Genomic DNA, 144,179 nt, shown 5'->3' with positions numbered 1-144,179 from the left:
ATTTGGGGTGGATTTCTCTTCAATCGGCGCTGACAAGCCAAGAGAAGTTTGATTTATCTATTTTCTCTCTATGTATTTCTCTTTTGTTGGGTTTTGTATATATATTTACTTTGAACTCATGTATATTTGTCGCCCATGGCGTTATATAAAATCTGCTTTACAAATCTTTGTTGATTGTTGTCTTAGATTTTTGCTCTGTGTTAGGGATTTGGGTTGTTGTAGAGATAGACTTCTTGAATCCTTATCTAGGATGATTATCTGTTAGTTTCTAGATTTTAGAGATAGATTTAGAGCTAACAATCTTTAGGGGTGTCGAAACTTAATGCTTTCGTGTTGGTTGTGTCGGTTGAGAGATCGTTGATACGATTTATATGGATGTTTGTTTTGTTGTTGAGGTGGTTGAGAGATCGTCGTCGAGATGATATAGTAGTTCTATATACTTTGGGTCAGAAAGGACTTAGGGTGTGAGTGATACCGGATGACATTGACGAGTATTGTAGGTTGAGTGTAATTGGTCGATAAGTTTAAGTTTGTGAGAAGTAGATTATATACCATGCTTGATAAGTCTTATATTTCCGAAGAATGAATTCTTTTTGTGTTAATATTTACTTTTCTATTTTTATCTTTAACAAATTCAACTTAACGATAATTTCTCGGATAAATACTTCCAAAACTTTTGTTGTTTGCCACTTTACTGCTTCAGCAACCATCCGGTCCACCCCACAACACTTTCACCAAGGGAATCTCCTTACCTCGTAGTTGTTTCATTTCCCGACCTTCTATTCACATGGGTAGTGCTTCCACAGTCAAGTTATCTCTCACATGCAACTCATCCATCTGAATCACATGCGAAGTGTTCGGAATGTACTTCCTCAATTGAGATACATGAAATACATCATGGATATTGAAATTGAGGATGGTAACGCGATCCGATAAGCCACCTCACAAATATTCTCTGAAATCTGATACAAACCAATAGAATGTGGCGTAAGCTTTCTCGATTTCAAAGCTCTACCAACACTTGTCACCGGAGTAACCATCAAGAACACATGGTCATTCACCTAAAATTCAAGTGCCTTCATCCTCTTATCATGAGAACTCTTTTGACGACTCTGAGAAGCTTTCATCCTCTCTCAAATCATTTTTATCTTATCACTCGTCTCTTGCACAATCTTAGGCCCGAGCACAGCGCTCCCCCCTAATTCACACCAACACAATGGAGTCCTACACCTCTTACCATACAAAGCTTCATACGGTGCCATACAGATACTCACATGAAAACTATTATTGTTTATAAACTCAATCAATGGAAAATGGCATTAAAGTTCGACCACATAGTGGTATCCATACAAGAATAGAAATATTTGTCAAAATTGACAAAAGAAGAGCTTCAAGGGACGCTTAAATCTCATGAACAAAAATGGCTGAAAGAGTTGCAAGAAAGTCGAAGAGCGATGTGGCTTTGCAGGCTCAATCAGCAAAAGAAAAGAAATGAAAAGGGACTTGGAATGGAAATAAAGGTAGAGGTGGCTACAATAATTCGTCCGGTCGAAATCAACAAGAAGAAAGTTGGTCAAATCAGAGAAAGCCGTCATACCAAGGCAACCAAAAAGGTGGCGTTGCAAGTAGAGGAAGAGGTGGTGGTCAAAAGCTTGATAAAAGTCATATACAATGTTTTCAATTGTCAGAAGTATGGTCACTATTAAAGTGATTGTCCAGAAAAGCATAAGAATCAAGAAAGTGATTCAAAGTTTGCAAAACATGAAGAATAAGAGATATTGATGATGATCACAACAAGAGATGGAGAGGAATTCAAGGATCAATGGTACTTAGATTCAGGATGCTCATCACACGTGTCTGGAATGAAAGATATGTTTATCAACATAAATCCCTCAATGAAGAATATGGTGAAATTCACAAATGACAATACTCTAGCAGCTAAAGGTATTGGAGACATTCTAATTATGAGGAAAGATGGAAAGAGGTCAGTAATTTCCAACGTGTAGTACATACTAGGCATGAAGAGCAATTTGTTCAGCATTGGGCAGTTGGTCGAAAATAACTATAAGGTGTCGATAGAAGACAAGATGATGAGAGTTGTCGATGCAAGGGGGGAGGTTAATCTTGAAGGCTCCCATGTCCTAGAATATAACCTTCAAGATTGAACTGAATATGACGGAGCACGAGAACTTTGCAACTGCAACGAGTAGAGATGAATGGATATGGTACAATTGACAAGTCCATCTCAACTTCAATGACATCAGAGAGTTGAAAATAAGAAATAAAGATCAACATTCCAAGAGAAGTGTGTGAGGAATGTGCACAAGCAAAGTAGCACAAGAACAACTTCAGTGATGATGCAGGAAGCAAGTCAAAGGAAATCCTTGAAGTCATATACTCTGATGTACATGGTCCAATCTAGGTGGATTTGAATGGAGGTAACAAATACTTTGTTACACTCATAGATGATTTCAATCAAAAAAATTGGACTTACGTGATGAATAAGAAAAGTGAAGTGATCGAGGTATTTTCCAAGTTCAAACTTATGGTCGAAAGACAAAGTGGGCGCAAGCTCAAGGTTCTGAGGACAAATGGGGGTGGAGAATATGTGTCGAAATGCTTAGACATGTTACATGAGAAAGAAGGTATTGTGTATGAAGTGGTGTCACAATACACTCCACAGCAGAATGGGACTACAAGAAGGAGGAATCGAACCATCATAAATATGGTGGAAGTATTTTGAAAGGCAAGCATTTACCTAAAGAATTTTGGGGTGAAGTTGTGTCGACAACAACATACATCTTGAACAAATGTCCGACGAATAAGTTAGAAGGAGTTACTCCAGAAGAATGTTGGTCTAGTGTGATGCCTAGCTTGAGTCATCTAAAGATATTTGGATCTATAGGACATAGACATGTTCCAAATCAGTTGAGAAGAAAACTTGACGACAAGTCAAGTCAAATGATCCTAACAGGATATTATTCGACTGAAGGATACAAGTTAGTTGACCCAGTAAATAAGCAAGTAGTGATGCAGAGACGTCATCATAGATGAACTTAAGGAATGGGATTGGACTGATAATGTCAAGAAGGATTCGGTGAGAATCCTATGTGAAGAACCAGCCACTAAATTCAAAAGAGAAAAAGTTCGGTAACAAGAAGTCAGAGGATATGCAGGCCCAATCAGACCTCAGAGAGTAAGACATATATGCCTGCAAGGTTGCAAGTATGTGTGATTACATCAGATGATATGGTCGATGATGAAGGTGAGATTGTACATTACGCTTTCTACACGGATGTCGAACTTGTCAATGCAGCTGAGGCATTGAAGGATTCGAAGTGGGTGAAAGTTATGAATGAAGAAGTGAAGTCCATCGAAGACAACAACACTTGGTCACTTGTCGAATTTCCTCAAGGAAAGAAAGCAATTGATGTAAAGTGAGTATACAAGGTGAAGTGTAATCCCAAAGGCGGAGTGACTCGACACAAGGAAAGGCTTATGGCGGAAGGATTTCTTCAGAAGGAAGAAATCGACTTTGATGAAGCTTTTGCACCTGTTTCTAGGATTGAAACAATCAAGTTGGTTGTTAGTTTGGCGAACATGAACAATTAGGTTGGTTATTAGTTGTTGGTTTGGTTGTTGGATTGAAACAATCAGATGAATGTTAAATGTGCATTCCTAAATGGACCCTTAGACAAAGAAATCTATGTTGTATGACCGGTTGGGTTTGTGAAACATGGCAAAGAGAGAAAGGTGTACAGGCTGCATAAAGCCATGTATGGATTGAACAAGCTCCAAGAGCTTGGAATAATAAAATCGCTGGTTTCCTAAGGGAGAAGGAATTTGTAAAGTGCATAACTGAGCATGAAGTACATGTAAGAATAAGCAAGAGTGAGTTTCTTATACTATGTCTCTATGCCGATGACCTAGGTAGCTGCAAGAAAGAGATCGAAGACTTCAAAGGTGATCTTTGCAAGGAGTTCAAAATGTATGATTTGGGTGACATTTCATACTTCCTTGGCATCGAATTCTACAAGAATAGTAGAGGCTTAATGATGCATCAAAGAAGATATGCAAGTGAAATTCTCAAGAGATTTGAAATGGAAGAATACAACTCGATTTCGACACCTGCAGAACCAATACAACAACTGTCGAAAGATTCAGATGAAGATGATGTCGATCCAACCTAGTACATAACACTCATTGGGCCATTGAGATACCTTGTCACAAAAGGCCTGACTTAGCATACAGTATGGGTATGGTGAGTAGTTTCATGCAAAAGCCAAAGGTATCATATCTAGCAGCGACAAAGAGGATACTAAGGTATCGAAAAGGAACTCTCAACTATGGAATCTTATTTCTTGCAGCTCGTAAGGAAAAAGAATGCAAGTTAGTGGTTTACACTGACTCAAGTTGGTGTAGTGATGATGAGGATCGAAAATCCACAGTTGGTTATGTGTTTATTGTAACACCCAGAATTTAATTATTTATTTAATTAAATTGTATAAGGAAATTATTTGTTGGAATTAGTCGAAGTTAGAATTATTAGCATTATTATAAGAGGCGTAATTGGAATTATATGTTGTATTGGGCGGATAAATTAATGATCGAGAAATTAGTCGGTTTAATCGGAGAATAATATTAGAGATAATATTACTATAATGGACTATTATTAATCTAAGTTGATTTAAGCCGTAGAAAATGATATTGAATATGTTGAGTTGGTGGTTTGAACGATTTATTTTATAGTCGATAGTTAGTCAATTTGGTGGAGAGAAATAATAATAGAATTAATATTATGGATTATGAGAGTGTTTTATTTAAGTGGGCTTAGACGTTGCATTGGTGATAGTAATCATGGGGGTGTTAATTAGTAAGCCCAAATGAAGATTATAATAATAATAATAATTATAATAAAATAAAGGAAATAAGAAGAGAAGTTAGGTCTCAGTAGACGTGGAGAAAGAAGAAAAGTTGGAGAAAGAGGAGAGGTGAAGAAGAGAGCCATGGCGGAAGAGAAAATCTAGAGGAAGTCCAATTTTCGCAACAAGTTTCTGCAGTGAGACACCTTAGTAAAACGGGCGTTTCTCTCAATCCAACCGTTGGATCGTCTCGGTTCTTGGATACAATGTTCCAGACTCGTAGAGGTAACTTCTGACCAGAGCGATTTTCGTTTTGATGATTTTAAGTTCGTCTGACAAAGCGATTTCCGAACAGGTTTTTGTTGCGTCTCTGCACGTTGTTAGAAAAGATTTTCGGAGAAAAGTTGGAAGTGGCGGCATAAGCTATGGCAACCGGGAGAGTAGAGAAATCTCATATCCAAGGTAAGGATGGGGTTCTAGCTCTATAAACGGGATTATGATGAATGATATGTGGGGGTTATGGTTGTATGATTGCCTCTGTTTTGTGTGTTGTGGTTGTATTGTTGAATGTTGAAATTGATTGACGTCTGTGAATAAGGTTATGAAAGTTCAATCAATGGTTGTGGGAAATTAACCTAGGGTTTATAATTAATATTATTGAGGAATTAGTTGTATAAAATTGCTAGATGTTGGTGGAGTATAACTATAATATTGCTATGTTCCTGTGATGAGCGAAATTGAATTGTACTGGAATCGAAGGAAGAAAATTGAGTTTTAATTTTGTTGGAAGATGTTATCAGTGCAGGTAAGCGCCAAGGTTTAGACGCGACACGAACTGAAGGTTTCTGTGGTGTTCGCGACGCAAAGAGAGATTCGCGACGCATGCTATATGAGTTTTAGAAATATGTTTTGATTTTTGGTTGTTGATGTTTTATGTTGGTTGTTGGGATCAAACCTTAGTAGGATTAACTTGAGAAGAATTATAATTATTATTAGTGAAGAAAATGATTTAAATTAATTAGAATATTATACCATTGGAATTGATTAATTTGATTAGTAGAAATTATAGTGATGATTCTTAGTGATGAAATATGTGGTTAATGGATTAAGTTGTATGAAGATGGAATTGGTGTGAAGAAGAAATAGCAGTAGTAATAACGATGTTATATGTAGTAGGCTGAATGAGTAGCATAACTGGAATTAATAATAGAATTAATGAATAGTAGAATTGGAATTAGAATGATAAGAATTGTTGATAGTAGATTAATTAATAATTTGAAGAATTAGTACCTAAATGTTTAGGGGTTGTTTTGTAATGATTAAGTTGATGCAATTGATGCATGTTTAAGTTGTTGCTTTCGTTGCTGTTGTTCTGGTTGTTGTTGTTGTTGATACGTTGATTAAGTTGCAAGTCTTATGACCAATGTTGTTTAAGTTATTGATGATGCGTTGATTAAGTTGCAGGTCTTATGACCAAGGTTGATTAAGTTGTTTGCGGTTGTTGCATTGTTGTGTTGTGACGTTGTAGTTGTTGTTATTGTTACATGCATACATTTGCATATTACGTTGGCCAGGATTGGCAAAATGTTTAAGTTGGCCTTGACGGCACCTGTTTAAGTTGGCCTTGATGGCACCTGTTTAAGTTGAAATGCCTCGATAACCTGGCATATGTTTAAGTTGAGAGTTCTGCTCCAATGGTACCACATGCATTTGCACAGTTGAGTCGCATTTGAAGTTGTTGTTGTTATTACATTGTTGTTGTTGTTGTTATAAGTTGTTGTTGTTATACTTGTTGCTGATAATTGTTATTATACTTGTTGTTGGTAAATAATTATTATAATTGTTGTTGCTATTTGTTATTATAACTGTTGTTTGAATAAGTATGAAGTGGTGAAGTTGTATGATATAATCTTAATATATTATTTATCATACGCTTGTTTATATTGTTGGATATCTCACCCTTCTGAATGATGTTTCCCTACCATGGGAAATTTACAGGTACTCAAGATAGCGGTGGAAGTTTGAAGTGATTTTATGAAGTCTTTTGTTACTGTTAGTTCGAGTTAGTGTTTTAGTTTAATAAAAATATTATGCGAAGTGAAGTTGAATAATTGATATTATTATTATTATTAATAAAAGTTGTTTTATTTTTTAAAAGACTAAACAGGTTTTATCGGTTCATCCGAGTTATGTGATATGTATCTATGACATGTGTGATTAAGTTGTTTGTTGTTTTACGTTGAATGTGACATCCCAATTGTATATTGAATTTCCGCACTCTGATTTTATTAAATATTCGTTGGGTAGATTTGGGGTGTTACATTTATGCTAGGTGGAATACTATCGTCGTGTGAAGCTGAATACTTAGTTGTTTCCCTTTGTGCATTTCAAGCAACATGAATGGTGAATTTGGTCGAAGAGATTACAACAGAAGATCATGGAACAATTACCAAAGATCAACAACATATCAGCTATCAAAATGGCGAAGAACCCGATAGCACATGGCAGAAACAAACACATTGAAATCAGGTTCCATTATCTTCAAAAGCAGGTAACTAAAGGGAAAATGAATCTGGAACACTGCAGAACTGAGAATCAGGAGAATCAGACTATAGACATCATGACAACGGTTGTGTAGGTCGAAGTATTCTGAAGACTAAGAACTATGATGAATGTAGATAGCTTAGACACAATAAATTAGGTTGTGTGTTAAATTGTAATTCCTTGTGTCGAAGCAAGATGTTGCTTGACACAAGGCGTGTCAAAAAGTTAGTCTGTCGAGTTATATGTTAGTTGTCGAAGTGTCGAAGCAGTTAGCCTCACACAATATTTAGATTTGGGTCTAAAATAGGTATTTTGGACTTTTATGTTTTGGACTTTTGGCTTAGGGAGAATGCAAACTTAAAATTATAAATAGAGTGAGTAACCCCTGTTTTGAGTAACAACTTGTATTCATAGAATTTGCAGTTGCAAGTGAATAACATATTTTCCACAATTTGTGGGCAGAGAGAAACTCTGTGGAAAATCATCTTCTTCTTCTCTTTTATTTTTGCAAACCCTAATTCACGTTTTTCCTTAAATTCCCTTTCCTTCATTGTCATTGTGTAGTGATAAGGAATTACTCAAAGGTTTGAGAGATTAATTCCAACAGGTTCATTCTTTGTTACACTATAAAGTTTAACTTTATTTTTCACACCAATATGTGAGTTTTATAACTTTTTGAAGACGAACACGTGAATGATTGGTTTTAGAGCATTAATTTAGTGTCTTTGGAAAATGGTTGTATTTAGAATCCATTGAATACGAGAAGAATATGTGAAGCGATGTGAAATTCCAATTTTATAGGTTTTGAAAATTTTGGAGAAAATCGTTATTATGAGGAAGAAAAATAAGATGGCTCATTTGCCTACGTGTTAAGATAGGATGCATTGAAACTGTACAAATATGTCCTATAATACTGGAAAATTACAAGACAACGTTACAAACATTTGGTAAATTAAGAGACTAAATTAAAAAAATCCAAAATATTATTAAGACAAAATATAAAGGACAGTGAGATCAATATTTTAAAAACCAGACCGATGAATGCACCGTTGAGACGTACGATTCAAGATTTAATTGGTTCAACCGATTGAACTGTGGTTGAACCACAAAGTAAATTTAAATAATAAATAAATAAATATACTATAAAACACAAATAAAATTAATCCATAACTTGATTTATAAAATTCTCAAACAAATATAACAAATAGGCTTGAAATGAGAATCTTTTAATTAAAATAACCAAACTTTTCAAAAAAAAAAACCCAAACAACCAAGGTTTCCAACTAATTCTCAAAGTAATAATGTTTCAAAAAAATAGTGAACACAGAGAAGGTGTGATGACACATTGTCATTACATGTATTTCGTTGAGAAATAAAAAAAATCAGTCAAAGAGGAGAAAATATAAAGCATAAAGACCAAAGAAAGATGCAAAAATAACTAAGTATGAAGAAATAGGAATTGGGTGAAAATTGAAGAAAAAGGAGCAAAATCGTGGAAGCTACTAGAAAAATCACACACAGCATCACACACTTAATATGCAAGCAAGTACACGCAACATCTTGTTATGACGCGTAATGACTGTTTTAAAAGGGAATTTTTAGCATCTTGTTAATTGTTATGCAATTTTGAGTGAAAGTGACAAAAAAGAGTATTGAGAGTGCAATTTTGATATTGGAATCCATTATTAGAGGTCAGATATTTAAGCATTTTCTCATGCAATCTTCATCTTATTGCTTGGTCTTTATTTGTATCAATATGACTAGCTAAACACTCATAGGTTAGGTTTTATATGATGAACTTGTTTTGAACCTATTACGACATATGTCTAATTTGTTATTGTATGAATAATTAAAGTTATATTTTTATTTAATTTTCTCTTTTGCTTAATGCTTATTATTTGAGATACTCTGTTAATATGATCTTGGACGCGTGGGGAATACTAACCCTTAGCCTATGTGTTTGAACTAGGGTAATGATTGTACTTATGCCAATTGAATAGAGATAGGGGTACTCTAGTTGTGGCATTTAAATTAACTCAATGTTAAATCGCCTAATTCACTTACGTTGGTTGAATAGGTATAGGAGACCCTTATTATGAATTCGTGAGCTATACACTAAGGGATTGGGTATAGTGACTTTGTTAGTTCTTCGTGAGAATATAACGAGTTTACCATTCATGTAATACATTAGACATCAACAGGGGAGAAACAAGGGATTCGCTGCAAAACCTAATCGCTTTCTCATTATTTTCATAACAAATTTTATTTTTCACGATCAAACTTGAACCCCCCATTGTTACTTTCTAAACTTGTACAATTATTCTTTTGTTAAATAGTAGTCCTTGTGGACAAGATCTTGTTGTATTACTTTGACATTATTGGTACACTTGCCGAGAAGTCATCAGGGCGCCAATCTAGTGACAATGTACAACACATAAAAATAAGTGTCAATCCAATTGACGACAGTGTACAAACACATAGAAGAGAGGGTGTGCATTGTCGCCAATAGGATTGACGTCTCATCCTATGTGTTTGTACACTATCGTCAATTGAATTGACACTTCCTCCAATTTGTTATACACTGTTACTGGTGCCTCGTATGTCTCGTATTTTTTTCTTTAAAACGTGATTATTTTGAGAATTAGTGGAGAAACTTGATTATTTGAAGAGTTTTTTTTAGAAAAACTTGATTATTTTAACAAAAAAAAATCTAAAAATAAAGAAAAGGCACTATTTTATGTAAGGCCCAATAAACTATAAAGTTAATTAAGGCCCAATATTGGTATATTTACCCTAATTCTTTAGCTCACATACACAACAACAGTTTGTGGTTTCTTTGCAAGTAGAGCACTGTTTTCCCTAATTTTTATTTCTTAATCAACAAAAAAATTTCAACATTCATTCCACTAACATTAGATTATTTCTTCCACTAACATTGGATTATTCCGGTTTTATAAGAGTAGCGGGTTTGTTTGTCAAAATTGAGGAAGACAGAATGTTGAGCAAGAATATTGAGTATTCAACGGTCTAATGGGGATGAATAAAAAAAACTTTCGTTAGAAATAGTTTGAAAAACCTTTTATCAAAGTATTAAAATAAAAATGATTTTTCATGGAGAAAGCAAACTTTAGCGTAAAAGATAATATATGCTTATAGATTGGAATCGATATGTTATGACTTAAGCAAATCACAACGCAATCAAGGCTGAAATCTTAAATTCAACCAAATATTCAAACAAATAAACATATTGAACTATTGTCAAAATTACACAAGAAGTGTGATTTTTATAAAAACCAATAATATACATATTCTACAACCACTTTTTTCAGTTTGAATTTACAACAAGACAAAATCAAATTTCAATTCTAACCAAACATACACCTTTACGATAAAATTGCTACCAAAAGAAAGACAACCTTTCGAGTCACTCTTGAAATATGAGAGTGGAGGCGTTAAAGCAATGAAGATGGCTGAAAGTCGAAGCTTCAATGCTTTGAAATTATGAACTTGCAATGGCCGATACCTTTGGTTCAAAAAACACCATGATTGCAACTTTTGATCCACTGTGTTGTCACAATGATCCACTGTATTTTGAAGGATAGAAAAACACTTAGAAAGGGGGGGGGGGGGGTTGAATAAGTGTAGTCTTAAAAACTTGAACGATAAAAATAAATTGCACAGTTATTTTTATCCTGGTTTGTTGTTAACTAAACTACTTCAGTCCACCCCCACGGAGTGATTTACCTCACCTGAGGATTTAATCCACTAATCGCACGGATTACAATGGTTTTCCACTTAGTCCGCGACTAAGTCTTCTAGAGTATCCTGATCACTCCAGGAACAAATGCTTAGACACAAGCTAAGACTTTCTTAGAGTATCCTGACCACCACGTGATCACTCTAATTACAACTGCTTAGACACAAGCTAAGACTTCCTAGAGTATCCTGATCAACACTTGATCACTCTAGTTACTTACAAATTAATGTAATCAATTCTAAGAGTATTACAAATGCTTCTGAAAAGCTATAATCACAACAGTGATATTTCTCTTAATTGTTTAAGCTTAATCTCACTAATATATTACAACAGCAATGTAGTGAGCTTTGATGAAGATGAAGTTTCTGAGCTTTGAATTTGAACAGCGTTTCAGCAAGTTAATTGTTAGCAAATCGTCAACCTTGCTTCTCATCAGAACTTCATATTTATAGGCGCTTGAGAAGATGACCATTGGGTGCATTTAATGCTTTACGTGTTCCGTACAGCATTGCATTTAATGTTTCACGCTTTTGTCAACTACCTCGAGCCTTGTTCACGCTGTGTCTACTGACGTTGCCTTTAATAGCTTCCAACATTCCTTTTGTCAGTCAGCGTAGCCTGCCACTTGTACTTTCTTCTGATCTGATGTTTGTGAATAAAATATTTGAATATCATCAGAGTCAAACAGCTTGGTGCATAGCATCTTCTTGCCTTCTGACCTTGAAGTGCTTCTGAGCGTGATACCATGAGAACTTCAGTGCTTCTGCTTCTGATCTCAAGTTCTTCTGATGCTTCCATAGACCCATGTTCTGATTCTGCCTTGACCATCTTCTGATGTCTTGCCAGACCATGTTCTGATGTTGCATGCTGAACCTTCTTAGACAAAGCTTCTGAGCGCTGATTTGTGCATACTCTTTATATATTTCCTGAAAGGGAATTTGCAATGTATTAGAGTACCGCATTATCTCACACAAAATTCATATCCTTGTTATCATCAAAACTAAGAATATTGATCAGAACAAATCTTGTTCTAACAATCTCCCCCTTTTTGATGATGACAAAAACATATATAAATGATATGAATTTGCGATCAGACAGAGCAGCCGGCTAAAGACAAATTACACAGCTATAGCATAAGCATGTGAATATGTCTCCCCCTGAGATTAACAATCTCCCCCTGAGATGAATAATCTCCCCCTGAAATAAATACTCGAAGAACTTTAATAATAAAAGACTTCCCTGATTATTTCGGTAGAGACGATCACATAAGCTTCTGTCTTTTGATAATTCATAGCTTCTGACTTCTGCTTCCATTGGACAGCTTCAGAACTTGAATTTCTTTAGATCCCTAGAACACTCACAGCTTCTGATTCCTGCTTCCATTTAGGACAGCTTCAGAACTTGAATTTCTTTGATCTTCAGAACATTCACAGCTTCTGATTCCTGCTTCCATTTAGGACAGCTTCATAGCTTGAATTTCTTTGATCTTTAGAACATTCACAGCTTCTGATTCATGCTTCCATTTAGGACAGCTTCAGAACTTGAATTTCTTTGATCTTCAGAACATTCACAGCTTTTGATTCATGCTTCCATTTAGGACAGCTTCAGAACTTGAGTTTTCTGGATCTTTAGAACATTCACAGCTTCTGATTTCTACTTCCCTCGGATAGCTTCGGAGCTTTGAATTTCTTCTTACATCACTTCATGCTAGATTGTATCAGAACATTGCTGAATGTACCAGAGCATCATCAGAGCATCTCTACATCCTGAAATGTTGCAGAACAAAACTAAACGACAAAAGTCAGCATGAATGAGTTAGAACATAAAATGTGTATCAGAACACAAAATATGTATCAGAGCCATATAAGCCATATAGAATATATCAGATCCAATAGACAATGTATCAAAGAAAATAGACAATGATTTGGATCATATTCTATTATCAGAATTTCTGATCATTCTTCTTTCTTGCTTCTGATTCTGAAGCTTCCTAGCACTCAACTTGCTTCAAGAATCCAAGAGCTTGATTCATTTTGTTGATTCCTATGTTGATCTTGAATCTTTGATTCCTGCAACAACACAACTTAAAAACATAGAACTTTGCAAGTTCTGTTAGTAAATGTGACTGATTAAATCAAATCATTTATCACATATTTCTCCCCCTTTTTGTCATAACATCAAAAACATAAAAGATTCAGATGAAAAAACTTAAAAACATAGAACTTTGCAAGTTCTGTTAGTAAATGTGACTGATTAAATCAAATCATTTATCACATATTTCTCCCCCTTTTTGTCATAACATCAAAAACATAAAATATTCAGATGAAAAACTAAAAAGAAACATATGGAAGAAAAAGATAATTTTCATTTAAGCTCAACAATCCAGAAGTATAGAAGTACAAGGAGAGAAGGGAGGCAAGATGCACAAAAACAGATGCAGCAAAAAGCAAAAAAGCAAAGAACAACATAGACTCAATCTAGGACGGCCCTAGCCTTGACATGATCTTAGCCAGCATCTCTTGAACCACAATGTTGTATCCATCTTGCCTCTCCATGAAAGCTCTAAACTCAGCATTGACTGAGCTTTGCTCATCCTGGTTCTTCTGAATAATTTCCAGCTTCCTTGCAAGACGGGAAGATTCATCAGAAGAAGCTTCACAGCTTCTATCCACAGGGATGACATTGTGATCTGCAGCTTCCATTGATAGATCATTTGCAGGGATTTCCTCAACAGGAACAGTTTCAGCAACATGATCTTCAGCATCTGCTTCTTGCATAGAAGCATCTCCATATTCTGCAGCCGGAATCTCAGAGTCTCCATTCTCAAGTGCCTGAAGAATGGCAGCTAGATTCCTGGGGGCAGAGGGACCTTCAACTTCTGGTGGGTCAACAACTTCTGGAATGACCAAGCTTGGGTCTTCCTTAGAAGGGTTTTCCCTCAGAAAGTCAAAGAGAGTCTTGAAATCCCCGAGCAGAACAGGATGTTGAGGTCTCCAAACCACAATCTCCCTGCAAGGATTAACTTCCAATGCAGCAGCCAATCTTGCTACTTCTAATTCGTCCACAAAGGGCTTCTCTTCCAAAAGATGTCTTCCTCTGAGACGAACAAACCAGAAGTCTTCATAGCTTCTCAGAATTCCACGAGGCCGTGGAGCAGCTTCTATACAGGTTTCCTGAAGTTCTAAAAACAGAGCATCTGATTCTCTGCGTAAGATCCTCCAGAAGTTCCGCATAGGAACATCATTCAAGCCTGAACTTTCAGCAATTCTGAGGGTATCAAAGATACTTCTGAGACTCCTCTTTACCTTTTCAAAAATTACACCAATAGGGTAGACAGGGCGGGATTTTATTTTGGTTTTTGAAAAGGCAGGGTTGGGAATGAAGTACGGTTGAGGTTCTCTATCCAACCTATAGGAAGATTCTGCTTCAGTATCAGAATCTAACACTACCAATTCTGCTTCAGGACGAGGCTTGGGAGTGTAGTTATAGTCACGGAGCAGTTGCTCATGTGATGCAGAGGATGGAAGATCAGAACCACTCTGGTTGTTTTGAGAGGTGGAAGGAATGTGTTCAAAGTTGGCATGGGGAGGAGGTTGAGAGATTGAGATATTTGAGTGAGGTGGAAAGAGAGTTTGAAGGGGTGGTATATCCAGAACAGGATTGATGGTGGGTGGAGAAGAAGGAATGGTTACAGGAGAAGATGGAGGTGTAAGAACATTGACAGTTATAGGTGATTCTGATGTGGCTTTTTCTGGTTCAGGGATAGGGGCAACCGCTATTGGTGCAACTTCTGAAATACCAGCAGGAGTAGAATCAGGTTCAGAAATACATATACCTTTGGATGTTTTCTGAAGAGCTTGGATCACAGCCTCTGTCTTCTTCTGCTTCTTACTCTTCGGCTCTTCAACAATCTTTGTTTTGCCGCTAGAGATCTCTTTCCTTCTGACGCTCGCCAGAATTTCTTCTTGATTCACAGCTTCTTGAGCAACATTTTCCTCATCGGATTCTTGAAGAATCAACTTCCTTTTTCTGGTTTTCCTCTTCTCAACAACTTCAACAATCTTAGCATTATTATCTGACTTCTTCTTCTTTTTCTCAGCTTCCTTCTTTTTCTTCTCAAAATCAGCAGAAACAGCCTTAACAACTTTTGCAATGACTTCTTCTGGGACTACTTCATTCTTAGTGGTAGCAGCAGCTTTCTTAACAACCTTCACCTGATTAAAAGAGGGATGATCAAACTTTCTTTTGGTTCTTTCTTCTTTCTTGCGATTTACTTTAATAGGAGCACCTTTGTCTTGATCTTTAAAACTTTTATTCTCTTTTTGTGACTTCAGATACTTAGTTCTGACTTCTGGTACCTCACTATTGAAGAAGGTTTCAAAGAACAGGTTCTCTTCTGATTGTTGTTCCAGCAAGAGGTTGAGGAATTTTGATGACAGAGTCAATTACATTCATCTTCTTTAGAGTGAAAGCATTCAGGCAGCTCCCAGAAGTAACAGCAAGGTCTTTAATAATACCTTCAGATTCCAGACTCTCAACAATCTTGGAGTGCACCATAAGGTTTGTGATAATTCTACCAAAAGGAATGATTGTACCACCTTTTCCTCTAAAGGCGTTTCTGGAATCCTTCACAGCTTTCCACATATGGTTGAAGATAATGTAGATAGCATCAACCTTCTTCTTGGTGGCAATGCAATACATAATGTATTTATGCTCGTTGTTAACGAAGTCAGAAGCATGTGTCCCTTTTCTGTGATAGAAACATCCAAGAAGAATCTTGGTCCAGATTTTGTAGAGATCTTTCATGTCCTTGACACTTTTTGTTTTATTTATATCTAAGTAAAGAGTAGATAACACAGTCTTCCAATCAACTCTTTTATCGATTTCAAAAGCTCCTTCAGGGTCTCTCAGATCAAACATCATTCTCAGAATGTTTTCAGTAACTACCACAAACTTTCCATGGACGAAAGACAAGATGGATTTTGGGGCGACAACTGCATGTATCCAGAATTCCTTGACCAGATCTGGGTAGACTGGTCCACAGAACTCTGTGAACAACGAAGTCCATCCTTGAAAAATTATATCTTCTTTGAGATGAAATTGGTGTTCTTCAATGTTGTCAAAATCAACCATGAGTTCACATAGAACTTCCAATTCATCCTTAGGAATGGAGCACGCAACAACTGGAGTAAGTTCCTGATTTACTTCATCTTGAATATGGAGAGTAGTAGATGAACCAACATTTTGAGATGAAGAAGCAGCCATTGAAGCAGAATGAACAAATGAGACGAACAAAATCTGGGTTTTTGGTTAGGGTTTAGAAGAGACTAAGAAGTTTTCAAAAGAGAGTATGCAAGAGGAAAGAGAGATGAGGAGCGAAAAAGATATATGAGATGCTTTGAAAAGAATATATAGAGACGGATTTGAAAAAGCAAATAATAAAAAATAAAAACTGAACAATTCCAGAATCAAAAGAAATCAATTTTATTAAATGATGAGTGACATAAGGAGAGAGAAAGTGGTAAATGAAATGATTTAGAGCAGTTACCTAGGTCGGCGTCTTTTCAACTGCACGCTTTGTACCAACCGTACAGACACGTGTTCACCATCCGAAAGTAGATGACAGCTGTATTATGAATAGACTTTACGCCTACTGATTCTGATCACTGCTTCTGATTTGATCAACTTTCTCTTCTGGAATCACTTCTTCTGAAGTATGCTAATGTAAGTCTGAATGATCTTCTGATCCATTACTTCTGATATACATAGCTTCTGGATATTTGCTTCTTGGTTCTGCAGCTTCTGATAAGACAAACTATATCTGCAAAATTCTTAAGCTGCTTTGGATCTTCAAAACCAAGTTTATCATCAAACCAGATATTGATTGATTCTTCTACAATCAATGTTTCAATATTGTATATTCTGTAGCTTTTAGAGCATTCAGAATAACCAAGAACGAAACACCATTGCTGTAGAAACAAACTAAACAGATGGTTCCAGAACTAATAAACTTGCTCTTCTGATCTCCTTCAAACTTAACTTCTCCAGCAGATTTAAGTACCAGGACTTGGAAAACAGTCCTTCTTCCCTTCAAGTGTTGAGAACATCTTGAGTCCAGGTGACATGACATGTTGAATGTTGTCTTCTTTGTCACCAAGAGAATCTGCAATAGAAATAGTCTTTTCCTTTGGTACCCACATTTTCTTGGGTCCTTTCTTGTTAGTTCTCCTCAAGTTCTGATTGAACTTGGGTTTAGCAATATAAGACATAAGAGGAACAACATGATAATCTTTAATAGGAGATTCATGATATTTCTTAGGTCGTGTCACATGTTTCTTGGTATGAACAGTGTTAAACTTCTGTGCATGTGAAGTGAGCCTAATATCATGAGACTGGCCAAATTTGAATTGGTTATACAAAGGCTTGTATGATATTTTCATATCATCCACAGATTCAAGCTTGTATGGGATTTCACCCTCATAACCAATGCCAACTCTCTTGTTCCCAGACACAACATATATCATAGAAGCTAGCTGACTTCTGCCAATACTTCTAGATAAGAACTTCCTAAAACTTAAATCATATTCTTTCAGAATATGATTCAGACTGGGAGTGGATTTTTCTGAATCAGAAGGAGATCCAACATTATTGGATAGTATTAAAACTTTTTCTTTTAATTCAGAATTTTCCAACTCAAGCTTCTTAGTTTCAAATTCAAATTGCTTTTTCAGCTTTTTGTATTTGATACTAAGATGAGCTTTTAATTCAAGAAGCTCTGTTAGACTGGAAACTAACTCTTCTCTAGATAGTTCAGAAAATACCTCTTCAGAATCTGATTCTGATGTAGATTCTGATCCATCATCTTCTGTCGCCATCAGCGCAAAGTTTGCCTGCTCATCTTCCGAGTCTGATTCATCTTCTGACTCATCCCAGGTTGCCATAAGACCTTTCTTCTTATGAAACTTCTTCTTGGGATTTTCCTTCTGAAGTTTTGGACATTCATTCTTATAGTGTCCAGGCTCATTGCATTCATAGCACATGACCTTCTTCTTGTCAAATCTTCTGTCATCAGAAGATTCTCCACGTTCAATTCTCTTTGAACTTCTGAAGCCTCTGAACTTCCTTTGCTTGCTCTTCCAGAGTTGGTTTACCCTTCTGGAGATCATGGACAGTTCATCTTATTCTTCAGATTATGATTCTTCAGGATCTTCTTCTCTAGCCTGAAAAGCGTTAGTGCATTTTTTTATATTTGATTTTAATGCAATAGACTTACCTTTCTTCTGAGGCTCGTTAGCGTCAAGTTCAATCTCATGACTCCTCAGGGCACTGATCAGCTCTTCCAAAGAAACTTCATTCAGATTCTTCGCAATCTTGAATGCAGTCACCATTGGACCCCATCTTCTGGGTAAGCTTCTGATAATCTTCTTTACATGATCAGCCTTGGTGTAGCCTTTATCCAGAACTCTTAATCCAGCAGTCAGAGTTTGAAATCTTGAAAACATCTTCTCAATGTCTTCATCTTCCTCCATCTTGAAGGCTTCATACTTCTGGATTAGAGCAAGAGCTTTAGTGTCCTTGACTTGAGCATTTCCCTCATGGGTCATTTTCAATGACTCATATATATCATAGGCAGTTTCCCTGTTAGATATCTTCTCATACTCAGCATGAGAGATAGCATTCAGCAAAACAGTCCTACATTTATGATGATTCTTGAAAAGCTTCTTTTGATCATCATCCATTTCTTGCCTGGTAAGCCTTACACCATTAGCTTTAACTGGATGTTTGTAACCATCCATCAGAAGATCCCATAGATCAGCATCCAGACCAAGAAAGTAACTTTCCAGTTTATCTTTCCAGTATTCAAAGTTTTCACCATCAAATACTGGTGGTCTAGTATAACCATTGTTACCGTTGTATTGCTCAGCAGAGCCAGATGTAGATGGAGTTGGATTTGATTGAGATTTACCAGCCATCTTTTACTGAAGCGTTTTTCTCTTCCTGAATCTTTTCTAAACACGGTTAAGTGCTTGCACCTTAGAACCGGCGCTCTGATGCCAATTGAAGGATAGAAAAACACTTAGAAAGGGGGGGGGGTTGAATAAGTGTAGTCTTAAAAACTTGAACGACAAAAATAAATTGCACAGTTATTTTTATCCTGGTTCGTTGTTAACTAAACTACTCCAGTCCACCCCCACGGAGTGATTTACCTCACCTGAGGATTTAATCCACTAATCGCACTGATTACAATGGTTTTCCACTTAGTCCGCGACTAAGTCTTCTAGAGTATCCTGATCACAACCTGATCACTCCAGGAACAAATGCTTAGACACAAGCTAAGACTTTCTTAGAGTATCCTGACCCCCACGTGATCACTCTAATTACAACTGCTTAGACACAAGCTAAGACTTCCTAGAGTATCCTGATCAACACTTGATCACTCTAGTTACTTACAAATTAATGTAATCAATTCTAAGAGTATTACAAATGCTTCTGAAAAGCTATAATCACAACAGCGATATTTCTCTTAATCGTTTAAGCTTAATCTCACTAATATATTACAACAGCAATGTAGTGAGCTTTGATGAAGATGAAGTTTCTGAGCTTTGAATTTGAACAGCGTTTCAGCAAGTTAATTGTTAGCAAATCGTCAACCTTGCTTCTCATCAGAACTTCATATTTATAGGCGTTTGAGAAGATGACCGTTGGGTGCATTTAATGCTTTGCGTGCTCCGTACAACATTGCATTTAATGTTTCACGCTTTTGTCAACTACCTCGAGCCTTGTTCACGCTGTGTCTACTGACGTTGCCTTTAATAGCTTCCAACTTTCCTTTTGTCAGTCAGCGTAGCCTGCCACTTGTACTTTCTTCTGATCTGATGTTTGAATATTATATTTGAATATCATCAGAGTCAAACAGCTTGGTGCATAGCATCTTCTTGTCTTCTGACCTTGAAGTGCTTCTGAGCGTGATACCATGAGAACTTCAGTGCTTATGATTCTGATCTCAAGTTCTTCTGATGCTTCCATAGACCCATGTTCTGATTCTGCCTTGACCATCTTCTGATGTCTTGCCAGACCATGTTCTAATGTTGCATGCTGAACCTTCTGAGACAAAGCTTCTGAGCGCTGATTTGTGCATACTCTTTATATATTTCCTGAAAGGGAAATTGCAATGTATTAGAGTACCACATTATCTCACACAAAATTCATATCCTTGTTATCATCAAATCTAAGAATATTGATCAGAACAAATCTTGTTCTAACAATCTCCCCCTTTTTGATGATGACAAAAACATATATAAATGATATGAATTTGCGATCAGAAAGAGCAGACGGCTAAAGACAAATTACACAGCTATAGCATAAGCATGTGAATATGTCTCCCCCTGAGATTAACAATCTCCCCCTGAGATGAATAATCTCCCCCTGAAATAAATACTCGAAGAACTTTAATAATAAAATACTTCCCTGATTACTTCGGTAGAGACGATCACATAAGCTTCTGTCTTTTGATAATTCATAGCTTCTGACTTCTGCTTCCAGTGGACAGCTTCAGAACTTGAATTTCTTTAGATCCCTAGAACACTCACAGCTTCCATTTAGGACAGCTACAGAACTTGAATTTCTTTAATCTTCAGAACATTCACAGCTTCTGATTCCTGCTTCCATTTAGGACAGCTTCAGAACTTGAATTTCTTTGATCTTCAGAACATTCACAGCTTCTGATTCATGCTTCCATTTAGGACAGCTTCAAAACTTTAGTTTTCTGGATCTTTAGAACATTCGCAGCTTCTGATCTCTGCTTCCTTCGGATAGCTTCAGAGCTTTGAATTTCTTCTTACATCACTTCATGCTAGATTGTATCAGAACATTGTTGAATGTACCAGAGCATCCTCAGAGCATCTCTACATCCTGAAATGTTACAGAACAAAACTAAACGACAAAAGTCAGCATGAATGAGTTAGAACATAAAATGTGTATCAGAACACAAAATATGTATCAGAGGCATATAAGCCATATAGAATATATCAGATCCAATAGACAATGTATCAGAGCAAATAGACAGTGATTTGGATCAAATTCTATTATCAGAATTTCTGATCATTCTTCCTTCTGATTCTGAAGCTTCCTAGCACTCAGCTTGCTTCAAGAATCCAAGAGCTATTTTTGATCACTCTTCCTTCTGATTCTGAAGTTGATCTTTAGTTCCTGCAACATCACAACTTAAAAACATAGAACTTTGCAAGTTCTGTTAGTAAAGCAACTGATTAAATCAAATCATTTATCACATATTTCTCCCCCTTTTTGTCATAACATCAAAAACATAAAAGATTCAGATGAAAAACTAACAAGAAACACATGGAAGAAAAAAGGATAATTTTCAGTCAGCGTAGCCTGCCACTTGTACTTTCTTCTGATCTGATGTTTGTGAATAAAATATTTGAATATCATCAGAGTCAAACAGCTTGGTGCATAGCATCTTCTTGTCTTCTGACCTTGAAGTGCTTCTGAGCGTGATACCATGAGAACTTCAGTGCTTCTGCTTCTGATCTCAAGTTCTTCTGATGCTTCCATAGACCCATGTTCTGATTCTGCCTTGACCATCTTCTGATGTCTTGCCAGACCATGTTCTGATGTTGCATGCTGAACCTTCTGAGACAAAGCTTCTGAGCGCTGATTTGTGCATACTCTTTATATATTTCCTGAAAGGGAATTTGCAATGTATTAGAGTACCACATTATCTCACACAAAATTCATATCCTTGTTATCATCAAAACTAAGAATATTGATCAGAACAAATCTTGTTCTAACATATTTTACTCTACCGCAATTTCTGCAATCATCACCATTTCCAGTTTCATAACGGAACATAACCCATTTCTAATTTTTATTTCTTTTTTATTTAAACTCTTCCAAGTATTTAAAATAAAAGATCCATATAAATATAGAATACCAGTGAAACACTTATGTGCACTTTTATTTTCCTAAAACAATCATTCATTAACACAAACTTTGTATAAAAAAAATAACAAACATATAATAAATGTATTGTATATAAACTCTAAAAAATATGGATTTTTTACTTTTATGAAAATTTTTTGATTTTATTCATTAAAATAAAAAATCTTTAATTTCCCCCCATTTTTTGGTAATTCCTAATTTATCTATGTTATGAATATACCTCAACACAGACTGTGTGTGTTTTTTTGAAATAAGATACTTTATTTACCAAAAACTATTAATTACGTACAATGGCGATCAAAGATCCAGCCAATCGAGAGAAACAAAAGAGACTAAGTACTACCCCGATACATCATGAGTACTCCAATATTTGTTCTCAGCTTGGGATTCATCCAAGCTCTATATATCAATGTGTCTATAACTTTTAGTCCTATGGTTGTTTTACTTGCAGTATTACCAAAAATAGCATCATTCCTAAACCGCCAGCATTCATAGAGAGTTTCACTAAAAGCCATTTTAAGGACTTTAGCTCTCCAACTCTTTTGATCTGTCTGCTGCAGCATCTAATCCAGCTCCAAATTCGAGCCCCTCAGTTGGTGTTTCACTTGTTACCAGTCCAATACTTGGCATTCATAGACCGTGTGTGTTTCTTTCTATAGTTTTTAGCTTTTCCCTATTTTACCCTTTATAATTTTTTTTATAATTTTGGGGCTTCATTTAGTAGATTATTGCCCAGAAATATCATTATGTAACCTCAATTTCTCTTAATTTTCAAGAAGATTTTATGTTGGTATATGTGTATAGGTAATTTAGACTACCATAAAACACTTTTTTCGTTTCCTCTGCATAATTAATAATAAACATATACTCTACCGCTTTATTGTATAAAAAAGGGGTGGTCAATAAAATTATAATTATATTGAGACTCAATAAAACAGCCTCACAGTAAAAGTCACACTCTCTAAACTTCATGAAGACACCCAAACTTTAGTTTTGAAAAAAAAAAACTAAAATTTAGTGAAGATATGATGAAAATAGGAGAGAATATCTCACATGCAGCAAAATCTTTATGTCTATGTTTGAGCTTATTTAGGCATTAGTAATTGTCATCATAATTTTTGGTGCATGAACTCATGAAAAAATGCAAAATAAAATAAAAGCAAAGGCAAAAGTTAGATTGGAGTTTGGTTGATTTTGCTTTGCCTAACCCACCAAATTCTTGTCTTCCTATGATATTCATATTCTCCTCCTTTAAACACAACACTTTTCTATAAAGTCTTATCAACATGTTTTGTTAGCCTATGAATTTTTTTTGTCCTTTTGACTTCTTTCTTACTATGACTACCGAATAATTTTCTCTTTATATTAATTAGAGTTTAAATTTTATAAAGATGAATTAATTAGGAGATATAAATATTCACTATAATGTGATAAAAAATATTTAACATGAATTGTAATTAGTAAATATGATGTTACAATTATGATTTTTCATACTAATATTTGGTTTATGTTAATTAAGTAAAATTCGGTTACATTATGTTGAGATTTTGATGATCCAATGGAATGCATATTAGTAACAATATTTTATTGCATCATTGCTAGGTACAAAACGTGCATAAATATATTACAACAACACTTAGGACATATACTATTTTTTTTTCAATTCTCTCTCTTTGTTTTCCTTCTCTTTTCTCTTTCTTCTTCCATTTTCTTTTTATTTTCTTTTTTTTAACACCTCATCTTTTCATGCTTGAGACACATACTCACTTCTATTTTTAACTTTTCTCTCTCTTTGTTTTCCTTCACTTTTATCTTTATTTTTCTTATTATTTCCTTTCCTTTTTCTTTCTTTATCTTTTTTTCGACACCTCATGTTTTTATGCTTGGGACACATGCTTACCGTTTTTTTTCCCCAAAATTCTCTCTCTTTGTTTTCCTTTTCTATTATCTTTCTTCTTCCTTTCCTTTACTTCCCTTTCCTTTCCTTTGTTTTCTTTTTTCTTTTTTCTATTTTTCATCACCTCATATTTTCATGTTTGGGAAACATACTTACTTTTTTTCAACTTTTTTCTCTCTTAGTTTTTCTTCTCTTTTCTCTTTCTTCTTTTCTTTCCTTTTTCTTTTTTTTTTCAACACCTCATCTTTTCAGGGGGCTTGTTTTTTCCTTTTTTTTAGTAGTTTCGGTAGCATATTTGGTGTGTTCAGGCCGTAGATGCCACCAGAAGTGACAACAAAGTTGTTGCCAGAATGTATTTAAAGATGACACTCGAGATGACACCGAAGATATTTTGAAAGTGGTCGTAAATGATAGCAGAGATGTCGTCAGAATTACTGTCGGAGATAATTTTAGTGAATTTGAAAGTATTTCAATTTCTTCTTTTTCTTCTGTTTGTTCTTCAACAACAATTTTTTTGTGCAATTTTTGTTAGGAAGCAACTATTATATCATAAAATTTACTTCTTATTTACAAATTATTTTAAAATATAATAAAAAATATCTTATATAAATTAATATCATAAAATCTATATGTTTTATATTTCAATAAATTTGAAAGAGTGATATTTATATACTAATTTATTTCGATTTATCCATTTGTTAATTCTATTGGACAATACAAATATAGATAATATTATGTAAGTAACCATAGAAATAGTTGCCTTCACCAAACCAAGTACAACACTCCTCTCGCTACAACCACCTTCTCACCAAGTCAAAGCAGCCTCACAGTGAAGCTCGTAATTTCTAAACTTCATGAAGACAGTCAAACTTTAGTTTTGAAAAAAAACTAACATTTAGTAAAGATATGATAAAAATAGGATAGAATATCTCACATGCAGCAAAAGCTTTATGTCTATGTTTGAGCTTATTTTGCATGAGTAATTGTCATCATAAACTTTGGTGCAGGAACTTATGAAAAAATATGCAAAATAAAATAAAAGCAAAAGCAAAAGTTAGATTGGAGTTTGGTTGATTTTGCTTTGCCTAACCCACCAAATTCTTGTCTTCCTTTGATAATAATATTCTCCTCCTTAAAACACGACACTTTTCTATAAAGTCTTATCAACATGTTTTGTTAACCTATGATTTTTTTTTGTTCTTTTAACTTCTTTCTTACTATGACTACTGAATAATTTTCTATTTATATTAATTAGAGTTTAAATTTTATAAAGATGAATTTAACAATTAATTATGAGATATAAATATGCACTATAATGTGATTAAAAAATTAATTTGAATTATAATTAGTAAATATGATGATACAATTATAATTTTTATACTAATATTTTGTTTATATTAATCAAGTAAAATTCCGTTACATTATGTTATGAGATCTTGATGATCCAATAGTATGCATACTAGTAACCAATTTTTTTCCCTTCCTTGATAGGTACAAAACGTGCATAAATATAGTGCAACAACACTTAGGACATATACTCTCTTCTTTTCAATTCTCTCTCTTTGTTTTTCTTCTCTTTTCTCTTTCTTCTTCCATTTTCTTTTTTTTTTCTTTTTTTTAACACCTCATCTTTTCATGCTTGAGACACATACTCACTTCTATTTTTAACTTTTCTCTCTCTTTGTTTTCCTTCACTTTTATCTTTATTTTTCTTATTATTTCCTTTCCTTTTTCTTTCTTTATCTTTTTTTCGACACCTCATGTTTTTATGCTTGGGACACATGCTTACCGTTTTTTTCCCCAAAATTCTCTCTCTTTGTTTTCCTTTTCTATTATCTTTCTTCTTCCTTTCCTTTACTTCCCTTTCCTTTCCTTTGTTTTCTTTTTTCTTTTTTCTATTTTTCATCACCTCATATTTTCATGTTTGGGAAACATACTTACTTTTTTTCAACTTTTTTCTCTCTTAGTTTTTCTTCTCTTTTCTCTTTCTTCTTTTCTTTCCTTTTTCTTTTTTTTTTCAACACCTCATCTTTTCAGGGGGCTTGTTTTTTCCTTTTTTTTAGTAGTTTCGGTAGCATATTTGGTGTGTTCAGGCCGTAGATGCCACCAGAAGTGACAACAAAGTTGTTGCCAGAATGTATTTAAAGATGACACTCGAGATGACACCGAAGATATTTTGAAAGTGGTCGTAAATGATAGCAGAGATGTCGTCAGAATTACTGTCGGAGATAATTTTAGTGAATTTGAAAGTATTTCAATTTCTTCTTTTTCTTCTGTTTGTTCTTCAACAACAATTTTTTTGTGCAATTTTTGTTAGGAAGCAACTATTATATCATAAAATTTACTTCTTATTTACAAATTATTTTAAAATATAATAAAAAATATCTTATATAAATTAATATCATAAAATCTATATGTTTTATATTTCAATAAATTTGAAAGAGTGATATTTATATACTAATTTATTTCGATTTATCCATTTGTTAATTCTATTGGACAATACAAATATAGATAATATTATGTAAGTAACCATAGAAATAGTTGCCTTCACCAAACCAAGTACAACACTCCTCTCGCTACAACCACCTTCTCACCAAGTCAAAGCAGCCTCACAGTGAAGCTCGTAATTTCTAAACTTCATGAAGACAGTCAAACTTTAGTTTTGAAAAAAAACTAACATTTAGTAAAGATATGATAAAAATAGGATAGAATATCTCACATGCAGCAAAAGCTTTATGTCTATGTTTGAGCTTATTTTGCATGAGTAATTGTCATCATAAACTTTGGTGCAGGAACTTATGAAAAAATATGCAAAATAAAATAAAAGCAAAAGCAAAAGTTAGATTGGAGTTTGGTTGATTTTGCTTTGCCTAACCCACCAAATTCTTGTCTTCCTTTGATAATAATATTCTCCTCCTTAAAACACGACACTTTTCTATAAAGTCTTATCAACATGTTTTGTTAACCTATGATTTTTTTTTGTTCTTTTAACTTCTTTCTTACTATGACTACTGAATAATTTTCTATTTATATTAATTAGAGTTTAAATTTTATAAAGATGAATTTAACAATTAATTATGAGATATAAATATGCACTATAATGTGATTAAAAAATTAATTTGAATTATAATTAGTAAATATGATGATACAATTATAATTTTTATACTAATATTTTGTTTATATTAATCAAGTAAAATTCCGTTACATTATGTTATGAGATCTTGATGATCCAATAGTATGCATACTAGTAACCAATTTTTTTCCCTTCCTTGATAGGTACAAAACGTGCATAAATATAGTGCAACAACACTTAGGACATATACTCTCTTCTTTTCAATTCTCTCTCTTTGTTTTTCTTCTCTTTTCTCTTTCTTCTTCCATTTTCTTTTTTTTTTCTTTTTTTTAACACCTCATCTTTTCATGCTTGAGACACATACTCACTTCTATTTTTAACTTTTCTCTCTCTTTGTTTTCCTTCACTTTTATCTTTATTTTTCTTATTATTTCCTTTCCTTTTTCTTTCTTTATCTTTTTTTCGACACCTCATGTTTTTATGCTTGGGACACATGCTTACCGTTTTTTTCCCCAAAATTCTCTCTCTTTGTTTTCCTTTTCTATTATCTTTCTTCTTCCTTTCCTTTACTTCCCTTTCCTTTCCTTTGTTTTCTTTTTTCTTTTTTCTATTTTTCATCACCTCATATTTTCATGTTTGGGAAACATACTTACTTTTTTTCAACTTTTTTCTCTCTTAGTTTTTCTTCTCTTTTCTCTTTCTTCTTTTCTTTCCTTTTTCTTTTTTTTTTCAACACCTCATCTTTTCAGGGGGCTTGTTTTTTCCTTTTTTTTAGTAGTTTCGGTAGCATATTTGGTGTGTTCAGGCCGTAGATGCCACCAGAAGTGACAACAAAGTTGTTGCCAGAATGTATTTAAAGATGACACTCGAGATGACACCGAAGATATTTTGAAAGTGGTCGTAAATGATAGCAGAGATGTCGTCAGAATTACTGTCGGAGATAATTTTAGTGAATTTGAAAGTATTTCAATTTCTTCTTTTTCTTCTGTTTGTTCTTCAACAACAATTTTTTTGTGCAATTTTTGTTAGGAAGCAACTATTATATCATAAAATTTACTTCTTATTTACAAATTATTTTAAAATATAATAAAAAATATCTTATATAAATTAATATCATAAAATCTATATGTTTTATATTTCAATAAATTTGAAAGAGTGATATTTATATACTAATTTATTTCGATTTATCCATTTGTTAATTCTATTGGACAATACAAATATAGATAATATTATGTAAGTAACCATAGAAATAGTTGCCTTCACCAAACCAAGTACAACACTCCTCTCGCTACAACCACCTTCTCACCAAGTCAAAGCAGCCTCACAGTGAAGCTCGTAATTTCTAAACTTCATGAAGACAGTCAAACTTTAGTTTTGAAAAAAAACTAACATTTAGTAAAGATATGATAAAAATAGGATAGAATATCTCACATGCAGCAAAAGCTTTATGTCTATGTTTGAGCTTATTTTGCATGAGTAATTGTCATCATAAACTTTGGTGCAGGAACTTATGAAAAAATATGCAAAATAAAATAAAAGCAAAAGCAAAAGTTAGATTGGAGTTTGGTTGATTTTGCTTTGCCTAACCCACCAAATTCTTGTCTTCCTTTGATAATAATATTCTCCTCCTTAAAACACGACACTTTTCTATAAAGTCTTATCAACATGTTTTGTTAACCTATGATTTTTTTTTGTTCTTTTAACTTCTTTCTTACTATGACTACTGAATAATTTTCTATTTATATTAATTAGAGTTTAAATTTTATAAAGATGAATTTAACAATTAATTATGAGATATAAATATGCACTATAATGTGATTAAAAAATTAATTTGAATTATAATTAGTAAATATGATGATACAATTATAATTTTTATACTAATATTTTGTTTATATTAATCAAGTAAAATTCCGTTACATTATGTTATGAGATCTTGATGATCCAATAGTATGCATACTAGTAACCAATTTTTTTCCCTTCCTTGATAGGTACAAAACGTGCATAAATATAGTGCAACAACACTTAGGACATATACTCTCTTCTTTTCAATTCTCTCTCTTTGTTTTTCTTCTCTTTTCTCTTTCTTCTTCCATTTTCTTTTTTTTTTCTTTTTTTTAACACCTCATCTTTTCATGCTTGAGACACATACTCACTTCTATTTTTAACTTTTCTCTCTCTTTGTTTTCCTTCTCTTTTATCTTTCTTCTACTTATTATTTTCTTTCCTTTTTCTTTCTTTATCTTTTTTTCGACATCTCATGTTTTTATGCTTGGGACACATGCTTACCGTTTTTTTCCCCAAAATTCTCTCTCTTTGTTTTCCTTTTCTATTATCTTTCTTCTTCCTTTCCTTTACTTCCCTTTCCTTTCCTTTTTTTTCTTTTTTCTTTTTTCTATTTTTCATCACCTCAGATTTTCATGTTTGAGAAACATACTTACTTTTTTTTCAACTTTTTTCTCTCTTAGTTTTTCTTCTCTTTTCTCTTTCTTCTTTTCTTTCCTTTTTCTTTTTTTTTTCAACACCTCATCTTTTCAGTGGGCTTATTTTTTCCTTTTTTTTAGTAGTTTCGGTAGCATATTTGGTGTGTTCAGGCCGTAGATGCCACCAGAAGTGACAACAAAGTTGTTGCAGGAATGTATTTAGAGATGACACTCGAGATGACACCGAAGATATTTTGAAAGTGGTCGTAAATGATAGCAGAGATGTCGTCAGAATTACTGCCGGAGATAATTTTAGTGAATTTGAAAGTATTTCAATTTCTTCTTTTTCTTCTGTTTGTTCTTCAACAACAATTTTTTTGTGCAATTTTTATTAGGAAGCAAGTATTATATCATAAAATTTACTTATTATTTACAAATTATTTTAAAATATAATAAAAAATATCTTATATAAATTAATATCATAAAATCTATATGTTTTATATTTCAATAAATTTGAAAGAGTGATTTTATATACTAATTTATTTCGATTTATTCATTTGTTAATTCTATTGCACAATACAAATATAGATAATATTATGTAAGTAACCATAGAAATAGTTGCCTTCACCAAACCAAGTACAACACTCCTCTCGCTACAACCACCTTTCCACCAAGTCAAAGCAGCCTCACAGTGAAGCTCGTAATTTCTAAACTTCATGAAGACAGTCAAACTTTAGTTTTGAAAAAAAACTAACATTTAGTGAAGATATGATGAAAATAGGATAGAATATCTCACATGCAGCAAAAGCTTTATGTCTATGTTTGAGCTTATTTTGCATGAGTAATTGTCATCATAAACTTCGGTGCATGAACTTATGAAAAAATATGCAAAATAAAATAAAAGCAAAAGCAAAAGTTAGATTGGAGTTTGGTTGATTTTGCTTTGCCTAACCCACCAAATTCTTGTCTTCCTTTGATAATAATATTCTCCTCCTTAAAACACGACACTTTTCTATAAAGTCTTATCAACATGTTTTGTTAACCTATGATTTTTTTTTGTTCTTTTAACTTCTTTCTTACTATGACTACTGAATAATTTTCTATTTATATTAATTAGAGTTTAAATTTTATAAAGATGAATTTAACAATTAATTATGAGATATAAATATGCACTATAATGTGATTAAAAAATTAATTTGAATTATAATTAGTAAATATGATGATACAATTATAATTTTTATACTAATATTTTGTTTATATTAATCAAGTAAAATCCGTTACATTATGTTATGAGATCTTGAAGATCCAATAGTATGCATACTAGTAACCAATTTTTTTCCCTTCCTTAATAGGTACAAAACGTGCATAAATATAGTGCAACAACACTTAGGACATATACTCTCTTTTTTTCAATTCTCTCTCTTTGTTTTTCTTCTCTTTTCTCTTTCTTCTTCCATTTTCTTTTTTTTTTTCTTTTTTTTTAACACCTCATCTTTTCATGCTTGAGACACATACTCACTTCTATTTTTAACTTTTCTCTCTCTTTGTTTTCCTTCTCTTTTATTTTTCTTCTTCTTATTATTTCCTTTCCTTTTTCTTTCTTTATCTTTTTTTCGACATCTCATGTTTTTATGCTTGGGACACATGCTTACCGTTTTTTCCCCAAAATTCTCTCTCTTTGTTTTCCTTTTCTATTATCTTTCTTCTTCCTTTCCTTTACTTCCCTTTCCTTTCCTTTGTTTTCTTTTTTCTTTTTTCTATTTTTCATCACCTCATATTTTCATGTTTGGGAAACATAGTTACTTTTTTTCAACTTTTTTCTCTCTTAGTTTTTCTTCTCTTTTTTCTTTCTTCTTTTCTTTCCTTTTTCTTTTTTTTTCAACACCTCATCTTTTCAGGGGTTTTTTTTTTCCTTTTTTTTAGTAGTTTCGGTAGCATATTTGGTGTGTTCAGGCCGTAGATGCCACCAGAAGTGACAACAAAGTTGTTGCTAGAATGTATTTAGAGATGACACTCGAGATGACACCGAAGATATTTTGAAAGTGGTCGTAAATGATAGCAGAGATGTCGTCAGAATTACTGCCGGAGATAATTTTAGTGAATTTGAAAGTATTTCAATTTCTTCTTTTTCTTCTGTTTGTTCTTCAACAACATTTTTTTGTGCAATTTTTGTTAGGAAGCAAGTATTATATCATAAAATTTACTTATTATTTACAAATTATTTTAAAATATAATAAAAAATATCTTATATAAATTAATATCATAAAATCTATATGTTTTATATTTCAATAAATTTGAAAGAGTGATATTTATATACTAATTTATTTCGATTTATTCATTTGTTAATTCTATTGCACAATACAAATATACATAATATTATGTAAGTAACCATAGAAATAGTTGCCTTCACCTAACCAAGTACAACACTCCTCTCGCTACAACCACCTTTCCACCAAGTCAAAGCAGCCTCACAGTGAAGCTCGTAATTTCTAAACTTCATGAAGACAGTCAAACTTTAGTTTTGAAAAAAAACTAACATTTAGTGAAGATATGATGAAAATAGGATAGAATATCTCACATGCAGCAAAAGCTTTATGTTTATGTTTGAGCTTATTTTGCATGAGTAATTGTCATCATAAACTTTGGTGCATGAACTTATGAAAAAATATGCAAAATAAAATAAAAGCAAAAGCAAAAGTTAGATTGGAGTTTGGTTGATTTTGCTTTGCCTAACCCACCAAATTCTTGTCTTCCTTTGATAATAATATTCTCCTCCTTAAAACACGACACTTTTCTATAAAGTCTTATCAACATGTTTTGTTAACCTATGATTTTTTTTGTTCATTTAACTTCTTTCTTACTATGACTATTGAATAATTTTCTATTTATATTAATTAGAGTTTAAATTTTATAAAGATGATTTTAACAATTAATTATGAGATATAAATATGCACTATAATGTGATTAAAAAATTAATTTGAATTATAATTAGTAAATATGATGATACAATTATAATTTTTATACTAATATTTTGTTTATATTAATCAAGTAAAATTCCGTTACATTATGTTATGAGATCTTGATGATCCAATAGTATGCATACTAGTAACCAATTTTTTTCCCTTCCTTGATAGGTACAAAACGTGCATAAATATAGTGCAACAACACTTAGGACATATACTCTCTTTTTTTCAATTCTATCTCTTTGTTTTTCTTCTCTTTTCTCTTTCTTCTTCCATTTTCTTTTTTTTAACACCTCATCTTTTCATGCTTGAGACACATACTCACTTCTATTTTTAACTTTTCTCTCTCTTTGTTTTCCTTCTCTTTTATCTTTCTTCTTCTTATTATTTCCTTTCCTTTTTCTTTCTTTATCTTTTTTTCGACACCTCATGTTTTCATGTTTGGGACACATGCTTACCTTTTTTTCCCCAAAATTCTCTCTCTTTATTTTCCTTTTGTATTATCTTTCTTCTTCCTTTCCTTCCCTTTCCTTTCCTTTTTTTTCTTTTTTCTTTTTTTCATCACCTCATCTTTTCATGTTTGGGAAACATACTTACTTTTTTTCAAATTTTTTCTCTCTTAGTTTTTCTTCTCTTTTTTCTTTCTTCTCTTTTCTCTTTCTTCTTTTCTTTCCTTTTTCTTTTTTTTTCGACACCTCATCTTTTCGGGGGCTTGTTTTTTCCTTTTTTAGTAGTTTCGGTAGCATATTTGGTGTGTTCAGACTGTAGATGCCACCGAAAGTGACAACAAAATTGTTGTCAGAATGTCTTTAGAGATGACACTCGAGATGACGCCGAAGATATTTTGAAAGTGGTCGTAAATGATAGCAGAGATATCGTCAGAATTATTGCCGGAGATAATTTTGGTGAATTTGAAAGTATTTCAATTTCTTCTTTTTTTTCTGTTTGTTCTTCAACAACAATTTTTTGTGCAATTTTTGTTAGGAAGCAAGTATTATATCATAAAATTTACTTCTTATTTACAAATGATTTTAAAATATAATAAAAAATATCTTATATAAATTAATATCATAAAATCTATTTGTTTTGTATTTCAATAAATTTGAAAGAGTGATATTTATATGCTAATTTATTTCGATTTATCCATTTGTTAATTTTATTACACAATACAAATATAGATAATATTATGTAAGTAACCATAGAAATAGTTGCCTCCACCAAACTAAGTACAACACTCCTCTCGCTACAACCACCTTCCCACCAAGTCAAAGCAGCTTCACAATGAAGTTTGTAGTTTCTAAACTTCATGAAGACAGTCAAACTTTAGTTTTGAAAAAAAAAACTAACATTTAGTGAAGATATGATGAAAATAGGATAGAATATCTCACATGCAGCTAAAGCTTTATGTCTATGTTTGAGTTTATTTCTGCATGAGTAATTGTCATCATAAACTTTGGTGCATGAACTTATGAAAAAATATGCAAAATAAAATAAAAGCAAAAGTTAGATTGGAGTTTGGTTGATTTTGCTTTACCTAACCCACCAAATTCTTGTATTCCTTTGATAATCATATTCTCCTCCTTAAAACACGACACTTTTCTATAAAGTCTTATTAACATGTTTTGTTAGCCTATGAATTTTTTTTTGTTCTTTTGACTTCTTTCTTATTATGACTACTGAATAATTTTCTATTTATATTAATTAGAGTTTAAATTTTATAAAGATGAATTTAACAATTAATTATGAGATATAAATATGCACTATAATGTGATTAAAAAAATTAATTTGCATTATAATTAGTAAATATGATGATACAATTATAATTTTATACTAATATTTTGTTTATATTAATCAAGTAAAATTCTGTTACATTATGTTATGAGATCTTGATGATCCAATTGTATGCATATTAGTAACCGATTTTTATTGATTCCTTGATAGGTACCAAACGTGCATAAATATAGTGCAGCAACACTTATGACATATACTTTTTTTCAATTCTCTCTCTCTCCCCCCGTTTTCCTTCTCTTTTCTCTTTCTTCTTCCTTTTTCTTTCTTTTTATTTTTTTTAACACCTCATCTTTTCATTCTTGGGACACATACTTACTTCTTTTATTTAACTTTTCTCTCTCTTTGTTTTCCTTCTCCTTTATCTGTCTTCTCCTGCTTCTTATTTCTTTTTCTTTCTTTTTCTGTTTTTTCAACACCTCATCTTTTCGTGCTTTGGACACATGCTTACTTTTTTTCCCAAACTTTTCTCTCTGTTTGTTTTCCTTCTCTTTTCTCTTTCCTCTTCCTTTCCTTTCCATTTTCTTACTTTTTCTTTTTCTCAATACCTCATCTTTTCATGTTTCGGAAACATACTTACTTTTTTTCAACTTTTTTCTCTCTTTGTTTTCTTCTCTTTTCTCTTTCTTCTTTCTTTCCTTTCCTTTTTTTTTTTTCAACACCTCATCTTTTCAGAGGCTTGTTACTTCCTTCTTCTCTTTTTTATACTTCAACACCTTTGTATATTTTGGTGATTTAGATAACATTTTGAAAGTAGTTGTAAATGATATTAGAGATATCGTCAGGATTGTTGTCGGAGATAATTTTGGTGAATTTGAAAGCATTTCAATTTCTTCTTTTTCTTTTGTTTGTTCTTCAAGAACAATTTTTTGTGCAATTTTTGTTAGGCAGCAAGTATTATATCATAAAATTTACTTCTTATTTACAAATTATTTTAAAATATAATAAAAAATATCATATATAAATTAATATCATAAAATTTATTTGTTTTTTATTTCAATCAATTTGAAAGAGTGATATTTATATACTAATTTATTTCTTTTTATCCATTTGTTAATTCTATTACACAATACAAATATAGATAATATTATATAAGTAACCATAGAAATAGTTGCCTTCACCAAACCAAGTACAACACTCCTCTCGCTACAACCACCTTCCCACCAAGTCAAAGCAGCCTCACAATGAAGCTCGTAATTTCTAAACTTCATGAAGACAGTCAAACTTTAGTTTTGAAAAAAAAAAAACTAACATTTAGTGAAGATATAATGAAAATAGGATAGAATATCTCACATGCAGCAAAAGCTATATGTCTATGTTTGAGCTTATTTATGCATGAGTAATTCTCATCATAAACTTTGGTGCATGAACTTATGAAAAAATATGCAAAATAAAATAAAAGCAAAAGTTAGATTGGAGTTTCGTTGATTTTGCTTTTCCCAACCTACCAAATTCTTGTCTTCCTTTGATAATCATATTCTCCTCCTAAAAACACAACACTTTTCTATAAAGTTTTATCAACATGTTTTGTTAGCCTATGAATTTTTTTTGTCCTTTTGACTTCTTTCTTATTATGACTACTGAATAATTTTCTATTTATATTAATTAGTGTTAAAATTTTATAAAGATGAATTTAACAATTAATTATGAGATATAAATATGCACTATAATGTGATAAAAAAATTAATTTAAATTATAATTAGTAAAATGATGATACAATGATAATTTTTTATACTAATATTTTGTTTATATTAATCAAGTAAAATTCGATTACATTATGTTATGAGATTTTGATGATCCAATGGTATGCATATTAGTAACCATTTTTTATTGCTTCATTGATAGGTGCAAAATGTCCATAAATGTGGTGTAGCAATGCTTGGGACCCATACTACTTCTTTATTTTTCTTTTTTTTCAACACCTCATCTTTTCATATTTGTGACACATGCTTACTTTTTTCCAACCTCTCTCTCTCTCTCTCTCTCTCTCTCTCTCTCTCTCTCTCTCTCTCTCTCTCTCTATGTGTGTGTGTGTTTTCCTTCTATTTTCTCTCTCTTCTTCCTTTTCTTTGTTTTCATTTTTATTGTTTTCAACACCTCATCTTTTCATGTTTCGGCCACATACTTACTTTTTTTCCAACTTTTCTCTTGAGAAGTCAAGACTCTCCATCTATTATATCTTGATGAAGATAAAATAATAAACAAATGAATGGAAAAAGAATAGAAAAAGCTTCAAGTTTAATTGTAACATCAAGTGATCAGGATTCGTCATAATGAAAGCTAGCAACAAATATATCAAGAATTCTACTTTGAAGACTAACATAGGTCTTAAATTATTGAGGTACAAGCATGCAATTATATTGATAATTTTAGTGCTCAAATTATTCTCCAAAAAAATCACTTGCATGCATTGTTCATTTGTGTTCAAAATTACTCTCAAATATATTTTTTTTAATCATAATTGAACCATGATAAATAACTTTTAAATATAATTTTTTATCATGTTTGAACCATGTTAAATAACTTTCAATTATAATATATTTACTTGGATAAATCAATAGATGCTGTATAAAGTTGGTTCATTTATTTAGATAAATTTTTAAAATTTTTAATTTTTAAAACATGCAGAATTTGGTAAATTATGGCAGTTTTAGCCGTCATAACAACACTGAAAATCGCCATAATTTACACCGGTCTGAAACAGTGTTTTATTTGAATTTTGAAATTTGCTGCCAACTTTTTAAGTCAAGTAACCGTTGGAACCGACTTAAAAAGTACTGTACGAATTTAATAAAGAACAACAACTTTTTAACACATTTTCATGCACTCTTCATGCAACCTTTTCATTTTAAATTGACTTTTTTTTCTGATATTTTTTCATGACTTCACCATGGTTCATAAAGGTGTTATGCTCTTATAAATACATTAAATTTCAAATTTAAAATCATCTCTTCCATTGCAATTAACATCATTATATTCATTCATTTTCAAAATCAAGTGTTTTGATACTTCAACTTTTATTGAGAATTTTTATACATGTGCTCTTCATATTATTAGAAAAATTTCTCTCTCATTTATAAACACTTGAGCACTAATATATCTTTATAAATTGCTTGTTTGGAAGGGAAGATCAATCTTAGCGATTGATACATATTCATCAATTTTATTACTCAAATTATTTTAAGATTTTGATTATTATTGACTTGCTATCCAGGATTGTTGGAAGCAAAGGTTTTTTATTAGTGAGAGGATTTTTCTCATAATCAAGTAAGTAAATCCAAGAAGATTGTTCTTGGTGGTTGAAATCTTGTTGTCCAGGATTGTTGGAAACAAGTGAGTCATTAAGGGAGGATTGTTCTCTTAGTGTGAAAATCCAAGAGGACTGTTCTTGGTGTTTGTGTAGGTCTTGTACAAGTCATAAACAATAGTAAAATCTCTTTCATGTTGAAAGGGGACTGGAGTACTCTCGGATTGTGAGGGGAACCAGTATACATCATTGTGTTCTTTACTTTTCCGCATTTACCACTTTCACAAATCATAACCAGAAAAGAAGGTAACACATTTCTAAACTCTTGCACCAAACCAGAAAAATAAGAACAACAAGTATTCAAAAACCGGATAAATCTTCAAAGTCCTAATCCAACCCCCCTCTTAGGCGTACTCAATGAACTTACAATTGGTATCAGAGCAAGTTATAGGTAACTTGTTCCTAAAGATCCAGAACGGCTTCCGCAAATCAAAATCTTATTTTCAAAGATGGTGGTAGTAACAACAAGCCTCCATTGTTTTGTGGTGAATACTTTGACTTTTGAAAAATCCGAATGAAGGCTCACTTAGAAGCACAAGGAGAAGAAGTATGGGAAGCAGTCCAAAATGGTCCCTTTGTTCCTACAACTGTTGTCGATTGCGTTGAATCAACAAAGCTTAAAGTTTCATGGAATGATGATGATATGAAAAAGTTCCTCTATGATAAAAAGGCAATCAATATTCTTCAAGGTGCACTTAGTATGGATGAATTCTTTTGTGTCTCGGATGCACAACGCAAAAGAAATATGGGATACTTTAGTCGAAACTCATGAAGGAACCGTTGAAGTTAAGAGAACTCGTTTAAATACTTTAAGTCATATGAATTATTCAGAATGCAGCCCAGAGAATCAATCCTTGATTTACAAAAAAGATTCGTTCACTTAATAAATCATTTGAGTGCTCTTGGAAAGAAAGTCTCTACCGAGGAACAAAATCTAAAGGTGCTTAGATCTTTAACAATAGAATGGCAACCAAAAGTAACAGCGATATCCGAGAAAAAGAATCTATCAATGATGACTTCTGCAACCTTGTTCGGTAAACTTCAAGAATATGAAACAGAACTCAGAAGACTTGAAACGCATGAAATTCAAATAAAAGATTCACAAGACATTGCCTTAAAGGCAAGAGTCAAACATCATGGTAACAATCAAGAGGATGAATCCACTAGTGAAGAAGATAATGAGTTTATCAAAAAGTTTGAAAATTTTCTAAGAAAAGAAAGGAAAAAGGAGATCATTAAAGAGGAAGCACCAACAAGGAAGGTTAAATGCTTTAAATGTGGAGAAAGAGGACATGTCAAAAGTGAATGCCCTACACTTGAAAAGAAGAATAAATACTTCAAGAGAAATAAGGATAAAAAATCAAAGAAAGCATATATAGCATGGGAAGACAATGAAGTACGTTCATCATCCAATTCCAAAAGCAAAGAATATACAAATCTGGCATTGATGGCTTCACACCATTATGATGATGAAGACAATGAGGTTAGTAACGAATTTACTATCTATGAAAATGATGCACAAGGTGCTATAAATGAACTTTTAAATGAATGCAAAATTCTGTACAAAACAATATCATCTCAAAATAAACAAATTTCCTCTCTAGAAGAAAAAGTTAAGACAATGGAAAAAGATTTTGAGGATGAAAAACAAAAGATGATTAGTGATCAAAAACATAATGTTGTATGCAAAAATTGTGAATCACTTAATTTTCAAATTGTTCAATTAAAGAGAGTTCTTGAAAGGTATGAAAAGGGACAAATTGTGTTGGAAGGTATCCTTAGACAACAAAAATTCTCTAATGATAAAAGTGGTCTTGGTTATTCAAAGTCTAACAAACCAAGTACTAGTAAAACTATTTTTGTGAAGGCAAGTGACCAATTCAACAAGAAATAAATGGATAAAGCACAAGAGGTTCATTATTATCATAAAAGAAAAAGTTTTGTTAAGAAGAAATCATATACTCCTAGATATAGAAACAACTTTGTACCTACTTGCTTTTATTGTGGTATTGTTGGTCATACACCTAATGCTTGCTATGTTAGAAACTTTAGTGTGGCAAGTGGTCATTATGTGTGGGTTAAGAAAGGAACTAACTATGATGGACCCAAAGCACATTGGGTACCAAATCAAACATAATTTTGTTTTATAGGTTTGCTTGAGGACCACCTAAAATCTACGGTGTTTTTGGCAAGAGGTGGTTTCAAAGCATTTGATGGGAGATATATACTAAGTTTCAAATCCAGTTCTAAAGTCCAAGAGTTATTTCAAATATGGGGAATACCTTAAACGAAAAATTCTTGGTATAGACAAAGTTGAAGTACTAACTTTCACATCCATTGAAGATATACTTTATGTTGAAGGACTAAAGCAAAATCTTCTTAGAAAAATTCAACTTTGTGACAAATGCTTCAAGTTCATTAAGGATGAATATTTGATGAAGCCATTCATGAGGTAAAACTCATAGGTAAAATAGTTAGGAATAGTTTCATAATTTATTTAATATACTTGAAGTCTCCATCCTTTTTGCTAATGACAAAGGGGGAGAAGATTCTATGTATTTTTGTATGTCTTTCTCTAACTTTTTGTAGCAAGCATAAAATATCAAAAACTCTTAATCATCGATCAAGGGAAAGCATTGATCAAGGGGGAGTTATCATTGTTAGGGGGAGTATAATCCATCAAGCTTTCAATGGTTTGTCATCATCAAAAAGGGGGAGAATGTGAAGTCAAGACTCTCCATCTATTATGTTTTCATGAAGACAAAATGATAAACAAATGAATGGAAAAAGAATGGAAAAAGCTTCAAGTTTAATTGTAACATCAAGTGATCAAGATTCGTCATAATGAAAGCTAGCAACAAATATATCAAGAATTCTACTTTGAAGACTAACATTGGTCTTAAATTATTGAGGTACAAGCATGCAATTGTATTGATAATTTTAGTGCTCAAATTATTCTCCAAAAAAATCACTTGCATGCATTGTTCATTTGTGTTCAAAATTACTTTCAAATATATTTTTTTAATCATATTTGAACCATGTTAAATAACTTTTAAATATAATTTTTTATAAGTTTATTTTCTTAAATAACTTTCAAATATAATATATTTACTTGGATATATCAATAGATGTTGTATAAAGTTGGTTCAAATATTTAGATAATTTTTTAAAATTTTCAATTTTTAAAACATGCAGAATTTGGTAAATTATTGCAGTTTTAGCCGTCATAACAGCACTGAAAACCGCCATAATTTACACCGGTCTAAAGCAATGTTTTATTTGAATTTTGAAATTTGCTGTCAACTTTTTATGTCAGGTAAACGTTGGAACCGACTTAAAAAGTATTGTATGAATTTAATAAAAAACAACAACTTTTTAACACATTTTCAAGCACTCTTCATGCAACCTTTTCATTTTAAATTGACTTTTTTTTCTGATATTTTTTCATGACTTCACCATGGTTCATAAAGGTGTTATGCTCTTATAAATACATTAAATTTCAAATTTTAAAATCACCCCTTCCATTGCAATTAACATCATTATATTCATTCATTTTCTAAATCAAGTGTTTTGATACTTCAACTTTTATTGAGAATTTTTCTACATGTGCTCTTCATATTATTAGAAAAATTTCTCTCTCATTCATAAACACTTCAGCACTAATATATCTTTATAAATTGCTTGTTTGGAAGGGAAGATCAATCTTAGCGTTTGATACATATTCATCAATTTTATCACTCAAATTATTTCCAGATTTTGATTATTATTGACTTGCTATCCAGGATTGTTGGAAGCAAGGGTTTTTTATTAGTGAGAGGATTTTTCTCATAATCAATTAAGTAAATCCAAGAAGATTGTTCTTGGTGGTTGAAATCTTGTTGTCCAGGATTGTTGGAAACAAGTGAGTCATTAAGGGAGGATTGTTCTCTTAGTGAGAAAATCCAAGAGGATTGTTCTTGGTGTTTGTGTGGGTCTTGTACAAGTCATAAACAATAGTAAAATCTCTTTCATGTTGAAAGGGGACTGGAGTACTCTCGGATTGTGAGGGGAACCAGTATACATCATTGTGTTTTTTACTTTTCCGCATTTACCGCTTTCACAAATCATAACCAGACAAGAAAGTAACACATTTCTAAACTCTTGCACCAAACCAGAAAAATAAGAACAACAAGTATTCAAAAACCGGATAAATCTTCAAAGTCCTAATTCACCCCCCTCTTAGGCGTACTCAACAAACTTACATCTCTCTCTTTGTTTTTCTTCTCTATTCTCTTTCTTCTTCCTTTTCTTTCCTTTTCTTTTTCTTTCTTTTTCATTTTTCAAGATTTCATCTTTTCAGAGACTTTTTTCTTCCTTTTTTTTATACTTCAACACCTTTACATGTTTTGGTGATTCAGATAACTTATTTGGTAGTTTCGATTGCGGATTTGGTGGTTTCAGGTCGAAGATGCCATCAGAAGTTACATCAAAGTTGTTGTAGGAATGTCTTCAGAGATGACACTGAAGATGGCGCCAAAGACATTTTGAAAGTTGTCATAATTGTTTGCGGAGATGTCGTCAAATTGTTGCAGGAGATAATTTGAGTGAATCAAAAAGTATTTTGATTTCTTCTTTTTCTTCTGTTTGTTCTTCAACAACAATTTTTTGTGCAATTTTTGTTAGGCGGCAAAAATGATATTCCTAACAAAATTATGAAAAACTCTCAAACTAATAATTAAATAAAAGCTAATTAAGAAAATAAACTTTCATTTCTTTCTTAAAATTTTCAACGAGAATACATAGATAGTATTAGCCATAATAACTAATTGATCCAAAAATGAATAAAATCCAACTAAATACAAATAAAATACTACTAATATTACATTATCACCAAAGTTAAATTAACAAAACCCAACTAAATAAAAATAAAATACTACAAATATTACATTAACAAAACCCAATCAAATACAACTAAGTGGTAACATTTGTATGTTGACACCTAAGGCACCTGTAAAAGAAAAAACAGGCACAACAAGCATGAACATCATCAAAATATCATAATCAAACACATTCATAAAAACCATAACTTGATAATCAAAATTGTTGGAACAAGCACAAAGCGTGTGGGATAATCAATGGATAAAATAGAGAATTTGAGAAGATGGAGAAAAATTGAGATATATAGTGAGAGAGAGAGAGAGAGAGAGAGAGAGAGTAAATGAGAAAAATTATAACAAATGACATTAAATTTGACCAATGTTACATGAGGGATATATATAGGATACAACTAAACAAGTTGCAACCAAAAGCATGCCCATAAAGCAGCAGCAAAACAAAATATCGCTCAGGAAATCGACTTTCCCAAACTGGGTAATCGATTTCGACAATTGAAAATTAAAACTGAAAACTAAGAAAGCTTCAGGAAATCGATTTTCAGAAATGGGGGAATCGATTTCCTCTTCGACAGTTTGAATTTCCAGACTTTCAAAAGTGTTTTTCCCATAAGCTTCTTTCCACAAATGGTCTCAAAAGCTTCCACAATGCATTTGAATTATCAAGGAATTCAATACACCACCTTAATTCAAATGCTACAAGTTCTTCATCCCTAAACTTGTCACTAGCTTCTTGAAAACCACATTTGTTACACCTTTCGTTAACAAATCTGTAACTTGTTCTTCGCTTCGATAGTATCCTAATCGCAACTGGCCCGTACACACGATATCCCTCAAGTAATGAAACTTCATCTCAATATGCTTGCTTTTCCCATGTGCTATGGGATTCTTAGCAAGACAAATAGCTGAAACATTATCAACCAAGAGTTTGACAGCTTCCTCTACCTTGTTGTCCAACTTTTACAGCAGATTCATAAGCCACACACCCCGACACGCACATAACGATGTCGCGATATACTCGGCCTCACAAGAAGAGAATGCTACCACATGTTCCTAGAGATAGGTGTTCCTCTAAACATAAAAACATAACCAGCCGTAGATTTTTTATTGTCCTTATCTCCGCACCAATTAGAATCCGTGTAACCGAGCAATTCGCACTTTCTGCTTGTGTCAGTTGCGGGAAAAAGAATTCCTCATCCAAAAGTACCATTGACCTATCGTAGGATTATCTTAACTGACGCCAAGTGAGACACCTTTGTTCTCTCCATGAATCTACTCGCAATACTGACACTAAACACCAAATCTGGTCGTGTATTGCATAGATAACGTAACAATCTAATCAATCTTCGATATTGCGTTGGATCGACATCCTGCTCATCATCAATTTTGGACTGTTGTAACCTTGCCTTAGCCGGTGTATTGGCAGCATTGTAATGCTCCATATCACACCTCTTCAATATCTCAAGTGCCTACTTTCTTTGATGCATAAGCAGTCCCGATTTTGATTTGTGGAACTCCATGTCAATAAAGTAAGTCATGATACCAAGGTCACTCATTTCAAAATCCTCCATAAGCTCACTCTTGAACTTAGAAATTCTCATTTCATTGCTTCCCATGATCAACAAATCGTCCACATATAGGCAAAGTATTATCACATCTTTCTTGCATCTGTCTTTGCATAGACACCACGTTCTGAAACACACCCCTTGAAGCTAACATCGACAAGGAAACCATCTATGTGTTTGTTCCAAGCTCTTGGAGCTTGTTTCAAACCATAGAGCGCCCTCTTCAACTTGTAGACCCTTCCCTCTTGATTTGTAACAACAAAACCATAGGGCTATTCTACATAGACTTCCTCTTCAAGTGGACCGTTCAAAACTGCAGAATTCACATCCATTTGGTACATTGACCAATTGTTACAATTCACAATACCAACAACTAGCCTAATGGTTTCTAACCTAGCAACCGGTGCAAACACCTCATCAAAGTTTATCCCCTCTCTTTGCAAAAATCCATTTACAACAAGTCGAGCCTTATGCTTGACAATTTCACCTTTTGTATTTGCCTTCACCTTATAGACTCCTCTCACACTGATTACCTTCTTTTGTTCTGGTAAATCGACAAACTCCCAAGTACTATTCTTCTTGATCGATTCCAGTTTTTCTTTCATCGCACACAGCCACTTTGGATTGCTTAGTGCCTCCTCCATGCTAACGGGCTCGGATTCGACCATAAGTGCAAAGTGAATGAGATTACCATCATTGTTAATATCATTGTCCTAGAATACTTCACAATATCGAAGCCTCTGAGGCAAACCTTTTTGCCTTGATGGTCGTCTATTGGATTCACCATTTTTTACTTTGATCGGCTATTGTTTAGGATTTTCAAAATGACAATTTTATGTGTTTTCTTCAAGAAATCGATTTTCAAAAATTGGGAATCGATTTCCACTTCTTTAAAACCTTCAGAATGCAGGAATCATGAAGGAAATCAATTTCTGCCAGGATGGGAATCGATTTCCACTTCTGTCATGGCCATTTTTCTACTGTCAAACAAACTCACTTCATCCACAACCACATTAGACTGACCACAATATTCTTACTCTTCACATCAAACAACTTGTAACCTGCGGTAGGATGGTAACCAACAAGCAACATCAATTCTCCTTTGTCATCCAACTCTTTTCGAAGCTGTCCCGGAATATGTCGAAATGCAACCGAACTAAAAACTTCTAAATCACTTAAACTTGGTTTAAATCCACTTCATACCTCTTCTATAGTCACTTTGTCCAGCTTCTTTGTAGGGCACCTAATCAACAAATAGGTGGCTATAGAAACGGCTTCACCTTACAATTCCTTCAACAAGCTTTTACCCTTCAACATGCTACGAACCATATTCATTATCGAAAGAATTTTTCTCTCGGAAACACCATTTTGTTGATGCATATAAGGTGGCACAACCTCACGCACTATACCCTCTTCATCACAACAAACTTATTCGAGGTATACTCACCTCTATTACCCATTTTGAGAATTTTGATTTTGTAACCACTTTGACGCTCAACAATGGACTTGAACTTCTTGAACACATAAAATACCTCATCCTTCTTCTTGATTAGGTAAGTCTATAGTTTCCTACTGAAATTATCGATAAATGTGATAAAATATCGATTGCCACCATATGAGTTTACTTGCATTTGACCGCAAACATCAGAGTACACCACCTCAAGGTGACATTTGGTCCTATGACCTGCATATTTGCCTCCCTTGTATGAATTTTTTAAAATAATTTATTAAATTTATAACTTTAATTTTAGGAATTTATTAAAGTTCTCATTCATTATAATTTTAGTTTTGGGTCACAGAATTTCAAATTTAATTTACAAGTGCTCTTGCAAGTAATTTAGTTATAAATATTAGTTGATTAATCAAGGTCGAGGTGGTGATTTTCAAATTCATGAGAATGGTATCATGAGGTGTTATAATTGTGTTCCAGATATGTCGAATTTAAATAAGAGGATTCTTGAGGAAGGACATCGTAGTGGATTGAGCATTCATCCTGGAGCTACTAAGATGTATCAAGATTTGAGAAACTTATTTTGATGGCAAGAAATGAAGAAAGAGATAGCGGAATTTGTGTATTCTTGTTTCATATGTCAGAAGTCAAAGATGGAACATCAGAAACCGTCTGGTTTGATGCAACCATTATCCATTCTTGAATGGAAATGAGATAACATTACCTTAAAGACAATAATTGTGTCGGTCATAATAGTAAGTATGAATTTTACATTCACTATGAGATTTGGTGGAAATGTATCCCAATTTGCTTCAAGGATGGTTACATAAGTGAAAAACTTGATTTAGATGATTTTGACTTTTGTAAATTTTCCACTGATGGGTAAAGTTCTATCCCCCACCTCGTACACTATTCCTTTGTAACTTTCCCTCTTTTATGCATTCTTAATTTATTTTTTTAATAATTTATTATATTTATAACTTTAATTTTAGGAATTTATTAAAGCTCTCATTCATTATAATTTTAGTTTTGGGTCATGGATTTTCAAATTTAATTCAGAAAAACATGCAAAATACTTCATATTATATATGATAAATTGTATTTAAGAAATATAAATTTATGTTGTTATGGTATTGATGTATGAGTATTAGGATACTATAAGAAGAATAAAATCATAAATATTGCTTGAGGTAGTTATTTATATTCGATATTTTATTTCTTATAATATTTAAATGTCTTATTGTGTGGTAATCAAAACTAGATCGGATTGGCCGGTTTATTAATCGGTTGGATCGAGAAACAAAATTCTAACTGGTTTGTTTGGACCTAAAAATCGGCATGCAGAAGAATCAAGATTTAAATCGGAAAATCGGTAAAAAAAAAAAAATCAACAATTTAGGTCATTTTTAGGGTCGGGCTGGATTTTGCTTTTGATTTATAAAAATATGATAAAAAATTTCGTTTTGAATCAAAATAATGCATGTTTGTTTTCTTTTTCCATCTTAAATCACTCTAGTACATACTATCGTAAAAAAATTAAAATAAAAATTATTTTAAATTGTTTTGTTATTCTCTATTCATTTGATTAACGAAAGTGAATTTTGTATAATAATATATAATAGATAAATACGATAAAAACAATTCAACGCATAGACAATGTCCTGAACAAACAATTGATAAAGTTATTAGATTATTATTTTTTTTATTTTTTTATTATTATTCTTATTATATTAAAATGAAAGTTTTGAATTTACGTATCTATCTCGTTAAAAAATAAATATTTTTGTGCATTATTATTCTTATATATAACAAAAATTATTTATTTATATATAACCAGTTCAACCTGAATTCAATCCCGATCAAACCTTAAAATCCTGAACTTATAAGAACAAAGTTCGACGTCCGGTTCAATTTTAATTACCTTATTACGTTAATGATGTGCTATTATTCTTTCAATATATAAAATCGCACTATTTACAGTTAAATAAATAATAATAGTCAGTCAACATAAAAGTCTTTAAACATAAGAGTATTTGTAAAGTACTTAATATTATTTGTTTTGTTTGTTTTAATCCAAGTAATAATAATAAAGTATTAGTAGTCAGTCAACATATAAAAAAATTACTTAATATGATAAAGAAAAAGTTTGCACATTATTAAAATTTAAGTATTTCTGATTATGATGTATAAGAGGATTATTTATTTACCTATAAATATGTACACGTTTGTTTAACATACCACTCACTATTAGTATCCATTTTTCATTTCTTTGAAATCAAAACTTAGATATAATGGAATCTTTAATGAAAATGTTCTTGAAGTTTTTGGTGCTTCTTGTTGTTATCACAAGTGCTTTTGCAAGTAACTTACAAGTAGAGGTGGAAAAAGCTAGGCTAGGCTAGGCTTTAGAAGGCCTGAGCCTGGCCTACGATAAACTTAAAAGGCCTAAGCCTGGCCTAAGGCCTATCATAGGCTCAGTTTTTTGGCCTGGTCTGGCCTTTTTAAAAGCCTGGCCTGGCCTGTAAGCCTATCTAAAAAGCCTGTATCTCATTAAAGTTTTCAATTAATCTATATAACTTAAGAAGTCTTGTTGGTCGCCCTATATATACATATATAAGTGAACCTATTTAGCATTTGTTATATATATATATATATATATATATATATATATATATATATATATATATATATATATATATATATATATATATATATATATATATATAGGGTAGCCTATTTAGCTTTTTTCTAATATATATGCATACATGAACCAACTTATTTAACATATCTCTAATATATATGAAAATATAGGCCGGCCTATAAGGCTTCATAGGCTTTTTTAATAGCCTAAGCCTGGCCTATTAAATAAAATAGGCTTTTAAAAAAGCCTAAGCCTGACCTCTTTATTAAATAGGCTTGGCCTGGCCTAGGCCTATGTAGGCTGGGCCGTAGGCCCCTGTAGGCCGGCCTGGCCTATTCCCACCCCTACTTACAAGGTCTACCACCTTGCTGTGAACCAGTAGGGCCATGTGACCCACACGTATGTAAGAAGGGCCCATGTTGCGTCCCTCCATCCAGTAATCTGAATCGTTAAAAATTTGATTATGTTGTATTATCTTTACACCAATTATTTCATACTTGAGAAACATTTATCTCACATATAATAATTATGTTAGTAAAATTGGTTTTTGAAATATATTTTTGAAATATTTGTTATACTATTTTGGGATGATCATTCAACTTCTTATATTTTTTTGTGAAAAAAAGATAAGGTATTTTGGATGATTGATAAACTATTATATTAACTATTTGTTTGTTTAAACTTGAAAATAAAGATGTTTTAAATTGTTTGGTTAATACAATTTGTCAATGCAATTTGAGGAGAATTTAAAAAAAGTCACCTTTAAAAAAAGCACATATTCTTTCTTACAGGGGTGGAAATACGCACTACAACATTTGTTGTCTCTGGCAACACTTGAAAAACGTTGTCATAACTCTGAAAATCGTTGCCTAAAAGAATAGGGGACGTTTTCTGAGCGTCTCTTGTTCGAGCGTTGCCTATAGTCTAAGGGGACGTTTTTTGGTGTTCTTTGGGCACGCTTTCTAAAAACGTCGCCTAAACAAAAGGAATAGGGGACGATTATTTGTGGTAACTAAGGCGACGGTTTTTAAGCGTTGTTGTGTGTAGCTACAATTGTTAATCGTTGCCGTAGACTATAGGCAACTCTCGCACCGGAGATGCCCAGAAAACGTCCCCTATTCATTTAGGCAACGATTTTAAATGTAGCCATAGCTTATAGTCTGTTATTTCGCAATGTCCCCATAAAATATACAATTTTGCAATTATTTTTTAAATAATATGGTTATGATGTTTGGCTTCAAAAAAAATGTCGATTATAACTTAAACAATATCAAATTTAATCGTACATCCACAAAAGTTGTAATATTATAATAAAATCAATTTCAAACATTAATTCAAGATAGTATCTAGTAAACAAAATGCCTAACGTAACATTACTTATAATACCTTAATTTGAAGTATGACCCTAGTAAACTAACAAAAAACATAGTTCAACAAAAGAACAAAAAACATAGTTCAAGTTTAATGCTTTCCACTCCAAGACAAAAAAAAGACATCATCCAAGTCATCCAAGTTAGTCTTCTTGGAGTTCATCATCCAAATCGTCCTCTTGAAATTCATGAAATATGTCGTCCTCCAAAAATTCGTCATCTACATCGTCCTCTTGAAATTCACCATCTATATCGTCCTCTTGAAATTCATCATCAAGATTTATGTCATCCTCTTGAAATTCGTCACCTACGACTTCCTCTTGAAATCCATCATTTACGTCGTCCTCTTGAATTTCATCATTTATATCATCCTTTTCAACATCTTCATTGATACCATGCTGCATAAGAAAATAAAAGAAAATACATCAACCATAATACTACTACTAATACTAGCCTTATCAATTATTTTTGTATGTGACTCAACTGTTTATAAAAACATGGTGGCAAAATTGTAACAGTAGCTAGTATATATAATTTAGAATTTATATATATTAACAAAATTGTAACAGCTAGTATATATAATTTAGAATTTATATATATTAACAAAATTGTAACAGTAGTAGATAGTATATATAGAAGTTATATATATATATATATATATATATATATATATATATATATATATATTAACAAAATTGTAACAGTATATAGTATATATAGTTTAGAAGTTATATATATTAACAAAATTGTATACAATATAAGTATATATATATATATATATATATATATATATATATATATATATATATATATATATATATATATATATATATATACATACCGTTCCATATTTGTAATTATATACTAGTATAACACAATTTCAGCTACTTGCCTATATTAATCTAGGTGTTGTCACTATTTGCATACATTAACCACCAAAATTTAGATAATATAACTCAATTAGAATAATATAAATCAATAATATTGGTATATATGGTTACCTTTCCATGACATGGAGCATGAGTTGACGTAGAGGAATGCAATTGTTGTCTCATATCCTTTGGGGAACTGTTAGCATCTCCATGAGATAATCCTAACAAATCTTGAATTGACTCCATATTAATTTGAGGATTGCATTGTTGTATTACGGTCTTAAAAGCATTTTGCAATCTATCAATCTGATCTTGAAACTCGTTCCTTAATGTAGAGACCTCTTCACTGTGTGCTTGTTTCAAAGCATTAATCTCCGCCTTTCGCTTTAAGGAACTTTTAGTTACATTTCTCCCATAACAGCGTACCCTGCCGGGACACTCCTTTCCAAAAACAGCCTTAAAAGCTTCTGTATCACTTTCCTCCTTTTCAACCATTTCTTGAAGTTGGGCCTAGCATAAATTACAAGAAAATATTAACTACTAGTATAGACAATGTTAGTCGACTATATTAAGTAAATATATTATATAAATAATGTTACATACAATTACTTTTCCAGTTTCTACATCCAGTTCCTTTCCTTTATTTCCTTTTCGAGTTTCAACAAACATTTCTGATTGAGTGGGCTCTCTTTTTTCCTTTTCACGCTGCACAAGGACACAAAATCTCATCTTCTTCAACCTTTCCTTTGGTGAATGCAATATCCAAAAAGTAATTGACACCATCCTTGTAACCTTGACTGTGTGGAGGCAACTCCACCCAATCCTTCTTCATCATGTTTGGTTTTCTAAAATGAAATAAATTATATATATATATATATATATATATATATATATATATATATATATATATATATATATATATATATTACTCTTTCTCTCATATAAAGATGGAAAAACACCATGGTTCATATAAAAAGTAGCATTTTCTGGGATACAAACAAAGAGACAGAGACAAAACAAAATAATAGTAATAATAATAAGGGTTAAATATGTTTTTAGTCCCTATAAAATTACCCAAAATGGCTTTTAGTCCCTATAAAAAAAACATTGACTTTTAGTCCCTATAAAATTACTTTTGCACTCAGTTTTAATCCCTATAGAGAGACCAATATTGAGTGCAAAAGTAATTTTATAGGGACTAAGAGTCAATATATTTTTTATAGGGACTAAAAGTTAAAATTGAGTTATTTATAGGGACCAAAACAAATTTAACCCTAATAATAATAATGCATTAGTAATTTCATCTACATTGGCAGTGAGTACTGATGACATTCAATTCTCCCTCAACCCGACACAACATCTAATTTCGTTTTTTAATATTATAAAATCAGAATATTAGTTTTAGTTACATTATTCTTTTTTTATTTAACAAGTCTTATAAAAATTAGTATGTTTTGAATGCATTGCTTCACCAATAAATGATAACCACCTGATCTTAAATTACTTGACTTTTACTTTAAATATAAATTATATAATTAAAGTAATGATTCTAAATTGTTTTGATTAATTGATTATGTAAAGCTTAAAATATTAATATATGCATACTGTAAGTCTATTCATAACCGTTGAAAGAAAATTTTGAGGCTTAGACCAAATGGAGATGTGCTTTTGTGTAGTGATGGGGGATGGAGGTCCACTTCTGGTCTTATAAATGTGTCTATCATAACAAAGACTAGTAATAGATAAAATTCATGTTTTGCATATACTTTGGTGTAACGACCACGGCATACGTCGGCATACGTTTGTTTGCAGTGACATATTCTTCCTACTGCTAGCACTAAAAGTAATATAATAAAAACATTAAAAAATAGTTCTTCCTACTGCTAGCACTAAAAGTAATATAATAAAAATATTAAAAAATAGGAAAATGTGCTAATTGTGTTATGTGGACTTGTTAAACCCATACATAACGAGGAAGCACCCATACTTTTTGAAATAAGAAAAAAAGAAATAAACAAGTGAAAGTCAGTCAAACTAGACGTTATGAGACGGATTTTCTTTCCTTCTTCCCAAGCCTATACGTCTATATATATTCAAATTCTCCCCAGCTTTCTTCTCACGTTTCATTCAATCACTCAAACAAGGCATGGCATCTGGAGGGTATAGACTAGCTGAAACATATGTGATGCAGAAGCTATACAAGGAAAAATTGAAGAAAATATCACTAGAAGAGAAACTACAAGATGAGAAGAAGATCGATGCAAGCAAAACAAGTTCAATGGATAAAACATCAAGTGGTTGTTTCTCCTTGTTTCCCAAGAAACAACACAGGAAAGTTTCTCATATTTCAGATTCTAACGACTCATAACCTGAAAGTGAAACTGTCAATTCCTTACTTACAGAAAGGATGTATTATAATTTCCTTGAAATAGTAAACTTTAACTGTTATTTTCTGTTGCTTAGTAGCTTTGTCAGTTATTTTATATTTTCTATCTTGTATATAAGAGGTCATCTTCCTATTCTCTTTGTAACTAAGATAATACTGTATTTTTCAATTCATATCAATAATACTGAGGTATATTTTCAATGATATTACTCTGAATAGTTTATGTGTTTTATTACCAGCAATGATATTAAACTATGTTACATATATATGTTACTTCATGGAAGAGATAGTTTAAGGTTGTCTTTGTCTATATCCATTCCATGGTGTGTTTACTTTGTTGAAAAATTAATGTTGATTTTATAGTTTGCTTAAATATAATGCAGCCACTAAGAAAAAAAATGAGAGGAAGCGAAGTATTGTAGTATCATTTTAAACTGCAAATGTACTTAGCTGACTTAATTACACCCATACTTTGTGCTGATCACTCATTACTTTCCTTGGATTCATGTGTTTTGCCCTTAATTACCAATAAGTCTAACCAGCTGAGACTTTGAATTAATAATATCTACAAGCATTTGATCTTATCAAGTGAAATTGTGAAGGCTTCACAAACATCAAATAGATGGAAATTGATAAGGTATGATTCCTTAGGATTAAATGATGAGAAGTTTTAGCATAAACTTGAGTAGGAAAAACACAGGGCTATATTTCATGAGGGGTGTGTGTTAAATTAAAGACAAGACCGATTTATATTCCATATCTGAACAAACATATATTTCAATATTCTAATTAAATACAAGAACAAATATTCTAATTAAAAACAAGAACAATTTATATTCTAATTCTTTTCAAACTCATCTACAATAGTTAAAGCATCGGAATGACATGGTTCTGTTACCTGTTACCTGGAGATCTTTCAACTTGATTCCAGCATCAACTTAAACCAAAAGCTTGTTCTTAGTTAAAAGTGACTTCAATTTCAACAAAACTGTAACAACAATCAGAAAACGACGGTGAACGATCTAGAGAGAAATAGTCAGAAAATGAAAACGCAAATTTATTAAAGAGTAAAAGAGATGAAATAGAATACGTCGTTGTTGGAAGAAAGGACGGTGATGCCAACGGACTCGAAAGCGGCGCGACGAACAGGGTTAGACTGAGCAGTTACGATGCGGGAAGGGGGAAAGACGCACTAGAACCTGCACATCACAGAATAATGATACAATCCATTACTCATTAACCTAAAACCCAAAATACAGATTGAAAAAAGTTGTGAACTTTAAGGAGAATGGATTGGATTAAAAATAAATAATTTTTGAAGTTCAAATTGTGTGAAGTGTTGATTAAAGGTTGTTTGAGAGAGAAATCGGTGGGAGTTAGAATCAACTGACCAAAAGAATCAACTGGTGAGAGATGGCGGCACTGTTGTGGATGAGATTCGGCGGTGGGTGTTTGAAGAAGGAGACCTTTCGTTCTCCTTTCAGTTTTCTTTTTCTTTTTTCTATTTTCAATTTTTTATATTTTAACCTAAAACGTGATGTTAAGAGGAGTAGTGAGTTTGACTTAATTTTTTTTCTTTGGAGTGTTTATAATTTCATTTTATTTTGAATTTTTTTATCAAGTGTGGATAAATGCCTATATTATAGTTATATTATTTTAATAAGTGTTAGAAAATTTTTTATTTTTTGTTAAAAATATTTAGAGAGAAATATTTGTTTTTTAGTGTATAAGTTTTGGAGGGAAGATTGCCACCAAAATTTTGATGATGCTAAAATTTTATGCAACATTGAAGAAATGTAGCCTTTTATTAGAACTAATGTAACAGTCTAAAAATGTCCCCAAAAATATTTCAGGGGACGATTATCAAACATTGCTACAAAAATAATATATTAACGCTATAAAATTGTCCCCAAAAGCAATTGAGGGCACTATTAACAATTGTTGCCAAAAAATTACAAGAGTGACGCTCCGAAATCGTCCCCAGAAGTATCTTAGGCAACGATTATCAAGGGTTGCAGATATATTTTTGGCAACAACCGTAAAACGTTGCCTATACGAACTTAAGGCAACGATTTTTACGTGTTACCTAAAAAAGTGTTGCCAAAGACAACAAATGTTGTAGTGACGTCAGGTCAATAATAGGGGCCTACAGGCTAGCTTATACAGACTCAGGCCAGACCACACATTATTTTTAAATAAAAAAGACCTAGGCTTCTTTATAAGCCTATTTACTTAAAAAGGCTAGGTCTCGGGCCCTAAAAAAAGTTTTTTAAGCCTATCCGACCGGCCTATTTAAATAAATATGAATACTTTTTTATGATCATTATGATATATTATGTACTTTGAATTAAAATACATAAATAAAACTTGGTTATCTTGAAGAACTTGTGAAAATAAGATGAAAACACTATATGAGCATTGTTTTCATAAGTTTTCTTAAACAAATAGTCTCCTAGAACTTATGCTAATAGGTAAGTTAGAATAAGTTAGTCTATTTAAACATTATTTTAATTACTTATTTACATATGTCGAAAACAAATAGGTTTTTATGTAGGCTAACAGGCTAACCAGGTCTTCGAAAAGGCCAGACTCAGGCCTAAAAAATAAGCCTACGACATGCTACAGGCCAGGCTTAGGCTTCGGTTTTTTTGAAAAGCCAGGCTTAGACTTGGCAAAGCCTAGCTCGACCCAGCGTATTTCCACCCCTACTTACAGTTACAGGGCCGGTCCAATCAAGTCGGAGGGCCTGTTCAAATTCCAAAAATAGGCCTTAAATATTAAAAAAAATACAATTTTAATAATTAAAAATGATGCACAAAAAATAAAATTATATATTAATTAAAGGAAGTACCAAAAGGCTAATATTGTTTAAAGGGTTAAATATATAAAACCCCTATGTAATATTAGCGAGTTTTGATTTTAGCCCCTGTAAATTTTTTTTTTTGCAATCATCCCCTTGTAATTTCTAGATTCCCTCAAGGATCCCCCGGACTGCCACATAGCAGAAAAGATTCTCTCTTGCTGCCTACGTGGCAATCCATGTGGATTTTTCATTTTAATTTTTAAATTATTTTTAAATTCCATGTGGAATAAATTTTTTTTAAATTTTTTTTTAAAAAAAAGTATTTTTTAATAATTTTATTACTGTTTTTATTATGAACACCCCCTTGTAATATTAGCGAATTTTTATTTACCCCCTCATAATAAAAGCAATAACAGTTTTTATTATGAACATCCCCTATAATATTAGCGAGTTTTTATTTACCCCCTCATAATAAAAGCAGTAACAAAATTATTAAAAAATAATAATTTTCTTCAAAAAATAAATTTTAAAAAAAATTATTCCACGTGGAATTCTAAAATAATTATAAAAAAATCAATGTGGACTGCCACGTAGGCAGCAAGAGAGAATTTTTGCTGCAATGTGGCGGTCAGGGGGGTCCCTTGAGGGAATCTAGAAATTACAAGGGGGGATTGCAAAAAAAACTTTACCAGGGTCTAAAAACAAAACTCGCTAACATTACATGGGGAGTTATATATTTAACCCTTGTTTAAACTATAAACATCATTTCATACAACTTAAAGTATGTAGCTACTTAAAAAGAGTCATCCTACGAACACTATTTGATTTCTTCAGGCAACATTTAGTAACTTTAGTTTAAAATTTATCAAGAGTTCCCGCTTGAGATTTAACTAACTTTTCAAATTTTTTTCTTTTTCCTACGCTTATCATTTCCACGTTCATACTTTCTATTCTTAGGAGGCATAGTAAAAAAAACTTGAAATATCTCACTATGTTTAATGTGTCCGCTGAAGATCAATTCCATAGACCGTAGTATTTACCAGAAAACGTCTATTGGCAGTCCCGTTATGAAATTCTTACTAAAATAAATTAAATTATTAAAGCAAAACAAAATCAATTACTAAAATCAATTAAGAAATAATCCTTACTAAAATAAATTAAATTATTAAAGCAAAACAAAATCAATTACATTAATAAGATCAATTAAGAAATAATCCCTCGGTATAACAAAAACAATTAAGTTTTACAACAATTACAATAAAAAACACCCAATTAAGAAATACCACACAGTATAACAATAAAATCAATTAAGTTTTACAATAATTAAGAAAATCAATTATGAAATAATAACATTCAACACACTATAACAACACCTAAAAACACCGCACAAAATCAATTAAAAAATAATAACAACAACCCCATATTTAATTTTGTCTAAAATCCTATTGAAACAAAACAACCAAAATCCTACCTTATGAATATTATTCATTTAGTTTTACAATAATACCATACCAGAATTTGAAAGATTTAAAGAAAAAAACATACCCATAAGATGGTGGTGTTGCGTTCGCGTTTTGTTACGGTGTAGCGTTTTGTTACAGTGCGGTGTTTCACTACGGTGTAAAATTTCGTTATGGCGTGGTGTTTCAATGAACGGTGGTGGATTGGTGGTGTTAACAACGTTTCATTTTATGTTTTTTATCGTTGGTATTGTGTTGTGTTGTGTTGTTTTATTGAGAAGTGAGAAGAAGAGAGATAATAGAAAGAGGTGAGAGATTATACCGTTTAATTTTCTATTCCTTTTAATATTTCATTTTCTTTTTTATATAATTGGTTAATAGTAATATTTAAAATTGGGCCCCAGGATTGTGAGGCCCAGTGCAGTAGCACTGCCCGGGCCTGCTCTCTTACATATGAATACTCTTTCATTTTGATCTCTCATTCAAACTGGAAAATCTCAATCTTCATAACGTTGGTTTTGAATCTTGATTGAACCAAATTCAATTAATTATGAATCTAATATGAATAAGAATTTCAATTTTGCTAAAATAATTAATTTTTAGGTTATAGGACTCGCTAAAGATTTACACCCTTATACCTACGTACTCGTCAGGGAATGGTGGACATGTACTTGAACCCCAGGGTACAGGGTTAGATTCCCCCAAAAGGCAAAAACTTTACTAGAGATGGGGTAAAAAAGATTGTGAGGTAATAGTGTCGGGAGCGCCTTGCGAGGGGCCTGGGTTGTTACAAAGGACTCTGCCGTTATGGGACTTACAATCCTTTAACTACCAAGCAGTGGAAGTTACGGAATTTTGCTCATTATGGAGGGAATCCAAGGTTCCTCCATTTATGATATCAATTACTGCTCCAACAGCTATAAATAGGGCTCTCGACTGAGGGATAAGCAAGACGCATTCTATCTTGAGCTTGCATCACTTGCATTGCTCTAATCCCTAAAGCTAAACACTTACAAACTCCTGTGTGACCTTGCCAGAATCTTCTTCTAGAAGGTAATCAAAAGTATTCTACAGGAACATCTACCAACCAAGTAACTTGTTTTAACCTTAGCTCTTCCCTAAGAACTGAATAACAACTCAGCGGTAACATGCATTTTTATCCCTTGATTTTTGAAAAATTCATTATACTCCTCTGAAACTTTCTCAAGGCACTCATAACGCCTTAAACTCACATCCCATGGTTCTTCCTTGTCATGAAAGCCGCCACTAGGTAACAATGAATGAATTACAACATTTGAATCTTCTAAAATATATAGACCACATATTTTAGAGCCTTTAGCAATAATCAATTCATCGTGAAAAATCTTCAACACTTCATGTTTAACTCTAGTGCAATAGCCTAGATCATCAAACATACTTATTGATAACAAATTTCGCTTGAGTTCTAGAACATACCTCACACTGTGAAGAAGAATAAGCTCGCGGTTATCAAACATTTTAAATCTGATCGTACCAATACCATGAACCTTGCATGCCTTATTATCACCAAGGCGAACTACTCCATCTTATACCATCTTCAAAGTTTCAAAGTATTATATTCTTGGACACATGTGATAAGAGCAACCTGAGTCAATGACCCAACTATCTTCAGTTTTCAAACTCGATACTACTAGTGCTTCGACATCCTCAAAACTTTCCTCACCCAAGGAAACTACAGCTTGAGTAGAATCTTCATTGACCTTTCTCTTAGGACGATCCCTTTTAAAGTGACCGATTTTCTGACAATTAAAACATTTTACCTTTGACTTGTCAGACCTCTTTGCTTTGGACACCCCTTTACGCTCACCTCCTCCTCTTGGCACATTTAAGCCTTCACCACTATCTTCAATTTTCAAATCTTTTGACTTTGAAAATTCTTTGGACTTCACCGCCGTCTAGACTTCATCCAAAGTAATAGTACCTTCCTTACCATAAAGAATGACATCCTTAAAGTACTCAAAGGATCTGGGTAATGAACTCAACAAAAGCAAAGTCTTGTCCTCATCATCAATATTCTCAAGATCATCGATAATCTTGTGAAATTTTGTAAGCTACTCAACTATGGATTTGTTCTCCACCATTCAAAATTAATAGAGTTGTTGTTTCAGATACAACTGTGAGCCAAATACTTTTTCATATACAATGATTCAAGTTTTGCCCACATAGAAACCACAGTTTTCTCCCTAGCGACTTCTCTTAGAACTTTATCCCCGAGGCACAAGATAATGGCACTCCTGGCCTTATCCAACATGTTGGTCTTCTATATATGTGTAAGCCCTGCAGACACCAATGCTTCACTCTTTAAAGCATCAATACACTTCTCGTGAATTAAAATTTCTTTCTTCTTAAATTTTTACAACCCAAAGTCGTTGTTACCGGAAAATTTCTCGATCTCCCATCTAACTATGGTGCTCACTTGTAAACAATACCTCTTTTCTTCACGCTCACCGCACCACTTGTTATGAATCTTGTTGTGAATTACGACGAAATTCAATATCGATTTGTGAGGCAAAGAATAATAGAAACCAAAATAAATGGTCTACAACGATATTAATTCGTACACAGATTATATAACAGAATAAGGCGAGAAAAAGACGAAGGTTTTTTTACCCGGTTCAATCAAACGATCTACTCTGGAGGAGAGAACAGCTCTCCAATTTATACTCAGAAATTTGTTACAAGATATTACAGATGAGTTACAATAAAATATCATTTGCGTTCACGTTCTTAAGAACAGCCTTGAAAGCGCCAAAAAGTTAACCATATTTTCTACCCGAGTGTTTCCCAACCTCTTTAACCTTCAATATATGAATAACTCAAACCCAATGTGTAAATAAGTGTTTCCTAATTCCCCAGTTCCCTTAGATAACTCTAAAGGTTTCCCAAAAACCCTTGTCTTTTTAAGGTTTCCCTTGAGAATAGCCAAAACCCTATGCTATTTCAACAAGACGTATAAAAGTAATCATAGCTACCAACCCAGGGTGTCGTGACCAATACCAGTTTCTTCCTTCCATTTCTCTTTTCCTTCTTCGATGCGAAATCTGTGTTTCGATTGATGGAGGCTTTTAGGGTTTTAGTGTTGTTGTTCTTCAGTGTGAAGAGCAACAATTTTTTAGAATGTTGATTTTTTATGTATTGTGGATAATCTGAGAATGTAAAAGTTTTGCCTTTATATAGATGAATTTTAGGATTTAGAATTAAATGAGATTCATATATTTTATGCAAGATTTTTAGAGGTTGAGATCTGATCTAAGTCTTGGTGATCAAGATTGTGTATCTGGATGATTTGGTGACCAGGTGCATGATTTGATACGGAGAGTGACTGATTTGGGAAGATATCTTTTCAATTTTTGGATTTTTTTTTCTATTTAGTGCATAAAAATTAAGATTTAAATATATAAAATATAAATTTTTAAAATACCCCTAAATAAAAAAAAAATAATTAATAGAAAAATCACATTTTTACCCTTTTTAATGGAAACACACAAAAAGAAAATAAAATACAAAAAAGTAGTCCAATGGGACTTGAACACACAACCTTATACTTAAGCTCCTTACACATATTCTTTTACCAACTGTGCTATCTCATTTATTCAAAATAAAAAAGCACTTAAAAGCATATGAAAGGTGGGAAAATGTAGGGTATGACAGATGCCCCTATTTAATTACTCTTCGCATCGAGAGTGCGGCGGACGAAGTCCTAGCACGTCCGTGGTGGAGGATAATTAAATATTGGAGGACCCCTAATTTGTCCTCTAAGAAGAAACCGTTTTTGTGAATGACTATCTTGCTAAGGATATGCGGGCAACACCCATCCACAACGTAATGTGGTACCTTCTGTAGCGGTAAAAAAAATTGAGACTAAAGCCATTGGATTGACACAGCTCGTATTATAGTGAAAGTCGTCACCGCACTTTATTATTTCCGAAGGAAATGGAAAAAAGAGCAAAATAAAACCCATAAAAGGTTTTAAAACAAAACTAATAAAAAGACAGAGATCTTACGTTCGGGGGTTAATAATGCAAGGGGAATGTATTAACACCCCTCACATCCGTAGTACTCTACAGGAACCTCTTGGAAAATATATTTGTTATTATTATTATAAACTGCTTTTGTGTTTTTGTTAAAATAGTGTGGGATGATGAGAAAAGAAATTTTATTAAAAGTGTGTTCGGCAAGACATCGCATCTTGTGCCTGCATACCCCTTAAGTGCAATAGGAAAATTAGAGCATTTGTTGTTCCTCTTAAAAGGAAAATAAAGAGCCAAGTGGCAAAATCTTTTTGGGTGTTGAGCTTTAACAATACTCAACGGGTTTTAAAAATGTTAAACTTTAACAAGTTTTAACAAGTGTCAAGCTTTAACAATACAAGGCAAGGGTGATTTAAAAAAGTGGTGGTTGAGCTTTAACAATACAAAACCAAGGTTGATTTAAAAGGGGTTGAGCTTTAACAATACAAAACCATTTTAAAACAGGGAGAGAGTGCTAGGCTTTATAAGGTAAATTGGAAAAAGACTTCCTATACCAAGGGATTTATCAAGAAGGGTGGATATAGTTCACCCCCACTAAGGGATTTTACAAGGTGGAATGGACAGTTTGCCTCATCCAAGGGACTTATAAGATAAGTGGAAAGTTTACCTCAACCAAGGGATTTACATGGTAGATCGAAAAGGATTTGTCCTAGCTAAGAGACTTACAAGACAAGATGGATATGGTTTACCCCAACCAAGGGATTTACAAGGTAGATCAAAAAAATATTTGTATCAGCCAAAGGACTTACAAGACAAGATGGATATGGTTTACCCCAACATAAGGATTGACAAGGTAGACCGAAAAGGATTTGTCTCAGCCAAGGGACTTACAAGACAAGATGGATACGCTTTTTCATCTAATTTTGTTGAGCCATTACCATGTCATTTTGTCAAGCCATTTTTTCAAGTCTTTCTCGTAATTTTGTTAAGCCACTTTCAAGTCTTTTTTTAGCCAATTCTTATAGCATTCTCAAGACAATTTTCATGACATTGTCAAGCAATTTTTCAAGTGTTTATTCAAGCCATGTTTCAAATCCCAAGCCAAGCTAAGTTTGTTTAACATGGACCACATATACATTCACAGTTCACATTTTGCAGTAGATACAAACAAAGTCAACCAAATGCACAATTTCAACTTGATTCTCATGACAGTAGGAAACTTAATTTCAAAATAAAACCAAATAAAACATTTCAAATGTTCACATTTCACTTCAAAGTTTTACAACAAGCTCACATGACAATCTACAATTTCATTTTTGCATTTCAAATTCTAAACTTGCATTTCACTACAAAACCAATTCAAATTTCACATTACATCGCAAGTTGCATTTCAAAACAAAAACATAATTTCAATTTCATCCTCACCTTTCTTATAAACTTAATCAATGGCTCACATCATTTACACCAAAATTTCACACGGATTCAACAAGTTCTTCCCTCCAAATTGAACAAACTTTTTCACTTAATTCCTCTCATTCCCTCCAAATCACACTGAGAATTTTCACTCTCATCACTATAAAGTGAAGCCTAAACTACGTCATTAAAGGAGGAAGAAACGCTTCAAAACTCTGCAAGAATAGTTCCAAAAACTTCCTCCAATTTTTACACAAAAAGCTCAATCATTAAACCCGCACACAGAGAAACCAAACCTGAGCAATAACAACAAACAACACAACACCAGGCGCAAGGAAAATCAAAGAGAATCCAGAAGAAAAAGAGAAGAAGGTAGAGGACAAAGAAATACAAAAGAAGGAGAGGAGCGTACCGGAATTGGGAGCCTAAACGGAATTATCATCGAAGAAAGTCTCTTATCTGATTTGGTATTTCTTCCAACTTTTTCTTGTTCTTCTTCATATCGTGTTGCTCTCTATATTGTAATGAACATAAGCCCTAACTAAATCAAATTTAATTAATTAATTTCGCTAAATATTGCCATTCTTCTTGATTAATTCAATCGATTTAATTAAGTAACTTGACATCCTAAAATTAATCTTTTCAAAATAAAAATGTTGGATCCAACGTGAAACTATTTTCTAGTTAAATTCAATTGAACTCAACGTGAATGCCTGATCCAACAACAAGTGTCTTTCCTCCATTCATTCAAATCATTTCAAAATAATTAGTACTTGATCCAACGTCAAGTCACTTTCAAATCTTTTTCCTAATAAACAGATTGAATGGACGAGCTGAACGTGTATCCTACATTTTCCTAGATTATTTCGGATACTAATTGTATAGCTTTACCATTCGAATAATCACGATCCAATTAAAATACAATAATTAAGCGAGTTTAATTTAAATCCACAAACGGTAAATGAGCGAGCTGGATGTATGTCCTACTTTTCTCACGAGTATCTGAATACTAGTTGTATAGCTTGGCTATTTGATACTCATCTATTATTAAAGAGTTATGAACAAACTCGTCTCACTCATTTTCAATAAACGGATTAAACAGACGAGCTGGACATCTTCAATAAATGAATTAAATAGACGAGCTAGACATATGTCCTACCTTTTCCTAAGTGCTTGAATACTAGTCGTATAGCTTGACTATTAAAATACTCATATCCCTTAAAATTAATTTCAACACATTCAAACCTTTTTCCTTTTGACTTTCAAGTTCAAAACCTTTTCATAAACGAAAGACGCTCCGTCTATTCCGCGACGATGTAAACAGCGGTTCCACATGAGAATATCAAGCATTTCTCGCTCAAATGTGATGATGGCAAAAATATGTATTGATCTGGATTAATTCAGCCATTCTTGAAGTGATGCAAATGTTCAATTATCCATGTGTTGGGCAGCAATGTTTTTCGTTCAAATGCGACCTGAGAATCTTTCTCTAAAATCGACCAACCCATAAACATTCGACACCTAGAACTACGTAGCCCTGAGTTCTCTATCGCACATGGAGATACGTAGGAGCGAGATCCAAAGTCTTGTCATACACAATAATAAAAAACCATAAACATATCTTCTCACTTTTCTCGCATAATAATTAGTAGATCGCAAATAAACATCATGCTAACATTCTTTCGCAAGACTAACTAAATAGGTCACGTTGAGTACAATGAATGTGAAGGATGCTAATACATTCCTCTTGCATAACCGACTCCCGAGCCCGCTATTGGTTGCGACGACCATTTTTCTTTTTCTTTCGTGAGTTTTATCAATATTTTTCCTTTTCGTTTGGAATAAATAATGTTCGGTGGCAACTCTGTTGTATTTCGAGAGTACGATACACTTAGGTATTTTTCATGCAGCGACACTATCATCACCACCGCTCTTTGAATTGATGAGTTCTTACGTATCTCTCATTGAATATTGCTAAGAAAATGATGGGACGCCCTTCAAATTACCCATGAAGGTGCAATTGAGGTAAAAAGAGCAAGGATGGACACACTAACTCATGAATATGAACTCTTCAGAATGAAACCTGAAGAAAATATTTATGACATGCGAAAACGTTTTGTTCACATAGTTAATCACATGAGAACTCTTGAAAAATATTTTCAAAACAAGGACTTGATTATAAGAGTCCTTAGATGTTTAAACCATAGTTGGCGATCCAAAGTCACTATGATTTCTGAATCTAAAGATTTGTCATCCATATAGACTTGACTACTCTTTTTGATAAATCGTAGAAACGTGAGATGGAACTTAAAAGACTTGCATGTGATCAAGAAGATGACAAGAAGAAGAAGAAAAATCTTACTCTAAAAGTTACAAACATCAAAGATATTGAGTTAAAATACAAAAAACAAACTTCAAAGTTTCAGGAAAATAAAAAACAAAGCTATATTCCCTCAAATTTTAACACTTTTATTTTATTTATTTTTACTTATACGAGGTTGAAAATGACACTATTGACATTAAAAAAGACAATACTTGTAGTATGTAAAAGATTTAAGAAAAAGAGATTTTCCACTTTTTTTTTCATGCAACTTTTCCTACGCCTTATTTTTCTCTGTATTAAATATAAATCACAATAGATTTTTGTTACGGACAATATATTAGCATTCTCTTAACAAAACAATATAAACCATATAATAATAACAATAATAATAATAATAATAGCATTTGTTAATATTGTCATGTAATGTTTTTCAACTAAATTATTGCGTCTGATTTATACCTGGAATGATTTAAACGTTGCGTCTTTCAATACCAATTAAAACCTTGAAAATTTAACAAGTTGTCTGGGTGGTGTAGTTGGTTATCACGCTAGTCTCACACACTAGAGGTCCCCGGTTCGAACCCGGGCTCAGACATTTTTTTCGGTTCAGCATTTTTAAATTTGCTCACTTACAACCTGGCGTGTTATTGAGCCCAAACTCGACCAACAAATCACACAATAGACCAGGGCATCATCACGTGAACCACGTTGGATAGCGTCTCACATTTAGAAAAGGTTATGTTATATTTTACATTTATATTGTGGTTCAGCATTTTTAAATTTGCTCACTTACAACCTGGCGTGTTATTGAGCCCAAACTCGACCAACAAATCACACAATAGACCAGGGCATCATCACGTGAACCACGTTGGATAGCGTCTCACATTTAGAAAAGGTTATGTTATATTTTACATTTATATTGTGGTTCAGCATTTTTAAATTTGCTCACTTACAACCTGGCGTGTTATTGAGCCCAAACTCGACCAACAAATCACACAATAGACCAGGGCATCATCACGTGAACCACGTTGGATAGCGTCTCACATTTAGAAAAGGTTATGTTATATTTTACATTTATATTGTATTAAAAATATTTATATTGTATTAAAAATAACGAGTTTATTGAATTATACTTTAATATGACAAAAACACACTTTAACTCTTTAAATTTTTATTCATTACATTTTCATCTTTCTTTATCCTTTTCATCGAATTTAGTCTTTACTTTATTTTAATTTTAATTATTTATTTAATTAAATTTAATTATGTTTCATTCCTTTATTTCTTGTTCAATGTGTTTTTTTAAAGCATATGGAGAAATGTCAAAATTGTTTTTTATTTTTGAAAATATATCTCCGAATGCTCAATTTTTCATTTGATCAAAATTAAATTCAGAGATATATTTGCAAAGATATATTTTGGAAATGTTTATCCGAAAATGACCTGATACTAAAACACAATAAAAAATCATAAATATGATAATATGACCAAATTGAAAACCAACACCAACTTAATATTAAATTAAAACACTCGACATTACATAGATAGCTATTAAAAAAATTCAACATTACATATTGTTTTAAATGGGACGTTGCAACGTAATGATTATATCCTCGACTATTCTTTGAATCCTCACACCCACTTCAATTAGACCCTTTGATTCATAACGATGAAAAATTTTCCACATAACCTTTAAATCTTCATCTATCTTCAGTTCAAAGTTGGTGAAATGTATCTTTCCTTCGCTGTCAAACGAGGGTGAACGATACTCAGGCTTGATAACTCTACGACTTTTGAAAAGTGCAGGAGAGTATTCAGTTTGAACTTCAGATCTGTGAGAGGTGTTTTCTCGGTGACCCTAAATGGAAGTAGTGGCTTCTCGCCATTGAAATACACAAATGAAAGGTGGGGATATGCATTCATTATCTGGTTTTTGTGTGTTGTGTAGAAAAAATTGGTTGAGAGACACCATATTTATACAACTATTGGGTCACTTTGGACCTTAGAAACCTTATCATGTCATCATGTTACTTTTTAGATATGTATCTCCGGTTAAATCCCAATTTTTTTTACAAAAAGGGTGACTTTGAAGATGAATATCTGAAAAGGTCACTGATTATTACTTTTAAATACGTGAGGTTTATACGGATATGTATATTCGAAAACATACCTGATAAATAATAGTTGTGAAGTATTTGGGGTCTACTCGACAGTATATGAGTTCGACGGTGTGGGGAGCCAGTCGAGCAACTAGAGTTGTTTTTAGGGCAAGGGGAGGAGTTCAAAACCCGTTTGTGACATGAGTCCCTCGGAGTGAACGACCAATCGCGAGCTAGGTGTTTTGCCAACGTGGTACGACGACGGTGGGGCTCGATTGAGTTTTCCCCGTTGGCAGAGGATTTGCTCGTTCCTTAAGCGGAAATTTTCCTTTTGTCTCAATTTGTAATGTTGTGCTTGTACCTAGGCACAAATACGTGGTCGGGCGATGTCGTGTTAGTTGTAGAGTCGGGCACACCGACAGTTTGTGGCACTTAGTTGTAATATTGCTTCAGCTTCTCGATGTTCTATGGTCGAGCGAGTTCTTCCCCGTCAAGGCGTTCAAGGTAGTAGGCCCTGTTCTCCGTCTTTGCTCGGACGCTGTAGGAGCCTTCCCACTTTGCGGCGAGTTTTCCTTCGAGAGAATCTTTGTGATTTCTTCTCAAGACAAGGCTTCTGACCTCTAAGTCTCTTCGTATGACTTTGGCGTCGTGCCTTATGGTGATTTTTTGTTTAAGCGAGGCCTCTTGAAGGGATGCCCTTGAGCGGATCTCTTCGCCTAGGTCGAGCTCATCTCTTAGTGCCCCGTGATTTTCTTCTTGTCCAGTGGAGCTTCAATCCGTCTGGAAGGATCGTGTATCTCGATGGGTATCACGGTTTGGTTCCGTAGGCAAGCCGGAATGGAGTCTCCCCGATTATCGAATGAGGGTTGTACGGTAGGCCTAGAGCACGATGTGGAGCTCCTCGACCCACCTGTTTTTGATCTCGTCCAACCTTTGCTTGAGGCCACGTAGGATAACTTTGTTCGCTGCTTCAGCCTGCCTGTTTGTTTTATGGTGCTCAACGGACGCGAAGTGTGTTATGATGCCAAGTTTGGAGACGAACTCCTAGAAGTTTCTGTCCATGAACTATGTCTCGTTGTTGGTGACAATTGTTTGGGGGATACCGAAGCGAGCAAGAATTTTTTTATTGTAGAAGCAGAGGATGTTTTGAGCTGTGATTTTGGTCAGTGCCTCAGCTTCTATCCACTTTGTAAAGTAGTCTACCCCTACTATGAGGTACTTGTTTTGGTTGGATCCTACCACGGATGGTCCGAAGATGTCCATGTCCCACCATGCAAAGGGCCACAGGGACGACATGTTCTTGAGCTTATTGGGAGGTGCCAAGTGCATGTCCATGTGGTGTTGGCATTTTTTGCATTCTTCATGTGTTCCTTCGCGTTGAGCTGCATGGTTGACCGATAATATCCCGTTCGTAAGGCCTTTCGGGCTAGGGATCTACCCCCGAGAGATGATGGGCGTTGATGCCTTCGTGGATTTTGCACAGGACGTGAGTGATCTTGGATTCCTCGATGCATTTGAGGAAAGGGATGGAGGATCCTCGTCTATACAACTTGTTTTCAACCAAGATGTAGAGGCAGGCTTTGCTTCTGACCATGTTAGTCTCCTTTGGGTCGGAAGGCAGTTTTTCCTTGGCGAGGAAGTTGTAGACAAGGGTCATTCAACAGTTGATGTCCCCGATTGCATTCACGTCGAGGAACATGAAGGGCTTCTCGATGCTTGGTTTGGGGAGTATTTCCTGGATGACAGAGTTGTTTCCTCCTTTCTTCTTCGTGCTTGCGAGTTTGGACAAGATATCTTTTCGAACATTATGTTTTCGGAGGACATGTTTAACCTCCACAAATGTGAACTTTGTCATCCTTTCTTTGAACAAGGTCAGTTATTCAGAGAGGCTGTCATTTTTTACCTGATATTCTCCTCGGGCCCTAGGTCCTCGGCCAGGTGGATGCCGATGAAACAGAAGCAAAATTGAAATTTCATCAGATGCCTAAGAGAATCAAGAAGGGGGTGTAATGAGATATTCTCAATAAAGAAAAAGGTAATAAAGGCAAGGCGTGTGCTCCCCGCGGATTTGAATTGAAAACAAAGGTGGGGTACAATACAATACACTGAACCAGAAACCATTTTATTTTAATTGCAACCTTTTCGTCACGTTCTTTCTGAACTACAAAAAAGATACAGTTTCGTTCTTCTTCTTCTTCTTCTTCTTCTGCTATCTAGGTTTTGCTTTCTTCGATTCTGAAACTTCCAATGCTTCGCTGAGCAACTCCGATTCATTTGCATTGGATTCTTTTCCATGGAGGAGACTTCTTACACTGGTCTCCCTACTAGCCACTTGCTCGATTCAGTTCCGGTAAGATTTTTTTCTTTGATTTGGTTAATTGCTTTAGTTTGTTCTTGCATGTTCAATTATGTAGTTTATGTAATCGATCTTGTTTTTGGTTAAGTAGTTGAGTTTTGAAGTTTTGATGATGAAAAATTGAATGAAATTGTGGAAATGGTTAGAGGAATTTGTGTTTGTAGAATTGAAAGATTAGCAAATACGTTTCTCGATTAAGTGGTAGTAGAAGTTGATTTTTGAAGTTAAATGTGGTTTTGATTTTGATTAGTCTTTGAACATTAAATTGATCTAGTTTATTTATGAAAGTGAATTGGTGTATAATTAATTTGTATAATTAAAATTAGATTGATATGAGTTACTAGTGAAGCACAGACACCAGAAACATGACACTCACACTAACACGTCGCCACTAATAATAATTTGAAAAATGAATAGATTTCTAACAACCTTCTAAAACCCCGCAGAAAATTTAATAATAATCAGAGTAAAACATGAAAAGGGCATTACAACTTCCAAATAATTAAAACAGTACTCATGTCATGCCATAAAAGAGAACGTTAAACCAAAATTATCCAGGTTAACACAGCGGAAAATATCTTTAACATCTGAATAATGAAACAACCAGAGTCATAGACTCAAAATACCACCATAAACAAAACACCCAATGAAAAGAGTTTATCAAGTAACTCTAAATAACGTCCCCAGTGTTACACGACCAGAGCGTGACACGGACCCAACTGACTCTAACGGATTACTTGACGAGCTAATCCTCACCAAGTACAAAAGTTACTCCTCAATCTAAAAAATAACAACAGTAAGGGTGAGTCTCATTCACATTTAACCAATGTTATAAGATATAGATAATAAAATATCAATCACATATTATTCACCCAATTACAGTTACAATCAGATTCACAACAACACAATTAGTCACAACAAATACATAATCAACACATATTATAATATTGGACAATCTTCCATTCATGTTATAATAACACAAGTAGCCTAATGCATTGCAACTACATGCATGTGGTACCAAACATGGGATAACCCATCTCACCGATCCACCATCGTCAAGGATACGGCAACACCCACTCACTAATTCCATACAATGGGAATTAACTACCACTGATCCACCATCGTCAAGGATCAGCCACATAATGATTATGAAATGCATGCATCAACCATAACATGCTCATCATCAATATTAATCAACCAGATGTCATATTCATCAACCAACACAACAATCAATAGCCACACGCATTTTATGTTATCCTCAACCATAACAAACACATATTTCACATCGTCAATATATGTATATCAACCACTAGTTACAATCACGACATCATAACAGATAAAACATTCACCATTGTACCTGTACGCATAAACTATAACCACTAATTAAAATCGAGAGTTTTAATATAAAATCGAGTCACAAATCAAAACATCATTTTATTGTATAAATCATTTAATTAGCTTCGCTATGCTCGAAACGACACCAAAATCGGACAAACGGATCAAAAGTTATGACCTTCAGAATATTTTTCAAAAATTGCATGTTGTGCGTCGACGCATAGCCTCCTTCAGGTCGATGCATAGAACTTCTACCACTCTCGGGTAGAGCTTTCAAAATGGGCCGAAGCCCATGGGCCAGCCCATCAGGCTCGAAAATAATTAGGGCTTGGGCCTTATTTTTCGAGCCCATTTACATCCGGGCCTTTTTAAGCCCGACCCTAAAAAATATGGGCCGGCCCGTATGGGCCATGGGTAGCCCGTCAGCTAGAAAAAAATTTAATTTTTTAATATAACTAGAAATTATTCTTTCCTAATTCATAAAGGTATGCTGTAAATAATTTGCGTATTATGTATTTTAATTTATTTTTAGTATTATAAAGGTATAAATATCAAACAAAAGTTGATGGTTTGACTTAATTTCAAACTAAAAGGTTTCATCTTAATATAATTATGTAGATAGTATAGAAAAGACACCATGATATATTCTAATTAAAAATAAGGTTGAAATGAGATTTAAAAAGTTATGATGTAATTTTTTATGGTAGGATAGAGTTAGTACAAATCTTATATATAACAATTTGCTATAAAATAATATCCCATCAATCTAATTATAATTGTTATAAAATTTTATAACAGTTTGTTGTTATGATTACTATAAAATCATAATTGTCATGAATATTTATATCTTAAAATTTGTTGGAACAAGTTATTTAATTTTGTGTGCAAAATTAAATATAATTTCTGATGTATTTTGAATAGATGAAATTAAGTTAATATGTTGTTCTACATTTTAATTGTAACTTATGTAGATTATTTAGAAATCGTAATTTTAGATATGAAATTGATATATATATATATATATATATATATATATATATATATATATATATATATATATATATATATATATATATATATATATATATATATATATATATATATATATATATATATATTGAACATGTTGTTTGTATCCATTGAGTTATGTTTAGGCTGTGGAATGTTAGGTTTTAGGGAAATTGGTTAATATTGGTTGTATTGATCATAAACCTTTGTAAGACTCTTTGAAATAATTTATAATTTATGAAAACAACTTATCACATTTTATTTTGATAAACTCTTCATTGTTGCTTATGAGAACAGCTTCTAGCTATATGAAAATATTTTGACTGTTGTCATTCGGTGTAGGCTTCAATTTCTTCGGAGGACTCTTTGTCTTAATCGGTTGAGACAGTGGTTTCACGTCGCTTGTTTCAGGATATCCAATCTTCCGCAATTGTTCTTTGATGTGGAGTTTCATGTTGTCATCGGCCTTCAAAAACCTCTCTTGTATCGATTCCAATTCGGAAGTAGTAGAGATATTCGATTTTTCTCCTTCGACACAACCATCATCATTAAAACTAAGTCTTTTCCAATGAGGGATAACTTCGTCCATTCTTATTGTCTCGCCTAGTCTCGCTTTTTTAGCAATAACACATGCACACGGGAGACCATACATTCTACTAATAGTGCAACCACACTTTACACTATCAAAACCGACAGTTTCACCTCGTTTGACCTCGTGAAAAATATAGTTTAACTCGGCCCGAGACACATTGTCGATCAATTGAGAATAAAGAATGTTGTCCCTAAATTGATGTTTCAACACTGTAATGTTCAGACCAAATGTGGTTTGTATCTCATTATGTTTGTTTTTGATCATGAGATTTACGATATCCCAATCTCGACACAAGTCACCCTTGCCATTAGCCAACCAAAATTTCAAACTAGCATATGCCGATTCAAGTCTATTGGTGGTTGTATTCCCAAGGTGTCGGACATCATCAGTCCACGCACACACAAACTTCTCTTTCACCTTATCAAGAATGGTGCTTTCAACATATTTCAATAAATCCAGATACTTTTCACATACTTTTCGAAATTGAAAGACAAAATCAACGTATCATTCTTTGGTGGAAGAATTTGCAATACGAGTCTATGCATCCATTATTTGTTCAACAATCACACCGGGCTTCACCGATTTTCCACCTTCGATTTCGACTTGTTTCGTCCCGACTGCGGGTTTAACCTTACTTCTCACATTACATGTTATGTGATATCGAAAAATTAATGCATTAGAAGAAGGAAATACCCTTGTCACCGCATTCATCAAACCGATATCGCGGTCCGTAACAATTGCCTTGGGCATCTCGATTTGTTCCTTCAAAAGCAACCGACACACCTCTAATGTCCACCTAAAATTATCTTCTTTTTCACACTCCAAAAAAGTAAAACCAACGGCGTATATCTTCTTGGTGGATGTAACACCTACCATCTCAAATAAAGGAAGTCGATACTTGTTGGTCTTGTAGGTAGAATCAAGAAGGAGCACTGTCGGGAAAGTGTTGAACAAATTTATCAAATCCGGATGAGTCCAAAAATATCTTGGACCGTAACCCCTTCGTCGCAAGTTCTGTACCGCGACACATATTTGTTATCATCCAACATCTTTAACAGTTGTTGCATCTCACTTTTATCTCCCCTAACCGCCTTATTACTGCGGTACTAGATGTTATACACTTTCCTTATATTTGATATGTTGTCGGGTTCTTTCCATTTCAATGTGGCAAGTATATTTTTCAATTGAACAAGATTCAAGGACATGTCATTAATACGTGTCTTCTCTTTCGGTTTGAGTCGACATACACTAGGATGTCCTTGTAATTTTCCACACATGTCATGGTTATGCAAACCACAAATAACACTAAATCTCCATTTCTTGCTAGCCACCATGTAATCACGGATTTTAAACGGACACTCGCATTTTCTAGTACCCGTGTCGTCTCTTTTAAACTTCCTAGAGGATGATGGTATTTCCCGCTTCTTTCGTACAACATTGTTATGAATGCGTTTCTTCCAGCCGTACCATTATCTGATCTTCCTATTACCGCATCAAAACCAAGGTCAGGTTGCATTCCTACGAATCTATGTGAGCATGCTTTCCCGATCATCAAACTCTTGCTTCTTATTAAAGTCACCACCGACATCTACTGCCTTTATGACTACCCCTTCAACAATCGGAGAAACATGTACTAAAGAAACTAATTCTATTGAGATATTATCGGGGTGCACCATACCTATTCGTAACCAATAACAGAAATAACACAAAATTACAAACTGTTGAAAAAAAACAACCTAAATACCTTCCGTAGATGCACCTACGGAACATGTTCATCTTCAACACGTTACGTAGATGTACCTACAGAAGCAACATAACTTTTTTTAACATAAAATTGATGCATAATGTGAGCAATGCAATAGATAAAGATGAATATTTACCTTAAATTCAGTCTTCTCTTGCTCCATTTGATTTGTTGCACCAAAAAATTAAAGCTTTGGAGTGAAAACGCTATTGATGAAGTAGGGTTTTTTAGGGTGGTGAGAGTGAGTGTTGAAGAAGAAATGTAACAATGGGGGAGTGACCATGCTGGTTCAAACTATATCAGATGCTTCCGTAGGTACATCTACAAAATATTATGGCGCTAAGCCATTTCGTAAATGTACATACGGAACAATTTCTGAACTGAATTTATTTGTAGTTTTTGTCTTTATACACTAGTTTAAAATGCTTTTGTGAATGCACCTAGGAAAAGAAACCATTTTAAAAAAAAAAGAAATGCTTCTAAAAATACATCTAAAAAATAAGAGACATAATTAAAATTTTGTCAGGTGATTAAGAAATTGGATTGAGATTTTCTTTTCTTTAAAATAAAAATAAAAAATAAAAAGGTAATAAAGGCAAGGCGTGTGCTCTCCGTGGAGTTGAATTGAAAACGAAGGTGGGGTACAATACACTGAACCAGAAACCATTTTATTTTAATTGCAACCTTTTCTTCACGTTCTTTCTGAACTACACAAAAGATACAGTTTCGTTCTTTTCTCTTCTTCTTCTTCTGCTATCTAGGTTTTGCCTTCTCCGATTCCGATTCCGATTCTGAAACTTCCAATGCTTCTCTGAGCAACTCCGATTCATTCGCATTGGATTCTTTTCCATGGAGGAGACTTCTTACACTGGTCTCCCTACTAGCCACTTGCTCGGTTCAGTTCCGGTAAGATTTTTTTCCTTCGATTTTTTAATTGCTTTAGTTTGTTCTTGCATGTTCGATTATGTAGTTTATACAATCGATCTTGTGTTTTGGTTAAGTAGTTGAGTTTTGAAGTTTTGCCGATGAAAAATTGAATGAGATTGTGGAAATGGTTGAGGAATTTGTGTTTGTAGAATTGAAAGATTAGTAAATACGTTTGTCGATTAAGTGGTAGTAGAAGTTGATTTTCGAATTTTGTGATTAAATGTGGTTTTGATTTTGATTAATCTTTGAACATTAAATTGATCTAGGTTATTTATGAAAGTGAATTGGTGTATAATTAATTTGTATAATTAAAATTAGATTGATCTGACCAATCGTTAGTTGGTCCAGTGGTGATTGGCGCTGGACTTGGTAGGGAGAACCACGGTTCGATCCCCCGCAACTGCGATCGGGAGGGGGATGGAACCACTTGATGCCAGAACTCGCCCCCGAACCGGACTAAACCGGTGGTATAAAGCCAAAAAAAAAAAAATTAGATTGATCTGAGTTACTAGTGAAGCACGGATACCGGAAACACGACACTTACACTGACACGTCGCCACTAAGAATAATTTGAAAAATGTATAGATTAAACGTAATTAGTGTCGGTTTCGGACACGCACACTGGCACAAACACCTCTTTTTTCAGAGGTGTTGATGATACAATTTATTGCTGTGGTTTTTTCTTGTTAATGACGAGTTATGAGTTATTTTTGGGTATGTTTGGATTGACTTATTTGATTTTATCTATTAGATTTTATCTATTAGCATAAGCATTTGTAAGACTCTTTGAAATAATTTATAATTTATGAAAACAACTTATGACAGTTTATTTTGATAAACTCTTCATTGTGGCTTATGAGAACAACTTCTAGCTATATGAAAATATTTTGATTGTTGAGTTTTCCAAACATGACCTAAATAGATATTCCAACTTGTTTAAATACCGTGGCTTTTGTGTGTTTTCTGTTCGGTTTCAGGCTGTCATAGTTGAAGAAGATAAGACTACCAAACATGTGGGTAAGAAATTATGGCATTGAATTTTTGCTTCTTTACAATGAATGTCTATTGTTTCTTATAAACATATATATAGTCCCTGATGTAAATATGCAAATATTCCCTCCAGTTACCAATGGAGGAGATAGAGGACGAGAAGGACATCAAAATCCTGGCGTTCCTACTGGTATGTTATCAATGTCATTATTTTAGTTTTTTATTTGACAACATGTATTTCCATGGTGGTTTCATGTTGACAGATACTGAATTGTAGATACACTATATTACTTTGTAATGAATTGATTGATGACTGGTACGGAGAAGATTTATCCTTTGTTAAGTTGTTGGTAATCTTAGAAATGATTGACTTAGTTATAGAATTCAAGCATATACTTTTTTTCTTCACATAAAACTGATAACAAATTTTCATGTGCTGCATCGTCTGAATTTCTTTCCATTTTCATTTCAGTTTTTACTGGTTTGTAATCGGAGAATTATAAAACCAATTATGATGTGATATCTCTTTAATTTGTTTCTCTTGTAATCCAATATATGTTTTACTAGCTGTTTTCATACTTCCAAGTATGCTTCCTTAACTCTCTTCATTTTTTGCCTTGTTATTTCGGGTTTTAGAGCCAGCATGAAGTAGAACTGATTTATTATGGGATGTCTTAGTATGTTCCATTGTATAATTTATTACTTCATTTCTCAACCCTAATAATATTCTATCAAGCCAATTTATATTTTGACCGTTTTCCTTGTACTTGAAGACGAACCCTTTATGCAGTCTCTTAATCAAATAAACTTTAATTTTCTCTTTACACTTGCACTGATAAGTTGGCTGATATATTTATTAATTTCAGTTTTTGTTTATATATTTTTTCTTGTTTTCTTATTTATTTCCCAATATGACATATCAGTTGCCTCTTGTTAAAACAAACCAACATTTACAACTTTGAGATATTTTATACAATTTCATCGTGTATTATATGCACTTTAGTTTCATTTTTGAAACCATGGAAGTGTGCAACTGAGTACTAGTAGTATCTTCCTGGCTTCCATGTTCAGTGGCATTAAATGCAAACATACTCTGTGAATGACATTGACACACTAGTCGCATTATTCCGTTAGTAATTGCGTATCTCAAGTGTCAAGGTTCTAACAGTTCATCCTATTGTTTTGTTTCTATTGATTTTTAATAATCTTGAGTGTAGTTTCATTTTTGACCATGATTCACACCCCTGTTGATTTGAATCTGTGACCGGACTTGTAAATAGCTGCCATTTGTATTTTCATTGTCATTTGTTGACATAATAACGCCATTCATTAATTTCTGGCGTGTTTATCCATGCAGAAGCCTTTGAACAACAGCCATCAAACAACTGGAGGGGATTCTTTAGTGTCTCTTCTTATTCACAGTATTTCGATGTAGATACAGATGCTGTTATGACAAGATTGATAAGTTCCTTCAATCCAGTTGGTGGAGACTTTTTCAGCAAGATAGATGCCAACCCTGATTTGTGCGTTCTGTTTGTTTTACTCTTGATGCTTCTATACTTTCTATATTCAAAATAGAGTTACAAATTTTAATGTGGGAGTTTTTTTTAAGGATCTGATTTTAACTTTTCTTCCAAAATGCATAGATTCTGCATGTTTTTTTTTTTGAATAAAAGATTCTGCATGTTAATCACTATTAAATACTAATAGTGTGATTCTTTTATGTTATTATAGATACGGGCTCATATGGATCTCAACGACATTGATTTTTGTACTTGCCTCACTTGGAAATCTTGCCACATTCCTTATGCAAAAACATGCAGATAGCGGAACCTCATGGACCTTTGATGTTAGCTATATGAGTACGGCTGCATGGTCTATCTATGGTTATGCACTAGTGGTCCCAATGGCATACTATTTCTTCCTTCAGTATATGGGTTCAAAGGCTAGCCTTATAAGGTTTTGGTGCATGTGGGGATATTCTCTTTCCATTTTCATCTTCTCTTCGGTAAGTTTCTGCTTTCTCCAATGTGGGAAATCGTTAATTGCTTTTACTGTAAAATATTATACCACAATTCCATTTGGTGTTGCTATCTAATTTATATTACTTGGGATACTTTCAGTTTTTGTTGATAATTCCAGTTGAGATTCTTCGGTGGATCATAACACTCCTTACTGGTGTTGCGTCAGCTAGCTTTGTTGCCTTAAACTTAAAAGCTTACATTGAAGGCAACGATTTTTCAGTGGCAATTATTGCCGCCTTTTTCTTGCAAATAGGTCTGGCAATCTTCATCAAGGTTTGGTTCTTTGCATAGAAATATGCATTGTAATAGTGAATAATAAGTCCCTACTACCTTTGTTAGCCCGCTCCATTGACTATGTGAGTGGAGTCTCTGCAGCAGATTTGGCTTGTTTTTGTGGATTTACTAGAATGGGATTGGAAAGGATTGCAGAGTAATGATCTCCGTATCATTTTGACCTGTTGCTTTGTGAAGACTAATATTTTGGAAGAAAAAAAAGAACAATAGTTGAGTGTAAAATTTAAGTCTAAATGTTTGAAATTTTTTGCACATCTGTGTAAATATACATCTTCAAGTAAATCTCTTTTTTTGACTGAATTATGGTTTGGTTTCTATTGAGGTCTCGAGATCAAAACTATAAGTTGATCAACACATTCTCTAAATTCTGCAAGATACATATTAAATGATTTTCTTAAATTGTAATATGTTGGCCAAAGTGGTTTCTCTATTAATTTCTTATGTTAGAAGACTTAATGTGACACACTGTAAATAAATATGCAATCTTTCGCATAAATCTCAATCTAATACCACATCACTACATTACGCACATTAAAATTCATGAGGTAAAAGTTATTTTCCCCGTTTGTATCTACATGAATATAGTGTGCCACTGCCACATAAGTTTTTGACTATCTGGCTTTGTTGTGAACATTTATAATATATTATAACCTTTCCATTGTAACACTAAGTACACTAAATTAAGTAACCATTATCAGGTGTTTACTGTGATGAGTCTGTCAAAATTGTTTACTACCATGGGATATATGAACCATCTCAGAAGACAAAAACAACTTTGATTTTTTATGATATTGGAGATTGCCTCTGAATTTTATTCGTCCCTCATTAATAACAAAATTGAGAACAGGTGAATCAAGCAAAATAGAACAGAGAGGTTTACTAAAGCTAATTATTGGGTAAGTTTTACTAATATCCAAAGAATAACACTAATAAACATATCTTTTTTTTTTCCATACCTCTTTTGTCATACTCTTTTGATTAATAGACAGGACCACCATCAATTAATACGTTATGTTTTTTCAATTCAAAATACATTGGGATTTTTAAATTTTCAATTTGACTCTTTTACAATAAATTACTAGTTTGTAAGTTATTTTTGTAGTCATTTATATTACCGTTGATCTTTTTCAGGTAAGGAATAACATTTGGTTGTGGTTAACCTGTCACTTAGTTAAAATTGAAAAAAATAAAAAAATTGCACAAATGCAAAATTAAGAAACGGTAAAACATAGTAAATTTAGTTATGGTTGATCTAACCATATTTCAACTCCGGTTAACTGCAACTTTAATAGTCAAAAATTATTTTAATAACAATGGCGAAGAAGTTATTGTTGATCTAGTCCTTCACCCCCTCTCATCATCGTTAAGGATTAGTTTCTTTTTCCAAAAACTTGCATCAATGATAACGTGAAATCAGTCCTAACTCCAAGCAAACCCAGCCCCAAGGGCAAGGCAAGCAAGCCATTGTCTTGGGCCTCATTTTTTTATTATTAATTAGGCCTCAAAATAAAGTAATTAGTAATATATGAAAGCGAAAGCATAACTTAATGAGATGTATAAGTAGCCGAGCGGTGAGGTATCATTCTATTAGGCAACGGTCATTACGATTGCATTTTTACTCGTGCCATATGGGTTTGATATGAAAAATTCTCCTGTAAAAAAAATGTTGTAAGAATTGCCTCAATAAATTTTAAAAGTTTCATTTTAACCCTTTATCAGGCCACATCATCAAAAAGTCTGATGTGACAATGTTTTTTTTAACTTTGAGTGAAGACCTATTTTGGTCCCTCACAAAAATCACACAACCCAAATTAGTCCCTCACAAAAAAAAGGACTCGATTTAATCCCTTACAAAATTAACCGGACCATATTAGTCCTTCTGTTAATATTTTTATCAAATCGGTTTTTTTATATTTTTAAACCGTGACTGGACTGTCACGTTGACTTTTATTTTTTATTTTCATTTTTTAAGTATTAAATTAATTTTTAATTATAATTTAATTTTTAAACAATTCTGATTTAATAATATCAAAAAGACAAAATTGTTTTTTTATAAGGAATCGAACTCAATACTATTAAACAATATCTTAAGTCTTTACCACTAGGCTAATATGCATTCATAAAAAATAATTTTCAAGATTTTTAATAATATTAAATAATTATGAATTTAAAACAAAAATTATAAAATTTATATCAATGGGGTTTCGAACCTCTTTGATTTACTAATTTTAAATAATACACCAATTTAAAAATAAAATTTATTAAATGTAAAACCTCAATATATTTAATCAATTAGAGATAAATTAAATTATATGTAATTGAAATTAAATAACACACAAATAAATATTTATTTATTTCAATTTAATTCAAATTAATAATTAATTAGTTTAATAGTAATTCAACTAATTATTAAAATATTTAATAAATTTAAATTAAAAAATCAATTAATTTTTAAAATTATTTAGTTAATACAAACTAAATAGTAATCAATTAATTTAGTAGTAATTCAATTAAATATTAATATATTTATTTTTATTTGATTAATTTTATTTAGGATTTATATTTTATTAGTTTTATTTTCAAATTTTTGTATTATTTAAAATTAGTAAATATTTATTTTTTGTTATTAGAAATAAGTAAATATTTGTTCTGAATTATTAACTTAAGTATTCATTATTAATAATATTAACAATATAAATTGACTTGTATAGTTGAAAGTGACTATTATTTAACTTGAACGAATTTGAATTTGAGACCCAGTTGGTACAAATTTTAACTTTTTTGTTTTGTTTTAAATTTTACATTATTTAATATTTCTAAAAATTATAAGGATTATTTGTCATGAATATACATTGGACTAGTGGTAAGGACTTAAGATATTGATTAAAGGTCATAGGTTCAATTCCATATAAATTTTTTTTTGGCTTTTTTGATATTATTAATTCAGAGTTGTTTAAAAATGAAATTATAATTAAAAATTAATTTAGTATTTTAAAAAATGAAAAATAAAAAATAAAAGCCAACGTGGCAGTCCAGTCACGGTTTAAAAGTATGAAAAAAAACGATTTGGTAAAAATATTAACATAAGGACTAATATGGTCCGGTTAAATTTTGTAAGGAATTAAATCGAGTCCATTTTTTTGTTAGGGACTAATTTGGGTTGTGTGAATTTTGTGAGGGACCAAAATGGATCTTCACTCTTTAACTTTTTAATAAATGGAATTTCCACATCATATATTCAGCCATTGCAATGACATTAATACCCTTATTAGTTATCCACCAATCAGAATCATTTCACCAACATATCACCTTTCATCATCTTTGTTCGCTCAAAATCACCTTACCTTATTTCACTCTCTATAATCAAAATGCAAAACAAATTTCCCTCACCTTCATCACATCTCACACACAACCACCATCATCATAATCGTTCATAACTTGCAACAACAGTGTTACAACAACTTTCATCATGTAACCAAGCCAACGAAATCGTGAAAACAACCATAACAAAACCGATACCACCTCCTCCTTCTTTCAACATCACCACCATAACAAAATCAAATAACTTCTTCCGATCACAATAACCAAACAAACCTCAAATCCATTTCCAAATTTCTCTTCAGAACTCACATCATTTTCTTCCTTGTTCCTACACAAAACCGACCGAAACAACACTCATTTCTCAGGTAACCACCACAACCTCTGCTCAACCAAACCGTTTCTACTCCACCTATAACAACAACTTTAACTCACAACTACACATCAACTTCCTTTCAACCACCTACAACATAACCTCAAACAACAAACCTTCACTTTTCTGATTTTTCTTTCTAAACACAAAACACCACAAAAACGTCTTTAATCATCATACCACTCTAACCTTCAACTTTACACCAATAATAACCCTCCCAATCTCACTGTTGAAAAAATTAGAAATCAATTCCAAAAAAGAGAAGTGAACGAAAATCGAAGAGGAAGAAGAGAGGATCCGCCGCGGTTCCATGAGGAAGAAGAGAGTTTAGCGGAGAATGAGAGAAAGACGACAGCGAGTCGTCGGATTTCGATCGAAAAAGAGGTGGCTGATTTCTCCGTCCTCTGTTTATGAGAAGGAAGAAGAACGTGATTTTGTTTCAGTACCCTAATCCTCTTTTAATTTCTTTTTATTTTAATTTTTGTTTATTAAATTGATTAATATATTGTTAATTGATATGATTGTTAGAAATATGAAAAGCTGGATAACTAAGGGTATTAATGTCATTGCACTGGCTGAATATATGATGTGGAAATTCCATTCATTAAAAAGTTAAAAAAATCACTGCCACATCAGACTTTTTGATGATGTGGCCTGATAAAGGGCCAAAATGAAACTTTTGAAATTTGTTGAGGCCATTCTTCCAACTTTTATTTGGCAGGGGGATTTTTCAAACCAAGCCCATATGACAAGGGTGAAAATAGGTATTAACCCTTTATAGTATGATTAATTATTTATTTGAAAATTTCACAAATATCTTTTTTAATAAATAAAATTTAGGTAAAATAGATATATAGTTATGTTCAAGTATTAAACTAGGTGCCCAAACTGTACTGAGATACAAGGGTAACATTGAGTTATACCCTCAAATATGGGAGAAGCATATGCAAAGTAATAAATTTTCGATGAAGTTGATGTATGAGGCCCTTCTGCAGGAAGTTAACTTAGTGCCTTGGAGATTTTTGATGAGGAGGAATTGTGCTAGGCCAAAAACTGTTATTTCCCTGTGGTTAGTGTGTCAAGGGAAGCTAGCAACAAAAGATAGGCTTGTGTGGTTTGGAATGATTCAGGATAGTGTATGCAGTTTATGCAAGGAAGAAGAGGAAAGTATTTAGCACCTTTTCTTCGCATGTAGAGAAACTAAACCAATTTGGCAAGCAATCCTTAACTGGCTTGAGGTTGTGCATGACCCTAAAGGGTGGCTGGAGGAAAAATCATGGATACTAAATTATACAAATAGAAAGGGCTGGAAAGCTGGTTTGATGAAGCTTGCAGTGACTGAAACCTTACATGAGGTTTGGTTGTCCAGAAACGACATTATATTTGAAAAGAGAATAAATACAAAGATAGTGGATAGTATTATAGAGAAAATTACACATAGAGAGTAATGATTTTTACTAATCATTGGATGAATAAAAATGCAGTTGTAATAATTTTTAGTAAAATATTGATTACTTGTTAAAAGATACTCACAATAGGAAGGAAATGATTATGCTAAAAACATTACTTATATTTCTTGACATGAAGTTATTTGCCTAGTTTTATCATTTGATGCACATCATAATATTATGTTATATCAAATAGATGTGTTAACACTTTATTTAATAATATTTTTATAAGTGAAGAAGGTTTTGTTTTTACACGGTCTTAAACAATCTTTTAGGGCTTAGCATGAAAAGTGAAGCTACTTTTTAATGGAAAACATTTTTTCAAAAGACAAATTGTTACAACTTTATTTATAAAAATCTCTAAAAACATTTCATAATTGTGCCCAATATATTTTGAGGAAGTATTTTTTTAGTTGTTAAAGAATATTTGTGCAAAGAACTTTATAAGCTTATGACAATAAAGTTAAAGATAAGTGTGATGGATAAAGTTAAGTTTTCATATAACTTCGGATAAGGAGTGCACATATGAAACATACATTCATAAAGCAATCCAATGACAACTAACTTGTATCTTAAGCAATAAAGATTATGACAAGAGCGTAGGTTTGAAGCTATATTTTACTTAACTTCATATAGACCAAATGTTATATTTAATGTATGTATATGTGTTGGATTTCAATCGGTTCCTACAAAACTCATGTAACATCACATAAGAGAATTTTTAGATATTTTAAGGCATAATCCATCATATAAGAAAATTATATGTTCTGGAAAATACCAATTTGCCCTGCTGGTTCTACAAGCTGCCACGTGGATGTCTTAAACACAATTCAATCTTTTTGCTTCTACGATCTACTGCACAACAATTATATGATAGATATTAGGTTTTGGTTTTTCTATCTCTATCTTCTCTTTCTTCATCTCTCCTTCTGCAACAAACCCTAATTTTCAAATTTTGTAAAGTTCTTATATCTCCATAATCACAAATTTTCACTTCCTTTCTCTCTTCTGCTCCATCTGTCATTCTGTTTTTTTTTTCAAATCGTTGGTAACCTCCGTATTTACTCACAAAGATCTTCTTTTGCATACCCATAAATTGTTGTTACTTATTCCTTTTTTATTTTAATAGGTGACGAAATCATACATCAAGTTAAACGATTCTCAATGATGGGTCAACATTCAGATCTATTTTTATGTATTCAGGTAAAAAGATTTTTTTTATTCTTAGTGTTCTTTGAATCTTACTTTTTGACGTTTAGGGTATTTTGATGTTTAGGGTTCAGGGTTTGGATTAAGTTTTTGGTTGCTGCAGTAGAAGAAAAGGGAAAGCCACTTGAAATGCATTAGCAAATAACTTATAAATTCCTTCTTCTTCATGATCTATTTGATTAGTTTTTAAGCTAGATACTAAAAATCTCAACTTTAGGTTATGCATGATTTTGTCTTGAACTTGTTTGTTTTATTGTTGGTATATCATGTTTAATGATGCCATCTATTTGTGTAAACAGGAACTTGAGGATCCCCTCATCAATATCCATGAAAAGAAATCTCAAATATAAATGTTATAGTTAAAGTTACTAGAGTATGATATGTTTTCTCTATATTCAGATTATTATTGAAGACTTCGGCCCAAATCTGCAAATGTTTGGCTGCTGCAAAAAGGTATTTCTTCGATGCTGTTACTTTTATCTAGAAAGAGGTTTGTTTTATGAGATAACAGGGGATGCTTCGGAAGTATTTTCATTGTTGTTTGATTAGAACAAACAAGTTCATATTTGTAAAATGTTTAACTGTATGAATGACAAAAGAAGTTCAGGGGAGAAATGCTTCTCTTGGTACCTATAACTTAATTGTTATTGACAGCTTTGTTTCAGTGGGCTTATTATATTATTTGCTATTTTTTCATTGTCTTCTTTACCCAGTTTAACTGTTACCAAGTGTCGTATGAACAATGACATTTGTTTAGAATCTTCAATTATTTTGTAGGTTAAAGCGTTATTGAGGTTTCAAGGAGGGGCACACAAGGAGTCGTGTTGCTACAAATTTGGTTGGCAGAGGAATTGAAATTGAACGTGTCAATATTGTTATAGAATATGACATACCTGATTCTGCAAACACTTACTTGCACAGGGTATAAATATAAACACAGTTTGTCTTGATTTTTATATTTCATTTATTTTTTTCATTTAAATACAGCCCTGATATGGTACTGATATTTGGGTGTCTTTTTATTTGCAATTAAAAATGAACTTTGCACGATGTTGGGATGGCTTAGCGTATTAAAGTTGTTTGCTGTAGAGTGACGAGGTTGCCGTAGGGATGTATTTGGTGGCGGCTTCAAGTTCTACTTGAAGTTGTGAGGCTCTTAGACTTTAGTGCAAGGACCGATTTGTTATAGCAACGGGTTTCTTGGATATTTTCCAAACTGGGTCTGATGCAAGCTTCTAAATTCATTTTGATATTTTCCTACCTCATTTTGAATTTCATTTTGATATGCTGCAAGTTCTTTTAAGTGTGGAGGCAACTGTTGAAGTTTCAAAGACTTTTAATGAAAAAATTAGGAAGTATTGTGACATGACACTACTGTCATGCGCCTATGCCGGAATTGGGAATGTTTTCAAGGTAAACTCTTTTAATATACTTACCCTTTTAACGAAGAGATTTCTTTTGTAGCCTTTAATGTTTATAATTGGCGGTGCTTATTTCATGGAGGTGCGAAATCTTTTGGGTCATTGTTCATAGCATCTTGACAAAAGTGAAACGATCAAGGTCCAACAGTTCTTGGAATTGCTATGGTAGCAATGGCTGAAGAATTAGGTGTTTAGATGGTTATTCGATTGTGTATGGAGAGCAGAATATCCGGCGAGCTGTTCCTCTGGCACTTGGTCTACTGTGCATATCAAATCCAAAGGTAAAATAGATTTTCCTCCCGACTATTTATTAGTGTGGAACAGATTATGAACTTCTTCTGAAAATGATAGATGGTAGACATCTGTTCCTTTCTTTTTATTCTATTGTAGTATACGTTATAATATAATTTTATGGTAAAACTTGAAGGTTACATTTTGAATCGTCTGCTGGATTATTTGATTTATTTAAAATGTTTACATGATTTCATATTTAGGTATCAATCTCTATCTAACATGGAACAACCAAAGCCACACTCTAATTACCAACAGCAAGATTCTTATTATGTTGTAAATGAAGGTTAAATGCTTGCCTTGATAGTATGATGTGGTTCATGATTCATAATTTATGTTTTTTGTTCGTGAAATTCTGATTTGGGCAAGGTTTTGTTCATCATTAGATTTAGCTGGAAAAAACATCTCTGGTTTTATGGTTGCTGTAATTCATTACACCCTTTATGGTTTTGTCAACACCATATGTTTATTTGTAGTTGGTTTTTATATGACTTTCAATTTAATCAAAGTAGTTGTTATTTTTGCTTTTGCTGGTGATTGCAAAATTCTATTACGTATAACTCTTCTTTTTGCCCCATATTTTTGAATTTTGATTTTCTTGTAACATGAGAGTGTTATCTTAATTTTATTTAGGATTTATATTTTATTAGTTTTATTTTCAAATTTTTGTATTATTTAAAATTAGTAAATATTTATTTTTTGTTATTAGAAATAAGTAAATATTTGTTCTGAATTATTAACTTAAGTATTCATTATTAATAATATTAACAATATAAATTGACTTGTATAGTTGAAAGTGACTATTATTTAACTTGAACGAATTTGAATTTGAGACCCAGTTGGTACAAATTTTAACTTTTTTGTTTTGTTTTAAATTTTACATTATTTAATATTTCTAAAAATTATAAGGATTATTTGTCATGAATATACATTGGACTAGTGGTAAGGACTTAAGATATTGATTAAAGGTCATAGGTTCAATTCCATATAAATTTTTTTTTGGCTTTTTTGATATTATTAATTCAGAGTTGTTTAAAAATGAAATTATAATTAAAAATTAATTTAGTATTTTAAAAAATGAAAAATAAAAAATAAAAGCCAACGTGGCAGTCCAGTCACGGTTTAAAAGTATGAAAAAAAACGATTTGGTAAAAATATTAACATAAGGACTAATATGGTCCGGTTAAATTTTGTAAGGAATTAAATCGAGTCCATTTTTTTGTTAGGGACTAATTTGGGTTGTGTGAATTTTGTGAGGGACCAAAATGGATCTTCACTCTTTAACTTTTTAATAAATGGAATTTCCACATCATATATTCAGCCATTGCAATGACATTAATACCCTTATTAGTTATCCACCAATCAGAATCATTTCACCAACATATCACCTTTCATCATCTTTGTTCGCTCAAAATCACCTTACCTTATTTCACTCTCTATAATCAAAATGCAAAACAAATTTCCCTCACCTTCATCACATCTCACACACCACCACCATCATCATAATCGTTCATAACTTGCAACAACAGTGTTACAACAACTTTCATCATGTAACCAAGCCAACGAAATCGTGAAAACAACCATAACAAAACCGATACCACCTCCTCCTTCTTTCAACATCACCACCATAACAAAATCAAATAACTTCTTCCGATCACAATAACCAAACAAACCTCAAATCCATTTCCAAATTTCTCTTCAGAACTCACATCATTTTCTTCCTTGTTCCTACACAAAACCGACCGAAACAACACTCATTTCTCAGGTAACCACCACAACCTCTGCTCAACCAAACCGTTTCTACTCCACCTATAACAACAACTTTAACTCACAACTACACATCAACTTCCTTTCAACCACCTACAACATAACCTCAAACAACAAACCTTCACTTTTCTGATTTTTCTTTCTAAACACAAAACACCACAAAAACGTCTTTAATCATCATACCACTCTAACCTTCAACTTTACACCAATAATAACCCTCCCAATCTCACTGTTGAAAAAATTAGAAATCAATTCCAAAAAAGAGAAGTGAACGAAAATCGAAGAGGAAGAAGAGAGGATCCGTCGCGGTTCCATGAGGAAGAAGAGAGTTTAGCGGAGAATGAGAGAAAGACGACAGCGAGTCGTCAGATTTCGATCGAAAAAGAGGTGGCTGATTTCTCCGTCCTCTGTTTATGAGAAGGAAGAAGAACGTGATTTTGTTTCAGTACCCTAATCCTCTTCTAATTTCTTTTTATTTTAATTTTTGTTTATTAAATTGATTAATATATTGTTAATTGATATGATTGTTAGAAATATGAAAAGCTGGATAACTAAGGGTATTAATGTCATTGCACTGGCTGAATATATGATGTGGAAATTCCATTCATTAAAAAGTTAAAAAAATCACTGCCACATCAGACTTTTTGATGATGTGGCCTGATAAAGGGCCAAAATGAAACTTTTGAAATTTGTTGAGGCCATTCTTCCAACTTTTATTTGGCAGGGGGATTTTTCAAACCAAGCCCATATGACAAGGGTGAAAATAGGTATTAACCCTTTATAGTATGATTAATTATTTATTTGAAAATTTCACAAATATCTTTTTTAATAAATAAAATTTAGGTAAAATAGATATATAGTTATGTTCAAGTATTAAACTAGGTGCCCAAACTGTACTGAGATACAAGGGTAACATTGAGTTATACCCTCAAATATGGGAGAAGCATATGCAAAGTAATAAATTTTCGATGAAGTTGATGTATGAGGCCCTTCTGCAGGAAGTTAACTTAGTGCCTTGGAGATTTTTGATGAGGAGGAATTGTGCTAGGCCAAAAACTGTTATTTCCCTGTGGTTAGTGTGTCAAGGGAAGCTAGCAACAAAAGATAGGCTTGTGTGGTTTGGAATGATTCAGGATAGTGTATGCAGTTTATGCAAGGAAGAAGAGGAAAGTATTTAGCACCTTTTCTTCGCATGTAGAGAAACTAAACCAATTTGGCAAGCAATCCTTAACTGGCTTGAGGTTGTGCATGACCCTAAAGGGTGGCTGGAGGAAAAATCATGGATACTAAATTATACAAATAGAAAGGGCTGGAAAGCTGGTTTGATGAAGCTTGCAGTGACTGAAACCTTACATGAGGTTTGGTTGTCCAGAAACGACATTATATTTGAAAAGAGAATAAATACAAAGATAGTGGATAGTATTATAGAGAAAATTACACATAGAGAGTAATGATTTTTACTAATCATTGGATGAATAAAAATGCAGTTGTAATAATTTTTAGTAAAATATTGATTACTTGTTAAAAGATACTCACAATAGGAAGGAAATGATTATGCTAAAAACATTACTTATATTTCTTGACATGAAGTTATTTGCCTAGTTTTATCATTTGATGCACATCATAATATTATGTTATATCAAATAGATGTGTTAACACTTTATTTAATAATATTTTTATAAGTGAAGAAGGTTTTGTTTTTACACGGTCTTAAACAATCTTTTAGGGCTTAGCATGAAAAGTGAAGCTACTTTTTAATGGAAAACATTTTTTCAAAAGACAAATTGTTACAACTTTATTTATAAAAATCTCTAAAAACATTTCATAATTGTGCCCAATATATTTTGAGGAAGTATTTTTTTAGTTGTTAAAGAATATTTGTGCAAAGAACTTTATAAGCTTATGACAATAAAGTTAAAGATAAGTGTGATGGATAAAGTTAAGTTTTCATATAACTTCGGATAAGGGGTGCACATATGAAACATACATTCATAAAGCAATCCAATGACAACTAACTTGTATCTTAAGCAATAAAGATTATGACAAGAGCGTAGGTTTGAAGCTATATTTTACTTAACTTCATATAGACCAAATGTTATATTTAATGTATGTATATGTGTTGGATTTCAATCGGTTCCTACAAAACTCATGTAACATCACATAAGAGAATTTTTAGATATTTTAAGGCATAATCCATCATATAAGAAAATTATATGTTCTGGAAAATACCAATTTGCCCTGCTGGTTCTACAAGCTGCCACGTGGATGTCTTAAACACAATTCAATCTTTTTGCTTCTACGATCTACTGCACAACAATTATATGATAGATATTAGGTTTTGGTTTTGCTATCTCTATCTTCTCTTTCTTCATCTCTCCTTCTGCAACAAACCCTAATTTTCAAATTTTGTAAAGTTCTTATATCTCCATAATCACAAATTTTCACTTCCTTTCTCTCTTCTGCTCCATCTGTCATTCTGTTTTTTTTTTTCAAATCGTTGGCAACCTCCGTATTTACTCACAAAGATCTTCTTTTGCATACCCATAAATTGTTGTTACTTATTCCTTTTTTATTTTAATAGGTGACGAAATCATACATCAAGTTAAACGATTCTCAATGATGGGTCAACATTCAGATCTATTTTTATGTATTCAGGTAAAAAGATTTTTTTTATTCTTAGTGTTCTTTGAATCTTACTTTTTGACGTTTAGGGTATTTTGATGTTTAGGGTTCAGGGTTTGGATTAAGTTTTTGGTTGCTGCAGTAGAAGAAAAGGGAAAGCCACTTGAAATGCATTAGCAAATAACTTATAAATTCCTTCTTCTTCATGATCTATTTGATTAGTTTTTAAGCTAGATACTAAAAATCTCAACTTTAGGTTATGCATGATTTTGTCTTGAACTTGTTTGTTTTATTGTTGGTATATCATGTTTAATGATGCCATCTATTTGTGTAAACAGGAACTTAAGGATCCCCTCATCAATATCCATGAAAAGAAATCTCAAATATAAATGTTATAGTTAAAGTTACTAGAGTATGATATGTTTTCTCTATATTCAGATTATTATTGAAGACTTCGGCCCAAATCTGCAAATGTTTGGCTGCTGCAAAAAGGTATTTCTTCGATGCTGTTACTTTTATCTAGAAAGAGGTTTGTTTTATGAGATAACAGGGGATGCTTCGGAAGTATTTTCATTGTTGTTTGATTAGAACAAACAAGTTCATATTTGTAAAATGTTTAACTGTATGAATGACAAAAGAAGTTCAGGGGAGAAATGCTTCTCTTGGTACCTATAACTTAATTGTTATTGACAGCTTTGTTTCAGTGGGCTTATTATATTATTTGCTATTTTTTCACTGTCTTCTTTACCCAGTTTAACTGTTACCAAGTGTCGTATGAACAATGACATTTGTTTAGAATCTTCAATTATTTTGTAGGTTAAAGCGTTATTGAGGTTTCAAGGAGGGGCACACAAGGAGTCGTGTTGCTACAAATTTGGTTGGCAGAGGAATTGAAATTGAACGTGTCAATATTGTTATAGAATATGACATACCTGATTCTGCAAACACTTACTTGCACAGGGTATAAATATAAACACAGTTTGTCTTGATTTTTATATTTCATTTATTTTTTTCATTTAAATACAGCCCTGATATGGTACTGATATTTGGGTGTCTTTTTATTTGCAATTAAAAATGAACTTTGCACGATGTTGGGATGGCTTAGCGTATTAAAGTTGTTTGCTGTAGAGTGACGAGGTTGCCGTAGGGATGTATTTGGTGGCGGCTTCAAGTTCTACTTGAAGTTGTGGGGCTCTTAGACTTTAGTGCAAGGACCGATTTGTTATAGCAACGGGTTTCTTGGATATTTTCCAAACTGGGTCTGATGCAAGCTTCTAAATTCATTTTGATATTTTCCTACCTCATTTTGAATTTCATTTTGATATGCTGCAAGTTCTTTTAAGTGTGGAGGCAACTGTTGAAGTTTCAAAGACTTTTAATGAAAAAATTAGGAAGTATTGTGACATGACACTACTGTCATGCGCCTATGCCGGAATTGGGAATGTTTTCAAGGTAAACTCTTTTAATATACTTACCCTTTTAACGAAGAGATTTCTTTTGTAGCCTTTAATGTTTATAATTGGCGGTGCTTATTTCATGGAGGTGCGAAATCTTTTGGGTCATTGTTCATAGCATCTTGACAAAAGTGAAACGATCAAGGTCCAACAGTTCTTGGAATTGCTATGGTAGCAATGGCTGAAGAATTAGGTGTTTAGATGGTTATTCGATTGTGTATGGAGAGCAGAATATCCGGCGAGCTGTTCCTCTGGCACTTGGTCTACTGTGCATATCAAATCCAAAGGTAAAATAGATTTTCCTCCCGACTATTTATTAGTGTGGAACAGATTATGAACTTCTTCTGAAAATGATAGATGGTAGACATCTGTTCCTTTCTTTTTATTCTATTGTAGTATACGTTATAATATAATTTTATGGTAAAACTTGAAGGTTACATTTTGAATCGTCTGCTGGATTATTTGATTTATTTAAAATGTTTACATGATTTCATATTTAGGTATCAATCTCTATCTAACATGGAACAACCAAAGCCACACTCTAATTACCAACAGCAAGATTCTTATTATGTTGTAAATGAAGGTTAAATGCTTGCCTTGATAGTATGATGTGGTTCATGATTCATAATTTATGTTTTTTGTTCGTGAAATTCTGATTTGGGCAAGGTTTTGTTCATCATTAGATTTAGCTGGAAAAAACATCTCTGGTTTTATGGTTGCTGTAATTCATTACACCCTTTATGGTTTTGTCAACACCATATGTTTATTTGTAGTTGGTTTTTATATGACTTTCAATTTAATCAAAGTAGTTGTTATTTTTGCTTTTGCTGGTGATTGCAAAATTCTATTACGTATAACTCTTCTTTTTGCCCCATATTTTTGAATTTTGATTTTCTTGTAACATGAGAGTGTTATCTTAAGTTCTACTGAAAAAAAGAAGGTGAAAATGGGTAAGTCTTAATGGTGATTATCAATGAGTATAACCCCTTATGTTTTATCTTCATGTGTACACAACTATCAATATGGAGATGCATTTTACTATGTCTTAGTGGTTAAATAACCATCATTATATGCTGAAGAATGTAGCTTTCTGTTACATAGATGTTGCAGCCGTTCAGCAGGAGCTCTCGGTCAGCGTTTTCAGTGGAATCGGCAGTTTGGGGACTATGGCAGCAGTTTATTTATGCGGCATAGAGTGTTAGTATCCTCTCCGAAGAGTACCGGTCTTTCTGCTTGGTGTTTGGGCAAAGTGAAGTTCACAGTCTAATTTGTCAGCTCCCTTGGTGGTTTGAGTTGTTGATGTCTGTTGTAGTTCGGTTTTCGTGTGGTTTGGCGGTTTTTATGTTCATAGTTAGGCAGAGGTTTAATATCCTTGAGTTTAAGCTGCTCTTTTGTAGAATTCTGGTTTAGGGAGCTTAATATGATGTTTAGCAGTAGAAATTACTTTGCTGTTTTAGGTGTTTATATATGAGTGTGGTGTATTTGTTTAGTGGACTTGCTGTACAGTGGCATACCTTATGCCTCTTTGTACTTTTTAAATTCATTTGGCCTTTTCCAAAAATAATGCAATACTTTTGTTAACAAAAAAAAAGAAAAAAGAATGTAATACTTTGTGGTAGGGCTACTGGAACACATATTCTTCCTCTTTGATAAGCTACAGACATGAACCAGATTTACTTGACCTTTTTAGAATATGAAATGAAATATCGCTATGTATTTTAAAATCATATACCGGTATAAATTTCATATACAAATTATTATAAAAGTATGTACTAATTTTTTCTTAATAAATATAAATCATCATACAAGGATGCAATTTCTTTTAGTATCGTGAGAACGCACACGGGTAACATACCAGTACCGTGCGAATATGTGCGAACACCATATGTAACAGATTATTAAAACTTCTATATTTCACTGATATAATTTTTTTTTTTGATTTTTTTACTTAATACTTTATTTTTGTGATAGAATAAACAAAAAACTTTTTGATTTTTTTACTTAATACTTTATTTTTGTGATAGAATAAACTTAGCCAACATTCTCATTTAAGTAAATGATTTTATAATAGATTATTTTTAATAAATATTTTTTACAATTTTAGATTTTAAAAAGAAAATAATATATAAGAAAATTTATGTTTCTAAAATAAAATTAATAATATTTTTTAAGTTAGTTTTAGTGTATAAAATATGATGCAAAATAAGATTATATTTTACTAAATCTTTTGTATATAGGAACATGAAGTTATTGATCAAAATATTGATTACTAACGAAATATTAAGTTACTAATCAAAATATTGATTATTGACGGGACATGAATTTACTGATCAAAATATTTTAAGGTACACGGAGACATGAAGTTATTGATCAAATTAATATTTGTACACGGGAATATGAAATTATTGATCAAAATATTGATCATTAACGGGACATGAAGTTGCTAATCAAAATATTTTTTTATTAATTATACATTCAATTATTATTTTTTCACGGGTAACTAATATTTTTCTATTAAAAAATATACATCTGAAACAAATGCGTGTCACGTACCAGAACCCGTGCAAACGCACAGGTTTGTTACTAGTTTACTATAAAAAATTAACATGAGTTTAATTTATAAGAAATCTAAATAATATAGGTTCATAAGATAATATGATGCTAACTATTCTAGAGTCTAGAGACAAAATTTAAAGAAAAACACCAATAGTTTGATGTTTATACATTTGTAAAAATTCAATCACATGGTCAATTTGGAGACAAAGAACTTTCGAATGTTGCAGACACATTATTTAGATAAAACATAGTTAGAAGACTATCATATTTTGAACACGATTTTAGTATTTTATAAAAATACTTATATTGTTAGTCTCACTAAGAATGTAATATAAAGCTCAACATATTGAAATTAAAAGTATTTCTTAAGAGATTATGTTTATAAGATAGTATTTAAAACAGAGTTAACAAAAATATACCTTCATTGGGGTAACAATTTTTTTTTAAATTCTTCATTTTAGATAAATTTAATTTTAAAAAATAAAACTTTAACTCATGTCTTTTAAACGAATATATATTTAAAATTAAAATATCTTAGAATTTTTTATCTGATAGCTTGTTGAATGCAGTATAGGGCAAGCAACAAAAAAAAAGATTTGGAAATATTGATCCGGGAATTATCGTCCTCAGAGATGGAGAGATGCCATTCAACAGTTTTTACGGTTTCGAACTTTGGATTGAATGAGAAAAAAGTAAACAAAGATATAGACAGGAAAGAATAAACACATTCTTAGAAGAGAAATAACTTATCAGAAATGTAAATATATTCACTCTTCACAAACATACACTTACCAACCCGTTATACTCAACCTACGATACTCATCTATGTCATCACGTATCTCTCACATAAGCGTCCATCTCTGGAGCACAAACGAGATCATCTCACAACTAAGGTTATCTCTAACGCGAAGTCGCGAGAACATCCGTATTCTCGCGTCGGCGATCTCTCGCGCACCGCTCAAACACGAAAGCATTAAGTTCAGATACCCACAGTGAATTCTAGCTCTAAATCTATCTCTAGAGTTCAGAACCAACAGATTATCATCCTAGATAAAGATTCAAGAAGTTTATCTCTAAAGCAACCCAAATCCCCAGCATAGAGCAAAAATCCAGGATAACATCAACACAGATATGTAAAGCAAGTTAAATATAACATTATAATCGGTAAATATACATAAGATTCGAGTAACTATACAAACAAACCCAACACAAAGAAATACACAAAGAATAGAAGAGATAAACCAAACATCTCGCGGGTTGTCAGCTCCAGTTGATGAGAAATTCACCTCCGATCATCCAAGTGCATGATCCGGTGTTGTTTTCTAAGCTAATCTTGATCTAAGAATGAAAATGATGGAGTTGGAACTAAAACTTTCCCAAAACCATCCCCTAGAAATGTTACAAATGAAGAAATATAAACACAATTTCTGCTACGGCTGCTTAGCGGTCAAACCTCGCTGAGCGGACTACACGTATTACAAAAATATCTAGAACAGTAAACAGGGCTCCGCTTAGCGGCCAGAGCTGCCGCTTAGCGGCCAGGAAAATTGGTTTGCCATTGGAAAGCGCGCTTAGACGCCGCTAAGCGGACCTCTCTGCACAAATCTTACTTATTTGATCCAAAATCGCGCAATCGGAGCCGTGCCTTCGACACTTTATTCCTCGAGGCTCCAATAAGCATGAATACCTATAAAAACAAAGGAAAAACTATTAAACGGTATATAAAACATATGAAAACTAAATAATGTGAATATATACACAAAAGTGGGGATTTTATTACAAAAACGGAATGAATAGAATCGATAAGTGCCACAATTATATACTCAAAATAACAACATTTTGGCACTTATCAAACTCTCCCCAACTTAAAACTTTGTTTGTCCTCAAACAATGTCAAATAAATCAAAGAATCAAAAGTAATAAACCAAATAATTGTGAATCAACAAGTTTTGAAAACCAAAAACAAATGTATGGCTCTATACAATAATGTATAAACAAAGTAAATACTTACCACTATACTACAACGACAACATGTAAATGAAACTAATCCTAAGTACAAAAATCATGCAAAACATTCTAAAACAATACATGCTCACATCATGAATCACACCTAGCAAAAATTCATCAATGTATGAAGAACACACAAAGGTGAAGGACTTTTAACACTCATCCAACAATCTTGCAAACAAAAGATTAAATTATGCATTCATCCAAAAATCACATTGAAGATATAAAAGCAAGAATCACAAGGGCTTTTAAAGGTTGTAACGTGGCTTGGTTAACAAACAAGGGATAAGTCCTAAAGCTAATCAAAACAAAAACTTGCCTAAACCTAAGGGAGTGATCAATCCACCAAAGATTCAAACAACAAAACCTCGATTAAACTTCTTCCTTAACCACAAGTTTCTCAAACCAATCACAATACTTATTAGCACAATTATTCGTTTCTCTTTTCTTTTTCTTTTTCAAAACTTTTTCTCTTTTTTTCTTTTCTTTTCTTTTCTTTCCTTTTTTTTTCTTTTTTTTCTTTCTTTTCAACCTCATAGCAACAACCACATAAGTATCAACCATTTTCTCCCCAACTTGAATTCAACCACACCATCATATGAATACTCCCTACTTTCTAAGGCAAGGTAAAAATTCATACCAAAAATCATGGTTGAGGGTTCAAGAAAACAAAGAATCAATCATCCATGCAAAAATGAGAACTAAACACTCAAAGATAAGCATTTAGTAAAAACAACATGGACATTGACAAAAAGGCTCAAAAGGGTTAACAAATGATCACACACTCACAAGGTGAATTGACTATTTGGTTTTGGTAGTTGTGCTCAAAATGAAACAAAATGCCTTGATCCTTTTCATGCTTTCATAAAATCAACATAAACAAAAGATTAAACATAATAAAATCTAGTTAAAACAAAGATTGTGGCCTCCAGCATATATGAACAATGGAAAGCTTCCTCACATTTATGGTTTGGGAACTAAAGTGATTCAATCAATAAGCAAGTAATGAAAAAGAATGAATGGTATGGTATTTGTACAAATGAAAAGTTTCCTAAACATGATATGCTATAGAAAGCGATAAATGAGTACCTTGAATTATACAACTTCAAAAACAATGTCCTACCATACATCCGCAAGTTGAAACACTCAAGCTTTGGAAAATCACCTCAAAAATATTCAAATACCGAACAAAACTCGAGTACAAACAATCAATAAAAGAATTAGAAAAATAAAACTAGTATCTACCACTAAATAGCCTTGGTGAAAGTGGGAAAAAGGAGTGAACCAAGTGGAATAGGAACCCCACTGGTACAGAGCAGAAAAACAAAATTTTACTGTCATCGCTTAGCGGAGCTAGGCTCGCTTAGCGGATGACAGAAAAACCAGAAAAATCAGAACAGAAACAATTGTTCCAGCTCTCTCCACTTCACCTAAATACCTCATAAACATAAAAATAACCAAAACTTTACAACCGTTGGGGTGCCTCCAAACAAGCGCTTGTTTTACGTCGTTAGCTCGACGCCTTTATTATTTCGGTGTTTGGAAAGTAGCCTCCTCTCGTCATGCCATGGTGACGTCTCACCGCACAAGCCTAAAGAAAGTTTCCTAACCAAAACACTCAACAAACGTTACGAGTACAATATATACAACAATTGTACGAACATAAAAGAAAACACAAATATACAATTATGTACACAAACCACCACATATGCACAATTATGGAACACAAACAACTATTATCATACAAAAAGAGAAAAGTTGGTGAATGTTGGATTCACAAGTTGAATAGTGAATATTTGTTATTAAAGAGCTCATCCGAGATCAACATGTTTCACCAACATTCACCAATAAAAGTATACTTATATGTAACATATACAAGTAAACTTATATGGTAAACATAAACAAGTAAACATGTACAAGTAAATATATATACAAGTGAAACTATACAATATATACGATATATACAAAGCTCACAACCACGAAAACTATTGCGATGCAATCACAACCATCCCCGGCAACGGCGCCATTTTGTTGAATGCAGTATAGGGCAAGCAACAAAACAAAAAGATTTGGAAATATTGATCCGGGAATTATCGTCCTCAGAGATGGAGAGATGCCATTCAACAGTTTCTACGGTTTCGAACTTTGGATTGAATGAGAAAAAAGTAAACAAAGATATAGACAGAAAAGAATAAACACATTCTTAGAAAAGAAATAACTTATCAGGAATGTAAATATATTCACTCTTCACAAACATACACTTACCAACCCGTTATACTCAACCTACGATACTCATCTATGTCATCACGTATCTCTCACATAAGCGTCCATCTCTGGAGCACAAACGAGATCATCTCACAACTAAGGTTATCTCTAACACGAAGTCGCGAGAACATCCGTATTCTCGCGTCGGCGATCTCTCGCGCACCGCTCAAACACGAAAGCATTAAGTTCAGATACCCACAGTGAATGCTAGCTCTAAATCTATTTCTAGAGTTCAGAACCAACAGATTATCATCCTAGATAAAGATTCAAGAAGTTTATCTCTAAAGCAACCCAAATCCCCAGCATAGAGCAAAAATCCAGGATAACATCAACACAGATATGTAAAGCAAGTTAAATATAACATTATAATCGGTAAATATACATAAGATTCGAGTAACTATACAAACAAACCCAACACAAAGAAATACACAAAGAATAGAAGAGATAAACCAAACATCTCGCGGGTTGTCAGCTCCGGTTGATGAGAAATTCACCTCCGATCATCCAAGTGTATGACCCGGTGTTGTTTTCTAAGCTAATCTTGACCTAAGAATGAAAATGATGGAGTTGGAACTAAAACTTTCCCAAAACCATCCCCTAGAAATGTTACAAATGAAGAAATATAAACACAATTTCTGCTACGGCCGCTTAGCGGCCAAACCTCGCTGAGCGGACTACACGTATTACAAAAATATCTAGAACAGTAAACAGGGCTCCGCTTAGCGGCCAGAGCCTCCGCTTAGCGGCCAGGAAAATTGGTTCGCCACTGGAAAGCGCGCTTAGACGCCGCTAAGCGGACCTCTCTGCACAAATCTTGCTTATTTGATCCAAAATCGCGCAATCGGAGCCGTGCCTTCGACACTTTATTCCTCGAGGCTCCAATAAGCATGAATACCTATAAAAACAAAGGAAAAACTATTAAACAGTATATAAAACATATGAAAACTAAATAATGTGAATATATACACAAAAGTGAGGATTTTATTACAAAAACGGAATGAATAGAATCGATAAGTGCCACAATTATATACTCAAAATAACAACATTTTGGCACTTATCATAGCTATGAGTAATTTATTTTGCATCTTAAAGATTATTTTTTTCATTGTTTCTAGCTCTTTTGCAAATGTTACTTTAAGTTTTATGTGCATTATTTCATCTACATATTCACCATTCATATGCACACCTATCACGCATGTGTTACATGGACATTTTCCTTAGAAAATTAGTAACTCATCAATTTCACTATTGCCTCATCCGCAAAGCTCCTAACAGGTCTGCAAGGCGAGTGGGCATGAAGAATTACTACAAAAAAATGCATTAATTATAGAGGTTTAGTTATGACGTATAACAAAAACCGTCACTATTTACATTATATTATAACGGTTTTTAGAACTGGCATAGTATTAATCATATTATGGCGGTTTTGAAAGTCGTGTTTCACATATCTATTTTGAATGCGTGTGTTTTTTTAAAATTATTCGTTGCAACTCTGTCAAATATTCGTCTTTATTCTTTCTTCTTTGGTTTCTGTAGTGTTTTTTCTTTTTATTTACTCTTACCTCCGCTCTTCACTATATGCTTCGATCCTTCCATTTCTCTAATCGTCGACGCTATTTTGCCACTCTTTTGTTTCATTGATATTCTTTTCCATCCATTTTTAAAGGTAAACTTAATTTTTTCCTTGTAACCTTTTAATTTTATACTTTGGAAATTCTATACGAATTCAATTTTTTGTATTAGTTACAAAGCATTTTGGGATTATTCTCTCCTAAGTGTGTGTGTTTTTTTTTTTTAGATTATTTTATTTGTTTACTTTAAAAAAAATAATAAACTTATTATAAAGCAGTTATTTATGTATGATTTTACTTTGTTAAAATATACTTTTATTTTACAATTATATATATGATCTTGCAAGTTACATGCAACTCAAAATCCTCATTTCTTGTGGCTGATGATAATGAAAAAGTTAAAGTATGGCTTGTATTTATTCATGTTTTATATTATGACTTTTTCTTGTGTAGTAACACGTTTATCATCATATATGAATATATCTTTTTCAACTTCTAGTATGTTTGATATTTAAAATCTCTTCATGAGTTTGGTGTAATGTTACACCTTAAGTCTAAACACAAATCCCTATCAATTAATAGGTATGTAAGACTCTAAATCTTAAATAAATAGTAAAAATTTTTAAAAAAATGAGAGAGGTCATTTGAGACGAGACAAACAAACTTCAATTGTTAAGATTTTGATATTCTCAGATTACTATGCAAGCCCATGTGTTTTATCACATTCTTAATTGATGAATTTTCCTTCAATTTTTATCTTTTCACAATATCTTCACTGAATTCATTTTTAACTTTGGAGGTAATTAAATTGAGAAGTTATTTTAGGTGTCAAGACCTTACAAAATAGCTGAATTTGATATATCATTTGGAGAAGGAGTCAATAAGCTGACGAGTGTTGGAACATAAAATCATTTTTAATATTTCGTTAATACCAATATTTTTCTCTATAAAGATTCTTGCGTGTAATTGAAATCTATTTGAATCACAAACTTTAGGGATCTTTTATCAATTTGAGAATACATTTTCCTTTACAAATATAAACATTGGAATGCATCCATATTAAAACTGCAAAACATATTGGTACTGCTTAAAAAGGGAATTGCATATGTTAATGATGTTTTTGGTTTCATTTTGTTTTATATGTAAACAACTTTAACTTTGTGTCAAGGTTCCCTTTATATTATATTTTGTATATATAGCTATATAGATGAATGAAGAATAAGAATGTGGAGTGATTATCATTCTAGTGCCTCATAACTTGCAATTCATTGGTATTACGGTGTTGATTTTTTCATACCATTTTTTATAACTTAGCTGTTGGATGAAATTGATGATGAACATTGGGTCCTCATGGTAACGTGCTAGCAGATATTGCAACATCTACTAAAAAGTGTTAGACCCTACTGCTTTTCATGTTACATTATTTTTAAAATTAAGAATTTCTATTGGTTTTCATATAGTTTCTTATGTAAGTTAGTTTATTGCAATTTCTGTATCTTCCAATATTGAATATCAACCAGTTATAAATGTCCTTTGAACAAGATTGAGTGAAACCGAAAATAATTTTCTATAAGTATACAAGGAAACAATATCTAAATATATTTATAACCACATTTCTATTGCTTAAAATTTTAAGGTACAGAGGAGAGGTTTTTTTTGAGTGCATTTGATGTTGATACATCAAATCACTTTTCTTTCTACTGATGTCATACATTAACTGTTATAGAGTATTTAGTATCATATGGATTTGAACATGCAATTGATGAGTACAACATAAGAGCATTTTCATACATAAACAACATTTATTTTGAATGGCAAAGACACTTTCTAGTTTTGCATATGTTGAGCCCAGTGGAAAGGATGCAAGACCCAATATAAGGAAGAAATCAGAAAATATTATGTCCCTTTTGAATGATAAAGAAAACATAAAATAAAACATAAAGTTGCAGCAAACCGTGACAAGTATTGTAGTTTATCTCAAAGGATTAGTTTCCATATCAATTAGTTATTATTATGATTTGGTTTGTGTTTTCTCTATTTAATTTTGGATTATGAGTGTTGTGTCCATATAAATGAGTTAGTGTTTATCTCTTTATTTAACTTTTGATTTTGATGTGTTGAGTCATCAATCATTCAAGATGGAAAAATGATTGGAAAAACTAAATGATTGGTGAAATATGACTTCAAGACCTCTAAAAATGAAAGAATTCAAATGTTGGAAAATATAAGACTTTTCATATTTTTTTTACAACATTATGAATAATTGAGTTTTGCATTCTATTGTCATATTATAAATAACAACACATCACAAATACTTCGATCATTATTCTTTCTTAAGTTATCCACTTGTGTGAAAATTTAAATGTTAAAGATGAAAAAATGCCAACACTTTTATTTATGAAGATACAAGAATTTTGATTCCTAAATCTTATTCATAATGTGATGTAATAACAACAGGCTCAAATTTGGTTATGACAACCAAAGAATTATATACAAGGCTATTGCAAAAATTTAAATGATGAACGTGTTTCAAGAAAATCAGGAAAAATTGAAAAAATTGGTAGAGAAAATAACTATGTTTGTGTTTATCCAAGATTTTGCAACAAACATGTCTGACACTTTTCTCTTGCATATTCAAGCATGATCTATAAAAAAATGACCAATCCATAAAATTTCAAAAAATAGTGAAGTTTCATTAAGCATCACATATGTTGTTCAACATAAACCTATGCTTTAAACAAAGCAATTACATTTGGTCCATAATATTCCTTTTGTTGATTCTTACCTCAATATTTTTATTATATTTAAAGGATCAAATTTGGAATGTGTGTAATGAATATATTTAAGATCTACTTAAGTTTAAAAAATGAAATTTCAAACATAAAGTGACAATATCACATACCATACATACAATGCCTCCTTTTATGTAGGCTTCGCTGGAAAATATAATGTCATGCCAAACCATCAAGATAAAACTAGTACATCAGGAGTAACATTCAAAATCTTCAATAATGTAGAAAAAATAAGTTCGAGTTTTTTAGATAAATTAAAGCAAAATAAAAAATTGCTTGAAAAATATGTCATTTGTCGAGTGAAGACAAGTATTTCTTAACAATCATAATTGATGTCATAATTAAGATTTTTGGTAGCAATTCAAAATGCTTGATAGAATTATTCATATTTGAACACATCAAAAACTAGATTCTTCTCCTCCTAAGTACGAGAAGTTTCTCTAAAGAGAATTTTGAATAATTCCAAAGAAAAATAAGAAAGGTTCTTCGCATCCAAAGTATGTGAAGCTTCTTCAAAGAGGATTTTGAAGGACTTGCTTAGTCAAAACTAGATTTTGGTAAAACATACTAGATGGATGTTTAAAAGTTAAAGGAAAGAAGTACGAATTCAATATATATATATATATATATATATATATATATATATATATATATATATATATATATATATATATATATATATATATATATATGACTTGGTGGTAAAGAACATCCAAGATCAATATTTATTGAAGTTGAGGTCTTAGAGGACTTTTGCAACAAAACTCTTGTAACAAACCTCATGCACAGCCTAAAAAACATAGTGGAAGACTTTTTTTTATATAGTTTTACCATCAAGACTAGATTATACCTTAAGCAAAGACGAAATGGTTGAACTAATATAAATTGTGGTGTCACTCTTATATTTCTTTGTACTTAAATTTCAATACTAAGTTTATTAAATTTCATTTTAGAAGAGATTTATTGATAAATGTGTAGGTTAGTATTCTTGTTGTGATTTCCTATGTATATAATTTTTTCTTTGTGTGAAAAAATGCTTATCGTTCAGAATAGTGATCATTATACACATGGCTCAACTGAAATTTGGACTCACTACCTTAGTTATAGAAGAATTATACTCAACATAATGGATTATAACTTTTTAGTTTGATTTCCCGCTACTCAATATGAGAAATCTTAAGACAAATAGATATAATTAAACTTGAAAATAAAAAATTTCACCATAAGGAAATAATCATGGGATTGACATCAAATGAAGATTTGTATTGATGGAATTTTTTTCTTTGTACGTAAAATGCTTAAAAAAGAGGAGTTTAAAAATGAACTAAAAAGAGTTTGAAAGATTTTATTGTTCGAGGAAGAGAACTCTATGTTGTTAAAACTTCTCTCGAATTCATGTTAAAAGGATTTGAAAAAAGACCTAAATTCTAACCTGACTTTAAATATGTCACAAATTTAAATGGTCACATTCTAAATTACATTTTGACAAACTTGTGTTGTGTTGAAAATTTTGGCACAATATTTAGTTCACAAATTAACTAGTTTGTAGTGCAAGCAGATGTTCTCCTTATGAGAAACAACACAAGATTATGAGAAACAACACAAAATTTCACCATAAGGAAATAATCATGGGATTGACATCAAATGAAGATTTGTATTGATGGAATTTTTTTCTTTGTACGTAAAATGCTTAAAAAAGAGGAGTTCAAAAATGAACTAAAAAGAGTTTGAAAGATTTTATTGTTCGAGGAAGAGAACTCAGTGTTGTTAAAACTTCTCTCGAATTCATGTTAAAAGGATTTGAAAAAAGACTTAAATTCTAACCTGACTTTAAATATGTCACAAATTTAAATGGTCAACCAACAAAAAAATTTAATCACGACTAATATGCTACAGGAATTCAGGTGTTATAGTTTCAACGATATTTATTATATAAACTTGCTTTACAAGATTTAGTAATACAAGTCTTATTTCTTAAATTTATTTATAAATATAAATCATCACAAGTTTAATTCATTGCCTTCTTAATTGCGGATGCTAATCCTTCATAGGCAACTTCCCAAGCAATACTCAATTCTTCGCTCCATTTTTCTCCTGATGCTTCCTTTATGGTTTCTAGCAAAGCTTCTTTAACCACCTGCAAAGGCACCAAAAACATTAAATTTTGATTAGAATTTTAACAATTTGGAAATAGGTATGTTGCAAAATAAATATCTATAATTATTAATATCAAATATTATTTTCCTATCTATGCTTTCTTATTAGTTAATTTGAAACAATAAAGCATAAAATTTAAAATTTAATATGTTATTTCAAAGAATATATATATATATATATATATATATATATATATATATATATATATATATATATATATATATATTAAAAAAAATTATTTTAAGACTTTATAATATTTTTTTAAATAGAATAAACAATAGGAAATGAAAACAAATCAACTTAATCGCAATAATCCATAATTTTTTTGCAAATTTTTTGGTTACGTCAGTTAAGTTTATTTAGTGGAGAAGGCACTTCTAAAATAAACAAATCATTTTAGAGAATAGAGAAAAAATAACATTCATATAAAAAAAAGAGTGATATAAATTATTATTAATAAATCAATTATTGGTACCGAAACATATCATGGTTGGTTACAATATTAACCACCGTTTTCTCACTTTATTAATTATTCAATATACATGAGCCAAATAATATTTAATATATGACATAATTTTATCGTTCAACAGTAATTTTATATAAATTGATTTAATTATATAATGTTGTATTACTAAATTTGAGAATAAATGACCATTAGGAAATAAAATATTTAAGAATGCATCTACTATTTTATTTTATTATATTACATACCACAAAATGAGGATCAACAACTCCCTTCTGAATGTGAATGGCACCTAATGTTGCATCTCCTAAAACTACTTCTCCTGATGCTCGAAGTTGAATAGCCGAATTGTGCACCTATAATTTAAAAGGTATAAATATCTTAAGATCTATATAATCCAAATTAAGTTATAGTTTTATATGCTAACACAACCAAAGAAATATCATGTTTGAAAGACCTTCTTTAGCCTTTAGCCACATTAACATTTGAACATGGTCTAAGTTATTGGTTGAATGTAAGATCATATGGGTAAAATTTAGATTAAAATAAAGGATATGATATAACTTTAGATATTTAAATAAGGTCTAATTTACATGATTTGAACATGGAAAATCAAAATTTTATAATTTTATTAAATATTATATTAAAAGAGGATGAAACATTATGTCTATAACATCTGTTATTTAAAATAAGATTTAATAATTGTGTATTTTAAGAGTAGAACTAAAAAATAAAACAAAACTTAATTGAAGATGGATTACACTCACCATTCCAAAAACCTTTTCAGCATGGGCTTGAAGTTTAGGACTATCCATTACTCCAGCCGAATCCTTAAGAAATGAGAACATTCCTTTTGCTGCGGGTGCTTTTTTCAATATACTATAATTATTCTTGTTAGTTTACACCATTTCTTATCAAATAACAATTAACAAAAAAAGCACAAGTCAAAAATACTCTAAATGATGTAAAGCTTACATGGTGTAGAACAAAACACTATAGCCAGGGTTTTGCTTGAATAATTCCCATGAGCTATTAACTAAAGCTTCTTGCTTCTCAGTGAAACCCATATTCTCTTCTTCCTCTTTGTTTTTTTATTTTGTTATTTATGTTGGTAGTGTAATAACAATGCATTCAATACTTGCTTATATAGAAAACCTTCAAGGGTGAAAAATGTAGTTGATTTATGGTCATTGTTTTTAAATTATTTATTGGCTTGTGGAGATGTCCATTGAAATTATTAAAGAGACCAGAATCTTTTACAAAACTTAATATTCATTTTTTTTCACTAAATATAATAAAAAATAAAAATTTAAACATTAATATAGATGTTATTTTGTTTATTCAAAATAACTAGTAATTAATCTAATAAAAATGTTAATGTAATATCACAATTTAAAAATACCATGAAATTTATATATCCCGTAAATTTGAAGTTAAGGGTAAAAAGGTCATTTAAACCGTGGAAGGAATTTAAGTCATTTTCAAATATAAAATGGCATTTCAAGGCAAGCTAAGACTAATGGAGGTTTATGGAAAATGATTAAGTAACTAAGTCATTATTCTATGTTCAATGGTCCATTGAGATATTTGTCATGAAGAAGAGCATTGATTGAATTTCATTATTTCATGTTAGGACCAAAATGGTCCATTGATTTAGAATTATATATTCGTCTGATTTAGAGAGGAAAATCAGACTACTTCCACCAGTGGAAGAAGCTGCACGATTTGGATGGCAAAAAGAAGGGCAAACAATGATCTATCTATGTTGAAATCTAGCAAGTTAAGACATCTTTTACTCCCTTTATTTCCAGTTTATATTTTAATTCATTCTAACCTTTTTTTATTTTATTTCAATCAAGGTAGAAAATAAGTAATTAAGGTGGAATGTGAGCATCAAGCCATCAATTTAGGGAAAAGGGCCATTTGCCTCAAGCATTGATGAAGAATCAACGTAGGATATAGGATTGATCATCATCATATATGTACATAATATTCTTGGGGCATGTTTCCTTATTAGGTTTTGATCTTATGAATACTAAGATTAGGGTTTTGCATGTTAGTAAAATGGATCTTGTTCAATTGTTAATGAAAATGATTAATTAGGAATAAAACTAATGATTGATGATAAATTTATATTAGGATACCCTAAGTTACAAGATGATTTTGATGACTTAATTTCTATGAATTAGAAATTTCTATTGACCATAAATTATGTTGGTTTGAATCATGGATGATTAGGGACCATATTAGTAGATTTGAAGACGTTTAAGAATGAAAAAATAAGAAAGTTTGGGGAAATGTGCAATTTTGTACATAAGCCAATATGCTAATGGAGACACCATTCAATCTACTATCTATCTATTACTAAGAAATTGACCAAACTGTCAAAATTACCCTTCTCACTAAAAAATATTACACTACAAATTGGACAAAATAGTAACTAACAAAATCACCCAACCACTTTTCTATTGTCCAATGAAAATCAACTTTTTTGCCAAGTGTCAATTGCATGTTTATGATTCAACTTTTTCTCCCAAGCACATATCTTCTCTCTCTTACTTAAAATTTCAAATTTCTTTTACATTTCATTTTCCCACACTTTCTTACTTTCATTTTAATTTTTATTAATTTATTTATTATCACAAAAAATATTAAAAATTTATTTTTAAATTTTAATCTTACTAAAAATTTCAAATTTCTTTAACATTTCATTTTTCCATACTTTCTTACTTTCATTTTAATTTTTCTACATTTATCTATTATCACAAAAAATATTAATAATCGATCATTTAATTATTATCCCCAAAAATATTTAATTATTTCACAGGTCACTATCAACTCAATATTTAATTTTTTTAATCGATCATTACACATTTTCTCTATATTAATTAAAATTTCAAATTTCTCTCACATTTTTTTCACACTTTCTTACTTTCATTTTAATTTTTTTCTCTATTTATTTATTATCTCACGGGTCACTATCAACATAATGTCTATTTTATTTTAATCAATCATTGTCTTTATTTGAGAGATGATATCTTTATTTTATTTTTTTCTCCATCACACGGTTTTTTATTATTATTTAATACAATTAAATTTCCATGATTATTGTTTATTTTACATTTGTTTTTAAATATATTTTATATCGCATCAAATAATTTTTTTATTTCACGGGTCATTATCAACATAGTAGCTATTTTATTTTAATCAACAATTACTATTAATTGAGAGATAATTTTTATTTTTAAATGTTAATATTTCATTTATCATCTCCATCTTATACTATCTTTTTTATATGATTATTTAATATAATTGAATTTATATGATTATTTTTCATTTATAATTAAACCATTCATTTTTAATCTATACGTATCTAATTAAATTTTATTCAATATTAAATAAATTTACCCGTGCGGAAGCACGGGTATCTTACTAGTTAGAGGATAAAGTCAATATTTTTCATACAATTTCATTGAATTGCATAATTGGGGGAATCTAGTAACCATTTTCTAAGCAAATTAGCATATTGTGTTTAAGGGTGACTTCTTCAATTTGGTTTATGACCATCACCCCTCCCAAAAAAACTTGGTTTCTTATGCACTAAAGCCCTAATTTTAGATGGTTAATGATCCTTAAGGCTAATGTGTTGACCCTACACTTAGTTAACATGAAGAAAAAAAACTTGGAACAAGTTGAAGATGGATAATATTTTGTTATGATTAAGCATAATCATGAGTTATTAGAAATCACTTAGAAACCTCAAGTAATTCGAGACCATGTGACTTGCCTATAGTAACATGAATTAAGTGTGATTTATATTCTTATAAATGAAACTAATAGTATGAGGAAGATAAAATGACCATGTTATTAAGAATCAATTTACATGCCCTCAAATATAACATATCTCAGTGGAGTCCACACTAAAACAATAAGTCCCCCCAATGGCTATTAGTTATGTAAAACCTGTAAGAAGTTAAACAATTTACTTTTGATTTCCCATGGTTAGGTCTAGAATCGGTCTTCTTTGATACCAATTGTAATACCTCAAATGATAATGTCTAAAATTATCAATTTGAAGTATTAAACATATTTATATTTTTACATCAAAATAGCATAAAGTAGTACTAATAGTATATGAGATTACATCATAATATGTATTACAACAAAATAGTAGACACAACAAAAATACAAAATAAATAAAATACAAGGCATCCACATAAAGACTCTCCACGTCATCTTCCCTCTACATTTATCTGTTATCTAATCATCTTAAAAATATAGAATAAACATAAGGGCATATCTTAGTGTATTCCTCGCTAAAACCATAGTCCTCCCAATGGCTATTCGTTATCTAAACTGGTAAGGAACTCATAATAATTTTGTTATTCACCATATCAACAAGAGGGTTCGTGATATAATCTAGTACATATATTGTAGGGATAAAATATACATGATCATTCATATAGTCCATGCATATTTTATCTAGCTACTTCCTTATATATGTGGTCATTAACATAGGACACACATATTGTATCTAGGTACTTTCTTATATATATGGTCATTCACATAGTACATACATATTGTATCTAGGTACTTTCTTATATAGATGGTCGTTCACATAATACAAGCATACTATATCTAGGTACTTTCTTATATACCTGGTCATTCACATAGTACACGCATATGTTACCATTAGGAGTTTACACAATTAGGGTTTAATACTTAGTCTCTCTAACCATAACCTTGACTCAAGTTGGATTCTCACTTTACATCCCACTTATGTACCCTTCCTTACCTAATAACATAATACCCACCAATAAGTATCCTTATACTTCATGTCGCTAAGTAAAATGTTTTAGAAAGTCTTCATTGTTTCCATTTTCCTGTTGGGTAATCGATCACTTGTTCATTTTGCCTTAAAAAATTCCTCATGGAACATACTAAAAAATAGATTTTTGCATAGGTGATTGATTACCCATATGTGATAATCAAACGTCATAAGTTGATCAACCAACAAAAAAATTTAATCACGACTAATATGCTACAGGAATTCAGGTGTTATAGTTTCAACGATATTTATTATATAAACTTGCTTTACAAGATTTAGTAATACAAGTCTTATTTCTTAAATTTATTTATAAATATAAATCATCACAAGTTTAATTCATTGCCTTCTTAATTGCGGATGCTAATCCTTCATAGGCAACTTCCCAAGCAATACTCAATTCTTCGCTCCATTTTTCTCCTGATGCTTCCTTTATGGTTTCTAGCAAAGCTTCTTTAACCACCTGCAAAGGCACCAAAAACATTAAATTTTGATTAGAATTTTAACAATTTGGAAATAGGTATGTTGCAAAATAAATATCTATAATTATTAATATCAAATATTATTTTCCTATCTATGCTTTCTTATTAGTTAATTTGAAACAATAAAGCATAAAATTTAAAATTTAATATGTTATTTCAAAGAATATATATATATATATATATATATATATATATATATATATATATATATATATATATTAAAAAAAATTATTTTAAGACTTTATAATATTTTTTTAAATAGAATAAACAATAGGAAATGAAAACAAATCAACTTAATCGCAATAATCCATAATTTTTTTGCAAATTTTTTGGTTACGTCAGTTAAGTTTATTTAGTGGAGAAGGCACTTCTAAAATAAACAAATCATTTTAGAGAATAGAGAAAAAATAACATTCATATAAAAAAAAGAGTGATATAAATTATTATTAATAAATCAATTATTGGTACCGAAACATATCATGGTTGGTTACAATATTAACCACCGTTTTCTCACTTTATTAATTATTCAATATACATGAGCCAAATAATATTTAATATATGACATAATTTTATCGTTCAACAGTAATTTTATATAAATTGATTTAATTATATAATGTTGTATTACTAAATTTGAGAATAAATGACCATTAGGAAATAAAATATTTAAGAATGCATCTACTATTTTATTTTATTATATTACATACCACAAAATGAGGATCAACAACTCCCTTCTGAATGTGAATGGCACCTAATGTTGCATCTCCTAAAACTACTTCTCCTGATGCTCGAAGTTGAATAGCCGAATTGTGCACCTATAATTTAAAAGGTATAAATATCTTAAGATCTATATAATCCAAATTAAGTTATAGTTTTATATGCTAACACAACCAAAGAAATATCATGTTTGAAAGACCTTCTTTAGCCTTTAGCCACATTAACATTTGAACATGGTCTAAGTTATTGGTTGAATGTAAGATCATATGGGTAAAATTTAGATTAAAATAAAGGATATGATATAACTTTAGATATTTAAATAAGGTCTAATTTACATGATTTGAACATGGAAAATCAAAATTTTATAATTTTATTAAATATTATATTAAAAGAGGATGAAACATTATGTCTATAACATCTGTTATTTAAAATAAGATTTAATAATTGTGTATTTTAAGAGTAGAACTAAAAAATAAAACAAAACTTAATTGAAGATGGATTACACTCACCATTCCAAAAACCTTTTCAGCATGGGCTTGAAGTTTAGGACTATCCATTACTCCAGCCGAATCCTTAAGAAATGAGAACATTCCTTTTGCTGCGGGTGCTTTTTTCAATATACTATAATTATTCTTGTTAGTTTACACCATTTCTTATCAAATAACAATTAACAAAAAAAGCACAAGTCAAAAATACTCTAAATGATGTAAAGCTTACATGGTGTAGAACAAAACACTATAGCCAGGGTTTTGCTTGAATAATTCCCATGAGCTATTAACTAAAGCTTCTTGCTTCTCAGTGAAACCCATATTCTCTTCTTCCTCTTTGTTTTTTTATTTTGTTATTTATGTTGGTAGTGTAATAACAATGCATTCAATACTTGCTTATATAGAAAACCTTCAAGGGTGAAAAATGTAGTTGATTTATGGTCATTGTTTTTAAATTATTTATTGGCTTGTGGAGATGTCCATTGAAATTATTAAAGAGACCAGAATCTTTTACAAAACTTAATATTCATTTTTTTTCACTAAATATAATAAAAAATAAAAATTTAAACATTAATATAGATGTTATTTTGTTTATTCAAAATAACTAGTAATTAATCTAATAAAAATGTTAATGTAATATCACAATTTAAAAATACCATGAAATTTATATATCCCGTAAATTTGAAGTTAAGGGTAAAAAGGTCATTTAAACCGTGGAAGGAATTTAAGTCATTTTCAAATATAAAATGGCATTTCAAGGCAAGCTAAGACTAATGGAGGTTTATGGAAAATGATTAAGTAACTAAGTCATTATTCTATGTTCAATGGTCCATTGAGATATTTGTCATGAAGAAGAGCATTGATTGAATTTCATTATTTCATGTTAGGACCAAAATGGTCCATTGATTTAGAATTATATATTCGTCTGATTTAGAGAGGAAAATCAGACTACTTCCACCAGTGGAAGAAGCTGCACGATTTGGATGGCAAAAAGAAGGGCAAACAATGATCTATCTATGTTGAAATCTAGCAAGTTAAGACATCTTTTACTCCCTTTATTTCCAGTTTATATTTTAATTCATTCTAACCTTTTTTTATTTTATTTCAATCAAGGTAGAAAATAAGTAATTAAGGTGGAATGTGAGCATCAAGCCATCAATTTAGGGAAAAGGGCCATTTGCCTCAAGCATTGATGAAGAATCAACGTAGGATATAGGATTGATCATCATCATATATGTACATAATATTCTTGGGGCATGTTTCCTTATTAGGTTTTGATCTTATGAATACTAAGATTAGGGTTTTGCATGTTAGTAAAATGGATCTTGTTCAATTGTTAATGAAAATGATTAATTAGGAATAAAATTAATGATTGATGATAAATTTATATTAGGATACCCTAAGTTACAAGATGATTTTGATGACTTAATTTCTATGAATTAGAAATTTCTATTGACCATAAATTATGTTGGTTTGAATCATGGATGATTAGGGACCATATTAGTAGATTTGAAGACGTTTAAGAATGAAAAAATAAGAAAGTTTGGGGAAATGTGCAATTTTGTACATAAGCCAATATGCTAATGGAGACACCATTCAATCTACTATCTATCTATTACTAAGAAATTGACCAAACTGTCAAAATTACCCTTCTCACTAAAAAATATTACACTACAAATTGGACAAAATAGTAACTAACAAAATCACCCAACCACTTTTCTATTGTCCAATGAAAATCAACTTTTTTGCCAAGTGTCAATTGCATGTTTATGATTCAACTTTTTCTCCCAAGCACATATCTTCTCTCTCTTACTTAAAATTTCAAATTTCTTTTACATTTCATTTTCCCACACTTTCTTACTTTCATTTTAATTTTTATTAATTTATTTATTATCACAAAAAATATTAAAAATTTATTTTTAAATTTTAATCTTACTAAAAATTTCAAATTTCTTTAACATTTCATTTTTCCATACTTTCTTACTTTCATTTTAATTTTTCTACATTTATCTATTATCACAAAAAATATTAATAATCGATCATTTAATTATTATCCCCAAAAATATTTAATTATTTCACAGGTCACTATCAACTCAATATTTAATTTTTTTAATCGATCATTACACATTTTCTCTATATTAATTAAAATTTCAAATTTCTCTCACATTTTTTTCACACTTTCTTACTTTCATTTTAATTTTTTTCTCTATTTATTTATTATCTCACGGGTCACTATCAACATAATGTCTATTTTATTTTAATCAATCATTGTCTTTATTTGAGAGATGATATCTTTATTTTATTTTTTTCTCCATCACACGGTTTTTTATTATTATTTAATACAATTAAATTTCCATGATTATTGTTTATTTTACATTTGTTTTTAAATATATTTTATATCGCATCAAATAATTTTTTTATTTCACGGGTCATTATCAACATAGTAGCTATTTTATTTTAATCAACAATTACTATTAATTGAGAGATAATTTTTATTTTTAAATGTTAATATTTCATTTATCATCTCCATCTTATACTATCTTTTTTATATGATTATTTAATATAATTGAATTTATATGATTATTTTTCATTTATAATTAAACCATTCATTTTTAATCTATACGTATCTAATTAAATTTTATTCAATATTAAATAAATTTACCCGTGCGGAAGCACGGGTATCTTACTAGTTAGAGGATAAAGTCAATATTTTTCATACAATTTCATTGAATTGCATAATTGGGGGAATCTAGTAACCATTTTCTAAGCAAATTAGCATATTGTGTTTAAGGGTGACTTCTTCAATTTGGTTTATGACCATCACCCCTCCCAAAAAAACTTGGTTTCTTATGCACTAAAGCCCTAATTTTAGATGGTTAATGATCCTTAAGGCTAATGTGTTGACCCTACACTTAGTTAACATGAAGAAAAAAAACTTGGAACAAGTTGAAGATGGATAATATTTTGTTATGATTAAGCATAATCATGAGTTATTAGAAATCACTTAGAAACCTCAAGTAATTCGAGACCATGTGACTTGCCTATAGTAACATGAATTAAGTGTGATTTATATTCTTATAAATGAAACTAATAGTATGAGGAAGATAAAATGACCATGTTATTAAGAATCAATTTACATGCCCTCAAATATAACATATCTCAGTGGAGTCCACACTAAAACAATAAGTCCCCCCAATGGCTATTAGTTATGTAAAACCTGTAAGAAGTTAAACAATTTACTTTTGATTTCCCATGGTTAGGTCTAGAATCGGTCTTCTTTGATACCAATTGTAATACCTCAAATGATAATGTCTAAAATTATCAATTTGAAGTATTAAACATATTTATATTTTTACATCAAAATAGCATAAAGTAGTACTAATAGTATATGAGATTACATCATAATATGTATTACAACAAAATAGTAGACACAACAAAAATACAAAATAAATAAAATACAAGGCATCCACATAAAGACTCTCCACGTCATCTTCCCTCTACATTTATCTGTTATCTAATCATCTTAAAAATATAGAATAAACATAAGGGCATATCTTAGTGTATTCCTCGCTAAAACCATAGTCCTCCCAATGGCTATTCGTTATCTAAACTGGTAAGGAACTCATAATAATTTTGTTATTCACCATATCAACAAGAGGGTTCGTGATATAATCTAGTACATATATTGTAGGGATAAAATATACATGATCATTCATATAGTCCATGCATATTTTATCTAGCTACTTCCTTATATATGTGGTCATTAACATAGGACACACATATTGTATCTAGGTACTTTCTTATATATATGGTCATTCACATAGTACATACATATTGTATCTAGGTACTTTCTTATATAGATGGTCGTTCACATAATACAAGCATACTATATCTAGGTACTTTCTTATATACCTGGTCATTCACATAGTACACGCATATGTTACCATTAGGAGTTTACACAATTAGGGTTTAATACTTAGTCTCTCTAACCATAACCTTGACTCAAGTTGGATTCTCACTTTACATCCCACTTATGTACCCTTCCTTACCTAATAACATAATACCCACCAATAAGTATCCTTATACTTCATGTCGCTAAGTAAAATGTTTTAGAAAGTCTTCATTGTTTCCATTTTCCTGTTGGGTAATCGATCACTTGTTCATTTTGCCTTAAAAAATTCCTCATGGAACATACTAAAAAATAGATTTTTGCATAGGTGATTGATTACCCATATGTGATAATCAAACGTCATAAGTTGATCAACCAACAAAAAAATTTAATCACGACTAATATGCTACAGGAATTCAGGTGTTATAGTTTCAACGATATTTATTATATAAACTTGCTTTACAAGATTTAGTAATACAAGTCTTATTTCTTAAATTTATTTATAAATATAAATCATCACAAGTTTAATTCATTGCCTTCTTAATTGCGGATGCTAATCCTTCATAGGCAACTTCCCAAGCAATACTCAATTCTTCGCTCCATTTTTCTCCTGATGCTTCCTTTATGGTTTTTAGCAAAGCTTCTTTAACCACCTGCAAGACACCAAAAACATTAAATTTAGGTTAGCATTTTAACAATTTAAATATATATATATATATATATATATATATATATATATATATATATATATATATATATATCATTAGAATATTATTTTCCTTTCTATGCCTCCTATTTAGTTAACTTGAAATAATAAAGTATAAAATTAAATAATATAATTTCATTGAAAATATAACTTCTGATTATTAATGTTTGTTTTAAAAAATGTTAATTTTTAGTCTTAATAATATATATTTTTTAAATGGAATCAATAATAAAATGTGAAAACAAAACAACTTAATAGCAATAAATATAATCTATAATTCTTTTGCAAACTTTTTAGTTACACCCATTGAATTTATTTTAATGTAAAAGGATAAAATTGACAAATCACTTTAGAGAGAAAATAACGTTCATTTAAAAAAAGGTAGTGATATTAGTTGCTAATAAACTCATGATTGATAGCATATACACAATCATAATATATCATTGTTGGTTACAATATCAACTACTGTTTTCTCACTTTACGAACTATCCAATATACATGAGTCAAATAATATTTTAATATATGACATATTTTTATCGCTCAAAATTACTTTTACATAAATTTATTTTGTTATATACTATTATATTATTTAATTTTAAAATAAGTAACTATTAGACAATAAAAATTTAAGAATGTATACTCAAATTACTTTTATTATATTACGTACCACAAAATGAGGATCAACAACTCCCTTCTGAATGTGAATGACACCTAATGTTGCATCTCCTAAAACTACTTCTCCTGATGCTCGAAGTTGAACAGCTGAGTTGTGCACCTATAATTTAAAAGTTATAAATATCTTAGGATTTATATCATCCAAATTAAGTTATAGTTTCACAAGCTAACACAACCAAAATATATCATGTTTGAAAGACCTTCTTTGGCCACATTAACATTCGAATATGATCTAACTTATTGGATATATGTAAAAACATATGAGTAAAATTTAGATTAAAATAAAGTATATGATATAACTTTAGATATTCAAATAAGGTCTAATTCACATGACTTGAACATGGAAGATTAAAATTTTATAATTTTATGATATATTATATTAAAAGAGGAGAAACATTAGGTCTATAACATTTGTTATTTAAAATAAGATTTAACAACTGTGTATTTTAAGAGTAGAACTAAAAAATGAAGCAAAACTTAATTGAAGATGGATGGACACTCACCATTCCAAAAACCTTTTCAGCATGAGCTTGAAGTTTAGGACTATCCACTACTTCAGCTGAATCTTTAAGAAATGAGAACATTCCTTTTGCTGCGGGTGCTTTTTTCAATATACTATTTTGATTAAATTAGCCATAATTATTCTTGTTAGTTTACACCATTCCTATAAAATAACAATTAACAAAAACAACAACAACAAAAAAAACACTCTAATGATGTAAAGCTTACATGGTGTAGAACAAAACACTGTAGCCAGGATTTTGTTTGAATAATTCCCATGAGCTATTAACTAAAGCTTCTTGTTTCTCAGTGAAACCCATATTTCTCTTCTTATTTTTCTTCTTTGTTCTTCCTTTTTTTTATTTGTGTTGGCAGTGTAATGACAATACATTCAATACTTGTTTATATAGGAAAAAAATTAGGTTTTAAAGAAATGTAGTTGAGTTATGATTATTGTTTTTAAATTATCTATTGGCGTGTGGAGATGTCCATTGACATTATTAAAGAGACAAGAATCTTTTACAAAACTTAAAATTCATATTTTAACTAAGTATAATAAAAATAAAAATTTAAACAATAATGTAAATATTATTTTGTTTATTCAAAGTAACTAGTAGTTAATCTAATAAACAATGACAATGTAATATCACAACTTAAAAATATCATTGAGAATCATATATTTCGTAAATACGAGGTTAAGGGTAAAAAGGTAATTTATACCGTGAAGAGAATTTTAGTCATTTACAAATATATTATTGCATTTCAAATCTAGTTAATGCTAATAGAGGTTTATGGAAAATGATTAAGTAAATAAGTCATTATTCCACGAGCAATGACCAATTTAGAAATTTGTCATGAAGAAGAGCATTGGTGGAATTTCACTATTTCACGTGAGTGAAGGATAGAAAAACACTTAGAAAGGGGGGGATTGAATAAGTGTGACTTAAAAACTTGAGCGATAGAAATAAAATGCACAATTATTTTTATCCTGGTTCGCTGTTAACGAAGCTACTCCAGTCCACCCCCGCAGAGATGATTTACCTCAACTGAGGATTTAATCCACTAATCGCACGGATTACAATGGTTCTCCACTTAGCCGCAACTAAGTCTTCCAGAGTCTTCTGATCACAACCTGATCACTCCAGGAACAACTGCTTAGTTCACTCCTAAGACTTTTCTAGAGTCTACTGATCAACACGATCACTCTAGGCTTAGTTCACTCCTAAGACTTTCTGCTCAGCCAACTGCCAAGACTTCCTGCTCAGCCAACTGCCAAGACTTCCTGCTCAGCCAACTGCCAAGACTTCCTAGAGTATACTGATCAACTGATCACTCTAGTTCCTTACAACTTAATGTAATCTATTCAAGAGTTTACAAATGCTTCTAAAAAGCGATAATCACAACTGTGATATTTCTCTTACAATTTAAGCTTAATCTCACTAAGATATTACAACAGCAATGTAGTGAGCTTTGATGAAGATGAAGATTCTGAGTTTTGATTTGAACAGAGTTTCAGCAAGTTTGATTTGAATTGTATTGGTGCGAAATCGTTAACCTTGCTTCTCATCAGAACTTCATATTTATAGGCGTTGAGAAGATGACCGTTGAATGCATTTAATGCTTTGCGTGTTCCGTACAGCTTTGCATTTAATGTTATACGCTTTTGTCAACTACCTCGAGCCTTGTTCACGCTGTGTCTACTGACGTAGCCTTTAGTAGCTTTAACGTTCCTTTTGTCAGTCAGCGTAGTCTGCCACGTGTACTTCCTTCTGATCTGATGTTTGTGAATACGACGTTTGAATATCATCAGAGTCAAACAGCTTGGTGCACAGCATCTTCTGATCTTCTGACCTTGAAGTGCTTCTGAGCGTGATACCATCTTCTGATCTTCAGTGCTTCTGATCTCATGTTCTTCTGATGCTTCCATAGACCCATGTTCTGATTCTGCTTCGACCATCTTCTGATGTCTTGCCAGACCATGTTCTGATGTTGCATGCTGAACCATTTGAGACACATCTTCTGAGCGCTGAATTATGCGTACTCTTTATATATATTTCCTGAAAGGGAAATTGCATTGGATTAGAGTACCATATTATCTTAAGCAAAATTCATATTATTGTTATCATCAAAACTAAGATAATTGATAAGAACAAATCTTGTTCTAACAATCTCCCCCTTTTTGATGATGACAAAAACATATATAAATGATATGAATTTGCGATCAGAAAGAGTAGACGGCAAAAGACAAATTACACAGCTATAGCATAAGCATATGAATATGTCTCCCCCTGAGATTAACAATCTCCCCCTGAGATAAATAATCTCCCCCTGAAATAAATACTCGAAGAACTTTAATAAAAGACTTCCCTGATTATTTCGGTAGAGACGATCATATGAGCTTCTGTCTTCAGAGAATCCATAGCTTCTGACTTCTGCTTCCATTGGACAGCTTCAGAACTTGAATTTCTTTGATCTTCAGAACATTCACAGCTTCTGACTTCTGCTTCCATTCAGGACAGCTTCAGAACTTGAATTTCTGGATCTTTTAGAACATTCACATCTTCTGATTTCTGCTTCCCTCGGATAGCTTCAGAACTTTGAATGTCTACTAACATCACTTCATGCTAGATTTGTATCAGAACATTGTTGAATGTACCAGAGCATCATCTGAGCATCTCTACATCCTGAAATGTTACAGAACAAAAGACTAAACGACAAAAGTCAGCATGAACGAGTTAGAACATAAAATGTATATTCAAATACATGATATGTATCAGAGCCAAATGTATCAGAGCATTTTAGGCTAAACACATGTATCAGAGCAAGTAATGTATCAGAGCCATAACATTATGTGTATCAGGGCAAATAGAATTTTGTCAGAACGGATAGACAATGATATTCAAATTCTATTTTCAGTGCTTCTGATTCATTCTTCTTTCTTGCTTCTGATCTCTGAAGCTTGACAGCACTCAGCTTGCTTCAGTTTTAATGGTTTTGCTTCTAGTGTTTGCTTTGAAGATTCACTTCACTTCTTTGTACCTGCAAAACACTTAAACCATATAGAACTTGCAGTTCATGTTAGTGAATGTGTGGGAGCCTTTACCCAGCAACTGATAGATTTAATCAAATCATTTATCATTTATCTTTCTCCCCCTTTTTGTCATAACATCAAAAAGAATATATAAAAAGATTCAGATGTAAAACGACAAAAGAAGACATTTACTGGAATGTAAAACACAAAGAAACTTGTTCATTGAATAATCAAAGTTTTACAAGACAGGAATGCAGGAAAACAGATGCAACAAGGAAAGGAGACTACAAAGACTAAAAGACTAAGATCCTAGCCTACGCAAAATCCGCGCCAGAACAGCATGAATCCCGTCAGTGCTTGCAGCTTGCCTTGTCATGAAGGAACGAAACTCAGCATTGGCTGCTTCTTGCGCATCCAAACGAGAAGCCAGCGTATCTTGATTCTGATGAAGAGTTCCCAAGGTCTCCATCAGAGCTGAGGTTTCACCCGAAGAAGAAGCACCAGTATTTCTGCCCAGAGGGACAGCAATCTCAGCAAAGTGATTTTCTGGAAGATCTTCAGCTTGTGCATCTCCCATTTCCTCATCTGAGTCTGACTCAGAAAGAGCCTTAGCATATTCTGGTTCAGGCAGCTCAGAAGTTCCATCTTCCAATGCTTGAAGAATAGCTGCAAGGTTTGTTGGAGGAGTAGGACCAGCAACTTCAGCACGATAAACCACTACTGGAAAGACCATGTGAGGTGCATTTTCAGAAGGGTTCATTCTGAACCAGTTGAACAGCCACTGAAAATCTCCAGTTAGCACAGGAAACCAGAGCACAGAAGACCGGGGTTTCCACACCACGATATCTCTGCAGAGATTTTCTTCTTCCAACTCATCTGCAGGTATCTTCTCTTCAAGAACTCTTCTGTTCCTGATGAGACAGTGGTGGCTGCTCTCACCAACTTCCAACCGGAGACCACGAACACCAGGAGCTTCAGACAAAATCCTTCTCTGAGTGTCTGTAGCCTTCTCCAGAAAATCCTGACGAAAGGTATTCCAGAGGTTGTTTGTAGCATACTCATCCAGATGATTAAGGTGAGCAGCACCAAGAATCTCCAACCAGCCACTTACATCAGCATGTAAGAGCTCCAGATATGTTTGAGTGGTAGGGGTTGGAGGGTTGACAGTGATCCTTGAGTCGGGAAGAACAACACTATAGGGATTAGGTGTTCTGGTGGGAAAAGGGTATGAGAGGGATGAAGAAATATCTGAGGGAAGGGTTAAAGGAGAGGAGATATCAGATGGTGAAGAAGGTGGTTCCGAGAGGATGAATGAGGAGGAAGAGGTGGTGGAGGTCTTTGAAGAGGGAGGTGATTGACGAGAATCGTCAAGGGGTTGATATATTTTGAGAGGGTCATAGGAGATCCTAACTCTTTTAGGTTTGGTTTCAGGTTCAGCAGATGCCTTTCTCTTTTGTTTCTTATCATAGTCTTGATTTCCAGAGCCTGACGATGGATTCATGATGAACTTTCGGATAATGGAAATAGCTAGGGTTTATGATATGAAAAGAGAGAGATGAAAAAGAAACCGAATGCAGAGAGAGAGAAATATGAGAGGGAAAAGAAACGTTTGAAGAGTATAAAAAGAAAACTGAAAAGAGAGTAAATGATGAAAAGCATTTAATGTTACGTGACATGAGGAGAGATAATAATGACAAAAGACGTGATTTGCACAGTTACCTAAGAAGACGTCCCCTCAACTGCACGCACGCTTGTCCAGGAATAGTGAACACGTGTTTACCATCTGGATAGTCAGTTACAGCTGTTTTGCTTTGAAGAGAGATTCTGAATCAACTTAGACACTGAAACGTTAGTAATAACTGAATCACAATATCTAATTGATTTCTATCAGAACTTCTTAAAAAAATTTCATATCAAAGGATACTCAAACGTAAGAATTTCTCATCTTCTCATTCTGAGCTTGTTTCTGAAGACCCATTTTGTACCGATTATATTGAATCCATCTGGTCTAGGAACAAGATCCTATTCCTTGTAAACTGATTTAGTTCTTCTTGCATAGCAATTATCCAGTCTGGATCTTCTAGAGCATGATCAACAGAAGTTGGCTCGATCAAAGATACAAGACCTAATTGACAGTCTGCATTGTTTCTAAGGAATGCTCTTGTTTTGATTGGATCATCCTTCTTTCCAAGAATGACATCTTCTGAATGACCAGAGATGAGTCTGGATGATCTTCTGACAGATGGTTCTTCAGAAATACTTAGATCCTCCAGAGAAGCTGTTACTTGATCTTCAGATTCTTTGCTTCTGAGGAGTTCTGCTTCTGATGCGTTGCTTCTTGGCTCAACAACTTCTGATAAGTCAATATCACAACCTGCAAAATTATCAACTTGCTTTGGTTTTTCAGAACCAAGCTTATCATCAAACCTGATATTGATTGATTCTTCTACAACCAATGTTTCAGTATTGTATACCCTGTAGCCTTTTGAGCGTTCAGAATATCCAAGAAGGAAACACTTTTGAGCTTTGGAATCAAACTTACCAAGATGATCTTTAGTGTTCAGAATAAAGCATACACATCCAAAAGGATGGAAATATGAAATGTTGGGCTTTCTATTCTTCCACAATTCATAGGGAGTCTTATTTAGAATAGGTCTGATAGAGATTCTATTCTGAATATAACATGCAGTGTTTATTGCTTCTGCCCAGAAATGCTTAGCCATATTGGTTTCATTGATCATGGTTCTGGCCATTTCTTGAAGAGTCCTATTCTTTCGTTCTACAACCCCATTTTGCTGTGGAGTTCTAGGACAAGAGAAATCATGGGCAATACCATTTTCTTTGAAGAATTCTTCAAAGGATTTGTTCTCAAATTCACCACCATGATCACTTCTGACCTTTATGATTTTACACTCTTTTTCAGATTGAATCTGAATGCAGAAATCAAGGAACACTGAATGAGTCTCATCCTTGTGTTTTAAGAATTTTACCCATGTCCAGCGGCTATAATCATCTACGATGACTAATCCATATTTCTTTCCTCTGACAGATGCTGTTTTGACTGGTCCAAACAGATCAATGTGCAAGAGTTCTAATGGCCTTGAGGTAGAAACAACATTCTTAGACTTGAATGCAGGTTTGGAGAACTTGCCCTTCTGACATGCTTCACAAAGAGCATCTGATTGGAATTTCAGATTAGGGAGTCCTCTGACAAGATTCAGTTTGTTAATTTGAGAGATCTTTCTCAAACTAGCATGACCTAATCTCCTGTGCCAGACCCACTGCTCTTCAGAAACAGACATAAGACAAGTCACCTTCTGACTCATAAGATCTTGCAGATCTGTCTTATAAATGTTGTTCTTCCTCTTGCCTGTAAATAGGATTGAGCCATCCTTCTGATTTACAGCCTTGCAAGACTCTTGATTAAAGATTATATCATAACCATTGTCACTTAATTGACTGATAGATAAAAGGTTATGCGTTAATCCTTCTACAAGAAGTACATTAGAGATGGAAGGAGAGTTACCAGATTTTATAGTTCCAGAGCCAATTATCTTGCCCTTCTGATCTCCTCCGAACTTGACTTCTCCTCCAGACTTAAGCACCAGGTCTTGGAACATAGACCTTCTTCCTGTCATGTGTCGCGAGCATCCAGAGTCCAGGTACCATGACATGTTGTGCTTTGTCCTTCTTGCAGCCAAGGATATCTGCAATAGGAATAATCTTATCCTTAGGTACCCACATCTTCTTGGGTCCTTTCTTGTTAGATTTTCTCAAGTTCTGATTGAACTTGGGTTTAACATTGTAAGCAATAGGAGGAACAGCATGATAATTCTTAATGTGAGTTTCATGATATTTACTAGGTTGTGTCACATGCTTCTTAGTGTGTGTAATGTGAAAACTTTGTGCATGTGAAGTGTGCCTAATATCATGTGAGTGGCCATACTTGAACTGATCATACAATGGCTTGTATGTAATTTTCATTTCATCAACAGGTTCAAGTTTGTATGGGGTTTCACCCTCATAACCAATGCCAACTCTTTTGTTTCCAGACACAGCATATATCATAGAAGCTAGCTGACTTCTGCCAATACTTCTAGATAAGAACTTTCTGAAGCTTAAATCATATTCTTTCAGAATATGGTTCAGACTGGGAGTGGATTTTTCTGAATCAGAAGGAGATCCAACATTATTGGATAAATTTAAAAGTTTTTCCTTTAATTCAGAATTCTCCAACTCAAGCTTCTTTGTTTCAAATTCAAATTGCTTTTTCAGCTTTTTGTATTTGAGACTGATCTGAGACTTGAGTTCCAGAAGTTCAGTTAAACCGGAAACTAACTCATCTCTAGTAAGTTCAGAAAATACCTCTTCAGAATCTGATTCTGATGTAGATTCTGATCCGTCATCTTCTGTCGCCATCAGCGCACAGTTGGCTTGCTCATCTTCTGAATCATCTTCTGACTCATCCCAGGTTGCCATAAGACCTTTCTTCTTATGAAACTTTTTCTTGGGACTTTCCTTCTGAAGATTTGGACATTCATTCTTGTAGTGTCCAGGCTCATTGCATTCATAGCACATGACCTTCTTCTTGTCAAATCTTCTTTCATCAGAAGATTCTCCACGTTCAAATTTCCTTGAACTTCTGAAGCCTCTGAACTTCCTTTGCTTGGTCTTCCAGAGTTGATTTAGCCTTCTGGAAATCATGGACAGTTCATCTTCTTCTTCAGATTCTGATTCTTCAGGATCTTCTTCTCTAGCCTGAAAAGCGTTAGTGCATTTCTTGATATTAGATTTTAATGCAATAGACTTACCTTTCTTTTGAGGCTCATTTGCGTCCAGCTCAATCTCATGGCTTCTCAAGGCACTGATAAGCTCTTCCAGAGAAACTTCATTCAGATTCTTCGCAATCTTGAATGCAGTCACCATCGGACCCCATCTTCTGGGTAAGCTTCTGATGATCTTCTTTACATGATCAGCCTTGGTGTATCCCTTGTCAAGAACTCTCAATCCAGCAGTCAGAGTTTGAAATCTCGAGAACATTTTTTCAATGTCTTCATCATCCTCCATCTTGAAGGCTTCATACTTCTGGATTAAGGCAAGAGCTTTTGTCTCCTTGACTTGAGCATTTCCTTCATGAGTCATTTTCAAGGACTCATATATGTCATAGGCCGTTTCCCTGTTAGATATCTTCTCATACTCAGCATGAGAGATAGCATTCAGCAAAACAGTTCTACATTTATGATGATTCCTGAAAAGCTTCTTTTGATCAACATTCATTTCTTGCCTTGACAGCTTCACGCCTCTGGCATTTACTGGATGTTTGTAACCATCCATCAGAAGATCCCATAGATCACCATCTAGACCCAGAAAGTAACTTTCCAGTTTATCTTTCCAGTATTCAAAGTTTTCACCATCAAATACCGGCGGTCTAGTATACCCATTGTTACCGTTGTATTGCTCAGCAGAGCCAGATGTAGATGCAGGTGTAGGTATAGTCCTTTCACTTTCATCAACCATCTTTTAAATGAAGCGTTTTTCTCTTCCTGAATCTTTTCTAAACACGGTTAAGTGCTTGCACCTTAGAACCGGCGCTCTGATGCCAATTGAAGGATAGAAAAACACTTAGAAAGGGGGGGATTGAATAAGTGTGACTTAAAAACTTGAGCGATAGAAATAAAATGCACAATTATTTTTATCCTGGTTCGCTGTTAACGAAGCTACTCCAGTCCACCCCCGCAGAGATGATTTACCTCAACTGAGGATTTAATCCACTAATCGCACGGATTACAATGGTTCTCCACTTAGCCGCAACTAAGTCTTCCAGAGTCTTCTGATCACAACCTGATCACTCCAGGAACAACTGCTTAGTTCACTCCTAAGACTTTTCTAGAGTCTACTGATCAACACGATCACTCTAGGCTTAGTTCACTCCTAAGACTTTCTGCTCAGCCAACTGCCAAGACTTCCTGCTCAGCCAACTGCCAAGACTTCCTGCTCAGCCAACTGCCAAGACTTCCTAGAGTATACTGATCAACTGATCACTCTAGTTCCTTACAACTTAATGTAATCTATTCAAGAGTTTACAAATGCTTCTAAAAAGCGATAATCACAACTGTGATATTTCTCTTACAATTTAAGCTTAATCTCACTAAGATATTACAACAGCAATGTAGTGAGCTTTGATGAAGATGAAGATTCTGAGTTTTGATTTGAACAGAGTTTCAGCAAGTTTGATTTGAATTGTATTGGTGCGAAATCGTTAACCTTGCTTCTCATCAGAACTTCATATTTATAGGCGTTGAGAAGATGACCGTTGAATGCATTTAATGCTTTGCGTGTTCCGTACAGCTTTGCATTTAATGTTATACGCTTTTGTCAACTACCTCGAGCCTTGTTCACGCTGTGTCTACTGACGTAGCCTTTAGTAGCTTTAACGTTCCTTTTGTCAGTCAGCGTAGTCTGCCACGTGTACTTCCTTCTGATCTGATGTTTGTGAATACGACGTTTGAATATCATCAGAGTCAAACAGCTTGGTGCACAGCATCTTCTGATCTTCTGACCTTGAAGTGCTTCTGAGCGTGATACCATCTTCTGATCTTCAGTGCTTCTGATCTCATGTTCTTCTGATGCTTCCATAGACCCATGTTCTGATTCTGCTTCGACCATCTTCTGATGTCTTGCCAGACCATGTTCTGATGTTGCATGCTGAACCATTTGAGACACATCTTCTGAGCGCTGAATTATGCGTACTCTTTATATATATTTCCTGAAAGGGAAATTGCATTGGATTAGAGTACCATATTATCTTAAGCAAAATTCATATTATTGTTATCATCAAAACTAAGATAATTGATAAGAACAAATCTTGTTCTAACAGTGAGGACCAAAATGTTAGAACAAGAAATGTTCTGATCAATATTCTTAGTTTTGATGATAACATTAAGTATGAATTTTGTATAAGAGAATGTGGTACTCTAATTATTCACGTTTTCCATTTCAGGAAAAGTATAAAAGAGTATGCACAAATCAGCGTTCAGAAGCACTGACCCAGAAGTTCTGGATGGCTTCATCAGCACATGGTCTGGCAAGACATCAGAAGATGGTCCTGCATAATCAGAACATGAACTGTAAAGCTTCAGAAGATGGCATTCAGAAGCAAAGCTCTGAAGCTCTGATGGTATCACGCTCAAAGCACTTCAAAGTCTGAAGACAGAAGTTGCAAATGCACCAAAGCTGAAGACTCTGATATTCAAACGTCTATTCTACACATTTTGAGTCCAAAAGAAAGTACAAGTACAAAAGGCTATAACGTCAAATCTCTGACTAACAAAAGGAACGTTAGAAGCTACAAAAGGCAAAGTCAGTAAAAACAGTGAAAGCATGGCTCGAGGTAGTTGACAAAAGTGTGAAACATTAAATGCAGCAGTGTACTATTCACGCAATGCATTAAATGCTCCCAACGGTCATTTCCTCTCAGCACCTATAAATAGAAGTTCTGATTCAGAAGCAGCAACAACTCTCTCACGTGAAAATACCAAAACGTTGTCAAACTGAAATCAAGAAAAGCAAAGAAGAACTTCATCTTCAACCTCACAACTTTGTAATATTTTAGTGAGTGTTACGAACTATAAACTTAAGAGAAATATCACTTGGTGATTACAGGTTTATTAGAAGCAAATAAAAACTCTTGTAATATTTATTTTACATTGATTGTAAAAGGATTTCCTAGAGTGATCAACTTGTGATCTGTAGACTCTAGAAAACTTAGAGGGTATCTAAGTGGAGAACCATTGTAATCAGTTTAATTAGTGGATTAAATCCTCAGTTGAGGTAAATCACCTTGTCAGGGGTGGACTGGAGTAGTTTGGTTAACAATGAACCAGGATAAAAATAATTGTGTTCTTTAATTTTTATCTACCATTTTTTGAGAAGTTACACTTATTCAATCCCCCTTTCTAAGTGTTTTTCACTCCTTCAATTGGTATCAGAGCGCCGGTTCTAGGTGCAAGCACTTAACCGTGTTAGACAAAAGATTCAGGGTGAAAAACACAAAATCAAAATGGTTGAAACAACTTCATATACTCCTCCTCCTGAGCAAAACAATGGTAACAATAGAAGCAGTAGCTTCAATGGTTACAATAGACCACCAGTCTTTGATGGTGAGAATTTTGAGTATTGGAAGGATAGACTTGAAAGTTACTTTCTTTGTCAAGATGGTGACTTATGGGACTTAGTGTTGGATGGTTACAGACATCCTATAAACACTCATGGAGTAAAGATTACAAGACAAGCTATGAGTGATGATCAAAAGAAAGAATTCAAAAATCATCACAAGTCAAGGACCATATTGTTAAATGCTATCTCTCATGCTGAGTATGAGAAGATAACAAACAGAGAAACAGCTCATGATATCTTTGAATCTCTAAAGATGACTCATGAGGTAAATGCTCAAGTAAAGGAGACAAAGGCTCTAGCTCTAATTCAGAAATATGAATCATTCAAGATGGAGGAAGATGAGAACATTGAAGCAATGTTTTCAAGATTCCAGACTCTGACTGCTGGATTGAGAGTGCTTGACAAAGGCTACACCAAAGTTGATCATGTAAAGAAGATTATCAGAAGCTTACCCAGAAGATGCGGAACCATGGTGACTGCCTTCAAGATTGCCAAGAATATGAATGAGGTGTCTCTTGAAGAGCTGATAAGTGCCCTAAGGAGTCACGAGATTGAGCTGGATGCAAATGAGCCTCAAAAGAAAGGTAAGTCTATTGCATTAAAATATAATAATAAAAAATGCACTAACGTTTTTCAGGCTGAAGAAGAAGAATCTGACGAGTCAGAAGAAGAAGAAGATAAACTATCTCTCTTATCCAGAAGAGTAAATCAAATCTGGAAGAGCAAGCAGAGAAAGTTCAAGAACTTCAAAAGACCTGAAAAGGGAGAATCTTCTGAATACAAAAGATCAAGCAAAAAGAAGGTGACGTGTTATGAATGTAAAGAGCTTGGACACTACAAGAATGAATATCCAAAGCTTCAGAGGGAAAAGCCCAAGAAAAGATTTGAAAAGAAGAAAGGTCTTATGGCTACATGGGATGATTCAGACTCATCAGATCAAGAGTCAGACTCTGAAGATGAGCAGACCAACATAGCACTTATGGCAACTATTGACGCTGGTGAAGAGTCTACTTCTGATTCAGACTCTAATGAGGTATTTTCTGAACTTACTAGAGAATACCTTGTTTACAGCTTATCTGAACTTATGGAAGTCAAAAGTCAACTTAGTATCAAATACAAAAAGCTTAAAAAGCTCTTTGAATTTGAAACTAAGAGACTTGAAATAGAAAATTCTGAACTTAAGGAGAAAGTTTTAAAATTAACTAAAGATGTTGAATCATCTTCAAGTTCAGAAAAGTCTATTCCAAGCACTAACAATATTCTGAAGGAATATGACTTGAGCTTCAGAAAGTTCTTATCTACAGGTATAGACAGAAGTCAGCTAGCCTCTATGATATATGGTGTAAGTGGAAACAAGAGAATAGGCATAGGCTTTGAGGGTGAAACCCCATATAAACATGAACCTGTTGATGAGATGATTATCAAATACAAACCTTTGTATGAACATTTCAAGTATGACCATTCTCATGATATTAAGCACACATCTCACTCTAAGAGTTTCCACATAACACACGCTAAGAAATATGTTGTTACACACTCTAGAAAATCTTATGATAAATCTTATGCTAAATCTCAGTTCAATCAAAACTTGAGAAGGACTAACTCAAAAGGACCCAAAAGAATGTGGGTACCTAAGGAAAAGATCATTCCTGTTGCAGATCTCCTTCAAAGCTCAAAAGACAAAGACAAACATGTCATGGTACCTGGACTCTAGGTGCTCACGACACATGACGAGAAGAAGGTCTATGTTCCAAAGCCTGGAACTTAAATCTGCTGGAGAAGTAAAGTTTGGAGGGAATCAGAAGGGCAAAATCATTGGCTCTAGAACCATTTGTATTGGTAACTCTCTGTAACACGGTGGGAGAACTGACTTTTTTGAAATGTTGCGGTTAAGCAAGAGTCGCCATCGAATTTTATTTTATCCAATTGGAAAGGCAAAAAGAACAGGAAAGACCTTTGAAAGATTTTGAGTTCGGGGGGTAGGTTATACAAAGGGAAGGTGTAAGCACCCTTTGTATCCAGGGTTATCCATGGGCTCTTAATTGCTTAGCTCACTTTTGAATTGTTTGATTTGTTTGAAAAGTGTAGTGTATGTATTAAAAAATTTGAATAAGGACTTTAGCTTGTAAATAAGCGTAGCCTTTTGGAAATTATTTTAAAAAGGAGGTGTGAAAAGTATTTTTGATTTGAATTTGAATAGTGAGTAAGAAATTTAAAGCACCTACCCTAAGTTGATCTTTCTTGTTCTTTAAGACTTTCGTTTGAAAGGGCTGTCCATACCGTAAGAAGGGTAGGTAGTCCTTTCATTGGATGTTCGGGTCATCGAGGGTCATCGTTCGCCTTAAGGCTATCCATACCATAGAAGGGTAGGAAGTCTTTAGGGAAGGATATAATAGTCATTTAGGCAACACATAGGGACACCTTAGCATTCGAAGGGACTATCATCATTTATCGAGGCAACATCGAGGGACGAGATCATTTTATCGTAGGCAACATCGAAGAGACCATGATCTTTAAATCGGAGGGACTATGATGATTTAGACGATGTTGTGGCGTATTGATATGTTGTATTTGTGGATGTGCATCTTGAGTCGCATCCATTGCATATTGCATGCCTGAAACTTATGGCAACCACGACAGCCTGAAAACTATGGCAAACACGACGGCCCCAATGGCAACTTTCGAGACGATGGGAGTTTTACTCCTAATGGTACCACATGCATTTGCATGATTCGAATCACATTTGAATTGCATTTGATGTTGCTTTGAATGTGTATGTTTGTTGTGTTATGATGATGAGATATTGTTGCGATGTGATGATGAGATGTTATTGTGATGAAATGAACTCATATTGTGAATGGATATGTGTCATATTTGTTTATTGACATGGTTACCGCTTTATAAGATGTTTGAATGATGTGACTTATTGGTAACATGTTATAATATGAGAAGTGGTGATATATGTATGATCTTTACTATACTTTGAATATTATCATACGTTTCTTTATAATGAATGATATCTCACCCCTTCTGTTTGAATGTTACCCTTCGTTGGTAACATGCAGGTAATGACGAGGAGTAACCGTTTACCTTTTAGCTCGTGTCGGTGTGTCTGGGCTCTGATACGTAGCACTCGAGGGACGTCTAGCTTGTGTTCACTATGTTTTTCCGTCTTGTCGTTTTTGTTATTACATTTGGATATTGTTATCTCTCATTGGATTATGTTGTTATGTCCTATAGAGATATGTTGGATTTTTAGTTGCCCATGTTTGGCATGTATGACTTGGATTATGTTGTTGATGTTGTTCTGCTGCGATATTATTGACTATTTGAGTACTGATGTTTAATAGATATGAGTTTCCTCCATACTACCTGCTATGTATCTATATATATATGTGTGTGTGTGTGTGTGTGTATGTGTGTGTGTGTGAGCATGCGTATGATTTGTTTTACGATGTAATTGTGAGGCCTCAAATGTGATGTATGTTTTGAGGTTTTGCACTCTGATTTTCCTGTATATTGCAGGGTAGATTTGGGGTGTTACAACTGGAGTACTCTCGGATTGTAAGGGGAACCAGGATAAATCATTGTGTTCTTTACTTTTCTGCATTTACCGCTTTCATAAATCATAACCAGAAAAGAAAGTAACACATCTCAAAACTCTTGCACCAAACCATAAAAATAAGAACAAGTATTCTATATTTCTAAGTCCTAATTCACCCCCTCTTTGGTGCACTCTTAAACTTACAATCAAGAGCTATGTGTTTCCCATGTAAATTTGCAGGTTACACATGAAGAGACCATGAGTAATTTCTAGAAAAGGGATGAACACACATTTTAGGCACAACACGGTAGTGTTCACCAACACGAGGGACATGAGGATCCTTCTACAAAAGTGTATATAGTGAGTCAATGAGACGAACCCAAACTTGAATAATAAGTTATGGTCGGGGAAAAACATCTTCACTTTGTTGGGGAAATTTGTGACCTGAACCCAGACTTGAGTGACAGGTTGTGGCCAGGGAAAGACATCTTCACTTTATAGGGAAATATGTGACCCGAACCCAGACTTATATATTGAGTTACGGACAGGGAAATATATCCCATTATGTTATGAACTCAAGAGGTAGTCAATGGGTTAGAATGAACCTGATACATGATATTTAGACACGATATAAGATCGAGTAGATCTCAGACTCTGATGCCTGTATGATCGTATGATATGTAAGGTAAAGGAAACAATAATGTGAATATAATAGGATATGATAACCCGTACAGCCGAGAATACCTTATGGTGTAGCTGTGAGCATCAAGCCATATATTTGGGGGAAATAGGCCATTAGCCTCGAGGATTGGTGAAGAATCAAGGTGGGAGATAGGATTTCATGAAGCTATGGATGAATCAAGCTTCATCGGCATCATATATATGTACATCATATTCTTGAGTTATGTTTCCCTATTAGGTCTTATTCTTAGGAATAGTTAGATTAGGTTTTTGCATGTTAGTAAAATGATTTTTGTTCAATTGTTAATAAAAGTGATGAATTAGGCATGAAATTAATGATTGGTGATAAATGTGTATTATAAAACCCTAGGTTAGAAGATTATTTTGATGACTTAATTTCTATTAAATAGACATGTTTAATGACTTTAAATTAAGTTGGTTTAGATCATAGATGATTAGAGACCATATTGGTAGGTTTGAAGTTTATTAAGAATGAGAAAAAAATAAAATTTGGGAAATGTACAGTTATGTTCATGAGCTAATTTGCTAATCGAGCCAGCATTCAATTAGCAGATAAAGTTAGGATTCTTAGTAAAACTTCATTGGATCGCAAAAATGAGAGAATACAATAACCATTTTCTAAGCCAGTTTGCGGATTGGGTTTAGGGTGACTTCTTATGTTATGTCCAAGGCCTCCTGTAACACCTAGGGCCGACTAAGGAGGGGAATGGTTGTTGTAGCGGGGAAAAATTGAGACCAAAGCCATTGGATTGACTTGACTTATTATTTTAGTGAAAGTCGCCACCGCGCTTTGTTGTTTCAAAAGGAAAGGGAAAAGAGCGAAATAAACCCAAAGAAGTTTTTGAAACAAAAACAACAAAAAGATAGATTCTAAGTACGAGTGTTGATTATGTATGGGGAAGGTATTAGCACCCCCTACATTTGTGGTACTCCACTTGAACCTTTTTGAAAATCTATGTAAAAGGAGAATTGCGTGCAATATAAAGTTGTTTATTTTAAAATTATGCTCGGTAACACGTTACTTCTTGTGCCTACATACCTCCTGAGTACAATGGAGAATTCAGAGCAACTGTAGTTCCACTCAAAAGGGAAACAAAAGGTTTAAAACTGGATAGACACTTTATCATCATAGTAGAGAATACTCAGCCAATTATATTGAACATGAGAACAAATGGACCCTTTGCATATCAAATGAAAGAGGGGCTCCAAATTGGATAAATCAACAAGTATGCCACTAACTCTTTCAAGTGGAAAATATTCCATCATATCAATTAATATCAAGCCTTTGGGGATTTACATATCACTACAATAATTAATCATGTCTAAACTTTGAAAGATAAGCAACTAAGAACAAAAGATATTTTTAAGAGAAAAGGGTTTTTTTTAGAAAAAGGATTGCAAACATAAGAAGATTTGAAAAAGTGAGAAGATTTTGAAAATGAAAGAAGATGAGAGGATATGAAGGGAATATCCTAAAGCATAAGATAAAAGGTAAGGAAAAGAACGATCTAACCCAACAAGAAGCCAACACCTGACATTAAAGAGTCAATGTATATTTCCCATCCTTTGGATTACCATAACCAAGCAAGCATAATACCAAGTACCAGATGTGATAAAATCCATTTATAACTTGCACAAGGCCTTGGAAGAGCACCATAGTACTCAAGACAAAAATTGGGCAGAGTAACGACTGTGTACAGATGAATTCTCAATCACAATGCCTTGGAATTAACCATCAAGGACTTTTAAAGAACCACCTGCATACACAAAGAGAAATAACTCAATGCCTTGGAGTAAACTCCAAAGACTTCTAGACAAACAGAATATAATCACAGTCAAGGTCTCGGTCCAATAGTCCATCCTCCAAGCTTAAGGTAAGATAACCAAAGTCCAAGTCCTCATTAAGTTTTTTATAGTTCAAGTTTGTTTATTAGTATTTTAAGCACAAAATAAAAGTATGGCCCAAGTGGAAAAAAGCAAAAAAGCATAAACATAAAAGATGATATATGGATGATGAATGGTAATATAAAGCGTAGGGCAAAATAAAATAAGCATAAAATAAAGTTAGATGTTAATAGTTAGAAGTTAGTGATTTATAGCCAATATGAATGATCAATAATGGATAACCAATGAACTTAGATCAAAATTTATAAAAACTTGTCAGAAAATTGATAGAATCAAAACCTCTACACAACAAGCTTTTAAAGTTTTTGAACCAATTGTTAAATAGTTAACCATCCTTGGGCTTGTAAACATAGGTTTAGGCCACAAATGATCATTTTCCGATACAGGACTTTTTCGATACGGGGCAAAATAATGTAGCGCTATTTTAAGCAATCGCTAAGTAACTTATATAGAAGTCACCCTATAACAAGGCCATTCCATAACAATTTGAGTGCTAATGCATGCGAGAGAAATGATATGTAGATCGTTTTCCGAAAGCGATGCCGCACAAAAAAGAAAAGAGGTAACGGTCTAATCTTCATCAAGAACTCAAAAGAATTCTAATGATATCGAAGTTTTTCATCGACCAAAATAAAAGAGATGAAGAAGAAAAAGGAATCACATACTCAAGGTTCCTTTCATCTTCAAGTTCAATCACTTAATATTGCGGATTTAAGCACTAAACATATCATTAACTCAAAGCACCAAGAATGAATTTCTCACTAACTTTTGTTAAAGAAGAGCTTTGAGTGATTTTGGGAATTGAAGAGGATTGAGAGAGAATTTGCAAGAGTGATTTTGACTATCAAAATTTTGTGAAATGAATGAATGGAGACCTCTATTTATAGAATTAGAAATGAGGGTAGTGGCAAATTGGTAATTGTTATAGGAAGCTAATTTAAATTTAATTGGTGAAAATGGGATTAAAAATGGATTTATGAAAAAAAAAATTAACTATGGTAATAATGTGGAATATTGGTGATGATAAAAAATGATCAAAGAAATGGGATTAGTGCCAAAGTGATGTCATGTTGCCCTCTTTTTTTTAAAAAAAATCCGTCCCTGGAAATCAATTTTCCATATGGATAAATCGATTTCCTCAGCAAATTTTCCAAAAATTTTCTTTTTGAATTGCTTTGGCTCTGGATCGATTTTTACCTGTAAAGACAAACAAAATAAACAAAAATGCATATTTTTATATTTTGGTTAGTATGAAGAAATATTCACAAATTAAACAACTATGGGTGATTGGTGATTCTCCGAAAGGCAAAATGAGCTCAGAGCAAAAAATTAAATCTCATAATTGTGATCTTGATTAATGATTGAAATGCAAATGATTGGGTGTTTTTAGGGTCAAAAATTGGGGTATGACAGTTGTTAATGCACAAGGCATTACAATGAGCGGCTCTTGGCAGCTTCTAGACAAAAACCGAATTCACATAGAGTGAGAGGGATCCTGAGGCTGTGAATTTATGGAATTGCATGGTTGAAGGAATGCTTATAAGGATTGATTGGTACTACCTATATCAACAAGACGCATCTTCTTTTCTATAGTCTAACAAATAAGAACTTCATAGTTAAGTGTGCTTGACTTTGAGTTGTAACACCCTTCTAAACCCCGCGGAATTTAAATAAATATATCAGAGTAACATGGAAAAAGAGTGCCACAATTCAAATTTAAAAACAAACATCATATGTCATTGTCATGCATTCACTGAGGAAATTCATCATAATTCACAATAACTCATGTTAACACAGCGGAAAATCAGTCATACGAATAAGTTCAACATCTTTGAAAATTATATCCCTCAAAACTCAAAATAAAACAAATAGAGTCATAAAAACATAAACTCAAAACTCGCGTTCCCCAGTGTTACAATATCAGAGCATGACACCTGACGCTAAACTAAACGCACTGACTCATGAGCTAATCCTCACCAAGTTGAAAAGCCACTATCCTCAATCTGAAAATGACAACATGTAAGGGTGAGTCTCATCGCAATTAACAAATATTATTGCATCATAAATAATAACACATCATAGTTATATTATTCATCCAATTGTATTATATTTCATACAATTCAACAAACACACAACCAACACATCATTAATTCATAACACTGAAACACATTCAATCATGTTATGAAAATCATGCATATGAATGAACTAACACTATGCATGTGGTACCAACATCATCAATGGGAATAACTCACCGACCGATCCAACATCGTCAAGATACGGCCCTGCCAGCACAAATTCCACACAATGGAAATTATGCCCTTCCTTGATCCACACATCATCTGGATACAGCCCTCAACAAATGATTATGAATGAATGCAAACATATATGGAACATACTTATACCATCGTCAAGTCTATGAGTAACATCATCTAATACTCAATCCATCATCATCATCATCAAAGCATGTTTATATATATTAACATCATTCAAATACAGTCATATCATCAATCAACACAAAGGTTATTTCATCAGGTTCATCATACTCGAAACGATAGTCAAAACAGGCCTACGGTTCAAAAGTTACACATCATCAAACTTTCAAAAATCACAAAACAGAAAAATTCTGCACTCACGCTGGTCATACGCGTACCATACGCGTATCAGCAAAGGCTGATTTCCACTCAAAACACATCATACACGTATTACAGTGCCATACGCGTATCACCACCCTCTCATACGCGTACGGGCAGAATGGCGTATTTTGGACGGGACAGGGCGCGTACCATACGCGTACGGCCCCTGGGAAGCCCCTCATACGCGTACCATACGCGTATCATATGCAAATTGCCAGAGACTTCCAAAAACCTCCAACTCGTACCAACTCGTCTTCCTCGCGTTTTACACCATTACAGCCTACGATTACACTCTTCAACATATAGGATTCATCTATCTTCAATAATCTATCATCCTATATCAATTTTACTCATTACAATCCTAATTTCTACTCAATTAGTTAGGGATTTACATTCACAGATTCAGTTCCATGGATGAACACAGCAACACATCAAACAAACACCATATTCATACCATAACATTAATTGACACACAATCATGCACATGATTCAGTATAGATAATCATCAATCATATAATCTATTCAAAATCATCCTAAACCCCAACCTAACATACAATCCAATCGATCTAAATAATATCCCTAATCACCATTATCATCTAAAATACGATGAGAGATGATAACCGGAGAGTCTCCCCTTACCTTAGCCAAAAGTTCTTGATTGATTTCTCCTTCTTCTGTTCCTCTTTCACGTTCTTCGAGTTCCCAATTCCTCAGTTCTTCTTTTCACATTCTATCCTATTTTCCAATTTCCTTCTTATTTTATGAAAAATAACATTTTAATTAGTAAAGGGCTTCACTAACATAACACCCTCTCCCTTACTAATATCACACATGGCCCAATGCCATAAACCATTCTTTTCCAATTTATTTTCATAAAACCAAAATAATTCTAATTATTAATTCAATTTCCAATTAAATTAAAAATTAAAATATACAGGTGTTACATGAGTAATATTTGGATGAGTGACCTTCTGGAAAGTTTCTCAAAAAGCATGTGAATGAGAACAAAGCATATTGAAAAGATCCTTGTTGATTTGTGGAGTCAATCAGTAATTCTGAAAATAGTCTGGGACATTATCCTTCCCACTCTACCCCTAAAAACTTTGTTCTTATGCCCTAAAACCTTAATTTTAAATGGTTAATGATCCTTTAAGTCTAATGTCTTGATGCTACACTTAGTTAACATGAAAAAAACTTAGAACAAGTTATCATACGATGCCATTTTAAGGCCTAAAAAAGATATCACACGAGGCTAATATATTAAAGATTGAAATAATTATGTGTATATTTTTGTTTTTCTTTAACTAATGATAAGCATGTATACATAAAATATACAACTCTTTTCAAAATTATTATCACCATTATAATATAATTAAATGAGAAGACTATGTAGTCTAACAATAGTAGTGTGAGAGGATTTAGTATTATATTTTATCTGTTAGTGATTATGTTAAGGGTCATTCTCAATCACGGCCTAGTATTTACAAGTTTCGATGTTGATCTCTATGTTACTAATAACGTGTGAAGCCCCTCATTGTCACACCATATGTCTGCATAGATTCAATCACAATATTATTTAACTAGTTCATATAAAGATTGAGACAAGTTATAGAAAGGGCAACATTAATGAAAAACAATACAAACAAATCAGTTAAATCTTTTGTAAGATTCAAACATTGTGCCTTTTTGTTTCAAGAAAATGTTTTTTTTTTATATTTTTAAAAATTTTATAAAATCGTTATTTAAAATATTACAAATTTTTTTATATTTATTTTTTCTAAATTGAAACATTATGTTTGACATCCGATAACATAAACAAACATTATTAAAGACCAAAATATATTCAAAATTGCATGTTTTTTAAAAAGTAGTATTTCAAAAATGATTTTTATGAAAATCTATTTGAAATAGCTTCAAAATTAAATGATTTTTTGAAATTTTGATATCCAAAAAAATTGAAACACTTAAAATAACATTTTAAGAATAACTATTCAAACCAAATTTTCATTTGAACCTTTTATAAAAAAAAATTGTAAATTTTTTTTCATATAAAATTATGTAACACTATAAAAATTATTCAAAACAAATGGACCCATTATGGATTGGTAATCGATTATAGATGTTAGTTTTCAGTTTTTAATTTGTAATTGTAATGGTATATATACCCTTTGTGTATCTCATTAATGAATAATGATTACATTTTCACCTTCAATAATTACACACACACACACTCTCTCTCTCTCTCTCTCTCTCTCTCTCTCTCTCTCTCTCTCTCTCTCTCTCTCTCTCCATTAAAAGATTCATCACTCTTGTAATTCATTTGTTCCAACATTTGGCATCAAGAGCCTGGTTAGATCCATCAAACACTTAGTGTGAAAAAGTGTTTTTTGTTTCCAATGAAAGAATCTCTACAATTCTCATGATTATCGATGTGAAGAACTACGATAAGTGGTGCAAATAAATGAAGGTGTTGTTTGGTTATCAAGATGTTCTTGAAGTGATTAAAAATATGTTACTCCACTTGTAGAGGATGCAATGGGTGCACAAAGGACTACACGTAACGATGAGAAGACGAAAGATTACAAGGAGGTGTATTTGATTCATCAATATTTTGATGCGGATAATTTTGAGAAGGTTGGTGATTGCACAACCTCAAAGAAAGCTTGGGAAATCTTGGAGAAAATTTATGCAGAAGCTGATAAGGTAAAGGTGGTGACTGTCGCACGACGAAAAATACTCGAGTGCGTAGCACACTCGAAATATAACAGAGCCGCCACCAAAGTTTTTATTTTAAGAAAAACATTGACAAAACCCTAAGGAAAGAGGATAAGACAATTATCGCAATCGAATATGGGTTCGGGAGTCAGTTATGCGAAAGGAAGGTGTTAGGCACCCCTCACATCTGTTGTACTCAACAGGACCTCCTAATAGCTAGGGTTTAGTTGTTTACTTAAGGGAATGTTTATGTTTATTTTAATTGTTTCTAAATATTTACAAAAAGGGTTAAATGGGGAAAATTGTTGGCTTTTGTTATTGAGCTCGCTAGAGTTTCGAAACCGTGTGCCTATGTATTCTCACAGTGCAATGAGAAAATTAGAGCCTTCGTAGTTCGATTTTTTGTTGGTTGGTTGATTTTAGGGAATAGGGTTAAGTCATGTTTTTCATTTAAACATTGACTTGTTGCTCGCATGATGGAGGCTAAAGCGCTAGTTTGTATTTCGCGTCAAAATGACTTACACTATTCCTTTTTGAAAAAGTTGTTTTGATTTAAGTCAGTGCACGAGGAAAAAAAATAGTGCTCGAGGACAAAAAAATAGTTTAATGAGTTTAATGAATTTTCGTGTGTGAAAAGAAAATTGTTTCTATTTTTTGTATTTTTTATGAGTTAGTTAATGACCTAGGTACAGGTATAGGTGTAAAATATTTACAAGTTTGTGAAGGTTTGAATTTAATCAAAAAACTACAAATATTTACAAATTAATTAATTTAATGAACTTAATGGGAAAAAATATGTTTTTTTGTATTTTTAAGTTTTAATTGTTTTTGTATTTTCTAATGATAATTAAATTAAACCAACAAGCCTAATTAACAAAATAAATCAAGTCAACAAAAATACAATAAAAAAATCAGAGGTGGTGCTAATTGAAATCAAGGTGTGAGAATCTTAATAATTGAGAAATCATAGACTCTTAGGCCCAACCCAAACAAGATATTTGTTTCTCTCCACTAGAAATAATATTGTTTCTTTTTTATCTCTTTACTTACATTTCAAACTTTCAATATCATATTTGTTAAATTTTAAGTTCCTAGCTTTTTTTTTTTATAAATGTGTAGGTTTGAATTATTTATTTTCACTATCCACATTTTAAATATATGTGTGTATCTTTTTCTTTTTCTTTTTTGTGGGAATCTGGTGTCCTAATTATAAGAAAAACGTTCCTAAAATAACCATTGATTGTGTCATTCTAAATAATCCAGATGCTCGATGGATGAATGAGGAAATAAAAAAAGTCCCATATGATTTGAAAGAGCACATTATTCTAATATTTTCCCTAAGCATGAATTAGTATTTCATGATTTCTCATTGTAATACTATCAAGACTATGTGGGATGCATTTAAGGCTCTCCACGAGGGAACCAAAATGTTAAATAGTCTAAGATAAACAAACTTACACAAGAGTGCAAACCTTTCCATATGGGGAAAGGGTAAAACATTGCTTCCATGCATATAGGCCTATAAGGTTTCCTCCAATTATAAATAATTTGGAAAATCTTGGTAAAAAAAGTGTGAGAATTGGATTGGACTCTAGTGGGTCAAAGAATAATTTTATGTTTCGACAGACAATGTGTCGAAGACTTTTATATTATAGTCAAAGTGTGTTCTAGTATGTGGGTGTCAAAATGCTAGAGTCGTTAGTATTTCGAATTGGGTCTGTTTGTTATGTTCAATTGCTTAAGTTAGCTTGTACCCTAAGTTGACTTGTAATGGGTATTTGTGAAAAAAGCCCATTAATTTAGTATGTTATTTTATTATAAAAAACATACTAGTCTCTCATCATTGCATACATCAAATCCTAATTCAGGGTGAGAGGGTTAATTGTTATTCTTGTAACACTTGTAACCTTGAATAAAGAGAAAGTAAAGAATAACCGTTATAACCAATCCTTGTTGTTCTTATTGCCTTACTATTGTGTTCCCTATTTTACTCTGTTCTTGGCATCATTTTCACAACAAAAATAGTGACTAAGATTGCGCTAACAAAATCTTAAAGTCATTGTGAAGGTGTTGGCATCTCAAGGTAATTTCACAAATGACAATTCATCAAACCATGAAGAGGGAATTAGGGTTTCATAGAAGATATAACAACTATATTGAGAAGAATAAATTAATGCTCAATGACAAATACTTAGTGCAATTGAGAAGATCGATTAACAGAGAAGAAAATCATAAAAAATTTATCACTTGTTATAAGAAGAAGTCAAAAGAAGAAGTCCCACTACAATCCAAAAGTAAAAGTCAAAGGCAAAAGTGATTATATCTCATGGGATTAAAAGAGAGAATTTTCCTCTGCAAGCGATTCAAACCAAAAGATATCTCATCAGTGCCTCATGGCAATTCATAAGCATAATTACCATGAGGTATATATATATATATATATATATATATATATATATATATATATATGTGTGTGTGTGTGTGTGTGTGTGTGTGTGTGTGTGTGTGTGTGTGTGTGTGTGTGTGTGTGTGTGTGTGTGTGTGTGTGTGTGTGTGTGTGTGAGACTCTAAATAAGACTCAAAACCTTATTTTGATGAATTATACAATTCATTTCAAAGTCCGTGAATATCAATTCATTACAAGCTTTTTAAGAAACTAGACTTCCTAAAGAAAATTATCTTAAAATTAGAAAGTGAAATTTATAAGCTTAAATGTGATTAAAAATATATACAAATATCGAATACATCCCTGGCTGATGAGCATTTTGAAATTTTAAAAGATGAAGAAAACTTTAGTGAAGATAGAAATTATAAGGCTTTTCCTAGGTTGATAAAGAAAGTTAAATATCCTTATGGGGAATATGAAGTGGGTTCCAAAAAGTCACATGTGTGTAACTAACTCTCAAGGAACCAACCTTTATTGGGGACCAACTTTGTCCATATAAGTCATGTTGTAGTAATATCTATGAGCTACTGATGGAAACTTGGCAAGTGTACCAAATTGTTGCAACTAAAATTTTTAGATCTATGTGCTTGTAGGTACAGATATCTGCAAATATCATATGTTCATAATGGTTTCGATGATGAACACACTATATGTCTAAGTAATTATGTGAAATCTTCATTTGTCAAGAATAAGGGACGTTTTTTGTAAGATCAAGATATCAAGTCAGATTCAACGATGGAAACACGTAATGTCAAACGATGTTCGATGAAGTCTTTGATCTTATGTCTAATAAACCCTAATGATGGCATGCATCAATAAGCTATATCAAGCTTCATCACTTATTAAAATCAAGTTTCAGATGAAGTTCTAAACCAGTGATGAATCTGGCAAGTGATCTGGAAGTGTAAAGAATGTGTAAAGAGAGGAA

At 32.4% G+C, this 144,179-nt stretch overlaps 5 protein-coding genes and 1 non-coding gene across 11 annotated transcripts; 2 read left to right on the top strand and 4 right to left on the bottom strand.

Moving 5' to 3' along the window:
• Positions 1-49,429: 49,429 nt before the first annotated feature.
• Positions 49,430-54,255, bottom strand: LOC131617590 (uncharacterized). 6 transcript variants are annotated; one of them, XM_058888855.1, is made up of 6 exons: positions 54,120-54,255; positions 53,819-53,927; positions 53,627-53,716; positions 50,952-51,187; positions 50,472-50,852; positions 49,430-49,868 (listed from the first exon to the last, which is right to left on the bottom strand). In XM_058888855.1, the coding sequence occupies exons 4-6, from the start codon at positions 51,123-51,125 to the stop codon at positions 49,614-49,616; spliced, it is 810 nt and encodes a 269-aa protein (XP_058744838.1). In that variant the 5' UTR covers positions 51,126-51,187; positions 53,627-53,716; positions 53,819-53,927; positions 54,120-54,255; the 3' UTR covers positions 49,430-49,613. The 6 variants fall into 6 exon arrangements, with proteins under 6 accessions (XP_058744838.1, XP_058744841.1, XP_058744836.1 ...); XM_058888858.1 differs by having other exon boundaries at positions 50,952-51,047; XM_058888853.1 differs by having other exon boundaries at positions 49,431-49,868; positions 50,946-51,187.
• Positions 54,256-65,258: 11,003 nt separating this feature from the next.
• Positions 65,259-65,332, top strand: TRNAV-CAC (transfer RNA valine (anticodon CAC)). Its single transcript has one exon. It is a non-coding gene; the product is annotated as a tRNA-Val (tRNA).
• Positions 65,333-74,497: 9,165 nt separating this feature from the next.
• Positions 74,498-78,406, top strand: LOC131620958 (uncharacterized). Its single transcript, XM_058892159.1, has 6 exons — positions 74,498-74,777; positions 75,776-75,815; positions 75,922-75,978; positions 77,146-77,311; positions 77,523-77,796; positions 77,912-78,406. Exons 1-6 carry the CDS (start codon positions 74,721-74,723, stop codon positions 78,101-78,103), a joined length of 786 nt encoding a protein of 261 aa, XP_058748142.1. The 5' UTR covers positions 74,498-74,720; the 3' UTR covers positions 78,104-78,406.
• Positions 78,407-105,107: 26,701 nt separating this feature from the next.
• LOC131617589 (leghemoglobin Lb120-34-like) lies at positions 105,108-106,953 on the bottom strand. Its single transcript, XM_058888852.1, has 4 exons — positions 106,796-106,953; positions 106,588-106,699; positions 106,069-106,176; positions 105,108-105,337 (listed from the first exon to the last, which is right to left on the bottom strand). The coding sequence occupies exons 1-4, from the start codon at positions 106,885-106,887 to the stop codon at positions 105,209-105,211; spliced, it is 441 nt and encodes a 146-aa protein (XP_058744835.1). The 5' UTR covers positions 106,888-106,953; the 3' UTR covers positions 105,108-105,208.
• Positions 106,954-110,878: 3,925 nt separating this feature from the next.
• LOC131617588 (leghemoglobin Lb120-34-like) lies at positions 110,879-112,716 on the bottom strand. Its single transcript, XM_058888851.1, has 4 exons — positions 112,559-112,716; positions 112,351-112,462; positions 111,832-111,939; positions 110,879-111,108 (listed from the first exon to the last, which is right to left on the bottom strand). The coding sequence occupies exons 1-4, from the start codon at positions 112,648-112,650 to the stop codon at positions 110,980-110,982; spliced, it is 441 nt and encodes a 146-aa protein (XP_058744834.1). The 5' UTR covers positions 112,651-112,716; the 3' UTR covers positions 110,879-110,979.
• Positions 112,717-116,641: 3,925 nt separating this feature from the next.
• On the bottom strand, positions 116,642-118,495 carry LOC131620957 (leghemoglobin Lb120-34-like). Its single transcript, XM_058892158.1, has 4 exons — positions 118,329-118,495; positions 118,103-118,214; positions 117,592-117,699; positions 116,642-116,871 (listed from the first exon to the last, which is right to left on the bottom strand). Exons 1-4 carry the CDS (start codon positions 118,418-118,420, stop codon positions 116,743-116,745), a joined length of 441 nt encoding a protein of 146 aa, XP_058748141.1. The 5' UTR covers positions 118,421-118,495; the 3' UTR covers positions 116,642-116,742.
• Positions 118,496-144,179: the final 25,684 nt, after the last annotated feature.

Source organism: Vicia villosa, linkage group LG7, assembly GCF_029867415.1.
Source record: "Vicia villosa cultivar HV-30 ecotype Madison, WI linkage group LG7, Vvil1.0, whole genome shotgun sequence".
NCBI lineage: Eukaryota > Viridiplantae > Streptophyta > Magnoliopsida > Fabales > Fabaceae > Vicia > Vicia villosa.
The sequence above is the reverse complement of the archived record's forward strand: the minus strand, read 5'-3'. Positions and strand labels throughout refer to the sequence as shown.

Excerpts from the sequence above, each read along its gene's own strand:
- LOC131617589 (XM_058888852.1), bottom strand. The coding sequence starts at position 106,887 with ATGGGTTTCACTGAGAAGCAAGAAGCTTTAGTTAATAGCTCATGGGAA. Across the intron at positions 106,177-106,587 it reads CTGAAAAGGTTTTTGGAATG|GTGCACAATTCGGCTATTCA; the intron begins GTGAGTGTAATC and ends TTTAAATTATAG. Across the intron at positions 105,338-106,068 it reads TTGTTGATCCTCATTTTGTG|GTGGTTAAAGAAGCTTTGCT; the intron begins GTATGTAATATA and ends GTGCCTTTGCAG.
- LOC131620957 (XM_058892158.1), bottom strand. The coding sequence starts at position 118,420 with ATGGGTTTCACTGAGAAACAAGAAGCTTTAGTTAATAGCTCATGGGAA. Across the intron at positions 117,700-118,102 it reads CTGAAAAGGTTTTTGGAATG|GTGCACAACTCAGCTGTTCA; the intron begins GTGAGTGTCCAT and ends TTTAAATTATAG. Across the intron at positions 116,872-117,591 it reads TTGTTGATCCTCATTTTGTG|GTGGTTAAAGAAGCTTTGCT; the intron begins GTACGTAATATA and ends GGTGTCTTGCAG.
- LOC131617590 (XM_058888853.1), bottom strand. The coding sequence starts at position 51,125 with ATGGTGTCAATTACTTTTTGGATATTGCATTCACCAAAGGAAAGGTTG. Across the intron at positions 50,853-50,945 it reads TAGAAACTGGAAAAGTAATT|GCCCAACTTCAAGAAATGGT; the intron begins GTATGTAACATT and ends AATTTATGCTAG. Across the intron at positions 49,869-50,471 it reads ATGCTCCATGTCATGGAAAG|CATGGTATCAATGAAGATGT; the intron begins GTAACCATATAT and ends TTTCTTATGCAG.
- LOC131620958 (XM_058892159.1), top strand. The coding sequence starts at position 74,721 with ATGGAGGAGACTTCTTACACTGGTCTCCCTACTAGCCACTTGCTCGGT. Across the intron at positions 74,778-75,775 it reads ACTTGCTCGGTTCAGTTCCG|GCTGTCATAGTTGAAGAAGA; the intron begins GTAAGATTTTTT and ends GTTCGGTTTCAG. Across the intron at positions 75,816-75,921 it reads TAAGACTACCAAACATGTGG|TTACCAATGGAGGAGATAGA; the intron begins GTAAGAAATTAT and ends TATTCCCTCCAG.
- LOC131617588 (XM_058888851.1), bottom strand. The coding sequence starts at position 112,650 with ATGGGTTTCACTGAGAAGCAAGAAGCTTTAGTTAATAGCTCATGGGAA. Across the intron at positions 111,940-112,350 it reads CTGAAAAGGTTTTTGGAATG|GTGCACAATTCGGCTATTCA; the intron begins GTGAGTGTAATC and ends TTTAAATTATAG. Across the intron at positions 111,109-111,831 it reads TTGTTGATCCTCATTTTGTG|GTGGTTAAAGAAGCTTTGCT; the intron begins GTATGTAATATA and ends GTGCCTTTGCAG.